The sequence below is a fragment of the Calypte anna genome, chromosome 9, assembly GCF_003957555.1.
Source record: "Calypte anna isolate BGI_N300 chromosome 9, bCalAnn1_v1.p, whole genome shotgun sequence".
NCBI classification, from domain to species: Eukaryota; Metazoa; Chordata; class Aves; order Apodiformes; family Trochilidae; genus Calypte; species Calypte anna.
The window spans coordinates 7,599,427-7,716,929 of NC_044255.1; the positions used below are offsets into that span (position 1 = coordinate 7,599,427).

A 117,503-nucleotide genomic window follows, 5' to 3' on the forward strand; every position below is an offset into this window, starting at 1 on the left:
CCCCTGCCTTCTGCTGTATTGTTATTGTTGACCTCAATCAGAGCTGAGGCAGGCTTGAGGGGAGCAGAATCTCCTCCCCATAAATCCCTTCTGTCCTCAAACCAGCTTCCACTGATGGGACAAGAATGCTGGAGGCAAAATATGGCTCCTGGATCTTAATCTGGTTCACAATGGTGTGATACCAAAGAAGGATCCTGACTGCTAGACAACAGCATTTTTGCTACACTACTTCAATTTTTAACACTGGAATTTTAATTAAATGTATTTAGCATTTCTTGTAACAGAAGTTTCATTGATTTTGATGGAAAAGAGGGGAAGAAGCAAATAATAGTGTGACGATGACAAGATGAGGAAACAATTTAAATTAAATTTAAATTTAATTTAAAACATTTAGTAAACTCTTTATATGCCAAAAAATCACCTTTCATATGTTAAAAGTAAGCAGTAATGGTTGGGACTACAGCCATATGCACAGATGAAATCCTTCCAGGATGCTGGCCAAGGACAAAGGAAGGGGCTTGACCCTTGCAACCCCTCAAATTTATACTAAATATGATGTGTATGGGATGGAATACTCCATTTTGTCAATTTTGGTCACCTGTCTTGTCCACTCTTCCCTAAAGGAGGGTTGCAGGTGTGAGCCTTTTACTCCCTTTCTCTTTCCAGAGCATAGGATGTTCCTCAGAACTGATCAGTGGTCTTGGTTCTGCTGACCATTCCCTACCTGTAAGTATAAACATTGAGTGTTATCAGGCCTAGAAGCAGACACTGACTGAGAAGTTTGCTGTTACTTCAGCTAGTACATCTGCTTAGGAGACCTAGCTGAAAGCAAAATCACAGGACAAAAAATTGTTTCTATCCTGGGCCAAACCAGAACACAAACCCACCACCAAGCCATGTCCACACCACATTTACATGTCTTTTAAATACCTCCAGGAATGGTGACCCCACCACTTCTGGGTGCAGCCTGTTGCTTCACAGACCATTCAGTTTCTTAATATCCAGTCTAATCCTCCCCTTACACATCTTCTTGTTGGCTGTTTCTTCCTTTTGTATCACTTGCAACTTGGCAGAAGAGACTGACACCCACCTCGCTACAAACTCCTTTCAGGTAGTTATAGAGTAACAAGGTCTCCCCCCAGCCTCCTTTTCTCCAGGCTAAACAACCCCAGTTCCCTCAGCCACTTCCCCTAAGGTTTGTACTCTAAACCCTTCACCAGATTTTTTTCTCTTCTCTGGACGTGTTCCAGCACCTCAAGATGTGATGGTGGTCTGAGCTTTTGTAATGAAAAGCATTTAAGAGAATTAAGATGTCTCAATATTTTAATCTATCTTTTGAAAATTAATTTCTCCATTTGATAAGCTGCAGGTTTAAAAGTAATGGCAGCTGCCATTTTCTTTGTAAGATCAATGTTTGGGGCAGAGCATTTAATGGACCTTCATAAGCAACTGTTTTTTATTGTTTTTTCCTTTTTTGATACAATGATCTGATTAGAGACAAATTCAGATCTTGTGGGAGCCACTGTAACCCTCATTTTTCAAAGAACTTCCACTGACATCTTTTCTGTCTCCTTTTACATTAGATAGGCCAGACCTGATCACCCTGAGGATATCAGTGCATCCTTTCCACCCTGTGTATGTGGAGCTGCTGCTCTGGCACCGGAGTTAAGATAGGCATAGTGTCAGACTCAGGACATTCAGTAAAGTCTAGTTCTACTGGCTGAGGTCAGTGACAAAACCTTGATTGGCTACTATATTACTAGACTGTCACCAAAGAAAGGATTTACTGAGGTTACTAGTTCTCCTCACAAGTCACCTTAGCAATGCCACCTCTGTTTCAAATGCTGCTGGAATGGCAGTGCAAACCAAAAAGCTTTCTTCTACCTCCTTTTAATTCTTCAAGCTGCACTCCCTCCAATATGAATAATCAGAAATAAGTTTACAGTTGCCCTTTTAAAAATGAAACTCCAGACCAAATATTTGATTGCCTCCTTGAAAAAGGCCACAGTGGTGTTAAGCTATGTAGTAACGCACTCAGAAAGGATCTGAAAGTGCTGAGAAGAGCATTGCCCACCTTGTAGAAAGAAAATTGTGATTTGTGCCTCTACAGAAAACATTTCATTAGCACATTACTGGAGCTACCTGGGGAAGAAAAATAATTTTGTGGAGACCAGGAAATTTATTAAAGTGCTTTACCTGGAGGTCAGTGGAATTCCATTTATAAATGATGAATGCATGCAGTTTGATGCTAAAATTGTGATGACTTACAAAGTTTAATATTATTGTACTTTTCTGTGGACAGTGATTTTTTTTTTTTAAGTGGTGAATGTATTTTACAAGAATATTGTAGACATTTGTATGTAGACATGTATATTTGTGCCAATAAATGTTGGTTTAAGATGCTTTTTGTATAATTTCTGTTCCAAATATGCACATCTTAAGGACACTTAAACAGCTTCAGCTTTCATTCCCCCTCTGTAAAGTGCTAAAGACTTCTGAAAATGAAGATTTTCTGATTCACACTGAGTTTTTATATATTCAGTCTCTGCAAAAATGGGGAGGGGGGCAGAATGATGCAACTATTAGAGTGTGAAGAGGAGCAGATGGGAGAGTGCATTTAGTGTATTTGACCTTATTCTTAAATTTTGTAATGGTAACAGATGTTTTCTCTTTAATAGGGGACAATAAACTCAGGGAGCTACCTCCATGAGATAGATCACAAATTTAGTGTACTTTGGACACATTTTTCAAATTAATAAATAAGGATTCTCTGTGAGGGGGATAAAGACTCTCTTGCAAGGTCATCTGCCTTAAGGTGAAACAGCTGATGCTGGCCCATAGTATAATGGCTCAATGGGTCATGTTAACTGTTGCCATCATTATTCCTAATGAGTAATTAAGCTCTTTGAAGGGACAAGAGTTGGAAGCTGCTTTTCTTCCCCCTCCTAGTGACTAGAAGTATATTTTAAAAGGTAGCTGGTGGGTAGATCTGCACCTTCAGGCAAATGGGGTGTTATTCAACAGCTCTTCTGATTTCCTGGCAAATCAACTCAGCGTGTACCAAGGGCACAGTACCTCCTCACCCAAAGACAGCCAAACCAGGTAATGTCAAGATGGCTTTGTGTATGACAGTACATTTTTAGTAAAACTACAATTTTTTTCCTTAATACCTCCAATTGTATCTGGCAACAAACTGGGGGCATTTTGGGCCTACAAGCAGAAGCTGAGAATAAGCAAGCACAGATTTCGTACAGTGCATATCCTGATCCATGTGAAAAAGAAGAAAAGGACAGTGAGAGGGTGAATTAGTTTGTTTGGTGCTTATGAATGTGATATTGAAGAACACAGGGAAATGGTCAAAGCCAGAATGAGGTTTATGCCAATAATTAAGAGAGCACAATGGGTTAATATTCTGTTAGCACTGTTATAGTTAGGCTGCACAGTTAGCACAGGCTTTTTTTGAAACATGATGTCCTCACTGCTGACTTCAAGATTACAGAGAACTCTAGCAGATTATAAAACCAAATGAAAATTAAATTCTGTGTAATCTGATGGAGAGAGTAAGGTGGATGTAGAAGAATCTATAAGATTATATTAAAAATCTAGTATATTTTACTTTCTGTTAGCACATGTGCATGATTCATGGATGTGCAGGGAACAAAAGGAAGGATTGCTTCTTAAGGGTTACTAAGGATGTGGAATGAAGAGCTCGGGGACTTGCATAGGCTTTGGAAAGTCTATAGGTAGTGTGAAGCCAGAAACCTTGAAGTGACTGTCTGTTTACTTTGTGAACTGAAGTACATGGAGGTAAATGAATAAATAAGATGCTTTTAAGTGCTCCTGAGAGATCTAAAAAGAAAATAAATTTTTTTTAAATTGCAACTGGAGATTGTCAGAACTGTAATCTGAAATGAAAAGCAGGTAATCTTGAGGCTGCTAGAGCTCTATAAGATAGAGAGCTAGGCAGGGATGATGACTATTATAAAATCAAACCATCTTTTTTTTTGCTTTCCCAGGTGTTTCAAATCTAGGGGTACATAACCTTGTAACATCACCTGTGGTTTAGGCAGCTATCATCACAAGCTCTTACCACCACATGGCAGGTATGTTAAATACCTTTTAGTACGGGAATTTCCTGGTATCAAATACAATGAATTAGTACACTTCTAAGGCAGCTTTCTAAGTGGTTTTGCAGAAATAACACCCTTGACTTCTCCCTTACCATCAGAACAGTCTAATTAAAATCTAACAGCTTTTAACTGTACTGCTTTACAAAGGAAGTAAGCCTGGCTTTTCAACTTTCTGTTGGCCATAATGCAGCTTTGTCAGATGGGGTTACTGCAATGTACATTTTGTGCTAATGAAGAACACTTCTATCTCCATTCAAACCACTTCGGAGATGCCTACAAAAAGGTCAGTGTTTATTGTCACCAGGAGACATCTGGATTAATTTTGCCATCCTTACACCTGCTTATCAGGCCCCATTTGATAACCACACACACACTCTTGCTCCCCTTCAGTCCTCTAGAAAGCTTGATGTGAACTTCATTCCTGAGCTGGATCAGAAATTATTTCTAATGTCCTGGTGATTATCTGAGTGCAATGTATAATTCTTATTCTTGTTTGCTGTTTTCTTCAGTTTCACTACCCATGTCTTAGTCATCCTGACAATCCATCTCTGCACAGTTGCCAGGTCCATCACTTATGGCTTGAGCAGCAGTCTGAGCTCTGGTCCAAGTAAAACATCACCAAATGCTGTATGTAGTGGCACAAATATTTTGTTGTCTGTATTAAAGAAACCTGAATCATCCTACTATCATATTAGAATTTCTCAAAACTGCATTTAGCCTCCTACCTGCCCCAGCAATCACTCTAATTCTCCTATGTTACAACTGTTACTTCTTAAAAATTGCTTTCTGCTACCTCTGTCCTTTAGGACCAACAAGGTTATAACTGGTGAAACAATAGTAAGCAATACCCTCAAGGATTAATTTGAAAAAATTCTCCTGCCTCTACCACCAAAAAAGATCCTATTGATACCTTCAGTGCCTAGTCAGATGATAGCTGGGTGCCCTGAGACATTGCCCTGTGACTGGCAATCAAATAGTAATTTAATTTCAGTCTTGTTTCACTCAGAAGTCTCCAAGTTTGAGTGACTTTTTTTTTCCAGAGTTGTTAATAAACCAAAAGTAAAATTCTTGCTTATTGCAGTGCCAGAACACAGGCTGTCTTTTAAACTTTGTTTTCCTTTAAATAAACACACAGCTACTTAAAAAGAGATCTTGCTTTCAAGATCTTGCTTTCCAGCCTTAGTGAAGGCTGGAAAAAAAACAAAAAAAGGACAAAAAAAAAAAAAAAGACAGGTTTTCAGGTGTTTGTTGGCTTGCAGTGCAGCTACCCACCCACTGCAGTGCCCAGCATCAAGCAGCAGTCAGCAGTGACCCCTCCAAGCTGCACAGCCTGGGCAATGAACACCAGTGAAGGCATGGGTACTGCCCTGTGATGAAACAGCCACTGTCACAGCCAGTCAGTGCTCATCATCCTAGTGCATTTATTTCCTTTGTAATGCCAGCATGGACTAATGATCCATCATCCTTCATCTTGAATGCAAAACAAATTCAGTCACAATCTTTCTGTACAGGATTAAACTGTACTGTCCAATCCTTGGTTGGCCCTTCTGCTTTAACTGGCATTCATCCTAACAGTTTTTCCCATCTCTGTTTTTTTCTGTCTCCTGAACATCATTTCCTTTAGGGTTCAAACTTCTCAAGCATTCTCAAACTTAACGTCATTTTTCTTTGTGGTTTTGGCACTATCTCACTCTGTGCTTCATCCCACATATTTTCTGTTTCATCATGCTGAATGAAAGATTATTCTCCCTGTTGTCCACAAGAGCTATTACCTCTGAAGCAATTTCCTTCAACTACTATGTTCTTCGCTTTCTCTATGGAAAAAAGAAATCAGAAGAGTTGTGTCCAGTCACGATGGCTGCACACTTTGACTAAGCCTTCAAGGTCTTTGTATTCTCTTGATGCTTCCAGGGCTGCCTTCTACTGCTAGGATTCTCTGATTTGGCATTGCTCAGGGTGACTGATTAAGCTGACTCATTTGTTCTTAATAAACTCTTTCAAGTCTTGTTTAAAAAACAACCATATAATTTAAATGCATCTTTGTCTTAGAGAAATTTAGAGCCTTTCCTTCAACTATTGCAAACATCAGAAAACACCACATCTATGTGGAGAAGTACCTGTTGATCTGGTCATGGAAAGACTCAAGTCAGGAGCCAATATGAAGCATGTTGCCAGCAAAGTCTCCCTGTGTTATGTGCTATATGGGAATGACCTCACTGGGTGAACAGAGCTACTGGACCAGTTAGGGATGTAGTCTGACAGTCGTAGAACAAACATGACTCATTTAAGAACATTCCCTACCTTCCTTTTTAATGACTGGTTTCACCAAAGTCAGTAAAGTAGAACTGAACGGAAAACAAATAGTGCTGCAGTCAGCTTTGCACAGTGTTCTCACAGGGCAGCTACTCCACTACAGAAGTCTATTTGAAACAACTGTCCCTCCACTATTACATCTCCTCTGATGATGCCTGAGCTCTCACAATGTAGTCACTTTCTAGCACTATTGGCACTACTATTAGTGCCAATACTGATAATAGTAATACCAATACTAATGACTTAACAGTTCTATGTCCTGGGTTTAAAACAAAAAAACTTTAAAAATACAAAATATTGCTGTGGTGAGGAAAGATCATTATCCCTGATGATGATCATATTTATGTTGAGATGAGAACTGGGTTCTGCAAATAAGGTCCGTGTCTAGTTTGACCAAGTCTTCAAGGCTTGGTTGCATGACTTCACACCCAAGAGTGCTCAACTTCTACACTCAGGTTTTTTAACATGTGGCTAAGAAAATATTCCTTACTATACCTTTGTTTCTCTGCCTTGCACTACATAAATAACTACTTTGGTAAAACTATTTCTTGCAAAAGTAGTTAATAAAAATTATAACATTTCAGGGTAAACATTGAAAATTTGAACCTTATTTGTGAAGTATTTTTGCCGTTATAAAACCCCAGCCCCACTGATGACAACAAAATCTAGATTATATAAGTGGAATTGAGGCTTCATCTCAGATTAAGCTATTATAGCATGCTAATAGCAGCATAATTTTCTGAATGTGTAATACACTAGTAGTCATACTAGGTCTTCTGTTGTTTCCATTTGATTATAGAGAACTGGGTCCTACATGATTAACTTGCAGTGGCATCCTAGCTTGTAAACAATGGAGTGCATTCACTTCACTGGTAATGGCTGAGTCTAGGTGGGCACACTGCAGTTTTCCAGTATATTTTGTTAATGGACACCCTACATAATTCATTGCACTGTAATCCACTACATGGTTTGAGAAAGGGTTTGTTTAAATAGATTTGGCTTCTGTAATTAGCAGTTGCATTAACTCAGTGTGAATTACAAGATGCTCCATGTCAAAATTTAAGGTGTCATTACTTGTAATGGCCTCATGACATGCTGTAGTGTATTATGTCTCTGGTCTTGAGCACTGTACTATATTTCTGAGGGACATGAATCCAAGCTCTAAAGATCAAGTTTGCAGTGAGGTTTGCTTTTAGATGATAACACAACGTGCTTTGATTGCATTTTAGAGCTTAAGAAGTGGAGATGCTGTCTCAGTAGACAGCGTGTGACCAAAAAAAAAAAGAAAAAAGTGTTGATTCATTGTTATTAGGTTCCAGTAAAGTATAAAATCTGTAATTAAAAAAAATCTCCCTATTTTGGTTTGCTTTTTGAAGTGCCTTGAGTAGCGTATGCAGCCTCTCTAGGCCAAAGCACCTCAAAGCCTGCTGGCATGCAGACCTATGTTGTTCCTTCTAGAGGTAAAGGCAAGAAAAATCTTAAATTGGCCTGAGTGATTTGTAAGTTCTTTGACTTGCAGGTAAACACAAACTGATGGCAGTTTTAAAGTTACTAACTTTTTAGTTTTGGTGAATTTGCTTAAATGCCACAGTATTGACAACTTAATATTTACTATATTGGGTGGGAAGTAGGGGTTGGAAATTCTGCTGAAACTCAAATTTGGCTTCCATGCTGCAATAAGAGATGTGCATGTGCCATGGACTAATGCAAGTTAGAAGAGCAGAGATGACAAAACTTAGAAACTACTCTTGGTTAACAACTGAAATGGATGACCCTGATGTTTAAATACAAGCTGTTTAGTCAAAATATATGTTGGTTCTATCACTCTTACCATGAGCCAGGTAACTCTTGTTAGTCAACCCCAGGTAGGATCATATTTGCAAACTAACAAAATAAAGGTATAAAGTTTTCCTGCAGAGGGAAATTATCCTCTTTCTAGTAATAATGACTAGGAGTACATGTAAGGAAATACTTTGGTAAATTCGTCAGGCACCACCACTCAGGAGAATACTCGCTGCAAGGACTGCAGCAGTGACCAACTTGCCCACACTTGCTCTGTGCCAGTCAACTGGAGGAATGCTCTGGCAGAACAGGCTAAATGCCTCAGCACTGACTGAAGTCCTTGAGTGGTTTTTTGCATCCACACTGATCTCTGGAACTACCCAAGGAGTTTCCACTATTTTAAAGCTGCTTTGAACATGTCTTCATAAACTGTCCCTATGATGCAGATTTAAGGGTGCCTCAAGGCACTATTTTCTCTGCACTGTATTAATCTAAAAAAGAAGAATGCTATTACTGCATGAGAGGCATCAGTGTCCCCAACTTAGTGCTTGCTTCAGTGTTAAAAAAATCTTACCAGCAAAAGCTTACCAGCATTATTAACAAGAGGGGGAAAGTAATGACCAGTGGAAGAGCAGGCCTGGGGACACAAAATAACCATTGTAAATTACCCAGATCAATCACAGGCAGCTGGATACATGGTTCAGACCCACTAGAAGGAAGGAAATCCTTATGCTTATTCAGTTTTCCACCCAGACACCAAGGAAACAATGAGCCTTGCAGCATTTCTGTCATTGCCTACAGGAGGTATATCCTATGGCTGTTTTCTGGGGTTTTTTTGGCAAGGTAAGATTTGTTTCAATTTTTGTTTTCCTCTAGCTAGCCCTTTTTTCTTAAATATATCTCCTAAGATTTCCTGTAGCACAGTGCTTTAAGATGACAGCAATCCTTCCTTTAATTAGCAATAATTAGCTAATATTACTAAGGTTTACTAATCCCTGCTTCCTTTTTACACCCGTTAACCATCTCCTTTAAGAAATGAAAGGAGGGCTATTTTTTCCCCCTTTTGACTGAATTAAAATGCTGGTTTAATTTCTTTTATTGTGTAATTACACAACAGAAGCATTAAATTTCAAAGTTCTCCTACTGCTAATGGAGTATCACATGTTACAAGTGGATAGAATATGTCTCATTGTAAAAAGTATTATATTTTAGTGTTTTTCAATGTAAAGAAGGCTCATGTGATTCTGTCTGCTTGCTTGCATCTCCCCATTCATCTAATCTGAAATTTATTGGGTGATGTCTACTATATAACAAATAGTAAGAAGTCCTAAGGATCTTTCAACTACATAATTTCAAATAAATTATATACTTGGGAAACTAGATAGATGAGAGAAGTCTGCCTAGGGCTCTGCTAGGGAAAGGTTGTAGTTAAGCTTATACCAATTAAATGCCAGATAATTCACTAAGATGGGAAAGATTTCTGCTCTCTTTGTTTCAGTAGCAGTGTACTTTACAGCAAGTTCCCAGAGCTATTTAAATCAAAGGGAGCTATCCTAAAATCCTTCACTTCTTGGTGCTGTGAATAAATGACAGGGCACAAAGTGTGCTGCCCTTTCTCTTTTTCTTTTAATGTATTAAAATTAAAAGAAAAGAAATTCTGATTGCTTATCAGAACTTCCTAATTTATTTATGGACAATATCTGTGGAACTTGAACCACTAAAGTACCTTGAATTGACATAGTCTTACAAGGGACTTGTGCAGTGCCAAAAGGGCTTTTTAAAATCCCTACTTTGTTTTCTGGTAGCATGACCAGGTATGACAGGCTTATTTTCCTAAAACAAACTCAGCCAGCTAGGGTACACCCTCTCCTGGAAACAAAACGTAGCTTCCACTGACTTCATTAGCAGCAACATTCAGTTGAAAACAGCTCATGTGTGAAGTAACACTGGAAAACTAATTCAAGCAGAACAGTAATGGGAAACTCAATCTGAAAATGAAATGTTTTTAATTAAGAGACGCTTCTCAGAATTATAAAGAAGTGCTTCTTCTCATCTAAAATTTGGCTCTTCCTTCTTCACCAGCTTTAAATCACTAATCTATAATTACTATTTATCATAGAGTGTATGCCTGATTGTCTGGCTTAAATTATATCTATGTCTGCAATGAGGAAAGCCATAGGTGTGTTGGAACAAATTCCACCTAGTCTGCTACTTACCATCCAATTTCTTACAAATATTTGTCATAATCTGTTAGTGTTCCTGTTCATTGAGAGCAGTGGCATGACTCCATGGCACAATGACTGGGAGCTTACCTGGGGACAAAAACCAGTCCAGCTCCAATCCTGTGCCAAGACCTAGTCCAGCATTTTATGTAATGACTACTTAATGAAAATTGCATAAATTCTCACAGGTGGGGAAGCCAGTACCCAGATCTTGTCCCTCTGTCCTTATACTCTTTTCAAAGGAAGGTACCTGTTACTCCCTTTTTGTGAGAGACTGATAATGCTTTATTCTACTTAGGTCCAAAAGGAGATCATAAATGTGATGGAGGTCAGTAAACTGACCCTGGCCAGTAAACACCGAGTTGAAACTAAATAGAAGAATTGGGTTTGATTGCTATTTAAACTAATATCAAAAGTGTAATAGAAATCAGTGTTGAGAGGAATCAAGAGATAGGACATGCTGTGTTACAGATGTGAGTTAAGGAATGCAGGTGTCTTGAGGACACCTGTTTTGTATGGCCAGGCTTAATCCACAAAGTAGCTTGCCTCAGCAATCAAAAGGTGTGGAAATGCTGTACCGCTGCCTCACTACCTTTAGAAGAGCTATTCCATTCTATGCATGGACTCAGAAGTATTTCCTGGATGTATGTGCTCATCCAGGAATCAGATTCAGTTGCTTAACAGGCATAAAACTATCTCAGAAAGCTTTCTCATGCATTATCAAATTGAACTGGCTCACTGAGAAGCCAAGCAAATAGCAGGGGTGGTGGGGATGGGCTGCAGGGGTGGTGGGGATGAGCTGCAGAGCAGCACTGTCCCCCCATGATAAAAGCAAAAGTTAGATTGGCTCAGAAGCCTCGTGTAAAATGCCTTTGGCATCTAAGTCTGGGTGGCACCTGATGGAGTAACTTTCTTTCAAGGCATAAATCCAACACAGTAAGCAGGAGTGAGGATGCACTTTTCTGTTTGGTATCTCTTTCTAGCTCTTTTATGCTAGTCTCATGACATGTACTTTTTTAAAGTGCCCAACTCTAATTCCATGTCTTGGACATTCTGATGCCAGCCAAAACATGTTCTTCCATCCTGCTTTGTTTTGGCTTTTATGCTTCTGCAGCTGTGTTATGATCCAACCAAAAATTTCTTTCATGGGATGTTTTCCTAATCTGCCTGACAGTACAGTTACATAAGCTCTAATTTTTAACTCAGTGGAGGTGGTGGGACTGTTCCTTTTGGTGGGTGTGTAGTCTTTGATCGCCTGAGGTAGACTGCAAAATCACATGCTAAAATTCTTGAATTATACAGGAAGCGTAAAAAAATTTTTCAGCACAAAGGATTCAATTTCAGGCCCTCTTCAGCCTTCTGTGGGGCTGACTAAAGAAAATGATTTGCAAATATACACTGAATAGCAGGATCCTGGAGCTGTATTTTGTGTCTAAAATCGTGTTAATGGACCTGTTGCACATATAGCTACAGTGATGAGATACACCCCTTCCATTTTATCCTTCTAGTCCTTTTAAAACAGACAAATTCAGGGCTTCTTTAGGTGTCACTTTTTAAGATACTTGAAAATTAAAATTACACTGAAGTTATCAATAGGGACTTGATTTAATGAAAATAGCTAGAAAAACATAAAAATAGGGACATAATGAAAAACTACATTTCTCAGAACTCTTTAGGAAAGTTTTGCTTGCTGGGGACAGCCATGCACCTTTAGAAAGACTTATGAGCTGCAGCACTTACCGGGAACTTTTTGATTGAATAGTTCTTATTTGTTATGTTCCTTTATATTTTAATCAGTGTGTTTTACTGCTATCCTTCCGCTTTTATTTTTTTTCCCTTCATTTTGTAATGCTTTTGGAAAAACCTGTCTATATATTCAATGCTAATGAGGAAAGTGGGCTTTTTCCTTCCCTCACCCTTTTTCTTCAGAGACAGTAACAGTGACGTCTTTTGTTCATTAGCAAAAAAATCCTTTCCGGCTCTTTGCAAGAATCAATGACTGTCAGCATCGCCACAAAGTATGAGTAATTGGACTGAGGAAAGGAAGACTTAGATGTGAGCTTTAGCTGCAAAATATTGATTTTTTTTTTTTTTTTTAAATTATTGGGTTTTTTTTAACAATATACAGTTCTATCAGTGCTGTGGCATTAATTCCAACAGGTAACTTCTGGGAGTGATCAAGGCAATAGGGAAGCATAGTTATTGGAAAGATGAGCTCTATTTCTTTAACACTAAGGAAACCAAGCAAGCAATCTTTACATAGCTTCTTGGAAGTCTCAAATGATCTCTTTTTCTTATTTTTTTTCATAGTGAAATTCTTGTTGTGTTTTTTGTCCCCCAAAATGTCGATACTTTCAGTATGTTGCTGATTATCAGACCTGCTTGAAATGCTTCTGTTAAGCTAAAAGTTCTATGTTTAAAAATATACTGGAAAAAGCTTCAGCTTTTTGTGTGTGTCTGTAAAGTTCTGATAATATTGGAAAGTGCAAGAAGCAGGAGGAGTCTCATTAAAAAAAAAAAAAAAAACAACAAAAAAACCCAACCTATTTTTCCCCCATGTAAAACCCAAGAAAAAGTGAAAAGGCCTTCTTCTACCAATTCATCTTTTGTGAGTTTGGAAAGATGCTATGCTGGAGAAAAAGGCAGACAAAGAAGATATTCAATACCATATGGAAACAACCTATTCATGGTGCAGTTTGAGCAACATTAGTTGTGCATTTAAAAGAAAACATGAAGGCCCAAACCTACATGCCAAGGGATGGACCCTACTTAAGAAAGCCTGCAGTCTTCCATGGTGTTTCATACAGATTGGTATTTCCCTTGCAAAACCAAATAGGTGACCCAGGTAGAATTTCAAACAGGACTGTGCCCCTCCTCACCAGGTAAAGGCTGCTTTGGATGAATGTTAGCGTCAGATGTGGTATGTTCTATGGTGAAAGAGATGTATTTAAAGGACTTGCATATATATAATTTACTTGTTCTCACCATGTCCCAGAGTTACAGTCCATTAAAAAAAATAAAGATGAGAAAAAACTCAAATATTTTAATGTTTTAGTTATGATCTCTGTGTTGTTTAGAACTTGTGTACATGCACAAATATTGTACTCATGCTGCTATTAAAATGCTTATTGTATAACTGCTTACTAGGTAGAGTGACTTTCAAATCAAAACAATGAATTTTGTCCTACGGTGCTTTGTAAAAATTTTCTTTTGCATTGCTTCTTAGAAGGTGAGCCATTGTGTCAGGAGTAATATTCTCTCCTCAGGAAGCCATGCGCCTGCCTTATGGTCATTTCACACTAATGTTCCCTGGAAAAATTAGTATCTACCTCCACAATTGTAGCTTTGAGAAAATGATCACAATAGAAAAATTAGGAATGAACTTGTACAAGGTGCACAATCACATTTTGAGTAACACCGTTTTCCCTGGTTTTTGGTAAATTAAATGGAAAGATACAAAGAGTAAAATCTGGCAGAAATAGAGCTGCCAACCTTTAAAATCCCTTTAATTAAAGGATAAAAGCCCTTTAAAAACCTTTATCCCTTTAAAATAAGTGGAAGGCAAGAAATGCCTCTGGTAGTTAGTAGGATGGAAAAGGTACTGGCTTTTTCTGGTAATGGTGATTACTGCTTGCCTGCTAGAACTGGCATGCTCTGCTACAGTGATGAATGTGTCTCCTGTTCTGTTTGTTCTGGAAACTCATTCAGCTCTAGGGCAGTTTCATAGTTTGTCTCCAGCTTCTCATGCTTGCACGGTGTGGGGGGGAGGGGCTCACAGTTTTACCTTGGGTAAAGTGCCTTAGAGTCTGTAGTAAGAGACTGGTATTTTTGGCAAATGACATGATAAACACCATTCCATAGAAACCAAGAATGTATTTCTACTTGACTCCAACCCAACCAACTCTAACAAACAGAAAAGGCAATTAAATTTTGGATGTGAAGTCCTAACAACTAAATTGACTAAAATACACAGAGAATATTTAATCAGGATTAGTATTTAAATTAGACTCCTCAGAGGAGTGCAAACTAAGAATGGGATCCTGATAAGCTGTCTTGTGCATCACGACAAATCCAGTTGCAGAATCTGGTCCTAATGCTTCCGCTGCCCACCCCCTTCTCTTCAGGAGTTAAATACTCCTCAGTATGTTACTCAAAGGCTGTTTCCGTAAAAGTCATAGCTTAAATATCTATGTACCTAATGGACTTATCCTTAACACCACAGTGAGGCAGGGAAGCAGCATTAACCTCATTTTGCAGATAAACAGTGCAAGCCCTGATGGCTCTCCATTGTGTTACAACCAATGGACCAAACACACGTACTCAGGGAGTGTACAAGTGCTGTGACACCAGACTGCTGTATTCACACCAAGACTGACAAGAGCTTTGGCATGTCCCCTCTTCCTTCTTTGCATAGACATATATGACTATTAAGATAAATAAAGTTCAGAATATGGCAGTTATTTTCTCAGCTACAAATTGCTCACCACAGCCTTGGAAGACATGGAGACTAGAACAATGCTACTCAACACGATGAACTATTTAAGAATGGGTAATATCACTCAAATCTCAGGTTCTTGCACAACTTAGGATGTTGCAGGGTTTTGCCTGAGCAAAAACCTGTGTGGCTCATGTCACAAAATAGATTTTAGCTTTTTTACTGTTTGCCTAACAAAAGGGCAAGAGTTTTTGGTTTTTTGTTTTTGGAATAAACATGAAGAGTTGGTTCATATGGTACTTTGTGTATCAGGAACTAGTTTTCCACAAGGTAATGGGACATACCTTTAATGCCTCAGAAACTCTTTAGTTTAACCGTTTGTACAGTTACTTAAACTGATGCTAACTGGACGATGCTGGAGAAAGGTGAAGCTTTACTCTCGCGTGTACTGCGCTTTGGTTTGTGGACGGACAACTTCTGAGCACTACACGCGTCACTTTTGAAACTTCAGGGCAGGCACCCAGCACGGGTGCCAATAGCGGGAAACCCACGCTTCTCCCTTATGTAAGCGAACTGATCCCCCAGCAGGCCATTGGCTTGTATCTCCGAAAGCTCCAGCTCCTGCTTCTACTCGGCGAGCAGCGCGTCAGTATCCTCCCACCAGGAACGCTAAACCCCCTGGCTGCACGGGCTTCTCTCTCCCCCCTCAGCTCGGAGGCCCGCCAGTCCTTAAACGGCGGCACCCAGGCCGCACAAATGACCCTTCCAGAGCGACCTTTTCCCGCCGGCAGGCCGGGAGGGCTTCCCGACCCGCCTGGGACTGCGATAGGTGGGCAGCCCGGCTGCCCCTCGCCCGCCTTCTGCCGCCGTGCAAGGACAGTGTGATGCCCTCCGCCATCGCGCTTCTCCCCTCAGAGCGGTTCAGCGCGCGACGCAGCCGTTGGCAGCCGGGGCGCGCGCCCCGCCTCAGCTCTCGAACGCGCGGCCCCACCGCCAACGGTCCCCCGCGCGCCGAGCCAGCGGGCGGGCGCGCGCTGACGTCACGGACGCCTTAAAGGGGGCGGGGCCTCTTCCCTCAGGCGTGATGTAACCTCTGCCCTCCTCGGCCCAGCGGTGGAGGGGCTGTGAGGAGCAGAGCGCCAGCGGTGAGCGCTCTGGTGATGGCTGGGGCGGGCTGCGTCCGTGGCGAAGGAGCAGACGGGGGTGGAGGGCGGAAGGGGGGGCGAGCTGACGGGGCAGGCTCGGAGGCGATTGTGGCTGCCGGTGGAAACATGGTGCCACACGTGAGGCTTATGTAAAGTGAGCGGCGTCCGGGCCCGCCAATGGGAGAGGCGCCCCGCCCCCGTCCCCCGTTTGCGTCACGCTCCCACGGCCAATGGCGCGGCGGGTCGGGTGGGCTCTGCGGGCTCAGTCACGTTTCTGCCTGTATGAAGTCGGTGCCGGGCTGCGCCGGACTGGGTGGACACGGTGTGTTCGGTGAGTAGGGCTTTGCCGAGCACTCTCCCGACGGCCGGCCGGGGCTGGGGGTCGGGTGGGCATCCCGGCGGTGGCAGGAGGGGACAGGGGGCGGCCCGGTGGGGGGCAGGGGGCTGCTCCGGTCGCCGGGCGAAGGTTACGTAACCCTCGCGCGCCGGGGCTCTCCAGTTGCCGGGGAGATGGGTTGGGGCCACCGGGGGAGCGGGCAATGCCGCGGGGATCCAGACAGGGAGGAGAAGGGGGAACGGGACGATTCTCCTCAAACCAGGAAGGGGGTGGCGGCGGGCGGCTGTGGCATACACACCCACCCGCTTCAGACCGTAGCGAGGGAAGGGGGCGCCGGCTTCGGCCCCTCCTCGGACCGGGCCGTGGGGTGTGAGGCTCTGGGGGTGACTCTGGCGCGGCGCCGCCCATCCCAGACCGGCAGTGGGGCACAGGCACTACCACTTACACCCTGTCCCCAGTTTCAGGGCGGTGGGGGTAGCTGGGGGCTTCGAGGGGCGGCTGTGCCACCTCTTCTCTCTGCCTGTGCGAGACCGGGCCGGGGACCGGCGGTACGGCGGTCCCCTCCACATGGAGCGGGGCGGCAGGACCCCGCGTCCGGCCCGGCGGGGCGGTGCCGCGGGACGGCGGTCGGGCCGGTGTGGAGGAGGAGAGCGGCGGGGGGGCTACGGCTTCTCCGCCCTGCGGCCGGGGGGGCTCTCTGCCGCGAAGGGGCCGGTCCCGGGGCACTGCCGGGGTTGCGGGGCGCGGGCTGCGGGCCCCAGCGTGCGGAAGGTCAGCGCCGGTATTTGGAGGGAGCGAAAATAGAGGCGGGTAGCATCTTCGGGGAACACACGTGTCCCGCGGCGGCGAGCGTGGACCGCGTCCCTGTACACCGCCGTCCCCCTCATAGGGGGACAGAGCTGTGCTGGTGGCTGGGTGGCTTTTTTGACATGAAGAGCTGTGTGGCAGTAAGTAACAGAATCTTAGCGCGCTGCTGAGATGCATGAGCTACAGGTAGAGTAGGCAACAGGTGCGGTGGATTTCCTTTGTGTTGCCTACAGTTGCTACTTGAGACCCCGTGGCTGTGCTGCTGTTGACATGAGTTGCATGCTATTACATGCATGATTACAAAACCGTTTATGTAAGTATAGTTTCATGCAAATTGATGAGCAGTATGGTAACAGTCAAGCTGACATTTTACAACCAACTTCTTGTGATATAATTGGTTAGGATCTGGCTTTGCTCTGATTGCTACAGGAAGTGAAAAATCCCCATACAGGTCAGCGTGAGGTCCCTGGTACTTGGAAACTGAAGCACTTTGAAAATGTATTCCACTGAAGCAGTAGCTTGTTTGAGACATGGAGGATTTTGATGAACTATGTGGCTTTGGTTTTGGGCTGTGACATGTCTTACATGTTCTTTTCCAAATGTAAGACCCTGATGTTTACAATCTTGTGCTGATTAGCTCTTTATGAATTTACTAGTAAAGGAACACAAGTGGAAATTCCATTGTGATTTTAATATAAAGATTGTCTGGTCGAGTCAAAAGTAGAGTCAAAAACTAATTTAGTATACTGAGAAACTTTCAAGTTGGCAGTATTGCTTTAGCCACAGAATGTTTGTAGATGATGATTAACATTAGTTAGCACTTCTTAAAACTACTTATTTACCTTATCAAGCTGTTTCTTGCTTATTGTCAAGGTAAAATCTGAATTAGTCACAATGATGGCAGTGTAGAGTTTCTAAATGAATGCAAATGGCTAGTTTTGAAAACATAGTGTTATTGATAAAACTTAAGGATGTCAAGCTGCCAGCTAAGATCTCAATAGTGTGGCCCCAGTCCATTAATGGGTCCCATTTTATATTGCATGGTTTAAGGGCATTGAACTTGATGAAACTCAACTTTTCATACCTCCTAGGGTGTCTCAGTGTCTGTATGTGTCCTTCATCTTCTCAGCCTTGGGCATAGTGCTGTTTATGCACTTTACAAAGTGGCTCTTCCATATGAAATTTGTGAGCAGGGCCTTAGATTCTGATTCATGTTGGGAAAAGTGCCCACATTGGTGTGCTGTAACATCAAGTTCCTTCTTGCTTATACTTGTGTGTATTTGCAGGCTCTTGGGTTCTTTTTGTTTTGGGTTTTATTTTCTCTTTCTTAATGAAACTTGCACTGTTTCTGCAAAGTGAGAAAGTTTCGCTGGAGAACAGGACCATGTCCTTGCTTCCTCCAAGGCTTGCTGTTAGCCTTGTGATTGGGCACTTTTCTGAGGTGTGGAATCCTTGTTCTGGAGATTGCTCACCTCACTAGTAAGATATAATAGAAAAGAGAGAGCCTTTGGCTTAGAATAGAAGAAAAAAATAGTATCCTTTGATTTTTGGTGGGGTTTCAGACACTTCAGCTGCTTACTTCAAGGTGGAAGTGAGAATGCTGTAGTTTACATCAGTGTCCAAGGCAGTGCAGGGAAAGAGTGTGTCCTGTGCTGTGGATCAGTGTAGTTCAGCTTGACCTAATCCAGAAGATAAAGGCATAGAAATCAGGATTTTTGCTTTTGTGAGCTTTCTTCAGATTCAGCAATTTTTCTGGTTTCCTTTATGCTGGGCTTTTTGTTTATTTGTCAGTGGGTGGGACTTGTGGGCTTGCTATATTTTATTAACACATTAATGCCATCTGTGAAAATCTAAAAACTCTTCATTTTTATGGTTTAGTCATACTCCTGGATTTCCACTGTGAGGAATTAGAGTCAGCATATTGTGGCAGTTCTTGATGTAATACCCTTTCCACTTTTTTTTTTTCTCAGTCATGAGATTAAAATATGTAACTATTTAGTTTTTCAAGTAAACTTACTTGAGCCTGTCTTTGGACGATATGTTTTTATAGTACTAGATTTCACCTAATGATGTGTTTTATATATAACTATATGTATTTTATATATAGTTTTATATAAATAACACATTATATATATAATAAATTTTACCTTTTTGTAGTAATAAATTTCAATTTTATTTTTTTTAAGTAAATTGAGATTTTGATCGCATTTAGCCATAGTATGAGAACAGTGAAATGGGGAAACTGATTGGGAGTTACGGGTTTTTCTGCCTCATACCTTCTTATGATCAGGAAGTGTTTTGTTTAGATAGAGATTGATAAACCATTTTGCTTTTTCCTGGATTCCTGCCACACCCTTATTTCTCTAATATCTTTACAATGCTAAAACATTCTTCAAAAAAACTTTGGTTTTAACTTGATAAAGTACAAGCATATGAGCAAGTTACTGTGGGATGAGGTATATTTGGTGTGGTATAAAAGCAAGTAGATTGCTCCTAACCAGTAGAACAAGTAAATTATCACTCGTCTACATCAGGTGTAGTGTTTTTTATAGGGTTGCTATGGTTGGCCTATGTTAAAGAGGAACGTCATGTTCTTAGGAACGTGTTGTATAACGCTTGGCATGAGTGTCCTGTAGACAGTGTATTATACTCATAATGTTACCACATCATAATTACTAGATAATCAGGTGGTTCTGAAAAGGAATTTTTGTGTCCAGTGTTGTTTGGTTGCATGGCCTAGAATTCCTCGGTGTGGATGGTGGATTGGAGAGATTTTTAACTGGGTTGTCCTACTGCTTTCAAACTTCACATCCAGTTATATGCCTAGTGAGAAAATGTAACCTGCTTGAACATTTATTATGTTAACCTAGCTTGTCAAGTCCTGAACAGCAATTTGGTAAATAAATATCTATATTATTCTTTGTGCTAAAGTTTTATTACTCTGAAGAGCTTTGACTTCCACTGTTGGGTATGGATGAGGCTGGATGCAGGAAATGGTGGTCTTTTAAAGTAATGCCACTGTTGTTTTGTGTACTGTGTAAAAGGTGCTGCCTCCTCTCCTGCTGTAACTGCTGCCTTAAACTTAATCACTGCTGTTGTGAATCTCGGGCTGTTAATGTTAAATGTATTGTTGGTAGTAAGGCAAACCTTTTGTTTGCTAGTTCTTGGTTACTAGAGAACAACTCTACCTTCAGACAAGAGGGTTTCTTTGTGAGTTGTTTCCTTTAAGCTACAGGTGGCACTTCCTTCTGTAAAGTATGCTAAAAGGACATAGAAAAAGTGAAGGAAGCAGTCTCTTAAGTGGTTTTGTGACCTGTTCCTGGGATTTCTTGTGGCCCCAGGCCACTTTTGTGAAATACAGTATGGTAGAGAAGACCAAAATGAAGGAAGGTCGGGTGGTTTGAGAATCTCTAATGGCTGTGGAGAGGCTCTGAAGCCACTCATTAGGGCATGTTCTGTTCATGCTGACAGTGAGCCAACAACTACTCATAGTAGGAAAGCACCCCCACACATGGAAATCCACATGTCTGAGCACACACCTAGTGATTTGGTATTCTGTTAAGTGGCTTAGGAGATGAGCAGGCACGCTCCTGCAGCCTGCTTGCACTCTGTCTTCCAGCACTGCTGGAACATGGGCAGATGCAATGGTTTAACCCTAGCTGGCAGGTGAGCCCTGTACAGCCACTTACTGACTCCTCTCCTGTAGGATGGGGGAGGGAACCAGAAGAGTAAAAGTGAGAAAACTCTTGGTTTGAGATACAGACAGTTTAACAGGTAAAGCAGAAACTGCCCAAGCAAAGCGAGGTATTAGGTCACTGCTTCCCATGGAGAGACAGGGTGTTCAGCCATCTCCAGGAAAGCAGGGATCCATCATGTGTAGCAGTTACCTGGAAAGACAAATGCCATCACTCTAAACATCTGTCATTCCTTCTTCCACCAGCTTTATATGCTGAGCATGACATCATATGGTATGGAATATCCCTTTGGTTACTTGGGGTCAGCTGTCCCAACTATCAGCACTGCTTCCGGGACAAATCCCAAGCACAGCTTGTACCAGCTACCATGACGAACATCAACTCAATCCCTGCCAAAACCAGCACAGCAAATCAATCTTCTGTGCTTCTGTTCGGTATTTGTGAGATTATCTTTTAAGTGTAGATAGGGTCTTTGTGTCTAAATTGCCAGCGCTGAACTTGTACCCATCCAGTATAGCCAGTTGGTCCTTTCTCTCTCTTGAAGAGTTCCTGAGGGACAGCAGCAGTATAATAAGTTTTATGCAAGTTGCACAGACTGTACTGTAGAGCATGTTTTCCCTGTTTATCCACTTGTGTAAGTGGGGTTATGAGAATTTTGTGTATGTGAAAGTTATTGTAGGGTGGAAAAACCCTTTTGTACAGATGTTTTTAGCTGCTGGTGAGGTGGTGTGTGGCAGTCCTTGAGAAGCAGTCTGATTTCTCTAAATTTTGGTTTTGGTAGTCTGATTTAGATGTCTTTGCTTGTAAGAAGACTAATTTTACCTTCCTCAAAATACATTCATAAAGTATGATTTTCCTTTTATCTTCATTTTACCCTAATAGAAAACAAAACTCATTGGGGTGCTGATGGGGGTAAAGACACAATATGCTGCTTTCATGCCAAGTGGACTGAATACACAGGAAAAATATTTCTTGGGGCAAGAGTATGAGGTTATTCTGGAGATATTGTGAGAAGGCTGCAGAAGTTTGGTACTATCAATACTGATGTTCATCCTAAAAAGGTGTGACAGTGGGAAATAGAGCTCATTTGTATGTCAAAATGTCTAGGAAGGACTTTGGGGTTTATTTTGCAGCTGTTTCTTTACTGTACTGGGTTAACTCTTAATGCTTGATTTTTCTTATAAATAGAGTAGTTAGAGTTTGCTCTTTAGAGATTGTATAGATGGCTTTTAAAAGCAGAACCAAAGCTACACTACCTTTCAAACATCCTGTCCTAAACTAAAAACACTTTACTGTTAAATAGCACCTGTAATTTTTCATCATTGAAGCTTAGGGAGGCAAGATGAAGTGGTGGTTGAGAATGTCCAGTACTTCTCTTTGTTGGCTTGGCTTCCTATCCTCCTTATTTGTTGTAGCTTCTGAATCTTAGTATTCAGAAATATGGTTTTTGTACTTGACCCTATTACATGTACTTTCATGTTTCTGCCATTTAGTTTCTGTAATTGTGCAAAGATCTGAAGTATATAAAGCACTTCTTTGATTTCAATTGCATCTCTACTGTGGGTTCCTCTGTATCTTGAGCTCCAATTTCTTGGTCTGAATACAACTAACTCATAGGACAAGTACATCATGTTTGTTAGGTTGCTGTGCTTTGTGGAGTGGATTACTGGTACAGTGGGGTCTGGATTAGTAATAGTTAGAGAATTTATTTGGCACAGAGTCTTCCAGAATGAGAAATTAATTCTGACAGAAGTATTTTAAGTGGGTACAAACTGCAGCAATGTCTAAAGAGCAGCATTGGAACTCCAATTGTAATACTTCATGGTGAAATTCTGCCCACTTTTTAAGGGAGGGGAGCCACAGGCATGCAAATACACTGCTTAAAGGAGACATCATCAAATATTGAAGCTGAGATAGGGTATTGAAGATGCTTCAGATCTAGTTTCACCTGTAATAAAGGTAAAATCCATGATTGTGGTGGGGCATGATATTTTTCCTTCCTTTCTGTGACCACACTAACTCAAATGTGTTGTATTTATTTTGTTCTGAAAGGCAGGGAATGCTTCCTGTTCAAAAAGGACAAGAGTTGACATATGTAAATATTAGACTTCTGACTACTGATCTGCTCAGTAGTTTCTACAGTTCCACAAAGAGAATAGTGGTTTTGTTTAGAAAGAGAAGGGAATGTCTTCTAAACTTCACACTTAATACAAAGAATTTTAATTTGCCTTTAGGAATGTACTTATGGCAATATAAGGAAAGATGTCTAGAAATTAGCATTGGGCAAGTAAAGGAGTCTGTGTTTATCCTCTTCACAAGATGTCTTGGCACAGCCTGCAATAATCTTGTCTGCTAGGCGTGTATGTCAATGTCTACTTGGTTTATTGTTTTGCTTTTTTTTTTTTTTTTATGGTAAATACCCAACCTATTGGCAATTAAACTTAGCTCTGGGCCATTCAAGGTAGAGGAATAAACTTGAGAAAGACAATTTCTTTTGGCTCTTGGGGATATCAGTATAGATCCACTGTAGACACTTGAGCACAGGTGGTGGGCTTAACAGAACAAGGAATAATTACCTGAAAAAGTAAAATAAGCTTTGCTTCTGGTCCAGCAGAAAAGAGAATTCCTGATGGGTGGTAGAGGGGCTCTGACAGCTTTTGGAGGGGTGAGGAGAAGGGGAGGTTACTGTGGTTCTTGATCTTTTATAGTTACAGGAAAGCAAATGAATCATGAGCTGGCCTGGGTTGGTCAACACGATGTAGGTGAGATTGATCCTCCAGGAGTTCACTTGATTAAGTTCAACAATGTGTTGGTACCCTGTGATTCATAGTAAAGCTGGATTGACTTTGTCCTGTTACCTCAGGCTAACTTTTTGCTATTAGTTACTCCATGGGGAGAATAAGCAGCTTTAAAACCACAAATCAATCTAAATCTGGAAGGAAATTAAATAATAGTGGTGCCATGAGTCCTTCAGGTATAGAAATGGCTGGTGACATAAAATTAGGTCCATTTAGGAATCATCACTTGAGGGATTTACTTTTTTCTTGTTTATCCCTCTAGGAACTAATTAAGGAAGCTGCTTCTTGAGTTGTTTGGGGATAATTTTTTTTTCGGGGGGGGAGGGTGTGGGGTAGGATATATTTTTGTTTGTTTGGGGTTTATGGTTTGTTTGGGGGTTTTGTTTGGGGATTTTTTTGTTTGCTTCATTTAAAAACCTAAGTAAAAGCAGCATAAGTTTTAGTAGGCAGGGACAGCCTTTTCTTTTTTTTTTAAGAATGCATACTTGTATTTTGGAGTCTTGATCATGATGTCCATCCTTTTGCTCAGCTGAATTATTTCTGAAGAGTTTTTAATCTGCTGACAGTAATTAAAACTTGTTTTTCGGTGGCAAAATCTTTTAGAATTGTAATCTGTTGAAGAAGAAACATAACGTGAATTCCAATATATGATCCCAAATTTTATACATGTTAATATCCATTCATTCATGCTCTCTCATGAGTGAGTGGTTGATTATAAAATCACTGTGGTGAAACCAGTATTATGTAAACAGTATTCTGACAGTAAATGAAGATTGCAGAAAGAGTTTGGGAGTTTCTTATGTTTATAAAGGGAGCAGAGTTAGGTGAATAGTTATGCTGTGCATTGCACAAGGAACCAGTATAGAAGTTAAAGTTACAATAATAGTTAACATTTTATCAGTAAAATTTCTTTGTTACCTAATTTTGTGTTCCTAGTCTTTATAGCTGTTCTTCAAGTGTTGAATAGGTGTTTTGCATGGCTAGACTTGCATTATGAAATTGACTTATGTTTCATAAATAGTTTACCTTGATTATAAGGCTTATTTTATTTTTATTTTTAAATAGGAATATATTTATGACACTTTAAGATTTGGAAAGATCATGATTGCTGCATTCATTAAGGTGAGTGTTTTATGCTGTCCCCAAGGAAGTAATACCAGTTCTTTCTCTGATTTTGTTGTTGTTGCTTCTTGAGATGCTTCATTTGGGTCATAATGGTAGAATGCTGAGAAATAAGAAGATACTCAGGGTATTAAATTTTTTAAGACCTGTTGTACAAATCTTGAAGCACAGGATCTTGAAAATGGTGTGGGTTCTCAAAATCTCTAGGAAGCTGCAATGTGGTGTAGCATCCAGTATCAAGTGCTACATCTGCATTGTTTGCTGTGCAGAAGTTTATTAATAAACTTCGTGGGTTTCATTTTTATTTTTGAAATTTTAATGGTGAGGAAAAATCTAGGGTCCAGGAGACAAAGTAAGCAGTTAGTATTACTCAGAAAATCAAAATGAGAGCTCAGGAGGAGAAAGGAAAACATTATGCTTCTAAGCTTTGATTTAGAAAGCAGGTCATAGCTTTCAGTAGTATTTTTTGGTGCTCTCCTTTCTCACAGGCTGATCCTATTCTAATCTCTGTTTGAGAAGTTGAACACTTGGCATCAGCGATACTGACTTACGCACATCTGTGTTTGTGTGAGAAGCTGATGACAAAAAAAGCTTATTACAGCACAGGTGGGATGTGTAATGGATTAAGAAATCAAAATTGATGGTCAGAATTATGGAAACATTTTGAAAGTGGAGTTGATGTCTGGAGGAGTAAAAATAGGAAATGGCTGATAGTTGAAAAGAGAATGGTGGAGGCATGTTATCAGTGGGGAAAAGAAATTACCCAGGTGGTTTTGTTATACATAATCGGATGATGGGACACTATTGGCTCAAGACAGGAAAGACAAGAATAGCAGTTCTGGATAGTACTGTAATATTCCAATACAGTTAAGGTTGTAATTGAGATATTGAGGATTAATGCTATACTATCTGATTAGTCTAAATGATTGAAAAAAAAATATTATTTTTCTGTGGCTACTGAGTAGGTTCTTAAAGCTTACAGTGTTCTCTTTTCAATGCTGCAGGTGTGACTTCAGTTCTCTGCAGAAAGTGATCTTAGTTGGGATCCTGTAATACAGGTGTGTTCTTTAAAGCAGGTTGTTGATTTTTTTGTTTTGATTTTTTTATATTTGAAATCTTCTATGCTTAGAGTAGGTCAATCTCAGGATGGAGGGGAATGTTGTCTTAAATTCTATGTTCTTTCTCTACTGATCAACATAAACTTCCTCCTGTGGAAAAGACCACCTTGACATGCCGTATGTGCATGAGCTCTTTTAGTTCTATGGAATTTGGGCATACTTAGTCATCTGTACATTTCCTCAGATAAATAACAGTAGACTACACTGCCATTAATTCTGCTGAAACTGATAAAATGCCTGGTTTGGATGATCTGTATTTAGCTTCCAACAAATCCTTTTGGCTTAGATTCGTTATAGCTTTCAGTTAAATTGTAGAAAGGCTAATGAGAATTTGTAGTAGTTTACAAGGACTGGGTTGGTTTTTTTTTAATATCTCCCTAAGCGCATTAAGTAGATGAAGTCAATATTGCTGCTGCTGCAGTTGTTCTCTTCAAACCTAGACTTTGTTTAACCTTTTTAATTTTTTTATCTATAAAAATGTCATGATGGAAGTCATCAAACTAGTGAAGTCCTATGTCACTTCATAAAGAGTTAGGAAATACCTTGTGGTTAATTTCTTGTAGATCATGATTAATAAAGATAGAAACTTAACTCCATTAAGGAAAAAGAGATTACAGGGAGATGAGTTAATGTCCTTTAAATGAGAATTTAACTAGTGCTGAAAGTCATTCCACATTTTCAGCACTCGAGGTAAAAATTGCAAAATATGCAAGTAGTTCCAGATAAGGTAATATCTAACACTTCTCAAGGACAGAGTTCATAATTCAAAACCCGTTTTAACAATTTATCATAAAGACAGAAGTACAACATCTAAAGATCCAATTTGTACCATAAACTGAGACTTGTGGAACTTTTATTGGCATTGCAACATTATGCAGAATGGAATGTTGTGAATAAATTCTTCCTTAAGTCTGGCCAACACAAATGTACTTTTAACAGTTGGTAGACATGAAGCATGTTAAATTAAGGCATGTTACCATGGGCTGTCTTCCAGAATGGTTAGCTTGGGATCTGAACACTGTTCCAAGTTTTTGCTCCAAACATTCTTTCTACATATTCAAATGAAACACTAAAAGTGATGTAATTGTTGCCACAGAAATGTTTATTTTCTGAAATTCTGATTACTATTATTATTTTTATTTCTAGTATTTCTTTGTGTTACATGGCAGTGGCATGTACCAAGAGACATAGTTTCCTAGATTTATTAAGAGTTGTCAGATTTTCTTTTTCCTGCTGAAATTCCCAGTGTTTTTCTTAGGAAGAATAATAGCATGGATGGACTCTGTTAGTAGAGACTTCTGAACGTAAGGAAAAACTTCTTAATTTTATTTTTAATTGTGAGGTTTAGTAAGTACTGGTATAGGTTGCCCTGAGTGGCTGTGTAACCCCCATCCTTGGAGATAGTGAAGAGCCATTTGGAGGTGTGTCTCTGCAGCCTGCTTTAGGTGACCCTACCTGAACAGGAGGTTGGACAGGATGACTTCTGGAGGTCCTTTTTGATCTCTGCTATTCTGTGTTAGTAAACTGCAATTTTGTAACTTCCTAGTAAACTCTTTAAATCTCATACCAAGCCTACAGTTATGTAAATGAGTCTAGATCAGGTGTTAAAATGGTATCTAGCCCAATTTCTTTAGCTTTTGAAGCTCCTATGAAGTGTATCAGGCATTTTACTCTACTATCTGTAGTAGCTGTTGGCCCTTTATTCTTAGTGGCTATGTCAGCCCATGCAGAATATGTACACATACTATGCATATACATATTACAATACCATGCCAATAGTGAATTGTAAGGGTTATTTTATCTAGGGAAGAAGATTCTGTAAGCTCTGTAAGACTTTACGTTAGACCAAATGTGTTTAAAATGCAATTTTGTCTTGATTCCTGCATTGGGTGACTGTTTCATAGTTAACCAACATTTATCTGCATAGGCATGGCATAGCTGTGAACATCTGTGGTATCTGTTTGAAGAGGACACTGTTGGGGGGCCCAGGTATTTCTTTTATATTTTGTAGTTGTAGAGGTGTCCGGACTCTGTAATGGTCAAAGAATTCCAATAGAAGAGGATGAGACAAGAATTAAAGGCATGTGGGAGACTTTGGACCTAGGCACTTCATGCTTTTGATGCTAGCTGGAAGGGAGCTTGATAAACACTTTAACCAACTTTTCATAGAAAAAACAGGTAAGAAACATGCATAATTGTTATGGTTCATGTTAGTAGAAAGATGCTTTCCCACCCCACCTAGAAGTAATGCAGAAAATATATTGTTCTGTGTTTGTTTTATCCCAACACTGTGATTTTAGTCATATAAATATACACTTATTCAGAGTTATTTTGTGGGTGTAAACTGGAAGCTACCTTATTTGAAGCTAGAATGTTTTAGCTAAAAATTATATATATTCTTAAATTCAGATTTTGAGTTTCTTTACTGAGGAAACTCTGGTTGGAGGCATCCTTGCTATGGATTCAGGGGACCTGGCCTGGTGCTTGTGCTGACCTCTTCTTCTATAGGTGCTACTATAAATTCAGGGTGGCTCTTGGTTTGTTCTGGGCCATGGCTGTATCTTGATCTGTTCCTCTCTTGTAAAGTGGTAGCTGCAAGCAGTGGTTAATTAGGATCACCTTTATAAAGATACTATTAACTTTTATTTAAATATCACCCCTGTGTTCTAGATTCTCTTGAACTGAAAGGTGAATCCCTATCAACAAATCACAAATTGTGTTACTGTGAAATTCACATTTTTATGGAAACACTTGTGATATTGTAGATATCATTGGTAATTTTCTTGCCATATTGTCCTTCCTTAAGACAAAGAGCACAACTTATTTATGATGGCTTGCAGTAGGATGGGGAATCTTAAAATATAAATTTCTTTTGTTTGCTCAAAGTCTTGTAGGAAATTGTTGAGCATCTTTTGTTACTTTGTTTTATAGTGAAGTCAGAGAATACTGTCATCTTTTTTTCTCCCTGCCCCTTGCTAGAAAGTGTCCTAGTGAAGATACTCTTATTTGTATCAGTCAGTTGCAACAAAAAATGAAGCTCTCAGTGTTATTGCTGGTGAAGTTGTACAGATAGACAAGTCACTTCTTGGATTATTGTTTGTTTTTCAAAATTTTTTCCGAACGTTTTGCTACTTCCAAGCATTTAATTATTGTCTAATTACACACAGAATGCATTCATTGTAGATGTTAATTTTCAATTCTCTCTAAAATTGCATGATATGATTAAATCCCTGCCAGTTACTTGTCATACAAATGAGAACTTTTTCCATTTTGCAAAACAATCATCCAGAAGACATGTGGAAACTCTTCTTGTGGTTAAGATCTTCACTAAAACTGAATCCTAACCATTAGGAATGTCTTGTGCCCAAAGCATGCCCAAATGTCTAACATGTAGTCATGAAGGGTGGTGTATCTCTTGCTTCATTTGTTCATTGGTAATTTCATATTGGTAGCAAATGTGGACTCATCTTCAGATACTATCCTCTTACTCAGTTCTTGAATTTGGACTCTGGGTTTTTAATTTTTGTTCTTTAAATGCCAGTACTAGACATGGTAACTTCTGTGTGAAAATCAATCTGGAAAAAACTGGTCTCTGAATGTAGCTAGATCACTGAAGCAAGATTTTTGGGTTTAAATAGCTTCAAAATAAATTTGCCTCCTTGGTGATCTACGCTCCTCCTTAAGGGGGATTTTCAGAAGCGTAACTCCGTTATTTGTGTGTGTTTGTCTCTTCTCCCAAGTAACATGAAATAAGATAAAAGGAAACGGCCTCAAATTGTGCCCTGGGAGGTTTAGATTGGATATTGGGAAAAAATTGTTCACCAAAAGGATTGTCAGGCACTGCAACAGGCTGCCCAGGGAAGTGGTTGTGTCACCATTCCTAGAGCTATGTAGATGTAGTTCTCGAGGACAGGGCTTAGTGGTGGCCTTAGCAGTACTGGGTAAACAGTTGGACTTGATGTCATGTTAAAGGTCTATTCCAAAAGTTATTTTATGGTTATTTATTTGAACATTTGTCCGTACATACTTGGGAATGTTTTCCTGGGATGCTGAAGTTCCATTGTTTTACTGCAGGATAAAGGAGCTTCTGTAGCAAATAAATAACCAGAAGACATTTTCGGCACATCTAACTTGGTGTATTAATGCCAGTATTTATTCTTAGTAGTCAATGGGAGTATGTTGCCTTTTACATGGGCTGCATCAAGATCTTAGAGTTCTAATCTTTGCCTGAGTGACTTAGGGAGGTTTTTTCTTTCTAGAAGAGTAGAACATTTTTGTGAACCAGTTGCCTTAAAATCAAGCTTAAGTGGTGCCAATTCAAGGTTTTAAAAGTTCTTATTTAGAGTCAACATAGGCAAACTGCCTTAAAAGTTTAGTCAAGGTATAGCAGGCAATATCAAAAAATAGAGATACTCTTCTGTTGCCACATGGCTGTCTGCTCTTACTAAATGAACTTGGTATGAGGTGCAGTTACCATTCTTAAACTGTGGTAACAGGAGACATCCTCAGACTGGCAAAGTGTGCAGACTATTACCTTTTCTTTCTTATTCAGTTATTGATTGGAAATTTATTCAAGCATGTAAGTGGAATGAATATGTGCAATTTATTATGGACTTTTGACTGAGATGAGTTTTAATGTTAATTAATCTCTGCGATGACTGACCCTCTGTGCTCCTGAAGTGTTTGCGTGGTGCTTGCACATGAATGCAGATGTTCCACTTAATGTTGCCTTCTGTTTGAGAGGAAAGTCTAGACAGATGCATCTGATCTAAAATTATAGGCACAGAGGATGGTGTAGGGTAATTGCCAGTCTGTTCTTTTTTTTTGGTTATTCTCATGTCTTTGTAGAAAATACATCCAGACATGGCATAAAGGAAAATTGCTACTTCTGTGTGTCTTGGCTTTTTTGTATATTATACAAGCTCTTGTTATAGAAACACTCTTCTTCCATTTGTCCCCTAAGTTCTTGAAAGTCCATCATAGTCTTTTTCTTGCTCCTTTCTATTTATTCTTCCTGGATTCTTTACTCTGGTATCTGCCTTTTGGCAATAAGACTTTTGAGATTTTGAAACAACAGAAATTTTATTTAAAGCTGACTTTCAGTGACATTCAACACCATTCTACATCAGAGCTGAGCCAATTCTTGTCAAAAGATACGTTTATAAAGATCAGGCTTCTGTCTTCTCCGTTAGTGGGATACTCATTTTTGTTTCTGACACCATTGTCCTTGGGCTCCAAATCGTTACCACTGTAATGTAGTTACATAGGAATAGGAGAAGTACTTACTGTCAACAAAGCTGCTGAAGTTCTGGCATGTTGCTAGAGACAGAAGTAACACAATTTAAATGTTTCCTGACACAAGTTTGTGCCAGATATCAGGAAGAATAAAATTGACATGCTATCTCCTATGGACTAGTAGCTCTTTCCTTTCTGTTGATGATTTTTGTAGTTTGAACACATTGCTTAAAATAAAAATAATTTTTAAAATCTTAATCTTACCTGTAGTTGAATTACTGTTCATTGATTCAAGGAGGCACAGGAAATTCTGCAGAAGTGACTGGAGAGCTTATATATATATTTGGAGTGATTCTTTCCCACCAAAGGTACTATTGAAGTTTCTTCCAAATACCTGTCAGAAGCTGGCCTGGGTGTCAGAAAAGAAGGGAGGGGATGAGACAACAGATAATATTTGGAGGTGGAAAAAAATAACTTATCAGTGGTTTAACAGCTCAGAATTTCAGACTTTCAGACTTGACGTGCTAACTATGGCACAATTTCATTGACTTTTAACCTTCCAAAGATTACAGAAAAGACATCGGGGAAATAATTTTCCAAGGAAAGTTGTTCCAAAAAAAATTTGCGTACAACTCCTGAGGCTGAAAATGCTGTGGTACGGGTGATACCATTTGGCTCCAGAAATGGAGAGAAGCTTTTTATGCTTGAAGGCTTAAGTACAAAATGTTTGCATTCAGAGTAGGGAAGTTGTGGTAAAATCATTGCCCTTCCCATAAATAACACAATTATTCTGATACATATATTACTGCATGTATTAAAAATAATTATGGGCTAATTATTTTTAGAGGATTTAGGGTGATAGGATGCATTTGTCTTCTGGCAGTTCATGTTTATGAACCTATTGATAGTGATTTATGTAGTTTTCAGTAAGTCATTTAAACAGCCCAAAGCTATCTTTTTTTTTAATATAGATGCTCTTTTCCCCTACCTCTAAAGAACTAGTGTAGTTTATTGGCCGATAGTGTCATTTTGGTTATGGCAGTGTGTTTCTGAAGCTTTTTCTCACTATCGTTCAGTCAGAAAAATAGAAGGTGATCCCACTCTAGGCAGTGAATATAGTATGAGTAATGTTTAAGCTCACTTTAAGATCATGCATGTCAACTTTCCTGAAAATGTGATGCTGTGGCTTTTTTTTTTTTTTTTTTCCCCAAAGGCTTAATTTTAATCATGATGAGCTTCATCTCTATAGTTTTTATGTGCATAAAGCATTTGCTAGAAGGGGACAAAATGCTGTAGATGATCTCTAAGGTTACTTTTAGTCTTTATAGGGAAGGTAAAAAGTCCTCCCATTACTAGCTGAGTAGTTTGCTGTATTTTGGAGTACCTTTACTTGCTGAATCCTCTAGAACTTCACAGTCTGTGTTCTCTGTCAAATAATAGTACAGCTGACACATTGGAAGTGGCTTCTTGAGAGTCGGTTCACTTACTTAACCAGAGAGATGCTCTTATTTCTGTGATACTTGAGGTAGTGCTAAGAGCATTTCCTGGGTGAGGATAGATGAGCACATGTATAAAGAACATTCTGTACTTTTATAGTAACAGGAGGTTTGTCTCATGCTGTCCAAATGGGTATTCCCAGTTCTGCTGTCTATACTCACTCTCTTTGAGTCTTTTGTTTTCAGGCTCTGAGCCCAAATGAGTGCCCAGCCCTGCATTGTTAAGCACTGGCTGGGGTACTTCAGACATTCACAGGTAGACATGGATTAAAATGTCTTGCCTTAGTAAGGCAAGTTCAAGTGGGAGCTCTATCTACCAGAGATTAAATCAGAGATGAACTGTCTGATGTAGTTAAACATTGTGTGCCCTTGTGAAAGCACTGGAGTTTCATCTAAGAGAAAATATTCCTTTATTGCATGTTCCAGTTATGTAGATTTTAAGACAAAAGTTTCTGTTCAGTCTAGAAAACACTAATTGAGTCATTAAAGTGTAATTTACTGCCTGTATACTAGTGTTCAATACAATGGCATAACAGGGTATCTATTTAGGCTGGATCAGAGCACCTGAATTGAATACAAGCAGAAGTAAAATGTCAGTCTATTTTACTCTACCCAAGGGGGCTTTTGTATCATTATCTGTAATGAAGTACTAGTGAATAATCTTGTAAAACAATCAAACAAACAAATATATATATATTATTCATTTATACTTCTATACCATTACTGATAGCTTAAATGAATGTCCTTAAACTATACTTCTCCTTTCAAAGGGAAACAGGTATCTCGTGTGTTACTTTGGCCAAACAAGGAGAAAGTAGCATTTTCTTCTGAAATACTCAAAGTAAATGTAAAATGTCTGGAAAAACAGAAATTAGGAGGGTAAGAAAATAGTTGATTTTTTTTTTTTTTTTTTTTTTTTTTTTTTTTTTTTTTTTTTTTTGAGGGAGAGGGGAGTTAAATCATGTTATGTTTTAAATAAATGTTAATGTTTTCTGTTATAGAATTTCTAAAAATAAATGACTGTGTTTAAAAGGAGGCTGCTGCTGTTGATAATAGCAAAACTTAGCTGCAGATTTTTTCATGGGCTTTTTTATTCCAGAGATTTATTAGTCAAAAGCTGTTATCTTGACCAGAGGTAGAACGACCCCTTTTTCCTGCTGATGAATTACATTGTTTGGAGAATCTTAGTTCATTGTTTTCGAGTATTGTTGTCTCTGTGGGTTGCTTAAACAGACAAGGAAATGAGTCAGATGAAATATCTTTGTTTTATTGATAAAGTTGAACTGCTCAATATTACTTCTCCTTCAATAGCTTTTCAATGTTAGTGTGTTCTTAATTCATTATACACTGATTGTTGAGCTTGCTGCATTAGAATTGGATTTAAGAGCAGGGATTTTTTTTTTGTTCTACATTTACATTTCTAAGCAATGCAGAAATCCCCCTCCTTCCTGATTTAGAGGTAATCAGTATATAAAATTTTGCTCAGGCTTATTTATGTCTTGTGTCTTAGAATTTTCATGGTTGATACCTGCATGAGTTTGTGTACATGGTTTCCCTGTTACCACTGTATGCTTGTGTGGCACTTATACAAAGAAAGAAATTAAGTATTAGTCAAAATGCAGAACTTATCTTAAGACAAAACCAAAAAAACCCAACCAAGCCCCAGACTCAAAGTCCAGCCAATAAAAAAGCCCAAACTACCTCCAAACCAAGTAAGGAATCCTCTGATGCAGTCTTCTTGGTTTACAAGGGAAACTGGAAGCCAAGGGAATGGTTCACTGAAAATAATAATAGCTACTGTTCAAATCCAGGCAGTAAAATTGTCAAGTATTAAGTAGGAGAATAGAAAACATGTGAATATTTATAATTTTAAGGGGTTTTTAATGTTTCTTCTGCATCCTCTTTTTGTGAGGGTTTTACTAAAAAATAAATACTTTTTTCCACATTAAAACATGGTTATGTTTGCCATTATGTTTGATTTGTCACTGTTAAAATGCTGAGCATATTAACTATGAGTATCACTTGTCACTTCAGTCAGTGAGAATTCCAGTTTGTCAGCAGACATACAAGAAGATAATTTTTTTTTCTTTCCTTTCCTCCTCAGATTTTTGGGTCTCTACTTTGAAACAGAATTTATCCCAAGAGAAAATTCTTAATATGGCTTGAATTTGCTGTTGATCTTGGCAGTGTTTCTAATGACTGTCCCATGGACTCTATCAAGTTCAGAGGGTTCTATGCTAACACTGAAGAGCAGAACTCTGAGCAGCCACCTGGTATCAGTAAAAACATTTCTTCATCCTTCTCTTTAAAAGAGCAACAGAAAATGAGTGATTATTCTGGACTTGAAAATAACCATAGCCAGATGATTGCTGAAGATTCAGCAGTTCAGACAAAGCCTGAGCACTCTCATGAAGTTCTTCAAGAAGATATGGAAATGAGCAGTGGATCCAGTGGAAATGACTTCAGTGGAAATGAAACAAATGAAAACTACTCAAGTGGGCATGATTCTCATGGCCATGAATCTGATGAAAATGGGAAAGATTCAGCAATGCTTATGGAATCTTCAGACTGTCATAAAAGGTAGTAGCTAATACTGATTACATTTCACTTACTGTCACTGAGGGCTTTTTCAGTTTCAAGGTAATTTCTGAATAATAACTGTGGTATAAAGTTCAGTTTGAGGGCTCTTTTCCACCAGTTAATTTGTACTCTCGTATGATGTAAATTGTGTAATATAATATAAAGAGGATATTCACTAGAGTTCCATGAGGAAGAGCTTAATTCAATTCTTTCTTCTCATAATTGCATATTTAGTTGGCCTTATTTGTTGATTTTCTCATTAACAAACTTCTGTAATTGTACATCAAAAAGTATCGGGCTGTTTTTATGCAACTGTGGTATTTTCATCTTCTAAATAATAACTTACTGTACAGACCATAGCTATGGTAATAAAAACCTTAGACAAATCTGTAATAGCTATATAGCAGGTATAAGCTTTTAAAGTTGTTTTTTGTTTGGTTGTTTTTTTCCTAGATACCCAGTCATTAAAAAGAAAATATAAACCTCTTTCTAATACAAACCTCTTTCTATCTTTCCTTATTCCAGTTCAAGCTCAAATGCATTTAGTCTGATAATTGCAAACTCTGAACACAATCAGTCTAGCAGTGGATGCAGGTAAATCAGTGTGCATATATTTTCAGTAATTTGCATATTTATGTGATGCTAAATGCTGAAAACTAGTGTTGTGTTCTGGTTTTCTTTTTTGTTTTGGCTAAACCTGAAGTAGTACACAAGAAATCCTATCTTTGATTCTCTTCCTGTCCATAATCAGTAGCATGTCCTATTAACACCTGGCTGAATTAGAGCTTTTTGTTGCTATTCCATGCAAGTTGTGTGATAGCCTGCAATCTTACTTTGTTTTGAGTTGGTACCTTAACTCTGTAATTTTATTTTTGTAGTTCACTTTGACTATTTCTTCAGGTCTAGTGGGTTTTTTCAGGTTATTTTAATTTCCTGCTCTTCAGAATTTAGTCTGAAGCCCTTGCCTCACAACAACCTAGTAGTATTTTAGCATGAGAATTCACCCGTTGAGATGGATGTGTTCTGATGTCCAGCAGCCATATCATCTGCATCTTCTGTGTTCCATTCATCAGGATTCAAGCCTCCAGTCTGTAAGGATAAACCAACATCAGCTGCAGGAATCCCTCCATATGAACTCTGTTTCTTACACTGATAGCCTTGGGAAACAGTGACATTGCAGGCTCAAATCTGGGCACTTGTTAGGCTTTTTAACATCAGTTTCTCATCAGGATATCAAAGCCTGATCCTGAGCAAAACAAGGCTATCTAGATATAGTGTACTGATGTTAAGACCCCTGTCTACAAGTACCTTAACTGAAAGTATTTCCACCTGGTGCAGTTACTAAAGAAGAGGTAAATGAAAATTACCCCTTTGCACCATTTGGAGCTTGGTGAACTTGCTGTCTATATCTGCCTTGAAGGTACCTGGAGATCTTTTTCTGTGCTGTATTTTCAAGTGAAAATTACTTTCTGGAGTTCATGCTTATTAGTATCAAAGACAGAGTAAAGCAAAGACATTTCTTCATCTTCCTTTACTGTTGATTCCATTTTCTTCACTGCAAGATTTTGGGGGGTGTTACTTAGTACAGTTTTCCTGAGACTCCTTTAAATTAAATTTCATTAGTAGTGCACAGAAATAAATAGGAATGCAGATGGTACAGTGTTTTCCCCAGCTGTCAGGTGTAGTGCTAGAGGGTTACAGATCAAAATCTGCTCATTTTCTGCAAACAGGAGACTGAGAATCTCTAGAGAATGATCTTTAAAGAGAAGAGTAAAGTAGGCTGATAAGCTATATGTTTATCTTTTACCTGAAGACTGTGGGGCTTTGGACTCAATTTTGGCACCAACCACATATCTGCATAGGTACCTTTCCAGTTCACTGCATAAAGCAAAATGGAATGCTCCTATCTTTATAGAATTTGTTCTATCCTCTGCAAGTCAAGCCTTCCCTGTGGTTGGCTACTGTGCCTGATGGTACTAATCTGGAACAACATTTTTGAGCTGTATGAGTTATTTTCCAAGAAGGCCCATCTTCTGTATTTGCTGCTGTAGGCTGCTATGGAAAGATTGCTTCTCTTGCAAAATAGTCTTGACTGTTCTCATGAAACAGTCTCAGAGTTCAAAACCAGCAGTATGCTCAATTGTTTCATAATCTTTTCCCCCCCTCTTCCTCCCTATTGCCAGCATAGATGTTTTGTCTACTAACAAGGGCTTGTTAGATTGCATCAGTCCAAACTGTCAAGCCACATTGTAGATGTGATTTAATGTACAGCTTGAACATAATGTTTCCTAAGGGAGTAATATGCTCTTTTGTCTTATCCCTTGCCATTATTTCTCAGTACAAAATGACCACTGATGCTGTGTTTCTCAATAGTACGTGATGCAGTAAGCAAGAACAATGTGTATTGTCTAGTATAAGCCAGTTTTAGCACTTTCCAAGCCTATTTGGTAAAATACACCAAACACTTTTTAGATGACTGATCTACCTGAAGAACTTTCCAAACTTCCCAGGAAAGTGTTCAGAAAGCCTCTTGAAAATTACTTGGAAGCTGAAGACACTTCATTGAGCACTTCAAACAGGGCAGTGCTGTAGCCAGCCCCATTGTTTCTAGAGCTTCCTAGGGTAGCTTTACTTGAGACTCCCAGCCATGACAAATCAGGTGGTAAGAGAAGACTTTCCTCTTGATGTGAAAGAATTTATTTTCAGGAAGATTTAAAAAAAACCTTTAGAATATTTTTGAGAGAGAGAGATGGTGATTTCTTTTTAACTGTTTCATACCCACCTGACACCCAGCTTTGTCATCTTCCCCCTCCCTTCCCTTTCCTCCTTTGCTCTTCCTTTTTGATTTTGTCAGCATTTTGTAATATTGGGGAGACATAACAGGAGCTGCAAAGGAAGGTGATAATTTTCTAACATTGGCACTGATAATCTCTGTAGTTCACCCTTCTGCAGTGAGACAGCAGTTCTGAACATGCACCTGAGAAATGTGAACGCAATTTCTGTCTCCAGCCTTCTCTGATTCTTTACTTCACATATTTAGTCAAGTTTCTTTATCTTATGCATTGCCATGCTTAATGGGGATACTTTTTTCCAAGGATTTCTCCATTTGTTTTGTTAACTTGATGCTCTCCTACTGCCATTCCCTTTTCAGGGACCTCTCTTATGAGAACCTGCTCGAACAGGAGGTGAAGAGTTGAATGGACCTCCTGCTTCTCTCCTTTGAAGTCCATGAACATTTCTATGAGTTTGAATTTGAAAGGAACTAAGGAAAATACCACTAAAAAGGGAGGAGGGAGACTGGCAAAAAAAAAAACAATTTTGTACTTGGGTATAAGTACTGTTGCACATAAAAAGTGCATTTTACAATAAGACTTAAGGTGGTGGTAAAACTTTAAGTTTAAATTATTATAGCTAATTTAAGATGTGTTGTATATTCTGAATGTTGATACTAAGTACTGAAAAAGTTGTATTTGGGCTTCTAAGAGGATGTCACCTCAAGCATGCACTTGACATTTTTTGTTTTTAATCTTACAGTAGTGAACAGTCCACTAAAGCCAAAACACAAAAGGAATTGCTAAAAACATTACAAGAACTGAAAGCTCACCTCCCTTCTGAGAAGAGAATTAAAGGCAAATCTAGTGTCCTAACAACATTGAAATATGCCCTTAGAAGCATTAAACAAGTGAAAGGTAACTTGAGTATGATACTACATAGATACTGCCAACCTGGATAAAATTAAAATTCTAAATAGGAATTTTTAAATTTGGTTCTCTGTGTAAAGCTAAGTTTATTATGTTTGAAAGCCTCTCTAAACAGATGTTTTCATAGTGTTATGTGTTGGCTCTGTTAACTTGTGCTCCTTTGGGAGCTAAAGTAGCTCTTCTAGATGTTTGATAGTTTACTGGGTTTTTTGGGGTCTGTTGTTTTTTTTTAGTTAGAAAATATAGTTTAAAACAGTTTTCAATTTCATACAATTTCAAACAGGCTAAAATATATGATCATTAATATTTGGGTGTATTAATATGGGCAAATTTATCTGGGTTACTGATGAGGAAGCCCCACTGAGAAAAAGCTAATTTGAAGAAGTACCTAGATCTCCCACCTGCCCGTTCTGTGCTTATGCCAAAAAAAATATTTCAGCTGTTTCCTGCTTCCAGGCTGAATGTTCATCATTGAGATTTTAAATTCTGAATATAAATTGTTTAATGTTGCCATACAGCTAATGAGGAGTACTATCAGTTGTTGATGATTAATGAATCCCAGCCTGCTGGACTCAATGTGTCATCTTACACAGTGGAAGAAGTTGAGACTATAACCTCAGAATACATCATGAAAAATGCAGTGAGTATGGTGACCCGAGTCTACAGTGTGTATTGAAAATGTTTTCTAGAACTGGAATTTTTAGGCATGCCTCCCTTTTTTTACCTTTTTTTACTGGTAGCTAGGCCAGTCATCTACAGAATCTGGCTTTTGCCTTCCAGGAGATGTTTAGTAGAAATTTCAAGCCTTCCTAATTTTCCCCATTCCAAGTGTTTATGCATATATTACGGAGTCTTAAAAAAAAAAAATTGCATATAAATTTATTAGACTACCTTCCACTATTTTTTTTTCCTGAATGTGTAATTTCTGCATTTAATAAAATTATGGTACAATAGGGGAGGTGTTCCCTAGCTTGCAAGTGTGTGGGTTTTATTTTATTTATGAAAAGGCTGCCCAGAAGGTGAAAGAAATAGTAAGTCTGTAGTACAACAGAGAGCTTGAGCCAAATAACATGAGCAGTTTTCAGTTGATTTGAAGGACCTGGGTTTGTGAAACCAGTGTTCTGACAACAGCTCTTAAGTTGGTGTGTAGTGTTAAGTGGATAGAGCTCTAATGGCTATGATACAGGAAGCTTCTCTGTGACAAGAAGAAAAATGGTGCAAAGCTAAAATTTGTGTGTGTGGCTGGGTAGGACTTTTTTTCTACATGTCCACTCATTATTTTGTCAAGTGGTTTATAGCACTTTTTTCATTTTGCAGTGGGTGGACAGAACAAACAGCCTCTTAAAAAGTAGTTGAGTTTTGTAAACGCAAAATATGCCTGTAAGAAGCACAAGTAAAATGTGCAGTTTTATAGCTGGGAGCTCTTAAATTTTTAAATTGTAAATTAATTCATAAATTTTTTGGCAATGATATGTAGGGCTTGTAACATGGCATAGCTTGAATAGTGTACTCTGTGTCTAGTTCATTAGCAGATTGACTTTATTGCTCCCTAAGAAGTGATTTTAAACTTTTTCCTTAATTTTTACTTTGAACTTATCAGTGCTTTGTATCTTAAGTGTTTTTCCAAGAAATACATACTGGATGGACAAATGTTTTAAACTGTCTAAATAATTTGATATTTTTGTTCTTAGGATACATTTGCTGTCGCTGTTTCTTTGATTACTGGAAAAATTTTGTACATCTCTGATCAAGCTGCTTCTATTCTCCACTGTAAGAGGGGTTCTTTTAAAAATGCCAAATTTGTGGAGTTTTTGGCACCTCAGGATGTCAGTGTGTTCTACACATCTACGAGCCCATACAGATTACCGTCATGGAATATTTACAACAGAGCAGGCAAGTGGTCTCATCAGCAGATATTTCTCTGATCTTTGAGTCATGCAAATGCATATACCTGACCTGATATTTTAGTATCTTTCTACCCTCCATCACTTTTTGAGGGTATAACACAGATGTATTAGAATGTCTCTGAACAATACTAGATGTACAAAACACTTCTGTAAATCAGCAAGGCTTGTCCATTGGCTGGAAGTCTTCTGAATGCCATTGTTCACTGGCCCCTTTCATCCAAATGGTGAATGAAAACAAAGTAGGTATTAATGTCGGATGGAAGGTTTGCTTTCCACTTAAACTGTGGCCATTTGATTGCTAGTAAATCTTTAAGTTTTTTACAGATATAAGAGGTATAATGTTCTGCTTCCTTCATTTTGAAATGCTTACGATTTGAATACTGGAAACCTTGATTACAGTGTAGAAAGATGTATTTCAGCTACCATCACTGTGTATTCACCAGATCTAATCATATCTCTGTTCTTTTAGCCTTGGAAAAATGGTGCTAGGCATGCTAATGGGGAAGGATCAGATGTCTTGCAGCACTTTATTTTATTGTGCTATGATTGTTTTACTAGTGTAACTACAGCTGTCAGGAATTTGAGAAATCATTGCCAACTGTTTCAACCAAACACTTTGAATTTCCAGGTTTGCTCTGAATGTTTGAAGTTAGTTTTGAAGTTACAGTCCGTTGGCATACATTAAGTCAAATAATTGAAGTTGGAATGTGAACCATATTTAATCTGGAGAAACAAGTAGCAATAAATATATATGAAGTAATGCATACATAAAACAGGTCAAAAGGGACCTTGTGAGGTCTCTAGGCCTCTTTGGCCAAGGTCTCTTTGGCTCAAAATAGGGTCACTGTTGAATTCTGGCTATATGATCCTAATTTCAGATACTATTTAGTTATACAAATCTTTTTCTAAAACATGTTCTGTAGTTTTATTATGTTTGTGTATACCTTCAAATGTGAAAAGATGCAGTAAGTGAAGCTATGCACACTTACTCATGTATTAGCTGCCAGATGCTGTAATATCCCAAAGTACATCACACTGAAGCCTTTGAAAGACCAGAGTTTACCTTGAAAATCAGTCTGAGGCAACTCTAGAAAAGAAGGGAAATAGGCTTAAAAGTTGAGAGGAAGGCTTCATGAAAAATACTTTTTCTGGGGGAGAGGAACAAGTAGGAGGAGTTGCCAAGTAGTTTTGATGACCTAGCTCTCCTAGTGCCTTTCTAGGAAAAAAGTCTGATTTTAAGATCCCAGATAATAAAACATTTTTGGTCAACACTATTAAGTAGAGTGGAAAAGTTGATAAGAATAAACAGCTCAAACTGGAGAACTCTTTAAGAAACTTAAGGAAAATTCTTGATATAAATATTATACTCTTGTAATAATTTGTAACTTGTTATGAATTATGTTTAATCTTTCTAGAGTCTTCCACCCAAGATTGCATGGAAGAGAAATCCTTTTTCTGTCGCATCAGGTAAGAAAACAATATTATAAAGCTTTGTGTTATGTACGAAATCACGTATAACAAAAGTATTTGGCTTTTATAAGAACCATATGGTATGCAAGTTTCTTACCTTCCATAACATGAACATAAGGCAAAACATATGCAAGTCTTCTAGTTAATTAAACTTCTAGAAGCTACAGAGAAAACTGCTAAATGATTTCAGGAAGTTTCATCTTAGAAGTTAATCAGTGTGGATATTGACCTTTGCACTTGACAGGAGGCTTAGCTGGTATCTCCTACTGCTATGGCAAGTCATTAGGTTAATTGATCTGTTCTGTTCAGTACCTGCTACAGAGTCTTTTGCATTCTAGAAAACTAAATTCTAATTCTAAATTTATCTTAAGTGTTCTGTAGAGTAAGATACATGAGGGTAATTTGACTTGTCTGGTTTACAGTTACTAGGTGACAGTTCCTTTAGTTTTTTGCTTTTCTTCCATTTTTTTCTGCCCCCAGACCCGTTAGTTGTTTTTATTTAGGAAATGGTGCTGACTTAGCCCATATTCTTTCTTGTGCAGTTTGTTTTACTGTTGCCTCTCTGGTAGCATTTCCAAAACCAAAAATGGTGGTTCCTATTACTTAATTAGTTCTGGAGTAAATTAATTATTGTTAAATTACGAGTAAACTTCAAACAAATTGGAGCCAATGCACTACTCCAGAGCATTGGATTGGATGAACTGTAAAGGTACTGCTGGTGTTATTGTAGGTGTTTTTGTCCAACATTGTTTCCAAAAGTACTAGTTTTATTCATCCATCCTGTTAAAACTCACTATGTTTGAAATCTATTTTTGTCACTCTATAAGTAGTTATTTTCATTACTGTGCTTTGGATTTTTTTAACTAAACACCTATTATTATATCATTCTTTCCAAATCAGGATAAAAACTCAGTAAAAAAAGGCAATTTTTCCATTGAGTTTCAGTTTAAAGGTATTTATTTCAGGCAGTAAAGAAAACAGCATACCCTTTATTGCAGTCAGTATGCAAAGGATGCCATCAGTTAGGTTCACCTCAACCAAAAGAATTTCAGAAAGTTATGTTCTTAGGTGCTATTTTAGGACGTGCAGTCCTCAAGTCATGAGGAAATCAGAATAGATAAATTAGAAGGTTTTTTAGCGTAAGATGAACCTACTGAAATAATTAACTCTGCTTAATTATCAGTTCAGGGAAGGAGCGTGAAACTGAGATTTGCTATCACCCATTTCGGATGACTCCCTACCTTATCAAAGTGCAAGACCCAGAAATAGCAGAGGAGCAGCTGTGTTGTGTGTTGCTTGCAGAAAAAGTACATTCTGGTTATGAAGGTAATCTTTTCAATGCACAAAGATGAGTCTGGTCTCTTATTTTCAAGAACTGTTCTGTGTTCTGCTACTCCATGCAGTGTAGCCCAACCGAATGTCAGCCTAAGAAAGGCAGTTGCATGAGTTACTGGCACTGATCTCAAGCTTTATTAAAGTGAAAGATAATTGGTTCTGTTCTCTGCCCTTGCTTAGAGGCTGTGAACTAGCAGCTGCCTTTCTGCGTACTCTCAGACAGGCTTTTCTACTTTACTTAGTATTTAATAGAAACATAGAGCTTGAAGTATTTTATGTGTTGGGAAAAAAACCCTACTTGTTAATCTGCTTTTATTTTTTTCTCAGCCCCCAGAATTCCTCCTGACAAAAGAATTTTTACCACTACACACACACCAACATGTTTGTTCCAGGATGTTGATGAAAGGTAACTTGCAAAAATGTTTTTTTCAATTTCCTTGTAAGAAAGCTAACTCTCCAGGTATCTTCTGTTCAGGTGGTGTGAGTAACTAAGATGACTGTGTGGGGTTATAAAAATGTGAATACTGAAGAGTGTTAAACACAAGCCAAAGTACATCCCCCTAATTTTCACTAAGCATAAAGACACTGTGGTATTTAAGTGGCACGCTGTTTGCCTGCTGACTTGTTTGTTCATTTTCCTTCTATTTGGGACAAATCTGGGCAGAAATTTAATGAATGAAGACCACAGTCAGGAAAATTCCTGTGCTAACACATTACCTGTGGGAGGTTTTTGCAGAGTTTCAGAATCACAGAGGTTGGAAGAGACCTCTGTAGATCTAGTACAAGCCTGAAGTGGATTGACCAAGAGCAGGTGGCACAGAATGGCAGACAGGCAGGTCTTGCATGTCTCCAGAGAAGGAGCCTTTTCTTCTCAGATCTAAACAGTCCCAGCTCAGCCTTTCCTCATACTAGAGATGCTCCAGTCTCCATCATCCTCCTAGCTCTCTGATGGACTTGGCAGTAGTTCCTTGTCTTTCTTCAACTGGGGGGTCCAGAACCAGACACAGTACTCCAGGTGTGGCCTTGCCAGGGCAGAGTAGAGGGCAATTATGACCTCCGTTGACCTGCTGCCCACACACTTCTTAATATGCCCCAGGTTGCCATTGGCCCTCTTGGCCACAAGGGCACATTGCTGGCTCATAGTGAACTTGTCCACCAGGACTCTCAAGTCTCTTCTCCCCAAAGCTGCTTTTATCATAGAATCATAGAATTGGCTGGGTTGGAAGGGACCTCAGAGATCGAGTCCAACCCTTTCAGCAGCTCAGCCCCTAACTTGTGCTGATGCATGGGTTTATTCCTATAACAACCTGCAGTTGTCCTCATTGAACTTAAGGAGTTTTCTTTCTTCCCAGCACTTCAGCTTGTCCAGGTCTTGCTGAATGGCAGCACAAACCTTGAGTGTAGAGCTTTTTAGTTTTACATTCTATTCAATTAATAACAAACAACATGGCACTGTCATCTCATCACAAGTCTGCTAGCCCAGATACAATTAGATGTGTATTTTAAATGCAACATTAAGCCTCTGTTCCATCCTTTTATGTCAAGTGAAATTGTTGCCCAGTTTTAGGTTAGGTCAACTGTGACCTTGTCTCAGTAATGCCAGAAAACCTCCAAGGGCAGATATTTCACAATCTGTAGGAGAATCTGTTCCTGTGTTGAACGACTCAGTTTGCTGAAAACTTTTCCTAACATTCAGCATAAGTTTTCCAGACTGCAATTTGGGGCTATTACCTACAATTTTACTGTCTAACAACACCAAGAAGATTTAACTCTTATGTTTCCAGCTCCTCTTTCCAGTAGTTGTAGGAGCTTCTTGGATCATCTTTAGCCTCCTCTTTATTGTAACAAGCAAGTCTGCCTCAATCCCTCATGACATGCTTAGTCTTACATTCTAGGTCCCTGAGTCTTCCAGTGATTTTCCAGTATAAAAAAATATAGGGTTTTTTAATGCATAAAAGGGAACAAATTTGTATCTTTCTTTATAACTAAGTTCATAAGAGTTTAAAATTTTATACTTTTTAGGGTAGGCATTCTGTCACGGCACAAACAAGTGCAGTGAGTGTGCTGGGCTTTCATAAAGCAAGTGGCAAAGAATAAGAACAGTGCTAACAAAAACCTTTCTTCTACTTTTTACAGTGATATTCGATGAAGTTCAAACTGAAGTAATTCAGAATTGATTGATATTTAAAATTCCTCTAGAGGCATAACTTTTATGTGCTTAGAACTTGGCAGTGCTTTTAAATGTCAATGTGTCAAAGTGGCTTGGCGGGAGTTTCATGCCAGTTTCAGCTTGATAAAGCTGATGTTTTAAGATCATCTTACTAGCTTTTAATCTTACTATTTAACCGATTTCTTCAATAATAAGGCAGTTCCTATCCTCATTTTCCTGTCTCAGCCCTTTTACCAGAACAGGGATGTTTGATGTTTTGGGGAACTGTTTTAATTTCAGTGGGTTACTGGGAGTGTAGTGTTGGAGGCATTTGTCCCATAATGCTTTTGACTTCCAGTACCACACAAATCCTTTCTTTGGCACACTGTGATTAAAGTCTTTATTAAAGCTCTTCAGATACCTGAGTAACTTTCTGTTCCTGGGCCTTTGGCAGTGAAAGGGGCTGAGGCAAGGTATAAGGTACTTTGGTTTTACAAGATTGCTTCTTGGCATCTGACACCTTCTTAAAAATTACTGATTAGTATTGATATAATGCACTGGGTTTTTTTCCAAACCATATTTTTGACAGTTGGTTTTCAGGATAAGGTCTAAACTGACATTTGTGAACTCACTCTGTCTCCTTAAATATGAATGCTTTAGGTGATCAATGAAAATTATTTCATCATGTAAATTAGGCATTCACACCATAAGTGCTCATTGATAATATGCAGGAATTCATAAGATTACTTTTAATTCTCTCATCTAATCAACAGGCTTGCTTCCTTGCAGTTCCCATATGAGTTGAACTTTTAACCTGCTTGTGAGAAAGTTTTCTTGAGATCAAGTCAACCATCCTGTTGCTAGTTTAGTCTTGTTAATCCTGTGATCCTTAGCCTTGGCTCGCAGCCTATAGATTAAGGTACTATTTACCTTCATGAGAGTTTTACAAGATTAAACTTTATAAATACCCTTTCAAAATTAGGTTAGGTATTTATTCTCTAGAACTAGGCAGCATAGAAAAACAACTGCTGCAGCAGACTCCCTGATTTGGTCTGATCATGTAGTTTTCCTTACAAAGTTACCAAAAAACTCCAAATAAACAACCAGAACCCCACCATGCTGTAAACAAAATCCCCTTTGCTCAAAGAGCACTACAGCTATTAAGTTGAGGCTGCTATTCACCCAATTTCTCTTTATAGGAAAAAGAGCAAAGAAAAAATGAAAACATTTTAAGGATGAAATATGCATTTATTCTGTTTTTTTTTCTTTCTTTCCTCAGAGCAGTACCTCTGTTGGGATACCTACCTCAAGACTTAATAGGAACGCCAGTCTTGGTGCATCTTCACCCAAATGACAGACCTTTAATGCTAGCAATTCACAGAAAAAGTATGTAAGCTCCTACTGTGACAAATAGAACTTTTTTTTTCTAAAACTTAGTAATAGTTTCTGCAAAGACCTCACAGCAAGTAGTGAGTGTAAATTAATTGTAGCTATGAATATTTCTGCAAGTAAATACTGAATCTTTTACAACTTGATTACTAATGCAAATAGCTGAAAATTAGAAATCACTTAATTTCATCTTTGATGTGAAGTATGTGTCTGCTGTAAACAAGCTGACTGTAAATATTTCATGCTTAAAGAATTCTTTGTGAGAATGCTGTGATAGAAGTTGTCAAACTTAAAACTGAAGTCTTCCCAGAAGATAAAAGCCAATGTTATTTTGTTATACTTCTAAAATGTAGCTTGTGTTCTGAAGGTTATTTTCTTGACATAGTTCACTGAATTTTGAAAGTGTGCCTCTTATGGCAGCCCAGCATTTCTAAACATGCATACCTGTCTGGAATGTGTGCCTTCAAATAATTTTGCCCTCATTTGCAATTGATTAAGTATAATTGTGAAAATTAATCTGAAATTTCTTTTTGAACCATTCATTACAGTACTTCAGTATGGAGGACAGCCTTTTGACTATTCACCCATCAGGTTTTGCACTAGAAATGGAGATTACATAACCATGGACACTAGCTGGTCCAGTTTCATCAACCCTTGGAGTCGAAAAGTTTCATTTATTATTGGAAGACACAAAGTTAGGACGTAAGTCAATAAACTGTAGTGGCTTTAAGATCTCTCTCTATATATTTTATTTTAGGGTTTACGCAGTGATCCTTATGAAAGACATAAGCGGTTTTGGGGGGGGAGTGGAGGGCAAAATCACACATGAAAATTGCTTCCTTTCTAAATTTGGATTTTGTGACGTATTAACAGCTATGAAAAGAAATAAGGAGTCCTTTAAATTCTGTTAGTATCATCAGGAACAGAAGAGAGAAGTCATGCTCAGAGTGATCAAGGATATGTATTTTATCAGATTCAAAAGTTTTAGATGCAATAGAATAAACACCTGATTCTGTTTTACTATATATAGATGATAATATGAAAATTTGGCCTCTCTTTGAAGTACTTGCACTTGTGATGAGCTGGGATATGTTTGTTTTATGCAGGGGTCCCTTAAATGAAGATGTCTTTGCTGCTCCCAGTTATACAGAAGATAGAATCCTTCATCCCAGTGTTCAGGAAATCACTGAGCAAATCTACCGGCTATTATTGCAGGTACAGCATGTGCTTTAACAGCACTCTCTTCATTTCCCACTGACAAAGGGGCATTTATCTTTTTGTGACGTTTTGTGTAGCTGTCTACTACTGTACTGTGAGTTCTCTGATTTCTGGCTACAGTCCTGGAAATTACTTACAGTCAATAGTTTACGCATTTCATGCAGCTATAGAGTCCTCAAAAGTAAAAAAAGGCAAAAAACAAACTCAAACAAAAATAACCCGCAAGTAAAGCCTTTCTTACTGGTAACTGTGTGTGTGTGTGTGTGTGTGTGTGTAAAATGTATTCTGTTGTTAACAGCCTGTACACAACAGTGGATCCAGTGGCTATGGGAGTCTCGGTAGCAATGGTTCTCATGAGCACTTAATGAGTGTGGCATCCTCCAGTGACAGCGCAGGAAATAACAATGAAGATGCTCATAAGGAGAAACCAGTAGGTTTGGTTTTCCTTCTTCAAGGATGTGGCACAAAACAAAGTAGAAAAAGAGGGGTTTTTTCACTTGTAACTTAACTTTCAAATTACAGATGGAAGAAAGTATTAAAGAAAACAGCTATAGATGTAAAAGTTGGTGTTTATAAAGAATTTAGAACTGTACGGTGTGTTTACTTATTCTAATGTCCATTATGGTATATCCTAAGTCTCTAGAAGAACACTTGGTTATTCAAAAGCATTTTTGTTGAGAGGAAAGTCTATCTAAATACTGTTTTCCCAAATGATACTAAGAAAAGAAATTCAGTAATACCTGTGTAAATGATTAATTGCTTGGTCTTGGTCAATTTTTGTGCTGTAGAAACACACTGTGGTGTGTTTTCTGAGCTTGAAACATAAGTTTGCTGTGGATGGGGTCACTGCTGCATCTTGTTGATAGTGAGATGTAACTCTTAGTTCATCAGTCTGAACAAAATAGTGGTGCTAAACTTGTGCCGTTGTTTAACAGAACTGTTCCATAGGCGAAGTAAATCAGACAGACAGCAAAGTATTGAATGTGGATGTAGTCAAAGGAGCTACACCTTTTAACATCTCTAGTAATTTTGGCTTTTCTGCCATTCTTCTCAAATTTTAAGTAGCTCACCAAGTTATGTTTAAATCTGAAAGTCGAAGTTTTCCCACAGATGATTAAGACTGCTACAGTGTGTATCTATAGCATCCTGTCAGTGCTTGGTTAGGCTTCTGGCAGAAAATATGCTTGGTCTTAGCAGCAATACTTTCTTTTGTCAAGTGAGATACTGTTTTTTTCTGAAGTCTTCCTTGTAGCACATCTTTATATTTTCCTATCCAAGTCATTCAGCTATATTAAAACAGAGTAGTTGTGTACAAAAAAAATATTTTAGATGTCTTGTCTTTCTAATTCCAAAATTCTGCTGCTTGTACAATAAAATTGTATACGTCAGGATTTCTCCCATGATGAAATTAATTGTAAGGTAGAGAGAAACTGTTACATTTAATTTACTGAGGAGTCACTATGCATGATGCTTTCTGTTGGAATTTTCTAGTAACTGTTTTTAATGGCCTGCTTGCAGGAGGTTTGTCAAGATGCCCGTAAGGTCAAAACTATAGGACAGTGTATTTTCACTGACAATAAAGCAAAAATGGAATGTAAGAGAGAACCTTTTGTTGCAGGTAAGGCATTAGCAAGTTAATTATTAGTGTATAGCTCTGGTGCCTTGTGTAATATGACAGTAGTTTGTTTTGGGTTTTTTTTCTAGTTGAGTTCTGATCAATGCATTAAGACAACATTCTTTCCTATTAAAATTAAATTGCCTTGTGTCTCTCTGTAGTGTTCAGGGAAATACCATGTTCAACTATGTTTGAATTGATAATGGTGTAAAATTAAGGCGTGTCCTGAAGCTGTTGTTTTTAAGTACCTTAATTGTAGCTTATGTTTTCATACAAGTCAGACATCATCTTTTCTGTTATTAGGCTGAAAATGTTTTGGATGTTGTTTTTTCCTGTTTTCATTGTAACCTCAGGAATTTCTAAGTTGATAAAGGGAAATCTTACTAATGAGGTTTAAATTCTACATACATTAATAGGTTATTCTTCTAAGAAATTGTTATAATCTGTGAGTGCTAGAGCTGTACTCCGACTGAGTGGGTTTTACCTCTAATAATAATATGTATTTTCTTACAGCCATAATAACTGTTCCCTTTGGATCCATATGCATCAACCTAATTAAATTTCACATCTCCAAGAATGCATAATGACAAAAATATTTGCATCACTATCTAGTAGTGTGCAAATATTTTGCTTGCTTTACCGTTTTTACTCATTAAGTGCAAAGAAATATGCATAAATGAAAACATTTACTGTTGCACTTAGAGGAATTTGCAACAATTTAATGCTGTAGTTGCATAATAGCTTTTTCTCTTCACAGAAAAACAAAGTGGCCCTAGTGGTCAGGTGAAAGATACAGTGGCAAAGGATACTACATCAACAGCTTCTCCTAAAAATGTTACTACAGAAGAGTTGACTTGGAAAGAACAGTCTGTATATTCTTACCAACAGATCAGCTGTTTGGACAGTGTTATCAGGTAAGCAAAAAGTGTGTAAATCATGCTTTACCTCTAGATTTGAGACTTGCATATCTAACGTTAAAAATTGTATTTTAGGTACTTAGAAAGCTGTAATGTGCCTGCTACAGCAAAAAGAAAATGTGAACCTTCAAGTTCGTCTCTGAATTCTGGAGTTCATGAACAAAAACCACCTGATAATGCTATACAGCCCTTGGCAGGTATCTCTACGTCACAGCTTTTGATTGATACATTTTTGCTAGCAGCCAGCTGGATTTACACCTTTGCAGAGTAAAAGTGTAGCCTAGGCATGAGCTCATAACTGTTTTCTCAGTTGTAGATGTTTGGTGATGTAACTTTTAATATCTTCCCTCCAGTCAAAATACTGAGTAGATGATGGAATACCTTGATTGTAGATGCAATAAGCTTATTTGTACTGTACAAAATACAGCAGGATTTTGAGTTTTAGGTTTTGAGTAATTGTAAAATTTAAGAAGTTGGTTTAACTGTTGGAACTTGTAGCAACAATCAGCTGAAGAACCTGGCAGTTAATTAGTTGCAACAAAAAATATGCATATCACATCTTTTCTTCTTTGTGGACATTAAAAAAAAGGGGGATGTGGGGGAACAAGAGGGTAAAATGCATTGTCAGACTGCCCTCAGTGTTGTGTGTGGCACAGGAACCCAATTGAAGGGAATGTCTAGCCATGAAAATAAGTGATTACTGAGGATAGTTACCCAAGAAGTCTGAAGCAAAAAACATTACCTTATATTGCTAGGTCTTGGGTGTAGTGCTTGATATGGTCCCTCTCTGGGTGGGGAGCTAAAGTGAAGAATCTAACAGTTTAGTTAGTAAAAGTATTGTAAAACTGGTCAAGAACTTTATGTAAATGAGGTTCTTGCTGGTTTGACCTTGCCATTATGAGGCTGAAGGGGAAGGGTCTTGTGGAGTTTCTCCAAATTTGGTCTTGGGGGAGAGCTTGTCTGTATTTGCTTTTGATGAGCTTCAAAAAGAAGTTCTAATGCAGGTTTTAGAATCAAACTGGATTGTATCTGTATACATAGGAGTGAAGAGTCCTGTGGAAGGAATTGGAATGCCTTGAGAACTAGAGAGAAAAATGGTGGGACTAACATCATACAGTTAGGAACACAATTTATCCTGCTTTTTAGAGTCCATGTAGTTCCAGTTGACAGGGGAAGGTGTGCTCTTGGGTGCACTGATGACAGAGAACAATTAAGCTACCACCATACTCTTAGTCAGGAAAAAGGCAAACTTTAGGTCTTAAATATGTGTTACATTAAGTATTCCTACTAGAGAAGGAACATTGTAATGCTGTTTTATGAGACACAGGTATGACCTCTGCTGGATTATTGTGTATAGCTTCCAGGTGAGAGAATTCAGGTTGGTGGGCACTCAGGGCAAAGCTGTTATGTTAAACAGTTAATGATGGAGATTAGTATACAACAGTATTGGAGCTGGGCAGGGCTTTATCTTAGACTGGAAGAGGCTAGAGACTTTCTTCCAAAATTGTGCCTTGAAAGAAGAGTTAAGACCAGTAAAGAGCAAAAAGCTCTTCATTGAAAACATTTGGTTTGGCTGTATGTGAAAGTAAAGGATTGGATCTGGTTGTTCAGAAGCTATTCTGTCCTAAAGCATTCTTGGAGGAATGCATAAAGTAAGGTAAAATGTTAATTCTGTGTGTTGTCAAGCACAGTTTAGCTTCTCTTAGGGTTTTAAACCCTAGCAACATATAACTTGCATTTGCTTTTGTCTATGTTCTCTAAACTACAACTTTCTTTTCTTTCTTTTAATAGATCCTGCTGTGTTGAAGTCATCTGGTAAACCAAATGGTCCTCCAGTGGTTGGTGCTCACTTAACATCTTTGGCTCTACCTGGCAAGCCTGAAAGTGTTGTGTCTCTCACAAGTCAGTGCAGCTACAGTAGCACCATAGTTCATGTTGGAGACAAAAAAACACAACCTGAATTAGGTATGATGTTGGTAAATTTTGTCCAGAATGGCAGTTGCTAGCAACTTTAAACTTCAGACATGTAAACAGCTAGTGACTTACATTTTCTTACAGTTAAAATAATTTTATGAAAATAGAATTTGTATTTTCAACTTGCAGCAAAATTATTACAGAATTGCAATATCTTAAAAATACATATACAGAGCTTGATGTAGCTCATCTTGGTTTATCTTTTCCTCCTGTTTCTGCAGAAATGATAGAAGATGGTCCGAGTGGAGCAGAACTCTTAGATGGCCAACTTCTCACTCCTCCATCCAGCTCTGCGCATGTAAATCAAGAAAAGGAGCCTTTTAAAAAGCTGGGTCTTACAAAGGAAGTCCTTGCAGTGCATACACAAAAAGAGGAGCAGAGCTTTTTGAATAAGTTTAAAGAAATCAAGAAATTTAATATTTTTCAGCCACACTGCAATTACTACTTGCAAGATAAACCCAAAGGACGGCCTGGTGAACGTGGTATGGCAATATTTTTCAAGCTAAAATTTGTATTTATGTAGAAAGCAAATCCTTTTGAGAGGGCATTTCCATTTTTAGCTCTATTGTGGGGCCACTGTGTGTAGTGACAGTTGTGTGCTATTTTTAAAATCCACAGAAAGATTCTTTCTGTTAAGTCTTGCTGGAAGATTGAGCATGGAATATAGCTTTAATGAAATAACTGACATTTACTATCTCATACTTTGATTGTTATCTGTTCACTACACTGTTGTGCATCTGCTTTCAAAGGACAAAATCATAGTTTTGCTGTATTTATTCTTGTATTCCCTTGCTTTTCTTTTCCCTCTGTCTTTCCATTTGTATTTTTTTCAGGCTTGTGGGTTTGTTTTGTTTCACTCCCTTTCTTTTCTTCCAAATTCTCCAGTTCCACTATTGTGTAGTCAGTGAAGCAATCTGATAATTGTTTGGTAGCCTTGAAGTTAATAATGTGATCAGTGGGATGGAAATGGCACAGGCTAGCTGTTGTAGAGATTGTATTATTTATTATTACTAGAAACTACAGTGGCATTTTCAGAAGTGCTTGATACTGATCTGACTTGATTTCCATTTCAGTCTTGCCATGGAACAGAAGTCAGACATTGCTGACATTTTTTGAAGATACACATCTTTCGTTTTTTATTTAAATAGTTATGCAGGTTCTTGATTTAGGAAACCTGTTCTGGAACCTTTTAGTCCCCTTGTGTCCTTTATACTCGATAAACTTTCAGCCTATCTAAATTAGCTTTAGGCAAACTAAAATTTTGAGCAGCTTTCAGTGCTAGAGGGTATGTTACAAATTTCATCATGTCTAATCAGATGAACTTGGCAGCCTTTGCCTAGAGAAAAGTTGCAGACTTGTAAGGCTGTAAAGGCAATATTCTTTTTTCTCTCAGGAATTTTTGTCCTTTCTCTCCTGCTTTTTTTTCTTCACCTTTTGAGCTACAAACCTGTGTGACCTTAACTCTCTAGAAATGCCTTCTTTCATGTCCCATTCTGCTTTCATTTCAATCACTGGAGTAATTAGACATTTGCACCTCTAGGAGCCACTGTTTTGCAGCCTTGTGCCCTTTGGGTGACATACATCTGATCAATTGATCCACTGCTTCTCCCTCTTCTTCCATGGTGTCAGTGTGGCTTTCATTGCCCAGTTAGCTCAGCTCCTGTGCTGGAGGTAAAAGTGAACCTGACCTCTTCTCAAATGCTTCCCTTTAGATAGGCCAAGTCCAGAGCTGCTGTTTTGAGCATCTAGGGATGACCATGTGGAAGGGATGCCATCGTATTCCAAGTAGGATCCTTCATGATTTTTTCTTTCAGGTGGCCGTGGACAAAGAAGTGGCACTTCTGGAGTGGATCAGCCTTGGAAGAAAAGTGCAAAGAACAGGAAATCAAAGCGCATTAAACCACAGGACTCTTCAGACAGTACAACTTCTGGAACTAAATTCCCTCATCGGTTCCCCCTTCAAGGTTTAAATACCACTGCTTGGTCACCATCAGACACTTCACAAGCGAGCTATTCAGCAATGTCTTTTCCCACCGTTATGCCTGCATATCCACTCCCTGTTTTTCCAGCGGCAGGAACAATGCCACCAGCTCCTGAGACTTCACTTTCTGGTTTTAATCAGTTGCCAGACTCTGGAAATACTTGCCCTGTGCAACCATCCCAGTTCCCTGCACCCCTTATGACACCCGTCGTAGCTCTTGTGTTCCCCAATTATGTCTACCCAGAAATGAACAGTAACTTACCTCAGACACTTTACCACAGCCAACCCAGCTTCCCTGCCCATTCTGCTTTCCCATCACAGACAGTATTTCCAACACAGCCCTCATTTGCTCCACCCAGCCCTTTCCCACAGCAAGCGTTTTTACCAGCACAGCCATTCCATTATAACCCACCAGCAGAGAGTGAAAAGGTTCTTGTGGCAGAGCCACGAAATGAGCCATCCCGTTCGTGCACTCCACAGTCAGTGAGTCCTCAAGACCAGGCTTCACCACCTTTGTTTCAGTCAAGGTGCAGTTCTCCTCTGAATCTTCTGCAGTTAGAAGAAACTACAAAAACTGCTGAAAGTGGACCTCCTGCAGGTTTACATGGAGCTTTAAGTGAGGAAGGAGGCATAGGCCAAATCATGACAACTGGTAACTGTACTGGAAAAGGATCCTGTCCAGTAAGTATGCTTATGGGTTCTGTTTTCTTTTTTAAAGTCTTAACCATCCTTAACTTATTTGAAGTTGTTAATGTGTAGAGATGCCTAATCACTTTTTTTTCCCCCTCTTCCCTATTTCCCTGTCTCTGCTATGTGGTTTTTAATCCTTTCACTTATAGAGCCAAATTTTAATGATGGATAGTAATCAGTCAATATAGTGCCAGGAGGTGGACTCACAATTGCAGTAACTAAATTCAAGATTCAGCAGACTGAATAAAACATGAAATATAATCATCAGAATAATCTTTAAAAAAAAATTAAAAATTAAAAACAGTTTGTTATTCTTTGAGTGTTAGGCTAGGAAGCTTGAAAACACAGCCTAAAAGTTTTTTCTCACTTTTTGTGAAAAATACAAATGGAGATAAGCCCATTGAAAGGCACTGAAATAGATTTAAAGTAAGATTCAAGTAAGAAAGATATCTTTATCAAATAAGCTTCAGGCTAGTTAATTTGTTTGGAGGGGGAAACAATCTGTAGTCTGAAAGAAGCTGACTTAAAATCACATCACATCACATCTCTGTTTGCAAACAAGCAACCAAAGTAAAAGAATCATGAATTATTATTTGCAGACCATAACTTTATTTGGTGCTTTAAAACTATGCTGAGTTATTGTGTAACTTCAGGGTGGGGTTTTTTGTTTTCTTTTTATTTCCAGGCTCATTCAAATTAAATGAATCAGTTTAACAAAATCCTTACAGAAACTTCAGATGAATATATCCATAAAGGTTTCTATGAGAGAAATGTGTATGTATACTAATATTAGTGATTTTCTAAAGGCATCATACAGAACTTTGGAAATGAGAAATCACTGACAGGCTGGAGTTGCAACCTTAAGCCTTTTAAACTGGCTTCTTCCTTTTGTTTTTCTTGTGCTGTGGTTTGTAACTGGTCTTTGCATCTGCTGGTGAAGTTACAAAGTAGAACTTGGGTTCACTGCTGATAAAATGAAAGGCATTGACAGGGGTGACTTTGAGGCATGTCTACTGTAAGTAATCAGTGAAATCTTTGTTAGTGTTGATGCTAGCAACTGGTTTGACTTCCTTTGTGCCATCAGTCACAAGAATGTATCTACATTAGATACTATTAAAGAGGAGGAAGGAAAAAATCCTGAAAATGCTTAATGCCCATACTAATCTCCTTATTAAACTTGTCTCTGTGTTTAGTTCCCAAATGATTTATTATATCTAATATTCTTTATTGATCCTTAAGGAAGATGAATGGAGGGAGAAGAAATGGATTTTGTTTTCTCTAGATTTTCTAGAGAAACTTCCAAGCTTGATTAATACAGAGCAAAAGCTTTTCACTTTGTTACTACATGCTTATTATCTCCATCTTGAGAGCGAACACATTTGGGGTTTTGTTCAAAAAATTTCTCCATCATATATAGTTCTGCAGTTGCCACTTACAGAGAAATTTTGGGGGATGTATGCATCCAGTGCCACATTTGGACTAAATTTCTTGCATTATGCAACATCTCTGAAATCTTATCTCTGAGAACTTCTGAGTTGTGCTGGGGTAAAAGTGTGCATCTGTAGCAACCTGTAACATGCAGCATGCTTTCAGATTCCTCTGGGTTCAAAGAAGCTTGATAACAGAACTTAATAGTGACAGTTTTGTTGGAAATTCTTACTTATTTTCTTGAACTCTTAGTTCCTATTCTTTTGAAACCTGAAAAATACAACTTTCTGCAGTTTCCTCATCACATGCTGGTAAATGAAGACAAGACAGCCATTTTTTCAGTAATGTGTGAAAGATAAAGTTCTTTCCATTATGTATTTTGCTAAGTTCTGTCAGTTTTTATTATTTTATGTTCACACTGACTTGCAGTTAGTTTTGCTTTGTTAAAAATCAATGGAGTTAGTGCTTTTTCCTTCAAAAGCATGAAAGTCTTGCTTAGGGAGCTTGCATCTGAGAGCACCTTCTTCCTTCTCATCATATATGGAGACTAGTGACAGTGATGGACTGTTGATGCAAATCTTTTTTGAGGTAGATCATAGTTGCATAGGAGCAACTGCAAGCATGCTTTAGGTGGCTTGGGTAGATCTTGACCTGTCCAGGACAGTAGGGGCTGTCAAACTTAATAGCAAATACCTTCCTTGCTTTCTCTCTAAATTATATTTCTTTTTTGTAAAGAGAAACAGAATTCAGATCTCAGTCTTACTTGAAGGGCTTGTTTGGTAGCTGCTTGTTTGCCTAGCAGTCCACTTAATTTTTCTTCATTTGGTGTAAGTTATTGGTGATTGTCTTTGAGTAACTGTGTAAACATACTATAATATAAATTGAAATGGATGAGTAATGATAAGTAATGAAATAGTCTGTTTTGGTTTTTACTTGGTATTAAAATATTTCCTCCCCTTCTTATCACTAGGCTGAGTCTCCAATGGATGCTCAAAACAGCGATGCCCTCTCCATGTCTAGTGTCCTGCTTGACATTTTACTTCAAGAAGATGCATGTTCAGGCACAGGTTCAGCTTCTTCAGGGAGTGGTGTATCTGCAGCTGCAGAGTCTCTGGGGTCAGGATCCAATGGCTGTGGCATGTCAGGAAGCAGGACAGGTATCATTGGCAGGGAGTACTCATAACATCTGAAAAGAGTTGGAGAATGGGAGATTCCCAACACCACTTGAACATGAAGTGGTTTATGTAGAAGCCTTCTCTTTAATTGCAATTGCATAGTTCATTCTTTATGTATTTTTTTTACATAAAAGTAAAGGTTTTGTGCTTGATTGTGTAAAATAGCCACCAGGATGTTACACAGGTATGACAGAATAATGAAAATACTCTACTCCTTCATGTTTCATTTTTAATTGAAGTAGGCTAATGATTCTGTGGCCATTTAATGGAGACTTAGCTTGAGAACTTGAGTTCTAAAAATATTGCTGCAATTACTTAGGGGTGGAAGTTACCTCTGCTTAAACAATAAGATAGTGGTTATATTTATACTTTCAGTTCTCTCTAATCTTCTCTTATTTTCAAGTTCATTCAGATAATCTATACATTTGACAACTTATAATGACATATTAAATTTCTTTTTAAAGGTAGTAGTGAAACTAGTCACACCAGCAAATACTTTGGGAGTATTGATTCCTCAGAAAATCATCATAAAACCAAAATGAAGGCAGAAATGGAAGAAAGTGAGCACTTCATTAAATATGTGCTTCAGGATCCTATATGGCTGTTGATGGCAAACACAGATGACACTGTTATGATGACTTACCAGATCCCTTCGAGGTAACTCCAGTGTTGTAGTCCTTTGTCAACTGCATATATGCTGGGGGGGAGCAGGGTGTATAGATGTAAAAATACATATCTGTCTCAATAGAAGCAAACTGGTTTTAATGTTTGTCTGTGCCAAGAATTCTTGTTTCCTTTATCTTTTATATACTAGACAAGAAGTTGTCAAAATGTGAAAATTAGTTGATTAGGCTTACCTTTATTTTTAGATCTTTTACTGGAGTTTAAATTAATTGGGTTGGGTTTTTTTTGAAGTTGTTTTATAGTAAGTGATTTGTACCTATTGGCCTAGAAGTCCTTGCAGTCTGAGTAGAGATTCTGGGAAGCGTCTTAGGATCTAATGATGGTCTGTACGTAGAAGATCTGGATGTTGTCCTTGAGATGGCACATTCAGTGGCATGCTGTTTTCTGCATTTGTGAGGTTTTTAACTTCACATCTTTGACTCCATAAATTCCCATTCAAATAGGAAAAGAAAGTAGAAGCTAAAAATCTTGAGGTTTTTAATAGAAAAATAAAATAATTAATAAAAATAATAAAAAACAATAGAATAATTTTATTTTAAATTATTCCCTACCTCAATAGCAAAGATCAAATATAGGGGGAGTGACTTGGCTGATTTTTTTTTCATGGTTTTTTTGGTGTTTTTCACATTTTTTGAAAGCAGAGAATATCTTGATAGGAATAGGAAGCTTCAGTAAAGGCAAGTCTTTTGAAAGGGAAGGAAAGCAAAGTTCCAAAATACGGAAGTGCAGGAATGATGGTGAAAAAACAGAAAACGCCTAATAACAACTTCAGAATTTCTCTCTAGATTTAAAAATATCTTGGCATATCTCAGTTTTTTTGTAGCCTGAAGGGTTGACAACTGTAGATGGAAATTACAGTAGACTGTGAGAGTAGCAAAGCCTGACAAAGGGAATATGTAGTGTAAAACAGGATATTGTGATGAAAGGAATTAAGCTCATTGTCAGTGTGATGCTGAGAAAGAGAAGGGTGAAGCCAACTTGCCCTTAGGTATGCTGTAATGAACAGAGATAGTGCTGAGTTTCTTGGAATTTGCTTTCTATTGTCATCTTTTATAGAGATATCCAGCTTTTAAATATCTGGTGTGGTGCAGGTTTTTTAAGTTTCTAAATAATCATGGGTACTGGGGGGAAGAGAGAACTTTGGCTGCTGAAATAGAGGAGTATTTTCTAAATCAGTCCTGAAGTTTAATCTATTTTTGGTGACTCTAAACATATCCATCTTCTTCTCTAGTATCTTAAATGTACATCTAGTGACTGTTTTGATTTGTCCTCCCTTTGGAGAGCTTGGAACTTGCTGCAGCAGAGGGAAAGCAGAGATCTTGGTGATTTCACTGGTGCTGCCTGAATTACTCCAACAAAATTTTTCACTGATGGCATTTGCAAAGACATTGAGCCAGTTAGAGATGCATTTAAGTCACTGCAAATGCAGAGCTGCTGAAATAACCACACTTGATTTTCTTTCAGTATAAGATTGATAAGCTTAACATTACAGAACAAAAATAGCCTTTAAAAATCTTAGTGTTTGACTATATAACTTTATATAAATCCCAGAAACTCTTGAAGCTCAACTTCTATATACATTTTCTTTTAGAGATTTGGAAACAGTTTTAAAAGAAGATAAGCAAAAATTAAAGCAAATGCAAAAACTACAGCCAAAGTTTACAGAAGAACAAAAAAGAGAGCTTATTGAAGTTCATCCATGGATCCAGCAAGGTGGACTGCCAAAAACTGTCGCTAATTCTGTAAGTTTAAATGAGTTAGGTACTTTTGCATGTACGAGTGCTTAAGTCATCAGCTGCCTATGTTACTTTTCCATTGCTATTGCTATGAAAATTTACTCAGTTATGCAGAGGAAAATAATTCCAACTTCTATGCGGTGGTTTCTGTCCTGATTTAATTTACTGTGAATTTGCTTTTTAATGGGAATATTAAATTAGTGGTCAATGGAGTATGGGAAATTTCCTTCCTATTTCTAAATTTCTGTCCATCTGTCCGAAATCCTTTAGCACTACAGTCAGAAACTTCTTTAAATTTCTATTTTGTGTGCAGAAATTAATACCCATTGCTTTCTAGAAAGCACAAAATTAGTGGCACTACACTATTCCTTATTTCTATCAGACCTCTCATGCAGGATCCTTTCTCACCTTGATTCTGTTAATGTATTAATGGCTTGTAAAGCAATAATAAACCCAAACCAAAAGGAGACATCCTTGCCATTTCATTTGTTGTCTGTGTATTTTCCTTATGCACAAATACCCAATTGCATTATCTTTTCCCTAAGCTTTCTGTCATTTGTGGCTTTCTTGCACAGAAGTTACCAAATGCAGAGGCTTTCTTTGCATGGGAGTGTTTCCAAAGTCAGTGTTAACAGAATTGCAGTGGAATCCTAATCCTGATGTAAATGCTGCTGCAACATTCAAACTGTACCACTGAACTTGTGTAAGCATAGAATTGCTTCAGCCTCTTAAGCATAACAACTGACACCCGTGTAGTTCTGCAGGGTTAGCAATCAAATGGAGGAAAAGGTGATTGGAAGAACATGTGAACATGTTCTTGGAAGAACATGTCAGCATTATAAATGATCTATAACATAAGTGCTTCCCGTAGTGTGCTCAAGTAGTTGTATTGATTTACTGCATGTTATAAAATGATTGGGGTAAAGTTGGGGAGTGGAAAGTATTCTGGCAGTTGAAGCACAGATGGGAAGATTCCCTTGGAGTTGGGGTCCTGTGGAAATGTGCTGTAGTTTAGAGAAGCTTTTTTCTTTGACTTAACAAGTGTTTCTATAATTCTTCCTTTTAGGAATGTATTTTTTGTGAGGACAATATACAGAGCAATTTTTATGCATCGTATCATGAAGAAATCCATGAAATGGACCTTAATGAAATGATAGAAGACAGTGGGGAAAACAACTTGGTTTCCCTGAGCCATGTCAGTGAAGAACAAACATAGCCTTTGAGCCTGATGTTTTCAAAGCTGCTTCAAAACTACAGTGGTGATCCATAAAGGTTTTAATCTTGTATCCAGCAAGATGAATCCACTTCATAAAAACAAATGTTTTTCTTGCTCTAGAAGAGTCATTTGTGAATGAATCTCTTTTTAAATGGTGGCAATCTCTTCCCAGTAAGGACATTGTTGAAGATGGTATAGCTTTTCTTTAAAAAAGAGACTCATATTTTGCACTTATGCCTCAGTTATTTCTTTATAAAGTATGGAAACTTTCACTGATGCCTACTGTTTTTTGTAGAGTAGGCTAATGGGTACTGAGATTCCCCTTACAAACATACGGTTCTTCAAATCTTTTGGTAATGATTCAGTGTTATAAATTGTTCTGGCAATTTTGCATAGTGGCTCTTCAGCATTGTTCTTAATATTTGAAGTGGTCCAGCAGTAGAAGAAATAATCTTCAAGCAAATCAGTTCACACTTGTCCTTCTCATACCAGTTGATGCCATCCGGTTTTACTATAGTTTTGAATATCAGAACTGTTTTTGTCTCAGAAATGCTGAACTGATTTTGTAAAATGTTTTTTGGGTTAAAATACTTACATGAATGTGTAAGAAAGTATAGATGAGTGCTGACAACTTTGTAGCCTTTTATTTGAATGGATGCTCAATACTATGAACTGTTTATTACCTTGAAGCATCGTTTTTGAGAATTTACACACAAGAAACCTTAAGGCATAAAGATTTTAAAAACTAAGACCACAGAGGATGACTGTGTATGCTCCAGTGAATGCTCCAGTGACTGTTAGATAAAGTTTGGTATAACTTTAACCTTTGTTTCCAATTTAATCTGTCTGGAGGTTGGCTGTCGGTTTTCCCTGTGTGGTTAAACAAACATCAAACATCTATGTGGCAAGAGAGGATTGGAGGTTTCTTCTCATTTGAAGATAGTTCTTATAAAAATGTGATTTTGAGAATAATGCTGACTTTCACTCTGAGTTGCATAATCTAAAATTTAGCATGGCTGGAATCTGCTGTCACGGGTTTGATTTCAATGCCTCTGAGATTGTATTGACTTGAATATTTGTACTTTATGTTCTTGTGCTGTTCATACATGTTGGATGTGGGAGGAGAACACAAAAGAGTAATTTTAATATATTGGTTAACTAAAGGACATTTAGTTGCAGTAATGCTGGATGTCAGCTTGGGGTGAAAAACATGGAGTAATTCAATTAATTGTCTTTACATTTTTCATGGAAATTTCCTTTTTTATTAGGATAACATTTGTGTTCACTTAAAATGTAATTTTTTGTTTTTTAATTATATTTTCATTCTATAAAAATATTCCTCTTGGCATACAAAGAGGATATGAAGTTTAATCTGACACAACCAAAAACATGCAGAAGTGACTGGTGTTTGCTTAGTGGGAGAAATAATTTGTGTAATTGATAATGTGACAGTGTCATGAGGAAATCTGCATTGGAGACAGGTTCTGCAGCCAGCAAAATGTGTGAACTTGTGAGACAAGTAGAATCACAATTTAAAAAATAAGTAACTTAAATGTAGTGTGAAGCACTACCTGGCAAGATCTGGTTCCTATTTTTAATAGTTTAGCAAGGTCAAACTTATATGTAAATATAAATTGAATGAGAAACTTTAAAGTGTTGGTGTTCAAGTCTGATATTATTAAATGTGTTTATCATAAATGGAGCAATGCAGCTATACCAGCATATTACATATATTCCATTTTTACATCTAAACACAGTTTTAATTGGACCAGGCTTTGGGAAAAATAAAAGCTTTATATAAGGAGTGCATCATAATTATACAAGTTATTTTCAGGGACTTCTCAACCACTTTGAACTTCTTTGCTTTAGCATGCTTTTTTTTTCCCAGTTTTTTTATTTGCATTTCTTTTTCCTTTTTTTGATGACCATCTTGTAACCATAACTTAGTGAAAGGAAGAGAGAAGTATATTTAGAGCATTTTGTGGATGTGCTTACTTATGGACTTAATCTTGCATCCTTAAAGTGTTTGCATTTACAGGGTGGTATTACAATATTTTCCTGTAACTTTAAATCTACATGCCTCCATTTATAGATAAGATTCTGAATCTGTAATTTTTCCAAACTGTTGTCAGATGACTTATTTGTGATGACACTTTGTCAACATGTCAACAATGTTTTCTGTACACTGTGCAATATATTTTGGTTTTGCCACTTGTGACTAATTTTTATGACTTTGCTTTTTAGAAAACTGGTAAATAAAACAGATATATTTTTAGTTGCCTTTTTGTTCTTTGAGCCTTCTGCTCCAAGTAAGAAGCAAACATACATGTAATAGCAGTAGTGTGTGACCTGCTATTTCAAACTGAAGAACTTGCAAGCTATGAAGTTAGTTGTGGCTTGCTGTCCTGAAGTAAAATTGCTGCCAGCTTGTCTGACCTGTAAGGTTAGTTGATCAAATGGAAGATTGGGTATTTATATTGTATAGTACTGAAAATATGTACAGATTTACTGCCTGGAAAAGCATATGCAGGTAGGTTCTCTGGTCAAAACCACCAAAAGGCACGTTGTTCTTTTTGCTTTCTTTAATGTTGGCTATGAAACCTTTTCTTTTGCAGCCTTCTGTGGCTTTATACTGGTAGCTTACAGGTAGAGAATTACAGTTACACCCCTTGAATTTGCTTTGTACAGTGATTGTTAGTGTTTTGTTGTGGTGTGAAGTATCATGTCTTGGTAAGATTGACAAAACTTGTCAAGCTGGCAAACCTTCCTGTTGATGTTTTATCCTCTTGAATGAAGAAGGCGGGGAGGCTTGAAGATTGCTGTTTTCTCACTTGGAGCAGTGCTGTAGTTCAGTGGGTGTGGAGTGCAGCTTTGGACCACCTGCAAGTTTAGGAGGTACTCTGGTCACAAGACCCTCATCAGGTCTTTTTCCATGACTGTTTTGAGAGTTTTATGGGTTTTAAAACAGGAAGGATCTAGTGCAAACTCTAATTTGGTCAGGAGGGACACAGACATTTCTGGGAGGTGCAAAATCAAGGTGTTTCTGAACAAAACAGTTCTCCACACAGATGAATTGCCTTCAAGGGTAGAATTGTAGTGCTGTGAACTCAGTTGCTGAGACATGCATTTGAAAACATGCTAGTTCAGTGCATCATCCAGATACTTTTGAAGTTTTCCTGAATACACGAGCAGCTCTCTGTGTTTGATGTCTGAAACACTATTGTCCTAATGGCACCTTCTTTCCTTGCTTAGCTAAACATGCAGAGGAGAGATGGATCAATGAAGCAGTTAACAGAACTACACAGAATATCTGTGCAGCTCAGTAGAGTGGGTACTGTGCTAGCATTTGGATGCAAGTTTTGGTGATACATAAAATGGGGAGAACCAAAGTGCTGCTGATGGCAATAAATTACCAGGTAATGTTTCACAGTTACTTCTGCTTGTGACAGTTTTCTACAACTGTAAATGTAGAGTAGAAGTTAAATGTGGCTTCAGGTATTCATGCGCACATCATCCTTGGTGATGTGCCTTCTGTCAGCACTCAAGATGACAGCTTGCTTTACACTGCAGGACTGTAGAGGAGCAGTCTGTCAGAGCTTCTCCTGCCTCGGTAGCCCCTAGGAGTCACTGCTGTCCTGTGGTTAGATTTGGCAGCTTTGCTAACCCGCATTTTCTCCTGCTCAGCTTGTACTTGGGTGCTGTTGAGTTTGCTTTGACATGACTTAATGTAAAGGAAAAGATCCAGAGCTTGAATTTCAAATAAGATAATGAAAAAACCTATAACCAAGAGCTACTGGCCCAGTGACTACAAATATAAACTTCTTGGAAGAGGGAAGTAGACTACTGAAAAGCATCAAATTTTAGTCCACTTACCAGCTGTCCTGAATTTGGAGCAGGGAAAAAAAGTAGTTTGTCTGTCTAGCAAGGGTGGAAAGAACCTAATGCCTTACAGGCCTCCAACTCAACATGGTGAAATGAGTGGCATGCTTCTGACAAAATGACAAATAGATGACTTCAAGGAGAATAATATTTGCTGATGTTAATTCCAATGTTTACCTGCTCTGAAGCTGTTAGGACCTTGAGAAATAATATATACAGTCTATTGAGAAAGGTAAAGGAGCTCATCAGCTCCTTTTTCTTGGGGGCTGTGGAGGAGCAACAAACAACTTCTTCCAGGCTCCCTAGGTGGAAAAGAAGTGTAAAACTGGGTAGAAACTGAGAACTACTGAAAAAATCTGCTGTCCCTCAGGTTGCCATGTGCAATAGGGGGTGGGGAGTGGTGGTGATAGGGTTTCTACAGTATTTCTGACTGGATTTTATCTAGTAGTTGCAAACAAAAAGCTGCTGTGGCAGGACATGAACACTCTTTGACCTTAGTAGACATATGAAAATAGGAAAACACTTGCTAAAAAAAAAGGCTTTTTAGCTGAAGAATACTGTGCAGGAGGTCTAATGTTATGAGGCTCTATAAAATAGCTGTTAGATGGCAGGCCTTTATGCTTCTGATGTTACTACCAGGATAAGTGTTTACACCTATTAAAAAAAAAAAAAAAACAAAAAAACAAAAAACACCACAAGAAAACAACCCAGAACTGTTTTCAGCAGTGTATTAACCAGGAGGAGCAGGTGCTGTGGCATAACTGATGGATTTGCAGCAATGGGTGCAATGGTTTCTGTGGGGTACAGGCTGGGGCGATGAGTAGGGGTTGATTCTCAAACACCTGAGGCTGGTGCCCTGGTGGGAAGTCCAGAACACCCTCAGCTGCAGAGGACCATAGTTCTTTGCACTTCATTTGCTGCTTTTCACTGGGCAAAAGGAGACAAACCTGAGTCTGGATTCGAATTTCCTGGTATTCCAGGATTTGTTAAGATGTTTCTCTCTCTGTGGGCTGTATAGTAATATAGTAAGACAGAATATAGTGAATTTTATTAGCCTTTTTAAGTTGGTGTAATAGTCTAAAAGTAAACTCTACTTCTGCCCGAGACAGAACTGGCTGTATTTTGTTGTTCTTCTTTCAAATGTATTCAGCCATTGGTGGTTCAAGGTAGTTCTACAGCCTTCCTTTCTGGTGTCACCAGCTGAATCCCTTTGAAATCTCCCGTGCCTTTATGTAAAGGTGAAACAAAAGAAAACCAGTCCCAGAGGCCAGAATAATAAAAAAAAACATATCATACCTGTGTGGGATAAACTTAGCAAATGCATTTCCCCACTTGGCTTTAATCTTTAATTTTCTTAGCTGCAGGAAGCAGAAGGAAGGGTTGGGTGGCCCATGTTACCTCTGCTGGGACCGGCATAGCTCAGGTCTGCGGAGCCCTGAGGAGACAGACTCTTCTTTCACCTTCCCAGGTAAGAGCCACATCCATCGTGTGAGTTGCACACAGGCATTTACTAATGAGTTATCTGAGCTGTGTGTCCATTCTGTATGCTGGGACTTGTGCTCCTGCTGACTGCAACTTTCCAGCTTTTAAGTGTTTGCAGTATTACCGGGAGGGTGAACAAAATGAGGGTAGCATATCAAGACAGAAGCTGCTACAACAATAGGGCTTGTTACTTTTTACTGTGTTTGTGTTAATAAACTTCTCCCACCTCTCAGTTTAAATTTTGGATACTAACAAATCTGTCTTTCCATAATTTGGAAGACTATTTTTTCATGAATTAGTTGCATTTCTAGATTTAGTTGATTAGATTGCAGATTAACTCTGGGTACAAAGCAATCAGGAGTGGCAATTGCTGCAAGGCAGAGATACTCTTGCTTCTAGAGTCCTACACTATATAGTTTGTGTCTGTAGCAATACAGAATTCTAAGAAATAAGATAACATTGTTATCTTTATTGCAGTGACAGAATGTAATTTACTATACCAAGCAGTATATTTTAGTATCTGTTGGTATTTAAGTGAATGTTATTGTGTTCTTCCACTGTGCAATGTAAGAGTTGTCTGCCAGAATTGTTTGTCTTCCAGATTGGGCTAAATGAGGTTTTAATTTACTAAGAAAACGAACAAACCAACCTAAGGAAAACAATCAAACAAAAAAACTTTCCAGAAAATAATGGAATTGAAGGGAAAAAAAGTGTCTGCATCAGGGTATGGAAAACCTAAGGATGACTTGAATGCAGTCTGGCTTTGGGATGGTCTCCAGAGGACCCAAGGCTGGGTGTGAGCCTTGGCCCTTGCACTGAATTTTTTGTGCTTTCAGGCCCTCCTGCAGAGCCTCAGTTACCAGCCTGAGACCAAAAAGGAGTCTTAAGTATTGCAATTTGTGCATCTAAAAAAATATAAGGTGTGACACAATGCAGCAGGAAGTGACAATGTGGAGAATGTGGCAATGGGGAGTTATTTCCAGTATCTGTCTATATGCAGTTTTCATTACAAGCCCTTACTTTTTTGTGTTCTGCTGCCTGCCTGTGAATAGTGAAGACTTTGTCCCAGCTGCTCGGTGCAGGGCCAGGAGGGAAGGGGAGGATGGGGGGCAGTGTGCTGATCTGTTCAGCTCTGATTTCTAGGAAGATGCACACCCCTTCTGTAACTCCATCTCCCTGCTGGTGGCTGAAGGCTGCAGTACTTTTGTTCACTGTTGGTTGCCTTGAAGTTCTCTCTTGCTTCCTCTCCTTTCAGAGACAAGTCAAAATACAAATAGTATATGTTTTAGAAATGTGTGTGTTTGTGTGTATGTATGGTAGCTGCTGAGATCACATGGCAACAATGAGGGATTTCTCATGTAAATAACTAGGAAATTCTTCCACTGGCTTTAACTATGCAAGTAAAAAAATATGTTTACCCAAATAGCTGATTGGAGGCTCCTAAAGCTTGAGCAGTGTGTTTAATATTCTTTCAGTAATAATTACTTTGCATTACATAAGTAGTGAATGTAATGAGATCAACTCTGAAGACTGGATTATGAAAGCACTTAGGTACAAGATTGTTTTACTAGTCCTACCAGTTCACCTAGAATCTCTTACACATATGTCCTCTGCCATTCTGAGCTGATGTTCAGGTCTTCAAAGAATAGAATTTTCAGGGATTTATGGATTGGGTTTTTGAGGAAAATCTGTTTGTTTGTTTGTTTGTCTGATAGTCTACCAGCTAACAGATTAGGAAAATAAAGGTGTCTGTATGCTGATCTGAGAAAGCCATTTATTACCTTGAATCAATTTCACAGCAGAATGATACAAATTAAACCAGACTGCATGCTGTGAATGGTCTTACAGATTTCACTTGCTGACAGAATTAGCTTGATGAAGTGATATACAACTGCCTTTGTCACCCAATTTAGTGTTCATAGGCCTGTGAAGTTTATGGTGTTAACTTTTGCTCATTAGGTTGACAACAGGGGCTCTACAGGTAGAGACTCGTTGGATCTTTTTGCCAGGATCAAAGGGTCCAAATGCTCAGGAAGTTGTTGAAGAGTGACAGTGCCCATAGTGCCTCCTGAGGGGGCAAACTGAAGTAATGTAGAGGAAGGTCAGGATATCTTGGCCATCATAATGTAAATCCTCCATGTGTCTGAATGAGCTGGCAGTAAATTAGGCCCAGGAAGTGCAGCACTGCGTTCTAATCTCTTTTAAGTAGGGTCTATAAATGGAGATGGTATTTATTGCCCAGCTGATTTATGCAGTCTAATGTGGTTATTCAAGCATTTCCAAAGAAGGCTTTTAAAACTTTCAGATACGAAATTTGCTTTTCAATTGAGAGCAGGGTGTGAGAAAGAGAATTCTGTATTATTTGTTCTGCAGGAGTGCTGTGTGCCAGCAGCCTGCCCCAAACCTCACGGACTTTTATCAACACACAGAGTAGTGGCTTGAAGCTGATTACCAAAACTTACTGAGAGTAAATTGCTGTAATGAAAGCTATCCACAGACTTGCAAACATTGTGTGTTCCATACATCTAAGCCCTCTAGATAAGAGTTGAGCTGAACTGTGGCACCTGGGCTATATATAGAAGGTGACACTTTGCTGCTCTGGAAACGTTTAGGTTGATGCACTCCAGTTTGTGACTTCCATGAAAGAATTGGAGGAAGAGGATAATAACACAGTTCCCAAAAGGCACTGCCTCTTCTTTGAAATCTCTTACTAGTCTCTTTTTTAAAAAAAACTTTATCAACAGCAAAACACAATTGTATCTTTCTGGGGGCAAGATGTAGGGGTTTCTTATCAGAGAGAGAACTTGAGGAAGAGATTAAGACAAATGTCTCAAGTCACGTGGCTATTTGGACCTTTAGTTACCGTTTAGTTGAATAGAGATGAAGAGTTGTTAAACTACAGAAACAGGAGAGTTACAGGGCTAAATCCGTGTGCCTCTGTAGGCTGTGACTATAACAAATGAGAGAGTTGTCAAAACAGGGCAGATTGGAATTGCCCCTCTTGTCTAGACAAAAAGGAAGAAAAAAAGTGAATGGAAAAAGAAAAGTGATGTTTAGAGTTTCTGGCAAGACAGGGTACAGCTGTAGAACCCCAGGCACACCAAGGGCTATGTGCACCTTTGCTCTCTGCTAAACTTCATTCCCAAATTGTAAGAGTCTCAGTACAGGTGTGAATGCCAAGGGAAAGTTTAGAAACAGAGACAAATAGAAATTATTTGTCCAGATACTTTAGACTTTATCTTTTTAAAACCCTGATAATTGGGCCATTTGAAATTATTTATGGTTTTATTCAGAGCAATGCATTAACTGAGTCTAAATGGTTTCTTTATATAAAATGTTCTCTTAAAAAAACAAAACAAACACCAAATCCAAACCAAAAAAAAAAAAAAAAAAAAAACCAACCAGTAAGTGCAAAACAAGAAAAAAAATTATTCTTTTGTTTCAGGGGAAGGAGAGGGGAAGTGGAAGCCCTTCCGCTTTTGAAGGTGCATGTGTTTCATTTCTTGCTGCCCAGATGCCATGGTTACAAGCACTACAGAAAACAAACCAGTGGCACCAGGTAGGCTCCCTGCTGTTTTCCAGCAGTTCCTTGCTTCAGCGATGGAAAGGACCAGATGTCAAAATCTTCTAATTTGGGTAAGAGAGCCCAATCCTCCCCATTACATTGTAGGTTTCTGCTGTGTCTCTAGGGGAAATGTATTGGTTTCTCATCAACAAGAAATGAAGGAAGGATGAAGGCAACACACTTATCTGGAGACTCCTTCATGAACTGAAGAGTTTTCCCAAACGTGGGGAAACAAACTGGGATTCCCAGCTAAATCCCTTACTTCTTGCTTGGCCAACCATCTCTGTTTTCCTGTGGCAAGGACCTGCTTGTTGGAGGTGACTCAATGTGTTGGGTGACTCTGCAGTGACTGTGTGTGCTGTGTTGTCAGAGTAGCAGGAGGAGCACCAGACTGGGTTGACCTCTTTGCATATGCAGGATTTAGAAGTACTTTTCATGGCATCTAATGTATTCAAGGAGGGAGGTAATAGTTGAGAATTCCCTTGCTATTGCCAGCATTATGGGTACCCATTTTTCCAAAGCAGGCAGGCAGTATGCTTGGAAGCATGTTGTCTGTGGGGTTTGCCTTCCCCTTTTGTTCCAAACCAAACCAAACAATGCTTGAATGCTTGTAATGTTGTTTTTTTCCTTTTCCTCATCTGCTTGTTTTACATGACACTGATTATATTTGTTTGCATATTTCATTTCCCATCTGACCTATGTCACTTACAGACATAAATTTTACATGCATGTGTGTGGCTGAGTCAGAGTGGTCATTGCTCATCTGGCCAATTAGAGAGCTCATCCCTCAGCCATTCAGGGTTGGACAGGACTTATAAAACCTGTTTATCTCATCTAAAGCAAGAAGATAGTGCATATGTATCTGTCTCTCAGCCTAGATACAGCAGCACTTGCTATTTATGCAAAACCTTAGTGTTTCTCCCAATACCTGACATCATAATATTTTAGTCATAGGAACCTTCAGCTGTATTAACCAGTGTGGCAGCACAAAGCCTATCTTAAGAGATGCATGACCAGTGCTTCATTAATGGAATTCTGGAGTTAAATCCAATCTGCATGAGTAGAGAATGGAGGGAGGAGTGTCTGACAGCACACTCCATCCTAGGAAACAAAGAGGCCATGGCTTGCTTTGAATACACTTACTTTAACTTCAGGTGTAATACAGACTAAAGCATAAACATTGGCTCCATTCAACAGTAACCATTCCTGCCACTGTGAGTGAGAGCCTTGATTTCAGGTAAGACTTGAGAGTTTTGAGAGATGAGGAAATGCTCTGGCCTTAGTTTCTCCCTCTTAATCTATATAAGGGTTCTTCACTGTAGTCCCCTTCCACTTTTCCTTTGACAAATAAGAAAGCTTTTTCATCAGCTCCTTCACAGCATTTCTCCCCTTGTAGCTGTGCTATAAAATGATTGATTATAACACCTGTAAATTGGTGTGTAAATGCATAAACCCACAACTGACACAGGCAAGATGTTGGCAAATTCTCTGTCTTCTCCTTCCACTCCCAAAACCCTTGAGGTAGTATTTTTCCCTTCTTTGTGAAGCCTTGCTAGACTTAAGCAAGAGCAAAATGTTATTGGTGGTTGTTATAACAACTGGGGTATCATTAGAATAATATTTGTTTCATTTTTAAACTTTAAAAAAATCCTATGGTGTTTAGACATGAAGATAGGTATTAGTACTTGTCCTCCCTTGAAATGCAGCCAATGGATTTTCTAACACAAAGCTGAGAGGTAAGAACCAGTCTGTGTTGTATTGGTGGGGTTATTTTTTTATTTTTGAGGTTTTTTGTGGTCTTTTTCATGTTTTGTTTGTTTGGTATTTTTTCAAGGCATTCAGGAAGTAGCTTGTAATGCCACAAACAGTGAAGTGGTGTTGCTGGAAAGGAACAGGAGTGCAAACAGATTCCTAAGTACAGAGCATCAGGATCTTGGGGGTTTGCATACTGTTTTGAAGAGTCCTTTTGACACTGGAGTTTTTGAGCTCTGGAGGCTCTAGTTTGGTGTTGGCTGAAAGGATATGAATCATTTTTCCTGCTTCCTGCAGCAATCGAAAGTGCAGTCTGTCCCATTGCTGCTGAGCCCCCCTTGCTGGCTGGGCTCTGGCAGCTCAGTGCAGTAGAGGAGAAGCTGTGAATTCCAGGTGCTGGGCTTGGTTGTCCCTGTTGGCTACATGACTGCTGTTTTGGGCAGCTACTTGTGTGCATCTGCATGTGAGCTATGATGTGGTAGGAACTGTGCCCTCTGGGTCCTATTACCCTCTTATTTTTGAGACCATTGAGGAGCTTTCCAAATTATGTGTCATTTCATAGAAAGCTTTCTGGGAAGTAGAGAACAGGGGCCCTCTGTACAAGCACCCCCAAAGCCCCTGAGGAGCACGTCATAGCTCACTCAGAGATTGCTGTTGTCGACTTCACTGAAAACCTGTGTTGGCTGCTATGAAACTGCTGGTTGAATGGAGGGGTTAGTGAGTAGGAGGCTTGGAGCTGCTGGGAGAAGAGCAGCTACTCACTAGATTTGCTCCAGAATCTTAAATTTTGGAAAGAAGGTGTGCACTCCTTCTGCCTGGATGAGGGGATTCAGTGACACTTGTTTTCTGACCAGTAAATCTGCTCCTGTGAAGGACGGGAAGACTGTGGAGCAGGCTCAGATGTATATAATGTAGTCTTGGGCTCCTGGTATTCTGCAGGCTCTGCTGAGGGTCCATTGAGCAGGAAAGGGATATATATGTGCTGTTTTGAAAAGGGACAATGTGTGGGTAGATACCATCCATGTTTGGGGTCAGCTGTAAATAATAAAGACACACTTGTTATATGAAGGCCGGTCATAAACATGGCATTTGCAGGAAGATTTGATGTGAACTTGTGTGATCCAGGCCTCAGTGAGATGTATGGATTCTGTGAACAACCTCTCCCAGTTGCTGGAAAAGTTTGATGGGGCTGAAAACGGAGCTGATGTGTTTCTTCTGGGGTTTTCCCCCTCCCCACTTCTCAATTTGTGGAACACTGGTTGCGGAGGGTGTTGCACAGTGACAGTAGAAGAGCTCTTTATAGTTCATTTGCTTAGCACAGTTTGGTTCTGGTGAACTCAGGGCAAGGAGGATGAAATTGTAAAGTTTTACTAGTGTGGCTCCTGGTCATGGATGGTCCAAACCCAAACACAGCAGGGCTCCCAGAGGGGGCCACTTCCAGCTGAAACCTGGTTTTGAAGTGCTGTATCTGAGTGGCAACGCAGGCTCTGGAGGATCCCGAGGGATTCCCCTTCCCTCTCAGTGGGCACATCACTTGAAGGATAGTTTGAAGTGTGCCCCTCTTGTGATTTTAAATTACATTGCTTTTTTTGTATGTAATTGGTCTAGGAGCTTTGTGGAGTTCAGCTGAGGGTGAGTGGATCTGGGCAATTCCTGAAGCTGTCTGCAAACATCTCTGCACTTTCCTAGATGAAGAAAACTGCTCTCCATGCTTTCAACCTGAGATTAATGTAAAAACTAAATAACCAAAACTTAAGTCAATTTTTTACTTAAGAAATCCAAAGACAGAAAGGATCAGGTAATACAATTGCTTGCATATTGTTGTTTTACTAAGTAGTTTGTTTGAAACCAAAGCAACTTGTATTTGCTTTTGAAAGGTACTCTGCGTCACTTGACCTGATGACATTAAGAGGATCGAAATTCATGGCTTCTTCCAGTGTCTGATTTCAATCTTTTTCTTTCTCATTCCAAACAGTTTAGACCCACATCTAACTCCTAGTATTTAAGGCTGTACTGTATTGGATTAAAAGACCTTTTGAACCCATCCTCAATCATAATCTTGTTTAATTTAGTTAAAGTCTGTTGCTGTAATGTGTGGTTTTAGGTTTGAGTGTTTCTGCACCATCTTTTTTAATGTTTATTTATCTTTCTTTAAATGCAGTGCTATGAAATGTCAATGTTATATGGGGGGCTGAATAGCCAATGGAAGAGGAGAGACCATTTTCCTCCTCTTTCCTTAGTTTAGCTCATGCAGAAGTCACTAAATTGTGCACTTTAAGCCTCTCAGACATTCTCCATTCAGCTAACTTTAGTCTTATGGACTCTCTGAAATAGTATAAATGCAATTTGAAGCCAGGCATCTCATGCAAGAAAATGAAAATACGTTGTAGGAAGCAGATGAAGGAAAGGCTTTTGGTTAAGACAGATGAATTAGTGGTTTGTTTGGAGCCTTGAGTTTTTCATGTACTTCCTGCATGACATTGTTCAAACTATTGTGCTCATCTGTGAAGAAAGATGTTCTCCTCCCAAGCCCAATCTGTACTGGCTTTTCTGTTTCCATGGCCCAAGTGAGCATGGCTCAAGTTGTGACTGGTGTTGAATCACCAGAAAAGAAAGAAAGAGTTGTGTGGGGAAAAGTTTCAGTGGGTTCCAAAAGCTGAACACCAAACTTGTATAACCCATGTGCCTGAATTGATGTCCCTGCAGAGTGGAGGAGCAATTGGGGCTGGAGAGTGTGTCTGTGTGTGTCTGTGTGTGTCTGTGTGTGTCTGTGTGTGTCTGTGTGTGTCTGTGCACAGAGCTGTGCTTGGAGATGGGACCATGAACTGGAAAATCTGCTAACTGGGCTACAACAGCTGGAGATTTTAGGACTAGATGACCCCTTTGGGATGCAATCTGTGGAGCTTACTGTAACATGGCAAGGCTCTGGATGCCAGGATTAACCAACATCCCAACACACTTATAGTCATAAATCACCCTTTTTTGTGTCTTGTTTCAGTAGCATTCTGCTAAGGACAGCATCTTGGATGGTAAGAAATGCAAGTTCTCTGTGTTACAGATAGGGATTAACTGGCTGCATAGCAGAAATTTCACTGATGGCATCTCTGTGAATCCCCTAATGGCACTGCTGGACTGCATTGTTATTCTTCTGCTTTGCTTTTTAACTGGAGTAGAGAAATTATTCATTTATTTATCTGTCTATTTATTTATTTGCAGAGGAAAACTATGTTGGCAGCTGTGTGATACTTGCTAGTTGGAGACAAATGAAGATGTAAGGTGATCTGGACAATCTGAAAGCTCAGTCCTGCCTCCTGGCCAGAGGGCTCCAACTAAAGCCTGGTACATATTGCCAGGAGGTGAGGAGGTGATTGGAACTCTGAAGTCCTCTCAGCTGACCCGGTCTAACAAGGAGCAGTTTTGCCCTGCAACAGGTGTGAGTGAGAAGGGAAAATGAGGCCTCCTTTCTCTTATTCTTCACCTGTATATCAAACGGGAGCCCTCCTGTTTACGAGCTGCTCCTCTTTGCTTTTACAAGGCACTGTCAGATCAGATACTCACTATTACTTTGGAATGGAAAAGAATGAAGGCAGTTTCTGTAAAGAAGGACTTGAAAAGGCTTACTGGTTTTTCATCAGAGCTGCTGGAAACCTTCCTTTCACCCCCCAGGTTTACTTTCCCCAGTCCCACCCTCGAAATGCTCACCTTTTTTTGCCTTTGTCAGGGAAGTGTCAGATCTGACACCTTTGGATTTAGGTACAGAAATGCAAATGGAGAAATCCAGCAACACCTAATGAGAGGATGTAAACTTTCTGTGAACCTAATATGTGGATTTAAAATGAAGAGCCATATTGTTAACACATTTCTAGAATGCTTTTGACACTTTTAAAAAAAAAACTAATAAGAATGCTTTGACCTGGCTTTTTTCTTTCCGGCTGGTACAAAACTCCTCGGCTGTGGCTCTTCCTAACCACCCAGGCTTTGGGAAAGCAGCTGGCTGGGGGCAACTTGGCAGCCCCTCTGCCCATTCCTTTCTGCAGCCGTGGGGATGGGCTGTGCCCAGGACTTCTGCAGTCGTGGCAGATATGCAGGGAGCTGTGAGGGCTGCAGCAGGAGAGAGGAGTGCAGCAGCATCCCTGGAAATATCCACCAGGAAAGGGAGGTGGGTAAGCAGGGAAGGCCAGTTTCAGCTCTGCTTCCCCAGGGCCAGTACAGGGAAAGTAAAGGAATATGTCTGCAGTGCGGCTTAGCAGAGCTGAGGTTTCTCCTAGCCTCCCCCCCATCACTGCTGAACTGAAGCTGGCACTTCTATGTTGACTTTAGGCTTTGTTTCTGTCATTAAAGTGTCAGGATTTGCACTTTGCTTTCACAGGAGCGTTACAGGAGAGCCCTAACCCGGGGGGTTTTCATCTCATGGAAATGAAGCCAAGCCCCGACCGTGTTCCTGCAGCAGCAGAGAGCCCGGAGCAGCTGTACCAGCCCCGGATCAGCCCTGGATGTCCCACCCGAAGCCGCCTCAGGCAAGTGCCCGCAGCCCTGCGCTGCCGTCTGTGTGCGGGGAGGAGCCGCGGGCGGGGGCTGCGCAGAAATGGGGATTTCTGAGATGTGAAAAGCAAAGGGGCTCATGGGGTAGTAGGGTAACGCTGTGTAATGTGGGAATTTTCTTTGGCGGTGTAGTGTTAGCTGAGCTAATGGAATAGAAGTGGAGAGTGGAAGTATCAAACACTGGGGAATGTTTTTATTTTACAAAAATAAACCTGGCCTTGCACAGGAGTGGCTGGAAGTGCAGGCTCAGTCCGAGAGGTCATCTTGTGTGTAGGGTCAGACTTCTAGTGCAAGTGTCACAGGCTGCTGCTTCATTTACACTTCAGAACACTAACCTCCCTCCCTAAAGCAGAAAGGTCACTACCACAGTTCTCACCTCCCTCCACTGAGCTGTTTTTGGCTTTTCTCTTTCCCCCCCATTTCCCCAGTTTAAAGGGAATTTAGCACAGAAGAGTGGGAGAAGAACCAAACAAATCCAATGGGCACTTTTTAATAACACCACCCCCCTCAGGTAACTTAAAGAAAATTACAAAGGAGAGGTCTTACCAATAGCTTAAGTTTCCAATTTTATTGTTCCATAGGGTTGTTAACAAAAAACTTACATGTCTAATCCCTCAGTAGTTAGGTTGCTTGTTCTGTTTGGGAATTTGCATGTATTAAGCAACTTCAGGATATTTTTTTCTCTTTAGTGACAGCTCTGACAGGTATTAGCACAGCGTAAATAACCTGACATCTCTCAAAAGTACAAACACAGGAGGTGCAAAACCTTGTGTACAAAAATGCCCAGGGTCTCCCACCCAGTCCTCTAGGCACTTTTTACATTTTAAAGAATACTTTCCCAATCCATTGCACACTCTGTTCAACTTTGCATTCAAGAGATAAAAAAAAAAAAATCAAGACCAAAACAAAGAAACCACCAAACTGAAGATCCCTGTAAAGTTACACCCCAGGACAGGCTTTGACTAGCACTTTTGAAGTTAGTACTGTAGCTGTCTGAGAACAGTCAGATGGCAGAGCAAGTAGAGTAGGTTTGAGACTGGCATCCAGATAAACTAGTCCAGAAATCTGTGGCCTATGCTCAGCCTTACACCAGTATGACCTTGCCCACTGCAATAACTTAAGTGTCTTCTAGTATTAAACAAAAGAAACATTTGAATTCCAATACTTGAGCTAACAATGCTTAGTACAAGAATCAAGTGCTTAATTACCAGCATTGTTTCCACAATATATACATACTTCTGTTAATAGTAAACAATAGGGAACTATATTTTTCGCTTTTTAAAACCAGTTAGAAGTGCATCATACTCCACAATACATGCAATTAGTTGTGAATTCAGTATTTTTTTATTAAAGATTAAAAAATAAAAACATTTGACACCCCAATATATATAAACTCAAATGTGCTAAAAGCAAAATGTGCAGAAAGACACTCGTTTCTAAAAGGCACTCTGCCACCATTATCTTGCAAATGTTTGTCTAATTCCACCAGGTTTCTAGTTTTCCTTCACTGAAGGTGAGACTCTAGACTGCTACCAAGTACAGATGCTAACCACACCATCCCCTTTCAGGGGTCTTTGCTATCACTAGAACACTTAAAACTGCATGCAGACTCAGCTCGAGCTTCTCATGGAGTTAACCATCACGATTTAAAATGCACAAGGGCTTTTTCTTAAAAGAAAAAGGTAGTGGTATTTAGGCTGCTTATCAGGGCCAAGAGAAAGAGACAGGGTTATAAAATAATTGCTGTGTATCCACTGAAGAGCTTTGCTACTAAAACCCAACTCCCTCCTCCCCAGCCCCCCCCAACCTCTCATAAAATCAACCCCTGAAGTTACAAAATGCCACACACACACACACACACGCACAGATGAAATGTTAACGCGTTGAGCTATTAGCCTGTCAGGGCCTGACAGGGTGGGAGTGCCCGGGCCGCGGTCCCGCAGCGGTGCCAGCCCCACGCACGCTGCGGGGCGGTGAGCTCGGTGCTCTCCCCGCTATAGGTAGGTTCAGCGTTGGCTCCTGGACACTCCTCCGTTACCAGGGTCTCCACATGGATTTGGGTAAGCCAGCGGACGGCAGGCTGCGCGTCCGGGAAGCGTCCAGTCCATCGGGGGAGGTCTGGCCCGGCTCGGCCTCCGCCTCATCCGAGTCGGAGCAGGTTTCCTCGCTGGGGCAGGGAGAGGGTGCCGGGGCGGGGAGAGCCGGGCCCAGGGAGGCCTCGGCCGTCGGGGCCAGCGCCTCACCGCCGGGCCAGGGGCCGAGAGTGGGATCTGCCAAAACGTCCGCGACCAAGTCCGGGCAGCCGCCCTCGTTGAGGGGCATGGACTCCAGCAGGTGGTTGAGCAGCTCGGCCGCCGTGGTGGCGTCGATGCCGGGGCAGCTGGAGACGAAGGTGTGCACTTCGTGCATGCACTGGATGTAGCCGGCGGCGAAGCGCTCGCTGGCTTCGCGGTGCAGCCGCCCGCCCTCTGCGCCGCGGGAGACAGAGCGGGGAGCGGGGTGAGGCGCGGGCCGGGCCGAGCCGCCCCCGCCGCCGCCCCGCCGGCACTCACCGAGGGCGCGGCGCTCCAGCACGGCCTGCACCCGCCGCACCGTCAGCTCCAGCACCTCCGCGTTCTCCAGCTTCGCCTGGAACTGACCCGAGGGCGCCGCAGCCGTCAGCACGGCTCCGGGCCCCGCCGCCCGGCCCGGCCCCCGCCCCGCCGCCTCACCTCGCTGTCCGCCAGCAGCAGCCGCAGCTCCTGCAGGCTCTCGTTGATCCGCGCCCGGCGCTTCTTCTCCACCAGCGGCTTCCTCGTCTGCGGGGACAACAGCGCCGTCAGCCCCGCCGCCCGCCCGGTCCCGCCCGCCCTCCGGCCCTGCTGCTCACCTTCCTGTCGGCCCGGGCCGCCGCGCAGCCCCCGTCGCCCCGCAGCGGGCGGCCCTTCCCGGGCCGGAAAGAAGGCGCCATATCGCGGACCAGACCCGACCGCGCCGCTCCGCTCCCCGCCCCGCGCCGCCACACTTATAGCCTGCGATTTGCATGTCAATGAGCCCATTGGCCGCGCCTCGAGGGCCGCCGCCGCTGCGTTGGCCGAACGGGCCAATGAGAAGCGGGCGCTTTGTCTGCTCCGGAGCTGGGGGTCGCGCCTCTGCTAGCCTGTGGTTGTCGTCGCCGCCGCCTCCGCTAATCGACGGCTCTCACCGCTTTGTTGGCCTGATCTGCTGCGGGCAGGGCCCCGCACTCGGTTCCGCCGTGCCTTTGCTCCTCGGGGGCTGTCACGGCCTGGGAAGTGGAGGCAGGGTCCGGAGGGCCGGGTCAAGGGGCTCTGTATCGGTCATCTCCCAAGAAACTACCCCCCCCACACACACACCATCTAGACTTCAGTGCCCACCAGCGTGTTCGGAGCCTGAAGGAACGTGAGGGAGTTCGTGTGTTGGTCAGCCCCGGAGCCTGCTCGGGGCCGTGGGTGCCCCTCGTTGCGGACAGCCCCGGTGGTCCCGGCTGCAGGCGGAGATGGCCGGGCACAGCGACAGCCTGGGCGTCAGAGGGTCCCGTTCACCCCCGAGTGGGGAACCGGCGGGGTCTGCGGGACACAGCCGACTGCAGGGCCGGTCCTTTTGTCCTGTCCCCATCCCAGGGGACGGGGAGGCTCTTGAAGTCGGTCTCTTTGGCCCGGGCGGGCTGGATGCCTGCCCGGGACGTGGTGTTGGTTCAGCGCCACCGCCCTCTTAGGATGCTTGGCCGAAACGGAGCCGCGCTGCCCTTTCCCAGCCCGGGCGGGGCAGGGGGAGCTGCCCCCCGAATGCCGGGTGCATCCCTGGGCTAGTCGCAGCCCTCCGCCTCTTTTGGCTGAAGGAGCCGGGCCGGCCGGCTTTGTGCGGGTAACTTGATGCTGATGACAGTTGGCAGCTGCAGTTCCCCCAGCAGACTGAAGCAAATAAAAGCATTAGGGCTCGTCCCCGAGGAGAGCGACAGGTGTTCGCTCCCGCTCCTTTGTTTCCCTTCTTTTATTCTCCTCGCTAATGCATGTCATGTTTTTGCCGCCCGAGGAAACGGGAGACGCGTCCCCCGCTTGAATCGGCATCGCCAGCCCGGAGCCGGACTCTTGCCTCCCTGTACGTGTTCAGCATGGTTCTGTTCAGTTCAGCATTAAAGCCTCCAGGGAAGACGTTCTGGTGCTGAGGCTTTCCCTGCTGAAAGATCCAGCGTGAGCCGGTGTGCCCTCAGCCATGCAGAGAGCTCCGAGACTCCGCTCCTTTTTATCGATCCGTGGCTGAAGGCTGGTGTGTCCCTCCCGGCCCTGTGAGTAAATGGCACGTGTGCTGAGAGAGGCCGGGGAGCTTTAGTCAGTCCCAGCGTTGGTTAAAGCTGCTTTTCATTTGCCAAGCACAGTATAAACACCCGTGCCTGCAATATGCTAATCCATGTCTGATACGAGAGCAAATATGGATAGAGATGTTCAGCACTCTCTTTACAGGGAAAGGAATCAGAGATAAAGCTGGCGCATGGGATGTCTTGGCTGAAGTCCCGAGCTCAGACCACTCTGCTTTTGGTACCACAATGGACAGCAGATTTTATTTTCAGAAAGGTGATTCTCATGTTTCTTCTGTATGCTTTAAAGCAACGGTACTTGAATTTTGGCAGAATTTGCTCTGTAGGTGACTTAATTCATTCCACCAGGCAGGATAGAGTGGGATGTGTCTGGGGCTGGGTGACTAAATCTGTCCTGCTTCTGATGCACCCAGTGCTCTCTGTAATGCACTGTGGAAACTGTCTTGTCCCCTTCACTGATACCATTAATGCAGACTAAGCAGAAATGCTGTTTAGGCCAGGCCAGATACATAACATTTTTGTCTTTAAGCAAATAGAGGCAACTGTGACTGTATTTTGTATATAGTCTATTCAGTGTTTGCCTAAATGGGAGGGAAAAAAAGACAATTGTCTGAGTGCAAACTACAGTGAAGTAGTGGATGTCAGAATTTGGAAGGGGCCATCTATGTTCTGAACCAAAATCAGGCACTTAAGGTTGGCACATATGTATAAAAACACACAAGTGTACACACACATGTATAAAAAGTGCAGTAACATGCTGTATGTAATCACAGGGTAAATTATGAAATCCAGGAAATAATGAGCTTGTTTTCTCTTCAGAGAAAGCTTAGCAGCTCTACATTGGTATAAATTCTGGTTTCTCACAAGCCTCAGATCTGCATGTTTTGGAGCCTTGGGGACCTGCAGGCACAGGGTGAGGATGCACACAGAGACCCCAGCAGTGGGCCAGCAAAGCTTGGCCAAAAATGGCCAGAGGTAGCCATGGCTATAACATCTATTTCTGTTCTGCTTTGGTGGGTGCCAATGGCACCTTCATCTACACACTGCTACCTCTTGCTCAGTAGTATGCCTTTTTGTGTTTTGGTTTTTTTTTAGTTTTTAAAGCTGCAGGTCAAATGAGTTGACAAATGCTGTTTGTGCTGGGTATTAAAAAATATATGTGCCATAAGTATCTGGGCATGCCTGGAGCTGCCATTCTGGCGTAAGAAGTCACTGCAGGCTATCTGTTCTAGCCCATGAGGACAGTGTGATGTTTTTGTTCCACTTTAAACAATGTCCATCACATCAGGTGAAATGCTTCATGATGACCTCATGCATTTTAATGGAAATGTCAACTGCAATCTAGTAAAATAAAACGTTCTGTAGATACCTTGTCTCATATCTCAGTGCTTGCCTGTGCATGGTGGTTCCTGAAGGTGGTTCTGGTAAGCCCATCAACTTAGCCAGACTGTTCTTTCCAGGTTAAACCCACCCTTCTATCTGCTGATGGGGTGGTGTACAGGCACTGCTTTCTCCTGCACAGAGGGGTAAGTTTGACCTTTGCTAGAGCAGGGAGCTGTGTCCTGCCAGAGATGGTGCTCCCACACGTGATATAAATCACAGTTTAGCCGAGGAGCAGCATGGTTTTAGCAGAGACAGTGGCATCAGTGTCTTGCTGCATGTTTTCCTGAAAGTTCATTAATAGAGCAGTATAATTCTTTGTTGAATTAATTATGTGTATTATAGTTCTGCGTAGATCATATGTGATCACAAATGCACCCCTGGTGGTGGTGGCAAAGGTAATTGTGGGAGAAAATCCTGCAGCCTCAGCTGCTTGCCATGCACACTGGAGACAGAGGGAAATGGCAAATCCTCATGAGGTGAGGGAGTCTGCCACCTAATGCCTCACACATCTCTTATTGAGTTATCAGGTGCATTTAAAAGGTCTCCAGCTCCCAGAAGGACAACCACAGAGAACTCTGTGGATGAAACAACTGCAACTGAAAACTTTTAAGGGCTCTACAGGCAAGTGTGCTGCCATCTATGTTCTTGGGCTTCAGTCAGTTAGGTCACTCAGGCTCTCCATGGATAATATAATCAGAGCATGGGATAAAGACATGATGAGCATGGACAAGATCCATTGGAAATGCTTGAGTGGTTTCTTTCATAGATGGTACAACATCTGTTGTCGTTGGAGGCACAAGTTCCTACCAAAGAGACACATCATCCTTATAAATATTAATGGTGCATATAAATGGCAGTGGGTGTGAACTGTGGTGGATGGTAGGTTAATGGGTGAATTGCTCCTTAGGCATCAGTTTGCTGTCATCATACTTCTACACTATCAAATACAAACTGTTCAGGCAGCAAAGCAAGCAAAAGAGCTATCTTCCCCCTCCTCCTCTCCCTGGGCTCCTTTCACAAATGAAATGTTTACAGTTAATTAGTATTCTGCCTTGTCCGTGTTGAAAATTAGTCCCTCTCACAGAACCGAGGCGGAGGGAAGCATGCGTGGAGCTGGAAGAGCTCAGGGTGTAGGTAATGAATGAAGCAAATGGATCAGGCTTTTTGGAGAAGTTTGCAGCATTCCCCATTAGCTTGATCCTTGTTGCCTTTAGTGCTATCAATTTCTCTGCTGTTAAAACCAAATGTTTAAGAGGGAAATCAGGTTAAACATCACCTTTGAACTGTTTTTGGTGTTGAATTGGTTTGTTACTCCAAATTGTTTTTTGCTAGCCTGAGTGCTGAGATTCTGTTGCTGCTGTCAAAAACCGTAAGGCTTCTCCTCTTTCTTATTTCTCAACAGATTTGGCAGCAGCACTCGTGCTCATCAGCTGGAGCACAGAAGAACAGTTCATGCCAGCCACAGCGCTAATGAGCAGCATGCAAAAAGGTCTTATGTGCATTCACAGAAGAGCCCATAGAATGTTTGCTGCCTGGGAAGGCTGGGGCTCCCCTTTGACCAAGAGGATGGGTTCTGCTTTCTGCCATTTCAAAGGTACTTGTGGCAATATCCAAATGCAAGAAATGTGTGGGCCTGTGCTGAGCAAGTGGTGAGAGTAGCAGAGCCTCTGTCCATGGGTGAGTGATGCATGGGTGCTGTGCATTGTGGGGCTCCCCTAGCAAAACCCACGGTGCCACCCCTGCTACCTTCTTGTTCTTTCTCCTGAACTGGTTGGGCTCCAGCAGGGACATATCTGCACTCCCACATCAGTGCAAACTGCTTCAGCTCCTAGCATTCAGCCTGCAGTCTGTGGTCAGTGACTGTAGCAGGTTACTGTGTGTCTTGTGAGGTCAGTGACTGTCTTTTGGTCATGTTGTGTTTGTGGAAGTTATTTTAGGTACATGAGAATAAGTATCTGAAGGAAGTACAGAGCAAAAAACTCTGGATTAAAAAAAAATCTGCCAGTGGTGCTTAAGGGAGCAGTTTCATGGTGTTTCCAGGGAAGCTTCCAAATATCTTTGGAAGTTATCCAAATTATAGGGCTGACTTCCTCGTAGGCTTTGTTTATCTTTGTAACAGTGATGTGTCTATCACTAGTCCTCCTCTGCAAGATATTTTATTAGCTCCTAAATGACTTGCAGGCATCCTCAGTAAAGTATATTTTCTTCAGTGAAGGTGCTAAATGCTTTAAATGCAATTCTGACTATGGACTGATGTGTGTCCTTCAAAGGATATTTCTTTTGACATGCAGTGCATGGCAAGGGTGACTCTTAGTCTGTACCTCTGGCAGTGACACTCCAAGTTTGTTGACAGGACACAGGTTTTATTTTTATCAGATTAACATGTACACAGTTGGGCTCTGAACTTTGCTCCCATGTGTTTTGTGACATGCTCTAGAAAAATGCCTGCTTTCATAGCCTCTCACAGGTTTGCATTCACATTGCAAATTACAAATCTATAGGTGGGGAAATAACCCTGTGCTCTCAGGGGGATGTTTCAGATCCTCTTCAGCAAGGACATAATATATTTCATGGTCAGTTTTGATAAACACTCTTCTTTTTTTAATTCAAAAAGAGAAATATTTTACAGGCAGAGACCAATCCCCTTTACATTAGAGTCCTGACACCCTTTTTGGTAGCTGTGTTTTATATAAAACCTGGGACTGACCTTACTAGAAGAGATACCTCATATTGCACAGACTTGTTTTGTGGGGTTGTCCATGGACAACCTGGGTCATGACCTCAGTAACAGACATCTGTGGTTCTTCTCTTAAACGTGCCATACCCCTACTCTGGGCTGTCTGTTTCTCAAAAGAGGTGATATTTCATAGCCAAAACTCTTTCTAATAGTGTGGAAAAAGACCCTTCTGAGGACCTGGTCTCTTGTGTATTATGGAAGAGGATGTCTTTAACTACTCTAAGTTTAGAGTGGATTTTAGTTTTGCTGTCCTCCACGGCTCATTTATTTGGCATACTGCTCTGCTGACTTATGCTGGTGGCAGAGTCACTTGATCCACTGTGGATTTCTTATATCCCTTCTGGTTAGGAGCTATCATTTAGAGTGATGCTGGAAGGCCCTGATAGGTAGCATGAAGGAAGCTCAGTGAGCAGGTTTGAATTAAGGAGTGATGAGGGCTGTCATTCCTTCTCCTCCATATGTGTCTGCCCTTGTTTCTCAAAAAGCTTAGCACAATTTGAGAGGAGCATAATGTTTTTGAACAATTGGTCTGAGAAGTAGCTCTGTAACTTCAGCTCTGAGAAATAAAACGTCTCTGAGGTGCTGCTTCACAACTTTCTGGTAGAGGCTGGGCACAGCTGAACCCAGCCAGAAGAGCCTGCTGCTGGCTGGAAACCTCCTGCCTCCAGCTCAGCCAGGAGACCAAGGCAGAGGTGGCAAATCAGACCCAGTTAATGTTGGTTGGGATACTCGTGGTGTCTGAAATAGGGTGGAAACACGTTCAAAGACACTGCAGACTATGTGTAGACATTCTCCTGGTGGAGCCAGTGAATGTTCCTTGCCTGACTCCCCTGTTCCCAACAGCTCAGCAGGTTCCTGAGGGTCATGAATGTGGTGCAGGATTGCAACATGCAGAGGAGAACCCAATTCTCTGCCTGGACAGTAGTTTTTCTTTGTGTTTTTATCTGATGGGACATAGGTATTTGCAGGAGAATGCAAAATGTCTTCCTGACTGTTTTTGTGCTGACTTTTGATCTTGTTGGGCCTGCTCAGTTCTTTCACTCACCTCTTGGGTTGAAGTGAAGTTGCTGTGCCTTCAAAATCAGTAGAAAATGGCTGCTGTTTCTATGATTATGGCTGTGTCAACAGAACATCACAGCCAGCTCCTATGATTAGAAACAACTCACACAAGCAAAACAGCTCAGGGAAGAGCAATGGAATTGTAGGAAGTCAGGAACATCCAGGCTCATCTTTATTGTACACAGGGTGACTTAAAGGAGGAAAAAAATGGTGGTTCATACAATATATAATTTTTTTTACATATTTTGAATTATTTTATTCTATTTGGGTAGTTTGTGTGTTTTTTAAGCTCTGGAGAAAGGGCAGCACTATCCTCTGTGGTATGCCTTGTCTTATGAAGCATGTTAGGAAGGGGTTCATTTACTTGATGAATTCAGGACTCAGTTTAATTGGAGTCTGAAAGGGCTAGTTTGGGGGGAAACCATTTTATTGGCTTCTGAGGATTACCTGATGTTCTCTAAACTCCAGTAAACATGTCTTGGCACAGCTGTAGCTTCTGTGTCCTTGCAATTAATAGACAAAGCCAACACCAGCTTTGCACACATGCACAAAAAGAAACTTGTGAGCAAAGTGGTAGGACTAGATCCACCAGAGGCAAGTGCATGGTGCTGTGTCAAATAAAAATCCCAATGATACACAGCCTAAAACTGTAATTAGATGGCAGCACAGAAAATGAACACACAAACTGAAAATGCAGGGAGCTTTCACACACTCTCTGAGTCACTGCTCTTGGTTTCCTTTCCTCTCACCCCTTTCAGAGGTTTGGTATGTGATCTGTCAGGGCTGCAAGAGAGCAGGGGTGGCTTGTCCCCAGCACTGCTGAGCTGTATGGATGCCACCAAGTTGATGTGGCAACTGTGCTTGTCCCTGACTGTCTGGTGAGTAACGAGGAATTCAAAGAGCGAAAGACTGTGGATCAAAACATGGGGGTTATGGCTGGTGGCTTCCTATGCACGTTGGTGTCACAATAGGTATGTGCTGGAGAAGGTGCAGGAGGTGGCTTTTGCTCCAGGTGGCTCATAAAATGCCCTGGGCCTTTGGGATAAATAGCACAAACTTTGTTAGGGTTGTGGTTTCAGACCACAGCAGGGAAATAACTAAAGCTTGACATAAGAGGCACCTCCAGCTCCTGCTCTGCTGGCTATCTACTCTGACACCTCCCTCAGATTTGCTCTTGGAAACTTTCTGTCATAGCTTTGTCCAACTTCAGGATCTGAGAAGAAATTAACTTGTCAGTCTCACACCTCCATGCTGTGTGTCTGGTATCAAACTGTTCACCTGCAAGATACAAGCTCTCTCAGTTGGCCAATGCCCAACCCACAGTCTTGAGCAGAGCCCACTTCCTGTCTCTAACACCCATAAATAGAGACAATCCTAGAAGGAGAAATAAGACTGATCCCTTGAAAAGCTCATTTGGAGGATCAGGACGGACAGAGCAGATTGCTTGGGTGCAGACCCTGAGGTAGACTTCAAGTTGGGTGTAGTCAACCCTCAGGCTTGACCCCAGATATCAGTGTAAACAGATCCAGTGGGGACTTTCCTTATGGAAAGCATGGGTAAAACTGCAAGTCCCTACCTGTCAGTGCTTGAAACTCAGACAGCCCAGACTGGGCAGGTAGGGCTGAGTTGCTTCCCACTGCTGCCTGGTGAGCCTTGGCCTCACCTGGACAAGAGTGGGGAACTCTCCCATGCAGCAATGGCCAGTTGGTTGTGAACAAGTAAGGGTTGTGAGAACATGGAGAAGGTCTGGTAGGGAACTACCAGCATGGTTAGGACTTGGGGTTAGTCTAGTCAAGAAGGGGCTGAGAGATATCTAGCAACATCCCACAAGTACTGGAAGAGCAGTTACAGTTGGTGGAGTCAGGCTTTTCTCATCAAGGGGCAGTGGCTAGACATTTCATCTTGCAAGGCTCAGATCAGATATCAGGGAACCCTTTCTCCCATGGAAATGGTGCAGCACTGGAATAGGTTGCTCAGTGAGGTCAGGGAATCTCCCTCCCAGGTGGTTCTGAGGCTTGGTTAGACAAAGCTGCAGTCAGCCTAATGTACTGTGGGCAGTGGCCTTGCTTCACAGAGGTTTGGACTAGAGACCTCCACAGATCCCCTCCAACCAGAATTTTAGCCTCTCTGTTCATTCTGGAAAGACTGCCAGGATACTGCCAGAGTTTTTAAGGAGAATTTCAGGATCTAAATATTTGGTGATGTCCGTTTGACACAGTAGACCAGATTGAGATGGAAGCTCTTGGCTCGAGCTTTGTAGGGTAGTATAATCCCAGTATGAAATTCAGCGAGTCACTTTCCCCTCCTGAACAGGGGATGGGTGCAAAGGAGGGAGTTGTTCTAGCAGTCCAAGGTGGCTGGAATTTTGTATGAACCCACTCTGAATTTTGTCAAGGCACATTTTCTGTGGCAGCAGAAGGGCCCTTGTGCGTGTGCAGTGCTATGTACAGGGGGCCCTGGAGCAGTGACAAGCTGCTTCTTTAGCACTTGTGCTGTACAAGCAGCCAGGGAAAGAGAAGAGAGGTGACATGGAGGTATTGTTAATATATTTTGTGATGTACTGAAGGAGAAAGCCTCCTTCTACCCTTGTCATCTAGCAAGCTTTTCTGGGAACAATGAAGATTGATTCCCCATGGCTTTGTGTTGTGTGGCTTTATCTTCTGTCCCTTGTGTCCATATTTTGTTCCTCTTTGTCTCAGCAAAAGGTAAACTCCTGTTGCAGGACCTCTCACCTTGACCCACGTGCCCACATTGACAGTTTACAGGAACTTAATTTACTTGTGATTTTTTTCTTCCTTGCCTTTTGTTAAATTAATTAGAGAACTCCAACATTACTAAGCAGGGATTGGGAGGCTGAGGGAGAGACTGAGGCCTGCAGTGGGATTGTTTCCTTAGGAGTTGGGAGGAACAGAGAACCCAGCAGTTTACCCATGTCCTCTTATCTGCGGATCTTGAACTCAATCACCACAAATATGTCATCATTGCTGAAGTCATAATTAAGTTCAGCATTTTACCGTCAGCGTAATTGCATTAACAATCTTCCTTTCTTGCTATGTCTTGAAATACAGTCGTCTGGTTTATAGACTCTCTGCCAAGTTATTAAATTTTAATGCAGCTGGAATTGTGTTTTTAAAATGTAACTTGAACACAGTAACTACACTGAATTCCCAGGGCCTGCTGCTGTGTTTTTGTATTTGAATGAGATCAACCCAACAAGCCAAGCGTGAAGCTCAGTGTGGTTGAGCCCCACTGAGGACCGTGGACTCGGTGTCACTGAGCTGGCTCAGGATCCCCTGGCTGTACAGCAAAGGGCTGGTGACACTCCAATTTTTTCAGAAAGATCTGCAAAATTTTTCACATTTCTCTCTCGAAATCCAGTCTGCCAGAAAAGACTTGTCCTCTAGTGAATTACTTCCCTTCAGCCTAGATGTGTTTTCACAAGAGAGTCTTGCCTTGAAGGAGTTAAAAAGAAAGAGCATCTGTCCCTGCATTGGGCTGCTGAGGATGTGCAGGGGCAACCCCGGAGAGCCCTCTTGCCCCTTGGCTGCTCATGAGCTGTTCTGGGATGTGATTTGTCTGGACACACAGACAACTCCCTCTGCCAGGATAAGTTGTAGCTCAGCAGGGGGCTTTTTCCAGCAAATGCTGTACAGCTCTAATTAGCCTTTGGTTGGCCTCCAGCATTTGTTTGTGTGTTGGTTTGTTTGTTTTTCTTGTACTGAGTCATCTTACTCATAGATACCAGCTACAAGTCCAGCCAGCACCCTGAGCTGCCCTTACAGATGTTAACTGTGTTGTTGCTGATAGGGCTATCCCATGAAGAGGAGAGGGATAAGTTTCATCTGCTCCCTTAATGCCTGTCCCCTTTCAAAATCCTTCTGGAAGAAAACCAGGTTTGTAACAGGACTGTCTCTGCTTCCCTGTATCACAGACACCTGCATCAGTGTATGAAACTCACGGAGGAGCTGAGGTGCAGAGGGACAATTCCCTGCTCCGTGTTTCCTCCCTGCATGCCAGGATTGTGAAAAGCAGAGACATGCTGCCTACTGCCCTCTTGGCTTCTGGACCTTGGACACCTGAGGAACAACAGTGGCCAGAGAGCAGAGGGAACTGAGGGTGTCTGGAAGGGAGTCATGCGTGCCACCAGGTCCTTGTGGTGGGGGTAAGAGCGATCTCTTCCAGGTTCCATCCTGTAGAGACTCAGGGACTACTGTGCATGCTGTTTCCAAAAGGACTGTTTGTCTGACCCTGTGCTTGCTGCAGCATGCAGGGAGGCTCAGAGGAGCTTGCAGTGCTGGCCTTGTTTGCTCGAGTTGATATCCCAGCCTGCTGGCTCCCCTTGTGTGGCACAGGACTGTGAGGGGTTGCATTGTCTGCCCATGAACTGTCAAAAATTACACTGGTTGTTGAAGGGAGATGACAAGAGAAAAAGCAAAGCAGAGTTAACCTGCCCCTTCCAGAGCTATGAAGCAGATAATGAGATTGGACTTCATCCCCACATCATGTGCCATTCCTGAGCCATGTGTTTCTGTCAGCCACATCCTGCTTCTTATGGGAACTCTCTGGAGATCACACCAAATAGGTGAACTGTGGAAGTGTGCTGTGAATTCATTGCTACCCTTATGATCTGACTGAATGACCCTGGCTTGCAAGTGTACAGATGATACTTGTATAACCCTGTTCTCTATCAGGGCTTCCTTACTTCTGAATTGTTTTGTTAGAGCACTAAAACTGGATGTCTCCCAGCAGCTATCTTATTTGTTTGATGATTTGTCAGCTGCTATCTGATGTCCATCCTGCCATTCCTTCCCCTCTTCCAAGAGAGCCATTGCATTACAGCAGCAGTCAAACCTCCTTGTATATGATGCCATTGATAAATTCCAGTCTGGCTCAAGCAGGAGGCCATCAGCTGATGGTCAGCTATCATGTCTCCCTGATGGCTGGCTTCAGGTGATGTTCTGTGTTAACTCTCCTTGATGTGTCTGCTGGTTTGGACACTGCTGGGCAGGATGTCCTGGTGGAATGCTCTGAGCAGATGATGCATCTGGCTGGGGCTGCTTCAGGTGAGAAGAGCTGCTCACTTGCACACTCCATTCCTTCCAGCAGGTTTGTCTGCTTTGTGACTCTCTGAGGGGGCTCTCCTCTTTTAGTGCCTATTGATTTATTTTGGCTAAGCTGATTAAGCATACAATGGCTTCTGTCTGCCTTTAGGCACTCTCCACATTCCCTGATCCTTTCCCCAGCCTGTACCTCCAGTAGAACTGGAGCATATTTGCAGCTTTTTTCAGGGTTCCTCAGCGAAGCTCTGCCTTTAAATTACCTTCTGTAGCATGGAAATCCATACAGTGTTTGTCACAGCGTCCAGGGAGATGTATTTTGGCTGCTTTACTTCTGAATCTTCTTTTACCTGGCTTTCCACTGCCTAGTGTCACTAAATTTAGCAGAACTTTGTTTAAACTAAGTTCTGTGTACTGTCATATTTGTCTGAACCCAGCCTGCTCAGGGCAAACCTGAGCCATTACTCTTCATTGCCATTTACTTTGCTTAAGTGTTTGCTGCATAAAAGCCAGTCCCATGATGTCCTGAAGACCAGACAGGGTCTGGAGCTTGGCATGATTGCCTTTTACACTTGATGCAGAGGGCAAAAGAGGATGGGGAAGAAACCAATCCTTCAAAGAGCTGTTAAAAACACCCAGGTAAAGTTTGTGAGCTTTTGTTTGGGGTTGTATGCACCAGCCTCTTGCTTGCACACTTTTGAGGAGGAGAGGGCAAAGTACTCCCTGTCTCAGGCATGCAGGCACTGCTGCTGGCCCTGGGAGATGGGGGAAGGCCACAAATGTGGGAGAGAAGCAGAGGAGCCATGAGTTACACTGACAGAGGGAACCAGAGGCTGAGCTGAGGGCAGGATCCAGATGTCCAGTGTAGTGGTTCAGGACTGCCTGTTCTGCTTCAGGACACTGAAGGGTTGCTCTGCTCTTGAATGGCTGTTTCTCCTTTCTCTAGATCATAAACCAGAGTGGCATCTGCATGTAACACCTCTGCCCAGCCCACAGCAGCCCCTGCACTGTACAGGTACCAACCAGGCTATGGATGCCCATACTGCCTCAGAGCATCTCACCTGCTCTGAAATTTGGGTTTGCTCAGGTTTTGGGGGCATGCGTTTCTCTTGCAGTCAGTGCATGCAGCCAAGCTGTCAGCTGTGGGATTGTTTCCTAGAGCTCATTCAAGTGTGACTTCAGGGTTTCACTAGGCTTTTGCAAATAACACCCTGTGTTGAAGGGAAAAAGGAAGAGATGCAACTTTTGGAGACAAAATCATCTGTGGGCATCAGTGGTTTCATAGCTGCCTCCCAGAGAACCTGGGCTGCACTGGTATAATCCCTGCAGGCATGCCCTTCCTTTTCAGAGCTCCTCAGCTGCAGGAAGTGTTTGCCCTGGCTGCCCAGCAGTTTCAGGTTATATTATCCTGGGTATATTTACCTTCCAGGCAGGCTGGGCTGTGGGGGCCATGCAGCAACTGTGGTACTGTGGCAGTGTACAAGCAGAAGGCAGGTGTTAGCTGGCACCCTGGCCCTTGGATGTCAGCTGCAATTGCAGGAGCTGCCATGTCTCCTCCAGCTGGGTGAGTCCCTGGTGTATTCTTATGAATATTGTATTTCTGTACATGCAGATTGTTGTACAGCACTGGAATGCCCTCCCTGTCGGGATGTTCCCCACCAGTCACTGCTGTTGATGAGCCCCTTGCTGCATTCTGCTCTCAGACACCAGCAGGGAGGTGCTGCAAACCCTGCCCACACCAGGGCTCTCCAGCTCCAGGGAGCTGGAATAAAGGGTTCTACAGCCTGGCTGACTCCTCTGTTCTCAGTTTGAAAGGTGCTGCCTGTGGTCAGGACTTCAGCAGGCTCTGGCTGCACTTGACATTTCTGACTCCTGTGCTCCAGGTTTGGGATGTGAGGTTGCTCAGAGCAGGTTGTTCCTAAGTGGAGCACAAACCCATATGGGGAGGGCTTCGTTGACAGCAGTCATTCCCACGTGTGTTTTCTCACAGCTGTGTTGTATGTGTACTATTTCTGGCCTCCCAAAACAGGTTTGGTGGTCAGCCATGAAAAATTTACATATGAAAGGAGGTCCTTCAAAGAGACTGGCCTGGAGTTTCTCCTTCCCTGGCTTCCTCCAGAAGACACTTCAGGTCCTTTTTTGCAAATCTGTGTTAGTGTAATGCAAATGGAGAAACCACCTGGAAATCAAGTAAAGGTTCCTCATGGGCTGAGTTGTAGGCAGCTGGGGAGCCATAGATCTGGTAAGGGGCTTTGTTGTGCTGATAGTGGACCAGATCAGAATCCCAAATTCAGCTGGACTGGAGAAGGAGTGGGACAGATGGAATGCCAACTCTGAAAACAGCCTTTCTTCCCTGTCAATAGCCACTGCTGCTGTGAGCTGAGAAGAGCTTACAGTCCCCAGGCAGATAAGGTGAGATACAGTCAGGGGCCATATCTGCCAAGGAGGGTAACATGATGGGAGCACAAGATGTGGCTAAATTCCTGGAGAAAATGGTCCCTGGGAGTCAAAATGGGAGTTTCCACATGCTGGAAGCATCAAAGCATCCCCTCAGTGCAGGTGGGAGCCTGGGCTGGCCCCCGCGCTGGAGCCAGACTGCAGATGCCTCTGTTTTTCTTACTCATGCCTTAATCTTTTTATTCCCTTGGGGAAAATAATAAAAGTAATTGAAAAAGCTTTGGCAAAGCAACTGGAGGAGAGGAGAAGTGTAGGGTAGATCTCTACTTTAGTTGCTCTGTGCCTATTCGAAGCTGCCCCAGACAGAGCTCCCCCTTCCTGCAGAACCCACACAGAGGGGCCTTGTGTTTGGGCTCACCCTTCTTCTCCTTCTTTCCTGCTAATGAAACCTGCCCTGGAGAGAGTGGAGTTCACAGAAACAAAATACAGGCACTCACCTTGTCAGGTGTCCTGGCTAGTGGGCTGCTAGAAGTGGAGGGACACCTGGAGAAATGCTGCAGCAGAGACCGAGATGGCAAAGATTGCTTGGGGGAGGCTCTTCTGCAAGGTATCTCCTTCATTTCCAGGCTGCACCATTGCTTGGGAAATGAGATGGAGGAAAATACTTTTGTATATTCCCCTGAGAGAAGCAGTGAGCTACTGGGTACCTGACACATTGGAGCTGCTGTTCTGGCAGCTCCCACCCACCCATGGGCAGCTAAGCCAGGGTGCCCAGCATCAGGAAATGCCTCTGAGCACAGCAGTCTCTGAAGGCAAATGTGACTCTTTGACTGACAGCCCTAAATCTGATTGGACTTAAAATAGGAACCTCAACTCTAGCTCTGTGAAATTCAAGTCTCCATAATCTTTTTTGGCCCCACTTAATCATGATTTCAGTATATAGAGATCCTAATGAGGCAATCTGCAAATGGAAACCATTAAAAAAAAAAAAAAAAAAAAGTGATGAGCTGTGGAATAAGAGCTCCATGCTCACTCCTTTCCCTGGCCCATCAGAGATAGGATGCTGTTAGGTGGGCTTCTGCTCTCAGCCAAAATGATTCCCAGGGTCTGACATCCTGACAGGTATTTCAAGTAATGATGCAAACAGGGAAAATTCCTGACACTAACCTGGCTGTTAGACACCAAAATCCCCTGCATGCATAACTCCCACAGCTTGGAGGTTCTCCAGGCCACAGGTGAAATACATCAGTGTCTGAGTAGTGATGACCAAAGCTGCATGCCTAAGACTTCTCTGTTTCAGCTGCCTACAGCATTTTTTACCATTCACCCTCAGCCAAAGGACCTTCACCATTCAGCTGCTTCCACATTTCTGCCTGAACCTGGGAGCTTCCCATGGGCAGCTGAAACATGGTTTGTAGTGCTTTGCAGAGGACCTGGGGATCAAACAGCCTTGTACTTTCAAGTCTGGTCAGTGCAGGACATTGGTGGCAAAGGTTTGGTTGGTTGGTTGGTTTCAATTATGTTGCTTGGCTGCAAAATCCTTACCAGTTATACCAGCATAAAAGTGCCACATAAATGAAGCTGGCTTTTCTGATGTGTTGATCCCCTCGGTGGATTTTGCTGTGGTGGGGAGTTTTGCCAGTTTAGTTGCACCAGAAAAACTGGAAAGTGCAGGTGAGAGGAGCTGGGTGCATATCAGTTATTGGCAGCCAATACTGCAGATGTCCCTGCTCTGTCACCGCTTGAAATGGAGAGGGGGGTTCTTAAGCCAGTGTTCAGTGTGTTATGGGTAAGGCCTGGCCAACCCCTGCTCATATCTGGAAGGTAGGAATGTGTGGGCTTCGCATCACTTGGGGTGCAGTTTTCTTCAGGGAATTCACTGTGGACCCACGCTCACCTTAGTGGCTGAGGGTTTCTTTTGAGAGTGCCCCAGAGCCAGATATTTCAGCACCCACAGCTGGAGATGAGCTCTCTCTGAAGAGCTCTCTCCTGTATGCAGGGAGCCCTTATCCAGCCCTGTGTTGGGCTGTTTGCAGGCAACCCTTTTGGCTGATGGGTTTTGCCACCTTAACTTGCACTTTGAGAGGCATCTGCTGCGGAGCTGCCAGTCCCACCCAGCTTCTGTTTGGGTTTGGGTCTGGGCTGTGCACAGACATGCAGGGAAAGCATTCATCCCATCTGTCTCCTCATCTCCCCCACAGGAATGCAGCATCTCCTTCATCTGATGTATGTACACTGTGCTTTGTCACTAGGAATGGCCAAGGCAATGATTTTTTTGGCCAGGGAGAGTAAGATGCTAAAGAGGAGCTGATGGTTTTGAGGGTTCTGGAGAAGGAGGAGAGCATGGACATAATTAGCATTTTTATCCTTTTTCCTGCTCTCACACCTGTGAAGCATTTCCCCAAAAAAGGCAAGGTTGCTTCTCCACAGCAAACAAGCTTCATTATCTTGAAGCCATTTCACCCTGCCTGTGAGGGCAGTAAATCTTTGGAAGCCTGAGATGAAGTCTGCACTATCTCCTATCTACACCAGGTCTCTGTGCTGTGCATGTGGGGCACACCAGGACCTGACTGCTGACTCCTTCACAATCCCTGGGAAGCCAGGACACGCCAAAAAATGCCACAGTAGAACCCTGATGGCAGCGTGGACATGGTGATTTGCTCCTCATCTTATGCTCCATTTATATCCTGGGCTGTGGCTGTTTCTCTGCTTTCTGGCTTCAGGTTTCACTTTGGGCTGGTTCTTCTGCCCTTGGTGGTGTTGGTGAAAAACATTGAGAGGCTCTTGGAAAAGCAACTACTTTGTGTAGTGACTGTAGTGTCCTCATGTTCTGCTGCCCTCTGATCAATCTATTTCCCAAGTAGTCTGACAGATATTCCTTTATGTGTATGTATACAAGTCTGTTGAAATACGCATGCACATGCACCTGTATGTACGTATATATGCACACAGAGAGAGATGCACACATATGGATGTATGTATTGAGCCATAGAAACTGTCTTAGTTGTTGAGCTACTTCAGTGTCCCTTAAAATAAGCATGTATTGCCTTCCTGTATTTATTGAGAGAGGCTTTTCCCATATATGTTTGAAGGAATTGTAATAAATGGTGAGCTCAGCCCTGGCATGGCTGACCACCACCAGCTCAGCCCTGCACCCAGCAGTAGTGCAGGCAGCTGGGGACTCAATTCAGCCACAGACATTTTGTGGCTCTGAGGTGGCCAGGGTCTGCTCCCACTCAGCCCTTTGCCTCTCAGAAAAGGCAACAAGGCTGAAAAGAGTGTAAGCTATGTAAGCACGACTGGGACGTGGGCATCTTGCCTTTGAAGAGGTATCATCCACCTCATTGTGGTTCATATCCCAGCTGAGCAGACTCAGGGCCTGTGGCTGGGGATGGTAGAGAGACACATGGGAGCAGGAGTGAGCCTGCTCATTCTCTAAAACACCCAGCTTCTGTATGTGCTCTCCTGCTTCATTTTTCTCTCTGCATTTTCTCTTTGACTGATAAAAGCCACTAAAAACAGTGCCTTTGATTTCAGGCAGAACTCTTTATAAGTAGAGAATTTTGTCCTCTCTCACTGGTGGCAGTCTGAGGGGAACCTCACAGCCCATGTCTGCTCCTCTGCCATGGATGCATCCCAGTGCCTACCCCCAGCTCCCTATCTCCTCTCAGGACCCATCCCAACCATGTGAGTGGCTGTGGAGGTAGACGATGTGGAGCAGAAACCTCCTTTTTCACACAGCCTCTGCTGCTCGCCATGGGACCCTGTCTGGATGAGGACAGGTAGGTGCTACTCAAAAGCATCTCAGGACTGTTGGCCCAGCAGCGCTTTGGGGAGGGGTTTGCCCTTGGCAGGCAGATCCCTTCCTGCTCAGACTTGCTTTCTCATCCCCAGGAGAATTGTGGGCTGGCTTTCCAAACCCAGCTGGAGAAGTGCCTGCCCCATGTTTAGGGAAGAAGAGTTGTCTCCATGCTGGGTGAGGCCTCTCTGATCTGCATGCCAGGAGCTGGATATAGACACAGACAGCTGGATGAAAGGTGAAAGGTATGTAAAATCCTCCTTGAGGATTAAAGCTGTGAAACCGAAAGTTTATGGAAACACTTTAGACTTCATCTGGAGTAGCCATATTTCCCTCCAAAACCAATGGGACTTGAGAGATCGTAGGCTCCTGTTCTACTGGCATTACACTTTGGACCAGTCATAAGGTTTTGAAGTGAAATTCCGAGTTATCCTCACTCTCTGCACACTGTGTCAGTTACAGTGCAGTTTTTGTGCACAGAAACTGGGTTAGTTTTGGTGCAAACTAGATCAGAAGTTCTGCTCTGAACTTGCAGCAGACTTGCAGCTGGTCCTCTGAGCATGTCCAAGGGTTTGGCTCAGGTGAGAGTCCTAATACAAATAACATCCTTGAGCAACATATGTGATAGATGTAAGAGCCCCAAACCCAGCTGCTTCAGGCATCTGATCTCCTTTATCTGCTGTTACCAGTGTGGACACTGCCCTTGAGCCTGTGGTGAGTGGCGACCTCAAGTGGGTGTTGAAGTTCAACTCTCCAGAGACCATAGGTCATCACGCCAGTGTCCCTACCTACAACTGTAGTATGGCCTGGGCTGAGGTGTTTTGTAGGCTCCACTCTGCCAGGGAGAGGGCTGAGTACTCCTTCTTTGCAGCAGGGTCAGCATGGGCCATCAGGAAGAACATAGATTGCTGTTTTATACATTAGAACTTTCAGGCAATGACCAAAATGGTTTTCTTCCTCCACTTGTATCTGGTGATACCTCCAGCAGGACAGATGCTGGGGTTTTCCTTTTTCCTGTAGTCTGAAAAGTAATTGCAGCCATTCTGGGATTCCCAGGGAAGGCTCCTGCCACCCTCTCGTAAAAGAACTTTTGCTGGAGCAGATCGGGGTGGAGGAGGGTGTGTGTGTGATGGGCTTGTTTGTTGCAAGTATTTTGTTGGGATATGAGATGTGCCAGCCAGCCTCACTGCCAGCAGTGCCACTGGCTGCTGGGCTGAGTGCCCTGCCCAGGAGCCATGCTGAATACCCCTGGGAGAACCTCCAGAGCTTTTGGGCTCTGTCCTTCAGCTGCCACCAGCCCAGGTATGGCACCATAAGTGAGGTGCTCAGAGCAGTGCCAGCTTCCCTCCAGCTGTTAGAGGAAGAGCTGGAACAGACAAGATGTCAGACTTCATGTAAAGGCTGCCCTGCTCCTTCTTGCCCAGCTGCCCCAATCACTTCTGCCCATATGTTTCTACCCTCATGCCAGAGTGACCAGGCACCACTTTCAGCAGGCAGAGATTCTGAGCAGAGCCCTCTGCTCTGATATGGGCATAGCCTCCCACCCTGCTGATAAAATGCCAGGGCTGGAAAAAATTCCTCATGAAAGAAACAGACTCACTCTGCAAAAACAAGGCATCTCCCAGCCACAAATCAATCTTCCCAGGCACAACTCCATGCTTTCGTGTTGCCTTTGTGTTGGTTGTAGGAGGAAAAGCATTGTCTGATCTGGCAGTGGAGGTGCAATTCAGCCAGTGGGGTGACTTCAGCCAGGGCTGAGGCTGAGCATGGGCTGGGCTGGGCAGTTTGGATCAGGCAGCAAGAGCTGAAGTGACCTGCAGAAGGGCAGGGTGGTAACAGGGCAGTTTGGTGATGCAGGTCTGCTGGGGAGTGTGAATCAGACAAGGCTGAGAGTAGTGGGAAGGCTGGGGAAGAGGCTGCCTGTGCTGTAGGGAAAGGGTTCAGGGGTAGCAAGGGATATACTTGTGCATACTCGCAAGAGGTGAGTGCTGGAATTGGGAAGAGAGTGGAGAATTGATTCGTAATAAGGAGAGGTGCAAGTCCTGCCTCATCTCTTTAATCTGTGCAATCCCTGGCATCTTGCTAGCGTATTTCATCTAGAGATCTCTGACCTGAAAACACTCATCATACTCAGCCAGGAGACTGAAAAAATTCAGGTAGAGGAAGTTGAGGTGAGAGTTGGCTTCGAGCAAGAGCAGCTGTCTGGTGGGGCCATGCTTAGCTGTGCCCCACACTAGGCTGCTGCAGCTGCATCTGCTCTGAAAAACCAAGGAGCAATCAGCACCATGTCCAAAGCCATGGGTGAGATAAGCTTGGGGTTCTCCTCTAATGTCTCAGGTTTGTGTTGGAAAGCACTCCCTGCTCATGGGTTCTTATGGACAAGAAAGGACAAAGCCTTGGACAGCCACAGAGGTCTTCTGATAGGTGTGTGTTCATGTGTGCAGTCCCAAACTGTGGGAAATACTGGAAGGCATTGGTCTTCTTTTTCCCAGAGGATTTTGACAGCCACATGTCTGGTTTGGGAAACCTGTTTGTCCAGGTATTGCTTTCGTTATGTTCAATGGTCTAGATAGTTCTTGTATCTCACCTATCAAAATAACATCTCAGCACTTTTCAGGAGCGCATGAGGTGATGTGATTGCTATCCTGTGTGGATTGCTTGTTCTCACAGACTCTCCAGTGGGAAGAGTGCATATCTTAAAGTGCTTGGCTTTGTACTTTAATATTCACATAGGCTAACTAGGGAAGGGCAGAGGGCAGAGAGGTTTGAGGTTATGTGGTTGCTCCTGAGCAGTTTTTCTCACACAGAAAAGTCCCAGCTTCTGGACAGTGATGTTCTGCCCTTGTAGCTTCTCTGTCCTGAGGAGTACATCCATGGCTCTCCTGGCTCATTTCACCATTCTGCTTAACATCTGCTCTTCTCTGCTGTGTAGAAATACTGATTTTTCTTTCTCCCTTCTCTTTCTACCTACCATAGAAAGTAGAAAGAAATGGCTTGGAGTAGAGACACATGGTGTGACCATGCTGAGAAGTTGCTGAGGGAAAGCTAACCTGTTTGGTAAGCTCAGTTTCACATGTGGCTTGTGTTCCAGAATGTTGCATGCTCCTTGTCATGAGCTATACTCCAACAACTGGCTGTCTGAGACAAAGAAGAGTGGCCATCCAGAGCCACTTCAGGGTTTTTCCTCACCTTGTAGTTTTGTGGTTGTGTAGGGCATGCTTCTGGCTCACTTCATCCAGCTGACCAAGTCCTGGGTATTTAAATACACTGTATGGCTGGAGGATAACAGTGAAGAGCTGAGTGTTCCCTTAGAAGGCTAGGAAGGCAGTAAACTGGCTCCTAACAGCACAGGGCAGCATTTCTGATGGGGCAGCAAGATCAGCCACGGGGTTCCTCCTCTCTGCAAACAAATTTGCCGCTGAACTATTTAGGCCTGTTAGTCAGAGAGTTTCATGGCTGCAGGCTGTGGGTTTAGAACAAGGTTGTATTGTTGTGCCCATTTGAGTGAGAAGTCACCCTACAGCAGACATCTGCTGTTAGGGCAGGCTCAAAGATGACAAGTGCGGCGCAGGGGTAGATGGAGAGAGGAGAGGATTTTAGGAAGCTCCTAGAGAAGGAAGGGATAGCTCGGTGGTTTCTCCATCCTTCCTCTTTCCCCAGCAAAGCCATTCCCTGCTGGTCAGCTTTCCCATAGCCACAAAGCTTCTGCCTTGTTGTTTCTCCTTGAGAAGGAGACCCTGGAGAGGAGGCATTATTCCCGTATCTCCTCAAGGATGTTTGCTGTTTGGCAGAGCAGTTTGGGACAGTCCTACAGGCCAAAAGAAAAGCTCCTTAGTGTTGTTTCTGGAGGGCTAGTTCTCTCAGTTGAGAAAGTCAATTGGTGGTGTTGGCCATAGAAAACTTAATGAAAATGCTCTAACGTGCTATTTAACTCCGAGAGTATGATAGGATTTGTGATACCTAATGCAGGGACCATAGGAGAACCTCAGAAGCAGAGCGAGTTCCCAGGCTCTGGTAGGTCTGAGTGATGCCTTGGGCAACAAGCCACATTCTCACCAGGGCTGCAGTTTATAAATGAAATATCTCAGCAGTGCAGATCCAATCCAGGGCTGTCTTCAGCTTCTGCTGCATTATTCATGAGTATGTGAAAGCTCTGAAAAATGTCACAGACTTTGCATTGATGAATGCAATGAGATGAATCTGAGTGTGTTGCCACTCAGACAGCAATGTATACACTGGAAGCTGTGAGATAATGACATACATATATATATTTACATATACTTATACTTATGTATAAATATATATATATATAAAGGGAATGTGAAGTCTTTGGTGTTCTGCTGTCGGTGGGTTTGTTTTCACTTCTCTCCCAAGTGTAGCACTTTGCTAGAGAGCTATGAGCACTATGAGCACTAGCCATGGTAGTGTGTTTCAAATTATTTTGAAAACCTTTTGCCCTAGAATTGCTTTTGTTTGGGGTTTTGCAAGGTCACTGGCTGATGGGTGTGGAGGATTAGGAGCCCCTCCTAAGAGGAGCTCCTGGAGAGGTTACAGTAGCTGCCCAGAGTCTCCTCTTAGCCAATATGAGAAGTCTCCAAGAGGTCTGCTGAAAATTTGGCTTCTGTTCCCTTTGTAGGCAGCGTGCTCAGCCCTCTCAGGTAAAGATCTGCGGGGGCTCAGCATGACAACTAAATCCATAAGGCATTTGGCCTGCTCTCTGTGGGTGGCCGGGACTGTGTGGGTCAGAATAAGGTTGCTCCAGTGCCCTTAGGGTGGGAGGAGGAGTGAGGGAGAAGGCAGAGATGCTTGGATGCCCCTAGGGTTATGGGTGTCTGTGAGAACACAGCATAGCAGGGCCATAAGTTCCCTTATGTACTTATGAGCCTTTGAACTTTCCTAATGAGGAAGGATTTGGTCCTTTTTTTTAAGAAGTGGGAATTTTACTGGTCTGGGAGTACAGTTTATATAAAGGGAGCTGCTATAGTCATGGGTATTTTGTCTACCTGGGTTTACATTATTATAGAAATCTGCTTTGTGTTAAAGGCACTTGGTCTTGAGCCTCAGGTCCAGCTTCCATCACATCTCCATGCACACAACATCTGGCCTCTGCTTTTTGATGCTCTGTTCACAAATAAGCATCTGGAGCAGCACTTGGGCATGGTACAAACCAAGCCTGACTCTGCACCAGGCTGTCCCAGCCCTGCCTGTCCCATGGGAGATGTGATGCATCTCATGACCCTTTCTAGCAGCCAGGTCAGTCTGGCCATGTCCATACTGAGGAATCTGATGGGTGCTTGTCTTGGCTGTTTCCAACCCACACATGGAAGTGAAGGACCTGGGGTGCAACATCCCCACCCCTCCTTGTGCCTGAGGATTGCAGTCCCAGCTGCCAACAGTGGTGCAGTCTTGAAGGTGCTTCCCCTGGGTGACGGAGGACTGAGCCCTGGGCACCCCTGGCAGCCAAGAGGCACAACTGCTGATGTAGAAATAATGTCTATAATGTCTGTGTGGATCCTGCTCCTGCAGCAGGGTGTTTGGGACTCTGCAGCTTCAAAGACTGACCTTGGGGGACGGTACTATCCATGCTGCATTAGCCAGATGGCTGCCAGAGCTTCTCTGCGCTTCCATTGTCCTGGGAAGAAAATGGTAGTAGCTGGGAAAGTGTGTTTTGTGTCATCAGTAGAGAGGTGCCTGATTTGAAAAGTGAAGTATTTTTGGCTCTTGTGCAGCCCTGGTTTTGGTAAAACTGGATGGGTTTGAAGTAAATACTAAGTTCCTTTGTCAAACACATGTAATAGCTGAAATTCATGTATATGAGGTGCAATGAATAACCCTCTGCCTTTCTGGAGAAATGTTTTCTGTACTGAAATCTAGTGACTTGCAAAGGATTCCCACAGCATTAGTTGGATGTGGGACAGGGAGATCAGCAGAAAGGTCAGCATTGGTTTGAAAGGAAGGCAATGAAGAATGCTTGTCTTGTACTAAAGCTGTTCCTGGAGGTTGTTGGCCAAGTATTGCAGTCTTACTTTTCTATTTTTAAAGCTCTTTCACCAGCTGCTATATGACCCTTCCCTCCACACCCACAGAAAAACAAAACAAAACAACAAAAACAACCTTACTGATTAGAAACAGGAAATAATAAAACTCACCAACCACGAAGTGTTTTCAAATGCACAGAGTAAACAAGTAGAGATGGTGAGAAACAGATATTACCACTGATTTCTTTTCAACACAGTAACCATAGCTAATAATTTGTTTGACTGGGGGTTTACAGCTTTTAGGAAGAAAGTATGTTTTTAGGATGATGCTGTCCAATCATAGGAAAATATTTTCATCACAGCCTCTCCCAGCACAGCAATAAAGTGTCCACAAGTGCCAGGAGATGCCTTAATGACACCATCTAGAAGTAAATGAAAACTTCAGGCCCCATCTGTGCCTCTTCCCTTCCTCACTGGTGTGCAGAGCCCAGTGCTGGGCAGCGGAGGTTCCTCTGATGAGTGCAGCCATGGGAGCCTGTGTGGCATGAGGGCTTTCTCTAAACTCTGCAATATGCATGACTGCAAACTGGGAAGGTCTTCTGTCATTCCTCTTCCAGGATTTCTCAATTTGCTTTTCCTGAATGCTTTCCCTGCCCTTGAGTATTTGTGTGCTTTGCTGTGGCTGTTTGCTCGGGCTGACTCCTGACACACTTTATCTGGATTTTGTGGTGGGATGATTTGGATGCATGTTCTATATTATTGATCACTCTGGGGGTTCCCGTCAGTAAAGTGGGAAGTCCTAATTTTCAGGGAGAGGGTGGAAACTGAGGTTGCAGTAAGATTTGCACAGTTCTGTGTCCTTACCTGCCTTCTGGCCCCACAGCTGAAGAAACCTGCTGCGTGTAGGCCAGTTGTTTCTCCTCCAGCCTTTATGCCACCTCTTCTAATGGCCTTTCAAGAGGGCTGGATAAAGGGTAGAGCTTCACAAAAAACCCCGGAGGTGGCAATTTTGACTCCTTCAGCACATCATCAAATAGATCTCACTGCATAATGAGCCCCTCTGAACTGCGGGTCCACTAATTAGTATGCGTGGTGCTTGTTTAAGAGCTCCTTGCTCTTTCATTTTAACTGTGAGGAACTTTTAACTGCCTTTGAGATGAAAAAAACTGACCAAATGTTGCTAGCAAGCTGAGCAGATTTGTCCCAGTTGTCTTGGTCAAATTTGTGGAGAAGTTTGCTTTCTGCTTAAATCTCTGCAATTTCCTTATGACTAAAAGCTAAAGCATTGATCCAGACTGCTAAATCCAACTCCTGATGTCTTTCCTAACTTTTTAAGTACTACTGGGATCCAGGTAATTCTGCCTTTGTCTGTGATGCACACTGCTTTTTCTACAAAGAATCAAGGACAAAACCCAAACCATCACTTTCATCCAAACCCAGAAAAAACATTTGCAAAAGAAGAAAAGCAGATCCCCAAGTACTGTATATCCAGAGCAGACAGGATGAGGCTGGGAGGAATATCAGTTGTTACCTGGCAAAAGTTTATTTTGAGCTTTTAGTTACAGAAGCAAACAAAAAAAATCCCTAAATATAACTATATGTAACATATATACATACATGTAACTCACTAGTTAGTGACACAGTAGTTTTTTGACACTGTATTGTCAGGATGTTTGGAGGGCTGGGAACACTACAGCCAGAGTGAGCAATCCAGACAGCATATCTAAACAACCTACAAAGTCCAAACCAAATCTCTCCAGGTTTTTTTGTTTGTTTGTTTTGTTTGTTTGTTTTGGGGGGTTTTCTTTTTTTCTTTTTCTAATTGCTGCATCATTGTTACAGGAATCAGAATTGAAATCTACAGCTGCACAGGGATACTAATAAAACTAAAATGAAGAAGAGACTGTCTCTTTACCCCTTTATCCAACAAAGCAGTCTTGCTGGCTTATGTGAGAGGTAAGCCTGATGCCAGAGAGGGTCATTGTTTGTTGTCTTGTGTTTTTATTAATAGGAAGTTAATTATTTTAAGAATGTAATACAAGAAAGCTATATAATTAATATAAACTACAGAGCACAAGAGGATTCTATGCAATAATTTAGATGTATTAAATAAATATAAAATAATAGCAGCCTTCTACAATGCAGGCTACACATAGGTTTACTTCGGCTTGAAGTACCCTGGTCTCCAGTACACCTACAGGAACAGACTTGCTCCACAAGTGTTTTAAAGAAACATATCTATAAGATACATACGTAAGAGTGTCTAAGGTTAGGATAAACATTTGAAAACACACTTTACCATGGTCTCCACATATCTAATGAGCCCATTCTAGGGTTGTTATGGGAAAAATTTGGCTGCAGGACCTGTCTGGGAGGCGCAGCATCAGCCTGGTTGAAAGCCAACATCGATGGCAGCTGGAAGGAATTTTTGGAAGCCTTGTTCTCCGCTGGATAGAAGCGTTCCTGGGATGGGTTTGTGCCCTGGGTGCTCCCCTTAGGGCTCAGGGGCCTTTTTGGCATCAGGAGGGGCTGCTGAGATGGGCTTGAAGACCTTAATGCCGCTTTGCAGGCGTCTTCGCCAGACCTGGGTAAGGATTTGAGCAGGTGGTTGAGCAGGCGTGCCCCGAGGGTCTTGTCCATCCAGTCGCAGGTGAGGAGGAGGTTGTGAACCTCGTGCATGCACTGGATGTACCCGGTGCTGTACCTCTGCTGGGCTTCCAGGCCCCCTTTGGAGTCAGCTGCATTGGAGGGGAGACAAGAGGACTTGGCGAGGGAGTAAAAGCTGCCCGCTATGTTCCTGCTTAACCTCATTCACCGGGCTCTCCAAGGGCACAGGGCCCTGGGGGGCTTGGTGCTAAGGGCAACTGGGCTTTTCGCTCAGCTGAATGGTTTTCCCGCCGCCAAGAGCAACGTCAGACCAAGCAGCAGCTCTGGAAGGCAAAAAACCTTCCGTAGGTTACCCAGTGCCCGGCTCCATCTCCCCATCTAGTGGAGAAAGCTGGAGCCGAGGAGCAGCCCGGGCCTCAACAGGTTTGAAAGATGCTTTTGTCAACTTGCCCGCGGTTAAACCTTCCGCCCCCTCTGCCCCGTGGCTGCCTGTGCTGGCAGGGTGGGGACTGGGCACTCACCCATCAGCTTGCTGCTCTGGATGTTCTGGAGGTGTTTCACCGTCATTTCGAGGATGTCTGCTTTTTCCAGCTTAGACTGCTGATAAGGAAAGGGTGCAGCAGTTAGAGGCAGCGAAGGGATGTGTACCATGCCCTGTTTTTCAAAAGAAGAGACACTCCCCTGTCTCCAGACTGATCTCCCTCCAGCAAGAGGACAAGAAGCAGCATAAAAATGAGCACTTACATCCAGGTGAAATGCACCCACAACAGTCTCCTTAAGCTGGTCCAAGCAGTTATTTATCCTTTCCCTTCGTTTCCGCTCAATGAGGGGTTTCCTTAACTGCCAGGGGAAAGAAGAGGAGGAAGAATTGCAGTTAACATTTTTTTCTTTCTCTTCCTGCTGCAGTTCAGCGAGGACAGCGAGCTCCACCTCCTGCACCAAGCCAGTGCAGGGTGATGCGAAGCTCAGCAGGGAGAAAGGACAAGGTACAGATGGAGAGTGCAACATCTCCAGCTCCTGTCACAGCCTGTCCTTTACAGGGTATCAGCTCTCGATTCTCTCGCTTCCACTCGTTTGAAGCAGAGTTTACCCAAATGCAACAGAGATGAACCTTTCTAAGCTGGAGAAAGGAAGGAAGAGACAATACCCACATGGCTTAATTTCAAGGAAAGCATCTTTATAGTAAGAGGGAAAAATTCTCCCAACTCTGTTTCCAAGACGCGGTGCCCACAGCCCCAGCACCCATGCCACGCATGGGGCTGCTATGGGGCTGGCGTGGGTGCAGCAGCACGGAGGGGACCTACCTTCCTCTCCTCCTTGGTGCTGGCCAGCTTGTGGGTCCCGCCGGTGGTGGCTGTGGCTGTCATTGTAATCCAGCCCAGCCTGGGTGCCAGGAGAACAGGGACGGGAAGGAGGCACTGGGGCAGCGGGTCGTTCCTGTCCCCGAGGATGGGCTCTTTGCCGCTCCCCTGCTCCTCTGCTGTATTTATAGCCCAGAATTAGCATGTGAAAGGGGACTTGCCTTGGCGGGACTTCTTTTCCCACATGAAGGGTCGAGCCCGGAGGTTTGTAGCCATCAATCAAAGCTGACAGGTCACTGCTTCTTTTCAATGACCACGCTGGCCCCCCCAAATGGCGACAGATGTCCAGCCTCTGACGCCGGGCTTTGGAGGGCTCTTTTGTTTGGGAAGAAGGGAAGGAAAATGGGAGCGCTCTGAGCAGCTTGCACGGCTCCTGGCTTAATTTGCACAGATTCCCAGGGAGGGAAACAATAGCCGGGAAGCGGTTGAGTTACACCTGGGAAAATGCCTTCCACCCATCTTTTTTCCCCTCTATCTCCTTGAAGCAATGCCTATTCTTACTGGCCAAGCTCCAGCCATTTCACGTCTTGAAGCAGACTCTTAATTTAATAATAGACTACCTGAGCTAGGAGTTCCTGCTCCCGTGAATTATTATTGCAAGGTAATGATGATCAATTAAAAACTGTTGACAGTAGATGCCTGTAGGAACATTGTTTCCACCACAGAAATATCCCAGGGAAAACATGGGAACTTTACTTACCTCTCAGGAACCCAAATTCTGGGTTGCACATGGCTGGGTGAAGGAAGCACACAAATCTAGGTTTTGGCTGCTGTGTAGAACTTAATATTAAATTTACAGACCATTACAGATGCAAGGGAACTTAGAGGTGAGTTAGTTCTGTGGGATTTTTACTTTTTTTGGTTTTTGTCCCCATACTACAAGGAGCCTTGGGTAGCTTTGGAGAGAAGGGTGTTTTTCTGTTTGCTCTGAAATGCTGGCATAGAAGCAGATGAGCCTTTGGAGGAGGCTTGGCACAGGATGAGAATGCACATTTATGCTTCTTCACTTCTGCCTGGTCTGAGGTGGGGGGGGTGGAGTATGAAGGTGTTTTTCATGACCTTGCTTTTGCTTTCTGATGGCTGCTTTGCTAATGAGCAGGATTTGGCAGTGTCCTGTGGAGTCCTGCAAGTGAAGCCCTTTGGGGTGGTGTCAAATGTGTCACCTTATTGAAATGGAGAGGAAGCTGCTGCAGTGGTCCAGAAGCCATCCCAACCCACCGGTGGGATTTCCCAGCACCCAGCACAAGGCTGCAGCTTCAGAGCCCCCTCCTTCCCTCCAGCCATGGGTGGGGATGTACCCCACTTATAACAGGTGAGTTATGACAGACATCATGTCCCTTGCTTAAGCACCATGTGGGTGTGTGTTTGCCTGTCTGTAAATGCAAACACACTGGCAGCATGTCTGTCCACCCTGCTGCCTGGGCTCATCCTGAAAACATGTCCCCAGATGTGGCATTTCACAGGCAGGGGTTGTTTGTCAGTCAGACACAGAGCTGGGGTGCAGCTACCTTGTTTTATAAGCACCCTACTTGGCAAGGGCCTGGCTGTTCCACTGTGAGCAAAGGGTTTGGGAGGGGAAGGTTTTTAACTTGTCCTTTGGGCCAGGTGATAGGAGCAGGGATGGGTTTATCTCAGGTGCATCCCCCACACAGCAAAAAGAGGTTCCACTACCCTTTGAGGGAGCCCCTCACATGAACCAGCCCTGGCTGCTCACCAGAGAAGACTCCTTTGATTTTTCAAGCTTTTTCCAGCCCACCCACGGAAGTGGAGCCTTGTAGGTATTTATAAAAGGCACCCATATGGCCACAGGACTCAGAAGCTTGGTGTGGGGGAGGGCTGTGGGTTGGGGTAGGGTTCTGCCCTGTACATGTGTAGGGGGGCATGGAGTGGGTGCACCCCTGGCTCTCTGCAGTTTGCTAGGGTGCTCAAGGCTGGCAGATCCTGCTCAACAGCTGGGCACACAACTTCTGACTGGGTTTGTTACTGTGGGGAAGAGAGGTCCCCTGTTCTCCCCCAAATTCTTCACCAGCACCTTGTGCAGAAGGAGGCACCTTCCTGAGGCCTTGGGAGCAGGAGGGGGAAGCCTGAGACCACCTTAGCTCCAGACACAACTGAGCATTGCAGAGGTGTCAGCAAATGCAGATTTAGCTATAAGCTCTGAAAAACAGCTTCTGTGTCTGCTGGCACCTCTCCCTGGCCAGGCATGGCTACAGGGTGCTGTATATGCACCCTGTGTTGGTGGCCCAGGGTCTGGCCAGCCTCAACATCTCTCAGGTGTCTGTGGTAGTAGCATCTCCTCCCTCGCTTTCCCTTGCCTCCTCAGCCTGGACTGACTGCTTCTGACTTGCCCTCCTTCTCATTTTCTTTGCCCTGTGGGTGCAGCTGAGCTCCTGGGTGAGGGGAATGCTCTGCCAAAGGGTCACACACTGCCTTTCCCTGCAAAGCAGCTTCCACTCAGCAAGCAGGTGGGGGGCAGCTGGTGGCCAGACAGCGGGTACTGAGGAGGGATGGATGTGATGGGGGCCAAACACAGCATGGAGGCCCCCAGCACCCAGCCATGGAGGGTGCCCAGCTCAGACAGGGCAGCTGAGCCCCCAGCCTCGATGGGGTGAGACCCCCAGCAGCCATTGGAGTCCTCTCCGGGTGAGCTCATTTCAAGGTTCATTTGTAAGACAGCTCTGCAGTGAAAAAGAGGAGCAGCTTTTGCTGTAAACAGTTATTTTACACCTCTCAGTCAGGGCAAAGACCTTTATTTTGGAGGCGGGGGGGTGTGGGCGGGAAAGCTGCCCAGGCTCTGGGGGAAGGCTGACGTCTGTGCCGGGGATTGTAGGGACCCAACGGGCCAATGCAAATTAGCATTAAAGGGAGCTTTCTGCAAATTCCCGCTTTCCTTTTGGATTGCCCACTGCCAGGTTTCCCTGAAAAGGGGATTCTCCTTCATAAACAAAGCCTCCTTTTTTTCCTTAGGCTTTCTGAAAAAAAAAAAAAAAAAAAAAAAAAAAAAAAAAAAAAAAAAAAAAAAAAGAAAAAGGAAAGAGAAAGGGGTCAGTGCTGCTTGGAGATTTCTTTTTTGCTATTTGTCTACATTTCACACCCTGGAGAAAGAAAACAACTTTTAACATCTGTTCCTGCACTTTTTAAGAGGGAAAGAAAGGCTCTTGAAAAGGGAGAAAGTGTGGCAGATGTTGGCAGGTTCCCTCCAACGCAGATGTCTTGCTCAGAAGAAAACTTTCCGCGGGGATTGGCGGCCGGGGCTCCTCTTTGACTCGGGACACGCGACTGCCGAGCGAACGAAGGGACGTGGGAAAGCGCCGGCGAACAAAAGGGCTTATTCAAACAAACCTGAGAGCCGTGAACAATCTAATAACCAGCAGAGAAATGGTCAGTGGCCCCCGGCCTCTCTGGGGAGGGGTTCAGGGCAGCCAGGGGCCACAGGACTAAGGAATTTCACCCCATCCCCAGGGCTGTGAGCAGGGGTGTCCCCTCCTTGCCCTCTGCCTGCTCCCTCTGGGGCATCTTGGCCAAGGGACACCCTTCAGCTTCTTTAGGAAGCTGAACATGAGCCAGCAGTGTGCCCAGGTGGCCAAGAAGACCAATGGCATCCTGGCCTGTATCAGAAACAGCATGGCCAGCAGGTCCAGGGAAGGGATTCTGCCCCTGTACTCAGCCCTGGTGAGGCCACACCTCGAGTACTGTGTCCAGTTCTGGGCCCATCAGTTCAGGAAGGAGATTGAGGTCCTGGAGCAGGTCCAGAAAAGAGCAAGGAGGCTGTGAAGGGATCCAGCACAAGCCCTGTGAGGTGAGGCTGAGGGAGCTGGGGGTGTTGAGGCTGGAGAAGAGGAGGCTCAGGGGAGACCTCATCACTCTCTACAACTACCTGAAAGGAGGCTGGAACCAGGTGGGGGTTGGTCTCTTTTCCCAGGCAACTCAGCAAAACAAGAGGGCACGGTCTTAAGTTGTGCCAGGGGAGGTTTAGGTTGGATATTAGAAAGAATTCCTTTACGGAGGGGGTGATCAGGCATTGGAATGGGCTGCCCAGGGAAATAGTGGATTCTCCATCCCTGGAGATATTTAAAAAGAGACTGGATGTGGCACTGAGTGCCATGGTCTGGTAACCACGGTGGTAGTGGATCAAGGGTTGGACTTGATGATCTCAGAGGTCCCTTCCAACCCAGCCAGTTCTATGATTCCATGATTCTATGATTCTTGAGGTGTTAAATCATGTCAGCTGGTCTGCAGACCCAGGCTGCACGGGTGCTGGAAGCCCCGTGGCATTGGGCATGAGATGGAGGGCAGGTACCTGCCAGGTGCTGGGCTGGGCTGGGCTGTCCCAGGCTGTCCCACCAGCCGAAGCAGCAGGAGAGGAGCAACTACGGGACAACAAGGATGTGGCAAGAATCAGCATCTTGGTATGCAAATCTAATTGAGCTGTTAAATAAGAGGTTCTGCCAAGATAGTAATAAAAAACACCCCAACCCTATTGACTAGAACCAGTTGAAAGATCCTTGTGAAACTGCTTTTGAGGAGACTTTTTAACAGAGAGTAAAAACATTGAGAGAAAACACTATTTTCTATGAACATTTTGTTCATGTTATCCCCTTCTCTCTGGTTGGTAAAAGAAAATAATTTAAAATAAGTTCTTGCCATGAAAGTTTGTGGTATTTTAGTTGAAGGACTAAACAGGATAAAAGTGAGAAGCCTAGAGAAAAGGGAGCAGAGACAAGAAAATTCCCACAAGAAAGTAACTATTTCTGGTTAAAGCTGAGGATATCCACGATCATTCCTCTAAATCTTTGAAGTTTTGTTTTGCCTTGTGTCTGTCCCAATCCATTTTCCCTGGGCTCTGGGCAGGGCAGAGCTGCTCACTCTGGTGTGGCTGCCTTGTGCTGGGGTGTGCCTGTTCCCTGTTTGGGGCTGGGGGGGACAGCCTGCTGAAATGGAGATGTGTTGCTTCTTTGGAGGTTGTGTTGGGGTGAGCAGCCCAGGCCCCTGCTGGGGGTGTTCCCCATGTTTCTGCTGGTGGCTGGGAAGCAGGAGCTGCAGGAGGGATGCTGTGTGCCACCAGAGACCCCCATGCTTGCCCAAGCCAATGCCTCCTGCAACTCAGATGCTGCTGTAGACAGAAGCTTCCAGCCCAGCAGGACAAATCCAGAGGCCTGTGCGGTGCTAAGGCAGCTGTGAGTCCAACCCAGGTCCCTTGCTGGCTAATGAAGCTGTTTCATTAGCATGTTTGAGCCTTTTGCAGCAATGGATTTGCTGTGGGAGGGGAGGGGGAGAGGTATAGGAGAGATGAGCACCTGCCTGGTCTGCTGCACGTGGGGCATGATGTAGAACCATCCATCCCTGCTCCTCTCCAAGCTGGGGACACGTGTGGACTGGATTTGTCCCCAGGTGATTGCTTGTCCCTTTTCCTGGGACAAGCTGGGTGTGCCAGCGTGGATCCTGGCCCGCAGGTGGTGCCGGTGGCCAGGCTGCCAGGTGGCCAGAAGGGATGTTCTCCCGGCTGGAAGTGTTTTTGCTGGGTCTGATTTTATCACAGGGGTTTTGCCCACGGCTCCGCCCGTGACACGGGGTTTGTAAAGCGAGGAGCAAAGTGCGGGTCCGGCTGAGCGGCCGCTGCCGTGCGGGCTCAGGGCTCCCCCGCGCTCCCGCCCCCAGGGACGGGCTCCTGCCTTGCCCTGAGCAAACACTCACCGGGGAGAGGCTGTTTTTACAGGGGCTTTAGTCACTGCGAATAAAGAGGGGTTTGTCTGGGTTTTCCAGAAGGTCAGTTCTGGTTTGGTTTAGAAAGAACGGAGTAAACCTCTCAAACGTGGAGGTTTCTCGGGAGCTGTAAATCCCAAGCAGCCCATCCCAAAGCCCTGTGTTGCCCAGGGGCGGATTGCTCCCAGAATGTTACGGCAGGACAGGAATGTGAGGAGCAGCAAGACATGCCAGCGTGGTGACTGGAGGCACAAGTCTGGAGGGTGCAGTCGATACCTGGGCAGGCTGGCTCCTGGCTTCTAGCACCTCAACCGAAGCTTCTCCAAGACTGCTCAGTGATGAGTTGCCCCGGGGGGGCGGACCAGGGCTACTTCGCCAGACTGCCCCTGGTTTGTGATGTTGTACCCAGCATGTTCCACTCAGTCATGCGCAGCAGGGTCCACAGGGGAACCAGGTTTCCAGCAGCCCAGCCAGGACAGGATAGCACTGAAAGTAAGATGGGGCAGAAAAGCAAAGAGTGTTTTATCTGAGCTCAGGGTGTGGAGAACAGCATTTGCAATCATTTGGTATTACATGGAGAATCTCCTGAGAGCACAACTCTGATGCAGCAGGCGCCATGCACAATGGGACACAGGACTGAAGGTATCATCAGAGCCTGCAGTAAAGGGGAGCTGCAGCTTTTTCCGGGAAAGGCTTCTCCAGAGACCCTCTGCCTTGGAAAGCTGTGCCTGTCAAATCCCTGCAGCTGGGGTGACACTGCCTGTACCAAGGTGTGGGTTTTGGCAGAGGGCTGGGAGGCGACTGGGTTGTGGCTGGGATAGTGTGGCAAGTGGGGAAGGGGTAGAGTGGATCTGTAGACAAGTCTTGATGTCTTTGGTCATGACCTGTCAAGGTGATATCCCATGCAATACACCATGGTGTAGACAGAAGTAGGAGGAGCACAGAGGTTCACCTGCCTCAGAGACATGTACAGCTGGAGTGAGAGAGGTAACACATATGCCATTGGACAGTGCTACTTGAAGTATTTTCATCACAAGCAAAGTTCAGCTCCACAAGTGGCATTGACATCTCTTGATCCAGCCGCTTTACAGAGTGCACCAAACTTGACTCGCTCCAGCTTGGATTCCTCAGTCCTAGCTGGTGCTACCATGTTTGGGAGTGAACTTCTGGGATAGGAAGTAATTACAAGGCTGGTACCAACTGAATAATTCTTAGTTTTTCTTTCACACAGCCTTTTAGCTTCTGTGTGTGGGATCAGCTGATGCTCCTGCTGTGGCTCAAACTGTCTCTCATATGACGGGTTAGCAGTGCTCCCCCAAGCCCCTGCATATCCCATATCCCAGCCCCTGCACATCCCAGCCCCACACATCCCACACAGACTGTGTTTCCTTAGCTTCTCAGGTCCCAAGACTGCAGAAGGGTCTGGGTTCAGCTTGGCTTTGGTGGGACAAACCTCTTTTCTGTGCCTGTGAGTAAATGCAGCTTGCGTCCTGCCTTGGCCCCTTGCCAGCAGGAGCTTTCCTTTTATAGCCCATGTATATGTGTGCTGACACCACATCCTGACCCTCGGACAAAAAATACCTTGTCAGCACCACAGAGATGATGTGGCTGTCACTCTTAGTGCTCCGTGGGGGCTCTGCTGGCAGCCCTCTGACCATACCCATGTCCCAGGTTGGGCAGCTGGGCAGTGGCATGGCCAGGAGGGCACCAGGCTTGGCAGCAGCATTTCCTACTTTTGCTCAGTTCTTGTGCTGCAGGGGTGGGGTTGAAGGACCTGAATATGTGAGGAAGCATTCACTCAGGTTTTTTGCACTTGCTGGTTCAGTTTCTGCACAACCTAGGGTTTAGGATGGGAGGGTGTGAGCTGTGGAGTCTCTGGGCTTTGTGTGCCAAGTCCATCCTGAATTGTAGATAAAGTGACATCCTGCTCTCTAAGGTATTAGGGTTTTATGCATATTTTTATATCTAGATTTTAATCATTGAAGGCAAAAAGGTTTATACTGCTTTTTGTTGTATTAATAGTGCCTAGTTTTAACCATCTCTCTTCCTTTTAAATTTCTTTATTTTTTCCTCCCTCTTCAAATATATCTGTGAGCATGTTTGTTTTTATAGTGATGAAGATTTTTTTATTCCCTTGGAGGAACCAAAGAGTGCAGAAAGTCCTGCTAAGTTCTGTGGCCCAGTCACTTGGTGGAAGGATGAGGAGAGCCCTGATGGGGTGAACAGCAGCCAGGAGATGGGAGCAGGTGGGTGATGCTCCACAGGCTGGTTTGTGAAGGGGGAAACAGAGATTGCACTTGTTTCAGCTTCTCCATAACAAGTAATGTAAAAATAATAACAAAACCCCCACTGCCAAAACCCTTCTTTTCTTTTCATGTCTTATTTTCAACAGTAGGGACTGTTGCCCTGTGTTTGCTCTGTCACAAAGCAAAAGAGGCCACAACCCACATGAGCTCCCCACGGAGTTTCCCAGAAGAATACCTGTGATGGGCTGGGTGTTTGGTGTTTCAAAGATTGTGTTTCCTCCCCTCTCCCTCTTCCTAGTGCATGCATATACACACCTGTGGACAGTGACTCACACCCCTGCATACAGATTTTCAGAAGATACAAATTTCACTGTAGAATGTAGGTGAATTTCATAGGTGAATTCCACTGAGCTGAGGGCGAGGGGCTCCTCAGCACTTCCCCAGACCAGTGCCTAACTTTGAAGGTGGGTGCAGTCAGAGCTTTGCAGTGCCCTCTTCCTTGGGAGCCAGTGCTTCCATTGGGAGGGTGAGGAAAGGGACAGAAAAGCTTTGGAGAGTCTTAGGGAAGGTACCAGAACATCTTTGCTGGAGGGGCTCATCACAGATTTAAGTGTCCAGTGACATGGCAATGGCTTCTACATTCATTCAGCCCCACAGCAGCTGAGGCTGAATCCAGCTGTACAGCAGCACTAAGCCCATGTCATTCACAGCAGCAGTTTTCTGCTGTAAGAACTAATTAATTACTTTCTGCAAAGTCCTTTGAAGGGGTAAAGTGCATAGCAGTGTTATCCAGAGGGATGGGCTTCAAAGCCTAACGGGTGCTACTTAAATACGAACCGAGTTAGTAAACTTGATTCACAGTTTCTTTAAAATGTAAAACAGGGAAAGCATATGAAAAAAAAAAAAAAAACCAACCACACCAGTGGTTTGGGTAGCGCTGAGCCTAAGGAATAGTCCGTACAGGAAGCCAGCTCCCAGGCAGATGGGCTTCCAGTTCCCCTTCCCTGGCTTCATCCTTCACCTAACAGCATAACCAATAAAAACCTTTCTCCTTCAATAATTTTCTGATCTGGAAATGATTTGGGAGAAGAAGTGGGAGAATAAAAGTGCTGTGAAGCAACCAAGGAAAAGTAGTCCTTTCAGAAAGGTCGATGGGTAAATGCAGGTTGGTAGAGAAAGTTCCTGCTGTTGTGCTGTAGAGCTCAGCCTCTCTTCTCCCAAAGCCTCCTTGCCTGGCAGCCAGCCCTGGCATGGACACATGGAGCAAGGTCAGCTCCCAGGGATGATGGTTGTGTAGGGATGTTGGGTGCCCAGCAGAACAAACTATCTGGCACTGAGAGCACCCTCCTGGTGGGCACCTGCCCTGGGTGCCTGCACCTGGGCTGTCCTCTGCAACTGCTAAAAGGCTGCTAAAAACCTGAAGGCTTCTGCTAATAATCAATTAATTGTTTCACCAGTGTTCACAGCTTCATGTTCTTCCTGCAGGATTTGTGATTTGTAGATGCATTTGCTTCAAGTCCTATCAAATTAATGGAGGTATTTGGCTGTCTTTTTTTTTTTTTTTTTTTTTTAACTCAGGAACTATGTCCTTCAACACTGCTGTTTTTAAGGGCAACTTCTGTAATTTCCATTAATATCTACCAAGCTGATGGAAATCTGGTTTTGGCTTTAATAGTAGATTCTCTCTAGAATGGATGCTGTGCTTTATAGGTAATTTTCAATTGTTCCAGAATAGTAATAAAAGGTTTATTAAAAGGACATGTTTCTGCAGAATGAGGTACTGCTCTTTTTGCTGCCCAGGAAAGGAATTTGCGAAAGATTTTTTTCCTATGATTCTTCTC

At 42.4% G+C, this 117,503-nt stretch overlaps 3 protein-coding genes across 8 annotated transcripts; 1 reads left to right on the forward strand and 2 right to left on the reverse strand.

Annotated features, from left to right (window-relative positions):
* Positions 1-15,956: 15,956 nt before the first annotated feature.
* On the forward strand, positions 15,957-64,075 carry PER2 (period circadian regulator 2). 6 transcript variants are annotated; one of them, XM_030456036.1, is made up of 26 exons: positions 15,957-16,027; positions 24,730-24,786; positions 25,791-25,844; positions 27,832-28,082; positions 34,740-35,215; positions 35,741-35,809; positions 38,750-38,904; positions 39,435-39,556; positions 40,608-40,809; positions 42,239-42,290; positions 43,477-43,619; positions 43,956-44,034; positions 47,057-47,163; positions 47,715-47,868; positions 48,273-48,381; positions 48,683-48,814; positions 49,903-50,002; positions 50,757-50,913; positions 50,992-51,113; positions 52,708-52,881; positions 53,112-53,372; positions 54,705-55,552; positions 57,960-58,146; positions 58,629-58,821; positions 60,440-60,590; positions 61,651-64,075. In XM_030456036.1, the coding sequence occupies exons 5-26, from the start codon at positions 34,842-34,844 to the stop codon at positions 61,798-61,800; spliced, it is 4,041 nt and encodes a 1,346-aa protein (XP_030311896.1). In that variant the 5' UTR covers positions 15,957-16,027; positions 24,730-24,786; positions 25,791-25,844; positions 27,832-28,082; positions 34,740-34,841; the 3' UTR covers positions 61,801-64,075. The 6 variants fall into 6 exon arrangements, with proteins under 6 accessions (XP_030311896.1, XP_030311895.1, XP_030311900.1 ...); XM_030456035.1 differs by lacking the exon at positions 15,957-16,027 and adding an exon at positions 16,153-16,358; XM_030456040.1 differs by lacking the exon at positions 15,957-16,027 and adding an exon at positions 16,153-16,358 and having other exon boundaries at positions 27,916-28,082.
* Positions 64,076-77,588: 13,513 nt separating this feature from the next.
* Positions 77,589-79,993, reverse strand: LOC115598784 (transcription cofactor HES-6-like). The gene is made up of 4 exons (XM_030456602.1): positions 79,890-79,993; positions 79,732-79,818; positions 79,573-79,654; positions 77,589-79,488 (listed from the first exon to the last, which is right to left on the reverse strand). The coding sequence occupies exons 1-4, from the start codon at positions 79,968-79,970 to the stop codon at positions 79,055-79,057; spliced, it is 684 nt and encodes a 227-aa protein (XP_030312462.1). The 5' UTR covers positions 79,971-79,993; the 3' UTR covers positions 77,589-79,054.
* A 26,047-nt stretch (positions 79,994-106,040) lies between these two features.
* LOC103527349 (transcription cofactor HES-6) lies at positions 106,041-107,719 on the reverse strand. The gene is made up of 4 exons (XM_030456461.1): positions 107,657-107,719; positions 107,097-107,192; positions 106,874-106,952; positions 106,041-106,483 (listed from the first exon to the last, which is right to left on the reverse strand). Exons 1-4 carry the CDS (start codon positions 107,717-107,719, stop codon positions 106,041-106,043), a joined length of 681 nt encoding a protein of 226 aa, XP_030312321.1.
* Positions 107,720-117,503: the final 9,784 nt, after the last annotated feature.

Coding starts and splice junctions, on each gene's coding strand:
- PER2 (XM_030456036.1), top strand. CDS start 34,842: ATGGACTCTATCAAGTTCAGAGGGTTCTATGCTAACACTGAAGAGCAG. Junction 48,815..49,902: donor ATGCTCATAAGGAGAAACCA/GTAGGTTTGGTT, acceptor GCCTGCTTGCAG/GAGGTTTGTCAAGATGCCCG. Junction 60,591..61,650: donor CAAAAACTGTCGCTAATTCT/GTAAGTTTAAAT, acceptor TCTTCCTTTTAG/GAATGTATTTTTTGTGAGGA.
- LOC115598784 (XM_030456602.1), bottom strand. CDS start 79,970: ATGGCGCCTTCTTTCCGGCCCGGGAAGGGCCGCCCGCTGCGGGGCGAC. Junction 79,655..79,731: donor TGCTGCTGGCGGACAGCGAG/GTGAGGCGGCGG, acceptor CCCTCGGGTCAG/TTCCAGGCGAAGCTGGAGAA. Junction 79,489..79,572: donor GCTGGAGCGCCGCGCCCTCG/GTGAGTGCCGGC, acceptor CCCGCGGCGCAG/AGGGCGGGCGGCTGCACCGC.
- LOC103527349 (XM_030456461.1), bottom strand. CDS start 107,719: ATGACAGCCACAGCCACCACCGGCGGGACCCACAAGCTGGCCAGCACC. Junction 106,953..107,096: donor TGGGTGCATTTCACCTGGAT/GTAAGTGCTCAT, acceptor TTTCCTTATCAG/CAGTCTAAGCTGGAAAAAGC. Junction 106,484..106,873: donor CCAGAGCAGCAAGCTGATGG/GTGAGTGCCCAG, acceptor CCTCCAATGCAG/CTGACTCCAAAGGGGGCCTG.